General features: G+C 39.4%; 2 protein-coding genes and 2 long non-coding RNA genes across 5 annotated transcripts; 1 reads left to right on the top strand and 3 right to left on the bottom strand.

The window, feature by feature from the left end:
- Window positions 1-31,356: 31,356 nt before the first annotated feature.
- Window positions 31,357-36,358, bottom strand: LOC143852008 (uncharacterized). Its single transcript, XR_013236595.1, has 2 exons — window positions 36,231-36,358; window positions 31,357-31,631 (listed from the first exon to the last, which is right to left on the bottom strand). It is a non-coding gene; the product is annotated as an uncharacterized LOC143852008 (long non-coding RNA).
- Window positions 36,359-44,640: 8,282 nt separating this feature from the next.
- Window positions 44,641-45,669, bottom strand: LOC143850439 (uncharacterized). The gene is made up of 3 exons (XM_077359691.1): window positions 45,436-45,669; window positions 44,951-45,253; window positions 44,641-44,850 (listed from the first exon to the last, which is right to left on the bottom strand). The coding sequence occupies exons 1-3, from the start codon at window positions 45,667-45,669 to the stop codon at window positions 44,641-44,643; spliced, it is 747 nt and encodes a 248-aa protein (XP_077215806.1).
- Window positions 45,670-66,089: 20,420 nt separating this feature from the next.
- LOC143851676 (uncharacterized) lies at window positions 66,090-112,768 on the bottom strand. Of its 2 annotated transcripts, XR_013236450.1 has the most exons (4): window positions 112,556-112,768; window positions 111,186-111,238; window positions 91,840-91,886; window positions 66,090-66,267 (listed from the first exon to the last, which is right to left on the bottom strand). It is a non-coding gene; the product is annotated as an uncharacterized LOC143851676 (long non-coding RNA). The 2 variants fall into 2 exon arrangements; XR_013236449.1 differs by lacking the exons at window positions 66,090-66,267; window positions 91,840-91,886 and adding an exon at window positions 94,044-94,081.
- A 5,706-nt stretch (window positions 112,769-118,474) lies between these two features.
- On the top strand, window positions 118,475-119,520 carry LOC143850438 (uncharacterized). The gene is made up of 2 exons (XM_077359690.1): window positions 118,475-118,529; window positions 119,027-119,520. The coding sequence occupies exons 1-2, from the start codon at window positions 118,475-118,477 to the stop codon at window positions 119,518-119,520; spliced, it is 549 nt and encodes a 182-aa protein (XP_077215805.1).
- The last annotated feature ends 24,659 nt before the right edge of the window (window positions 119,521-144,179 follow it).

Genomic DNA, 144,179 nt, shown 5'->3' with positions numbered 1-144,179 from the left:
ACACCTACTTGGGACCCTAACCTACTCTAGGGTAAAACTCGGGACACTAAATCACTTATTTAATAGGGAAATTATTCAAACTCAAGGGTTTAAGGTTCAGTCAAAATTGGGTGTCTACACATGGCCTATGGCCCGTGACTTGTATTGTGTGCACATAAGCATGTAAGGCCAAGGGCCCCAAAAGTGTCTCGTTGCATCTTAAAGAGTATGTAATTCCAAAACTTTTGAAAACCAGTCTTAGCCAAAGGCGTAGGTTGCTCCACCCCTTTACCCTGGAAGCTTGCTTGGCCATCGAATGGTGCTTGCTAGTGCATATCCTAGCATGGATTTAATTCTAGTCAACGAGTGCCTGCGCCCCTTAGGATTTGTAGACTGTTACAACATTCTATTGTACTTCACTCGTGTTTCATCAATAAAGATTAATGTTTGCCTGTTTGTGCCCCAATGCTTCCTGCGTGCTAGTGAACTTAGCTCCCTTCTGTACTCTGCTTCGTCAGTTTAAGCCTTCCAACCTTGACAGGCTTACTTGCTTTGTAACAAGACAAAGCAAGTGTCACATGCATGACACTTCAAGCAATGGGATGCGAGAGAACAGATCAAGCACGGAGAGTCGTTGGTGGATTCTTACATTCAACAGGACAGAAAGATAGGATGAAAGACATGAAGAAAATACTATAACTCTAATTTTCAATATCCAAAAACTCAAGGGAAAACATGGAGAATAAATGAGAAGAGCCAAGCTCTCTCTCAAATCTCACACAAAAGAAGAATCTCTACAAATCCCGAATCAACAAAAACATATGAAAATGAGGTAAGTATTGGCTTTATAATGGGCAGCCGAACTAACAACCACAAAACCAACATAATTAATCTATGTAAAATGACAAAAAAGACATCACTTACAAGGAAAATTACAACTAATGACTATTACTAAAGACAAAACACTAACACTAACCCTAGGCTAGTGCAATCCACATGTCAAGCTGCATCAACCACCATCATGAATGAGGAGTAGGGATACTAGTAGCATAAGAGGAGAAAGCATAAGAGGAGAAAGCATAATCTAGGTGAGGTGGGTTGGGAAAAAAATCCTCTCTACTATTAAGCCTATTCAGGACAAGGAACATTGGCCACTGGTTAATATCTGGGTGAGGGAACCAATGTTGTTGATGGTTCTAGACGATGACCATGACAGTTACCACATCAATGCCCTTGATTAGAGGACCAAAAGCATAAAGAATATCACCAGGATTTCCCTAAGGACAGTTGTGTAGTGGTAGGCTTGGACTTAGTTCGAGAGGTCACAACCCCATTATATTGGATTTAGAGACCTCGATGTTTAGAGAATATAGGAGGTGAAGCTTAGGTGAGGGCAGAAGAACTAAAGATCATGAAGTCGTTGCCAACACTGTTGAGAGAAAATGAACTTATCCTTCAAAGAGGGTATTTGATGGAAGCAAATTGATTATAGAAATACTTACACTTGTTCAAGTATTGATGTGGACATCAACCCATCTAATGTTGTAGACCCCATCTTGGAAAAGGAAGAAAAGAAACAAGAAAATTATTAGTTTTAATTTCCAAATCATCTCACTTCCTTTTCATTAAAGCAATTGCCTTAACCATAGCTTGGGCAAAATCCCTTCCTTTATTCCTCTTTACACCAGCTTTTTCCTTATGGGAGATTTGTTCCAGTGTAGAGAATAGGTTTGCTATAGTACAACAATGGAAAGCTCCTTATGGGATGATGAAACTCAATTTTGATGGCTCTAGTATGAGTAACATGGGTCAGGCAGGCATTGGAGGAACTCTAAGAGATTCCAGGGGTAAAATTATTTGGGCTTTTTCTGGGCATGTTGGGGTAACATATGCGACTGAAGCGGAGGTTCGAGCTGCTCATCAGGGGATTATTCATCTCCAAAGGGAGATTATGGATCATGTGATTGTCAAAGGTGATTCCCTTAATGTAATTAGAGGGCTTAGAGGTTCATATGTTCCCCATGGAGGTTTGCTTAATTCTTTGATGAGATCTGTGATAGATCAAATGACACCTCTTTATCTTTTATGCATGTAAGAAGATCGTCCAATGGGATTGTGGATAAATTAGCTAGGGAGGGAGTAGAGAAACAAAGTTTAGAGCTTTTTGATTTCCTTCCTCCATAAGTGCTGTATCTTTGTTGCTTTGTTTTTCCTGTATTATGTCTTCTGTTCTTGTTTGTTCCTTTGGGTCGTACTTTCTCAGTTGCCCTTTTTATTGAATGAAATCTGCTACTGTTAAAAAAAAATTAGTTTTCAGCATCCCATGACACTGCAAAGGTCGGAAAAGCTTAAGGAACAATCCATGAAGGCCACTAGTCGCCCTTTTTATTGAATGAAATCTGCTACTGTTAAAAAAAAAAATAGTTTTCAGCATCCCATGACACTGCAATGGTCGGAAAAGCTTAAGGAACAATGCATGAAGGCCACTAGGGATTAAAGAGTAAATTATGTGTATTGTCATGGTTGTAAATTGAGTGTGTAAAAAGGGTATGCAGTGCAGGCTTATTTGTAAATAATGGGATGAAAGAGGTCATTGTAATTATACAGGTGGGGATCAAGAACAGATGGCAATCCACCATGCGGAAGCTAGTAGGGACGATTTCTGATTCTCTCTCATGTTTCACTGTCACCAGAATCAGAACAATTTTGAACTGTAACAATTCAGTTATGTTCATGGTGTGTTGGAATCGAAAATTACTTCTTGAAAGCAGTTTAGTTAGTCCTATTATGCTAGCTTAACTTCTATAGTTCCTATCCTAGCTGAATCAGAAAACATGATTTGCGTCAGCAGTTGTGTTTAAATAGTACAGCTCTATAGATGACTGTACATTTAAGTATCAGTTCCAAATCTGTAACTGCAATGTTCAGTTGCAAGTCAAAGACATTTGACTGCAGATTTTATTGTTTGTTAGCTTGTTGAATTGAAATCCAAATGCTGATCTGAAATTTCTGCCAGAAGACAGTCCATTTCGTAAATAGCTGCAGACCTTTAGCTCCTTTTAAAATAACTGCAAATTTCTGAAACATTTTCCCCTAACCACAAGTTTATAACATTTTCCCCTAACCACAAGTTTATAACATTGTCTCCTGAATCACAAATCAGATCTGAAACATGATCACTGGCTCTTGATTTTTCTGTTTCTGAAACTCCAGCATTGTTCAACATTGTTCTGAACTGGGTCTGTTCATGTACTGAACAGAATAATGCTGATTAGTTGTGTTTCAGTTCAGTACAACTATACAGATACTGTTCATTGTAGTTCTAAACTAAACAGAGCAGCAGCATTGTGCTCCGTTCAAGTGATCCTGAACTAGTTCAACGTTTATAGACCAGATCTGGCTATAACTATTCTGAGTATTTGCTGCCGATCAGGTCCATAAAGAGGCAGAACTTTAAGACTTTTAATCTGTTTCGTTGCCAGTCCAAGCGTCTGTTAATTCAGAGTCTTGAATTCCTAAACAAGTTGGTAGTGAACTAATCTGAGGAGGCGAACGGAACGGCTGACGCCTTGGACAATGAGGGGTGTTTTACTCAAAGATAGCAGGCAAGTATTGCAAATGGGGGGATCTTCCCAGAGTAGCGAGAGGAGCATGAATATGTGATAGATTGGCCTTACCTAATCTGAGGACGATGGTTTCTCCTTGCATTTTCTTAGGAAAATAGAGGGGAAGTCGTCGTGAGAAGAAGGGAGAGCTCTTGAAAAGTGTAAGGGATCTACTCTCCTACGTGTTCTTCTACATTGAGTTCAATGGTAGAAACTATTTCCTTCCCTCTCTAGTTATTTCAGTTTTCCATTTGAATTTCTTTCAATTTTACATTTGAATTTCTTTCAGTTTAAGCGCTCTACTCTCCTACTTGTTCTTCTGCATTTTCTTTTTGTTAAATTCTCATAAAATACTAGCAAAATTCCATCCATGTCCTCGCAAACTTCTCCCGAACTGCTAATACTTTGGAAATCAACCTCCTATAGATCTTGTTCTTCCTACGCTCCTGAGATTTCTATACAACATGATTGAGGATGTGATTCGTTCTCCGTGATCCTATAATGTTTCTTTGCGTAATTGTAGTTGGAAATTCTTGGTTCGTGCTTGTTGTGCTTTAAAAAGATCAGAGTTTCATGCATCTTAATCAACCCCTGAGCAACACCTAAAAAAATCAAGAAGTTATAAGATCTCAGTTTTATTGCAGAGATTGCTTCTGCAACGAAGTCAATTTCCAATATTCATCTATATCTGAGAAATCAGATTCAGTTTGGGAGATGTACCAACCGATTCACTTGCTACTCAAGAAGCTATGATTTGTGGAGACGGGCACGAGTGTCGTGTGTCGACATGGACACGTAGTGTCGGACACGGCAAACCCCCAAACTTTAGAAATGGGGACACCGCTAAAATAGAAAGTATATGTACTCATGATTTGTCGATATGGATTTGTGTGTCCAATTTCGACATGGATACGAGTTGTCTAGATGAGGTAAACACAATATTCAATCAAAAAATTGAATGTCACACTTGACACGGTACAAAAACATGTCCACACACCCACATTAAGACTAACACTTCCAGCAATACAAGTAAAAGTGTACAAAGGAGTGTCGACACGTGCGGAAACGCGTGTCGTATCGGACACGGCAGGAAACGTGAGTCGGCAATAAATTCGAAGTGTCGGCCAAATCATAGTCAAGAAGTGATACGGATGCAGATGATTGCCGAAACAAAGAATTACAGCAACACTAGTTCGTTGATAAAGTCCATCAGTCCAGTTTTATGTTTTCTCTGACTTGGATCTGTCCGGAGCCAAGGGTTAAATCCATATGAATTACATTTAGAGTAAATTCAGGTTCTTCCTTCGTGTGTATGATATCTCAGAACCGAATATCACTATATTAGGTACCTTACCAATATGCCAAAGCTCCAGAGCTAATGGAACATGTTAGGTAAGGCCCATTAAACCTATCCCATACCAGGCTGGGTCCCACCCAGTCCCATGCCTAGGCGAGACCGCACTCCAGACCTTAACACACCACCACGCTTCTGTATCCGCCGTCCTCGGCGGCCCACTTTGTGACAGCTTTCACTCTGGCTTTTTTTCTAGGCCTTTCCACATGTCGACCCTTCCGTAACTCAAACGTAGGACGTGATGGTTGGTCTGATACCAAATGTTAGGTACCTTAACAATACGCCAAAAACTCTAGAGCTGATGGAACGCATTTGGCAAGGCCCTTTAAGCCTGTCCCATAACAGGCTGTGTCCCACCCAGTCCCATACCTAGGAGGGCCCCCACTGAAGACCATAACACACAATCATAAAGTTTTTTGGTTCCAGTTTGTTTCAGTGAATCATTTGATCTCTTGTGAAGAACACGACATTAGCCAGATCCAGCAGCTATTCAAGTGGTTGTGGGCATCTGCTGTGCAGCAGAACTAATTTTCTTTTTGTTCTAATTCTAAATTCAATAGGAGAAGCTCCATTGCAGATTTTGAGCTTGGCAGAACAGATCTGATGGTTCTTGAATCTAATTCTGCCTTGATCTTCCTGTGTTAACAAGCTACATGAAATTTTCCAGCAAATCGAGCAAGAACACAAATGGAGCTTTGACCGTGTTTAAGTACTGTCTGCTTGGTCTCTGCACTGTTCATCTTGGACGTTCTGGTTACATGGCTGAAAGAAGTTTTGAAAGCAAAGTTCCTGCTTGTGCCATCAGATAAGGTTGTTGTTAACAAAGCAAAGCCTGTGACTAAAAGCATCAATTCAAATCCTCTGCCACTGCCACTGTTGTTTTCTTTAGACAAAAGGTTTTGCTTTAGTAATGGCCAATTCATCTACCAGTTCTCAACTTTTCCATAGAACATGGAACATTTGTAGAATTCTGTCATTGAATCGAGTTGAAGAGCCCATCCCAATGTTGAAATCATGAGATCCAACGTGCAAGACAGTATCATAACTCACAACACATCATCACACTTTAGTAAGGTTTCCCAATGTTTAAAGTAATTGTGCTCCAACAGATCAGAAATAGCACTGTCTTGGGTTCGATTTTGAGATCCCCACAAGGCTATGTGTACTTGTAATTGATATCTTCAGAGGAGAGGATTTGAGGTTGAAATGAAGCTGTTTATTTTGGGTGTTGCATACATGGGTATCATGTTGTGGGTGGTCTATAGGTATATGATAAAGACATTACTACCCTGGACAATTTGTCATCAATTGCTTATGATGAGAGAATGCTGCTTCACTTAGAGGCTGAAATGAAGTCATGTCTGTATCCAAAAGGTTCGGATCAGCTTCGAGCAATTACTTACAGCCTTGCTACTGTTGGTATATTTCCGAGAAAATGCCTCCCTAATCCCTATACCTGTCTGCTAGAGAAAATACGCATTATGAGCTCCGGATGGTTCATTCTCAGTAGCATATTAAGTCCGTTGAACCTACAGCATCCACGTTGTCCAGTTATTTCATTGGAGCAGAAGTTCAATTGTGGGGTTCAAGAAAACCTTTGCTTAAGCAAGTAGCATGCAGGTGCGTTGCAAGGGCCAAGTACAAGGATACATGGCAATCAATCATGTGGAAGCTAAGTAGAGAGCATGACCCCTTGTCACTAGCACAAGAGTCAAGCTCATGCTAAGCGACAGGTGGTAATTGGGGACCAGACACTTGTCATGGGCTAAGGCTTTATTCTCTAATCATTCGACAAGTGTCTCGTGGGGACTAGACCAAGAGGACACTTGTAGCCACGTCATGACTCCATGCTTCATCGAATGACAAGTGTCAGTGGACCACTTGCAAGAAGCTTCTAGGCCCCTTCCTCTTCCTATATATAGGGGAGGGGGGAGGTAACATGCAAGGCACTTTTAGTGATGGATTTTTTAGAGAGTGGCCGGGAATTCTAGGTTTCTCATTGCATTTTTCTAGGAAAATAGAGGGGAAATAATCCTGAGAAGAAGGGAGGGCTCCCGGAAAGTGTAAGGGCCCTACTCTCCTACTTGTCCACCCAAGGCTCTGATACCAAGTGAAAATCCAAGGGTGGTCCCGAGTACGGCAACTTAAGAGGAGGGAAAATTAGGTTCCTAACAAGTTTTAACCTTTTGAAAACTTCTAACCTAATTTTGAAGATTAAGAGATCAAGAATGAAAAATAAGCACACAAGTTAAATCCTAAGTGCAATGCAAATAAAGAGCAAGAGTTTAAGAGAGAGTGCACCTGAGATTTAAAGTGGTTCGGTCCTCAAAACGCGAGGCCTACTCCACTCCACCAACCAAACCCGTTGATGGCTTCACTATTTGATCTTCTTAACTCCGGCGAAGATCGGTGCCGATTACAATTCCAATTGCTTTAGCTTGGTGGCAATCCTCACCACAGAGAGTGGGCTCTGCTTCTCCGAACACTCGCCCTAATACAATGTTCTTGAATAAGAAAGAAGAAAACAAAAAATCCCTCACAAGGGTTTACAATTTGTAGAAGATGTACAAATTTGAGCCTAATGATCCAAATCCTAATCTTAGAGGATGAGAGGCATAAACAAGCTTTAATCACTCTTTGGATGTTCAAATGAAGTTTTAGAGTGTTAGGATTAATAATTGGGAAGTTTGGAATGCCCATATATATAGAAAAACCAAATATGACCGTTTGAGGGGAATAGTGGTAAATCTGGCAAAATTACCAACGGCTATTTTTCTTCCCGTTATAGTGGTCTCGGAGTTCCGAGAGAAATTTTCAGAGTTCCGAGAAATTCCTCGGAGTTCCGAGAATGCAAACAGAAGTTGGAAAATTTCTACAGGACCAATTCTCAGAGCTCCGAGGAATCTCTCGGAGTTCCGAGCTCGGAGCTCCGAGAATTCTCTCGGAGTTCCGGGAAGCCTATCAGCAGCAGATTTTCAATTCTGTTTCTTGGGCTTCCAACTTTACACCAAGTTGGGATGTTTATGAGGGTTCCAAAGTGTTGGAACTCCACAAAGACAATCACTTAAACATTTAAGGTGTGTGTTTACTTAATTTTTGCCTCTTAAAATCTAATATTAGGATTGGATCTTATACATTCTAATATGACTTCGATCTTCAATTGGATTCTTCAAGTCTTCATTTGTCTTGGATCTCCGATGTCTTTGGCCTTCCGAATGTGGTCAAATGAGTGCTTCTTGGCCTCAATCTAAGCAATCTTGTCTTAGCGTAATTATGATCTACAACTTAGACAATCAAACACATTAGTGATATTAAATCACTTGTGTATTGGAATCATCAAAATAAGATGGGAATGCCAAGGTGGGAACCATTGGGCTTACAATCTCCCCCTTTTTTATGATGACAAGCACAAGAGATTTTTCAATAAAAGCACACATTAATTTCCTTACACTAGATTTCTCTCCCCCTTTGGCATCTATAAAAAAGATGGGGTAAAAGAAAATCAAAGGGATAAAATTTTCAATTTTTAAGCTCTCCCTTTTTCAAGAAAAAAGACAAACATAGAACTCCCCCTATTGGAAAAACAAATTCAATATAAGAGGGGATAATTAAATAACCATAAAAAGATATTCAATTTTAAGCACAAGCCCCTAATCTAAGCACATATGAAGAGAATCATATGGGGGCTTTGGGAACCCAAGATTTCTTGGTTCCACCACAATCCCTAATCTTAGATGCACATTGGAATTGGTAATGACCATTAATTCCACAATAATGGCATCTAACATGAGGGTTAGATAGACTAGTCCTATCATAGATTGCATGATTAGGTCTATGACTAGTCTTTTTCAAGATTATGTCAATAATTTTGTTACCATTTAAGAATCCATGGAGACATAATCTTAACCTTTCATTTTCATTATGAAGATGGGTTATTTGATTTAAAAAATCATTAGTGTCATCTTCATAAGATTTGGAAGAGCTTGCCACATCTTGAAGTTTAACAATTTGGCAAGTTTTCTCATCCAAACAACCCTTAAGTGTTTCAATCTCAAGTTTAAAATTTTCAATTTGTGCTTGAGATTTAGATATGGAAGATGACTCATTTTTCAAAACATCAAGTTCTAATTTTGAAATAGATTTTTTAAGAACTTTATTTTTTAAAATTTGAGAATGCAAGGTTAAGCACAATTCATCATAAGATATGTTTCCACTATCACTACTTGATGAATTACAAGAGGAGTTAGACTTTACCTCAACTTCATGGGAGAGTGCCATGAGGCAAAGGTCATCTTTATTTGCTTCCCCTTCACTTGAACTTTTGCCCGATGTGCTAGAGGCATCCCAAGCGGCTACAAGAACCTTGTTCTTCTTCCAATCCTTCTTTCCCATGTACTTTGAGGAAGATGACTTGAGAAGTGGACACTCCAGTCTCTTATGTCCCGTCTTCTTGCAATTATAACACCTTAATCCTCCTTCTACTACATTTTCTTCTTTCTTCTTCTTTTTATCCTTTTTATGCTTCTTTCTCCATAAGCTTTTAAATTTTCTTAACGCTTCTTCCTCATCACTATCAGCATCACTTGAGGATGATGAGTCCGTCTTGGAGGCCTTTAGAGCTAGAGATCGACTTTCTTTTTCTTTCTCTTTCGGCTTCTTCTCTTCTTGACGGCTAGTGAGGAGCATCTCATGAGTGATTAGAGATCCTACAAGCTCCTCCATAGTTAGCGTCTTGAGATCTTTTGATTCTTGGATGGCTGTGACTTTTGGATCCCAATAAGGAGGAAGTGACCTAAGTAACTTACTCACAAGCTCATCAGTAGGATAAGATTTACCAAGATTTGCTAATTCATTAGATATTTTAGAAAATCGGGTATACATTTCGGAAATACTTTCATTTTGACTCATTCTAAACATTTCATATTTGCTCTTTAACAAGTTTATTTTGGAATCCTTGACTTGTGATGTTCCCTCATGGGTAACGGCAAGTGTATCCCAAATATCTTGGCGGAATAAAAAAGAGCTACTCTATTAAACTCCTCCGTAGATAAGGCGCAAAACAAAGAGTTTAAAGCTTTGTAATTTAAATTTGCATGCCTTTTCTCTACAGCATTCCATTCTTCAAATGGCTTGGAAGGCAAAATGTATCCATTTTCAACAATATGCCAAAGCTCCACAACTATCGAAAGAAGATAGATGCGCATCCTTGTCTTCCAATGTCCATAGTTGGACCCATCAAAGAAAGGAGGTCTAGTTGTGGAATGGCCTTCCGGAAGTCCGGTTCCATTTTTGTCTGCCATTTCACAATTAGAAAGTTGCCAAAGATCTTATGATCTTTCCCTTGTTGAAATTTTTTTTTATAAAAATTTTCCAAAGATTTTTAGATGAGAAAATCTTTTCAGAGCCAAGGCTCTGATACCAAGTGAAAATCCAAGGGTGGTCCCGAGTACGGCAACTTAAGAGGAGGGAAAATTAGGTTCCTAACAAGTTTTAACCTTTTGAAAACTTCTAACCTAATTTTGAAGATTAAGAGATCAAGAATGAAAAATAAGCACACAAGTTAAATCCTAAGTGCAATGCAAATAAAGAGCAAGAGTTTAAGAGAGAGTGCACCCGAGATTTAAAGTGGTTCGGTCCTCAAAACGCGAGGCCTACTCCACTCCACCAACCAAACTCGTTGATGGCTTCACTATTTGATCTTCTTAACTCCAGCGAAGATCGGTGCCGATTACAATTCCAATTGCTTTAGCTTGGTGGCAATCCTCACCACGGAGAGTGGGCTCCGCTTCTCCGAACACTCGCCCTAATACAATGTTCTTGAATAAGAAAGAAGGAAACAAAAAATCCCAAATATGACCGTTTGAGGGGCATAGTGGTAAATCTAGCAAAATTACCAACGACTATTTTTCTTCCCGTTATAGTGGTCTCGGAGTTCCGAGAAATTCCTCGGAGTTCCGAGAATTTATCTCGGAGTTCCAGAAATGCAAACAGAAGTTGGAAAACTTCTACTGGACCAATTCTCGGAGCTCTGAGGAATCTCTCGGAGTTCCGAGAAGCCTATCAGCAGCAGATTTTCAATTCTGTTTCTTGGGCTTCCAACTTTACACCAAGTTGGGATTGTTATGAGGGTTCCAAAGTGTTGGAACTCCACAAAGACAATCACTTAAACATTTAGGGTGTGTGTTTACTTAATTTTTGCCTCTTAAAATCTAATACTAGGATTGGATCTTATACATTCTAATATGACTTCGATCTTCAATTGGATTCTTCAAGTCTTCATTTGTCTTGGATCTCCGATGTCTTTGGCCTTCCGAATGTGGTCAAATGAGTGCTTCTTGGCCTCAATCCAAGCAATCTTGTCTTAGCGCAATTATGATCTACAACTTAGACAATCAAACACATTAGTGATCTTAAATCACTTGTGTATTAGAATCATCAAAATAAGATGGGAATGCCAAGGTGGGAACCATTGGGCTTACAAAACTATTTCCCTTCCTATCTCATTATTTCTGTTTTCCATTTGAATTTCTTTCATATATCTAGTATTAGTACGTAGATTTCTTTTTGTTAAAGTCTCAGAAAATACTAGCAAAATTTCTCAAGAATATGAATTATGAAGCAAATTCAAGAGATCCCTAGAATTATAAAATGTATAATACTTGATCCAGGAAATAAGCTGTGAGTTTGGAATTAATCCACACAATAATGAGTAGATCATTGGCATGTCAAGAATCAAAATTTGTGATTTTTTCCCAAACAGGGAGCTTTTTCTTCAATATTATCTCCATCCTCCACTATGTTCTTGATCCTTTTACTATATTTGGCAGTAGGTAAAGCAAGATCAACAAGATGGCCAGGGATGCCATGAGCTCACCATGAGCTCTGAGTCTTGGGAGGATGTATCTCTCCAAAGCTAGGAAATTATTATGAGAATTTGATACTGACTAGGCGAGGGATCTCTTTTGAGAATTTGATAATCACTAGGCGAGGAATCAAAGAAAAGGAAGACAGCGAGGGAATAAGGGAACAAAGAGGAGGATGTTTCCATGATAAAGAAGAGAGAAGATGAATATTGAAAAGATAGGAGAACCCTCAACTCTAATAGTTAAGGATTTCAGATTTTCTTTTCTTTTTATATTAGAGGAAATACTAACAAAGAAGATTAAAAATAAAGGAAGGGAATAATTTCTTTCAGAGACATTTTTTGGAGAAAGAGGAGAGAAATGGGCAAGAGAGACCCAACCATATGAATAGGCTTGGTTAAAGATTTTCAAACTTTCAAAATTTTGAGAAGAATGAAAACATGTGCCTATTATTGCTAAATGAGAATAAATATAGTTAGAGAAATGTAAAAATGCCCCTAACTATAAGGAAGCCCTATCTTATTTTAAGACTTCATTAAGTTGGATTCTAAAATGAGCCTAACTTAAGTTGTGTTGACTGATGCCAAGAAAGGAAGTTAACTCAACCAGAAGAATGGAAATGGGGTGGGTTTCATGCAAATTTAGAAAATCCAAGAGCATAATTATGAGGAAAAGAAAGAACGGAGAGAGAGAGAGGAGCTAGATTTGAGTATTTGAAAAACTTGAATGAGAAGGAAGGGACACTGGGAATAGGAAAATAAAAGACGAGGGTTTGAGAAAAACAAGATAATTGAAATAAAAAGAGATAAGTCAAAGAAATATAGTAGCAAGAAAAATAGATAAGTTAAAGAAATATAGTAGAAACAAATGGGGAACCTCTTTCCATGATCATATATCCTACATTCCTACCATGGTGCACGTAATGCCTCTGCTCTGATACCATGTAAAAAATCCTTAACCCATGAATACATAAAGAGAAATAAAGACTTTTTTATGATGTGAATGGAGAAATTGTTTATTTATTCTAGCATATAATGAGTACAACTGACATATATCAATCAATATACAGAACACTACATTACCCTTAATGAAACACAACCCAGGAGTGGACGACCATTTCTAACAGACATAAATCACGTGGATCCCATATTTTCACAGGCAGGTCCTAGGCTTTCACAAAGGCAGGGGTTAACAAAAAAGGAAGCACACACACTGCCAAATTTCTCCCAAAATGATAAAGCAATAATGATAAAAAGAGGAAATAGGAACATTTATTCGAATATCGTAGAAAAACTATCACTAACAAGACTGGTTTCAATTCACAAACACTTTTTCTTTTCAGAAAGTGGATAAAGTGCTATGATTTGTGGACAAGACACGAATGTCGCATGTCAGCACTGACACGGAGTGTCGGACACGGCAAACCCCCAAAATTTAGAAACGGGGACACGGCTAAAATAGAAAGTATATATAATCATAATTTGTCGATAAGGATTCGTGTGTCGAGTTTCGACATGGATATGAGTTGTCTGACATGGCAACATCTAAAATCTAGAAATGGTGATACATACATATACAAAAAATTATTGATTATTACACAAATACGTGCCTAACACTCCTAACAATACTTAAAAGTGTCCAAAGGAGTGTTGACATGGGTGGACACACGTGTCGTGTCGGACTCGACAGGACACGTGTGTCGACAATAAATTCCAAGTGTCAGCTAAATCATAGATAAAGTGGCATTTCTTTGCATAGAATGCGCATGTCAAAATCATGTCAAATGTGGAGTCGATTCATGCTGCTACAGGATTCAGGAAATTGGATGGGTTATTTTTTGCATTAAACTGGCATATCACAAACCCAAAAAATCAAATTTAATTGTATGAAAACATATTCATCAATAACGTAAAGAGGAAACAGTTGAGAAGATGGCCAAATGACAAAAAAGGTGACCATACAATAATACTGTCTGAAAGTCAGATTGAGACGTCCAGGAAGCAGATTTGTTTCTTCAAGTAAGCACCTTGGTTCGGTATTCGGGAGAATGCGTGAAACGCCATGAAATATAAGCCTTGACTCACCACCAAATATTATGACATCACCTGACTCTAACAATACCTTCTTTGCCTCATTCACATGTCTATCAAATCCATACAAGAACACAGCTGAATCACCAATAGAGAAGGAAACAACAGGCAACCCTTTACAAATGCTCTCTTGGCTTTCATCACTATCCTACATTGCAATAGATACATTAGAAACCATTAAATAGTTCATGTAAACAACTCACTTATTAGGTAAACTATAAAAAAAAAAAGTTCCCAAAGCCTGTGTAATGGCGAATGAAAACAATGAAATAATTTTGGGATCACTAGAGATTAGCTTTGGAGATAGTCTTGGTTAGTCAAAAATCAAACGTCATGAGATAATAACAACTAATTATTGCTTAATGATATTTTTTGAAATTGGTAGCCAATAAATTATTGCTTGATAACTTCTATCAGGTAAATGTACATTTACTAATATAGATGCACAACAACAAATTTCTATCAAAACAAGATCCATATATTGAGATATTGAAAGAACAGAAAAACAACTCCTAAATTGAAGATTACAAAGACCTGAGTCACCGGACGTCTAGACTTTCTGGTGGTTTTTTCAGTCATCATAAAATTATTTTAGTAGACACATTTATTTATGTAGAAGCATGCATTCCTCTTTTTAACATTGTGATGCCTTTCCTTAATATATATATATATATATATATATATATATATATATATATATATATATATATATATATATATAACAACTGTTAGTGTAACAATAATAATAGTGATGGTATTGCCTACTTCAACTTAGGTGTGCAACAATGTCAGTTTGTTATCTGTAAAACAGTAAAAGCAAATAAAATAAGATAAATGACATGATTTGAAAAAAATGCCCAATTTTAAGACAAGCACATGCATATCCCTAATAATAACAGCAATAAGGGAGATGATATCCCCCCTCTCTTTTTAGTATTAACTTCAAGTTTCAATTCCAAAAAAGGACAAAATACACAGAGTGACTAATACAATTAACAAAGAAAGAGAAAGAAACAGAAAGAGAATTCATCCCATCCTCATCCATTGGAAAATGGTAACTCGTAATCAAAACCTACCTATCGACCCCGGCTTTTGCTAATGAATCAGATTCCAAGTTTGCATCTAACTCTCTATAAAGCAAAAAGATAATTGTTCATTAGAAATTTGATCAAGACTCTTAAATTTAGTCTGAAAGTATCCATGGAAACTATCACCGAGATGTATCCACTTTACTACATTTGATGAAAAAAAATAAGGGCCCTGGGAGGAGCAGACTATAAAAATTCTCGGACCGTGTCACTCATATTCGGAATATGGTGATTCTCATCTTCATGATTATGAAGGAGTGCGTCGATGAAATCGACAACTTCCTTCGACATGGGAGGGTTCGGATTATGAAATGGCGGGATTGGCTCATTCAAAGCCATTAAAACCCCTAATGCATGCTGTATAAAAGCATTCTATATGACAACTGGAGCTACCCCACCAAGTCCAATCAGATTTGGATTGAAAATGTTAAAAAAGTGTTGGCGGGTGAAATTTACTCGCGCCGTGAGCCGATCGACTTGTCTAACCATACCGTGTGTATTGTCATTCACCCGGGCGATGGCTTCTTCACGCGGAGAAGCGACGACATAACCCTTGCGAGCTCGGTTATGCACATGTGTGAGATGACTGTCGATCGCAAATCTTCTAAATACTCCATGAGCGATTTGGAAGATATGATGAGTCTGAAGTGGAATGAAACGTCGGTATTTGCAAGTGGCGTTGGGACAGACCTCTCACAATGCAGGGCAAGCCCGCAATTTGCATCGAGTAGGAAGGTCTAGTGAATGGAGGTAGCTAGAATCGAGTAGGAGCTGGAACTCACTAGACCTCCCTACTCGATTCAAAAGAAGAAGATCAGCGGATCACTAGAATTCTGTTCTTCTTCTCTATGTATCTCTACGGACGCGGGCGAATGAACAAGGGGAAGACCAGGTACCTCTCTCTCTGCATCTAAACCCTAAACCCTAATCCGCAAATCTCAAGCTGATTCTCACATGTGTTGTGGGTGTTGGATTATAGTCTGTTAGTGATTCTCTCTTCCACACACACCAGAAACCCTAAACCCTTGTTATTCAAACACTTTTTTCAACTATGCACTTCGTTTTTTGATTTCTCCTTCACTTTTACACTTCCTTCAAATTAAAACCTATTTATTTTTCTATCTCAAAATGCCAAGACAAGCGGAGATAGTTGATGCAGCAGTAGTTGCAAACTGAGGGGCTTGCCCTGCATTGTGAGAGGTCTGTCCCAACGCCACTTGCAAATACCGACATTCCGTTTCACTTCAGAATCAACATATCTTCCAAATTGCTCATGGAGTATTTGAAAGATTTGCGATTGACAGTCATCCAACATATGTGCATAACCGAGCTCGCAAGGGTTATGTCGTTGCTTCTCTACACGATGAAGCCACTGCCCGGGTGAATGACAGTACACACGGGATGGCTAGACAAGTCGATCAACTCATGGCACGAGTAAATTTTGCCCGACAACACTTGGTTAAATGTAGCATCTAATATCACGGAAATGTTTTTTCTCTTGCCCGTGAAAATTCTATTATCACCCACTTTCCAAATGGTCCAAAGTTTTTTGGTATCTTTCCCTACTTTAATCTCGAAGGTGGCGATCACCAACAGCATATCAATAAGAAAATGTTGCTGTATCAAGAAGCATCTAAATTTTCCTTCAATCAAGCATGTTCAATTGCAAAGCTCGAGGCAAAAGAGAGGCTAACATCTACTTACATTATTAAGTGTTCTTTTAAGGTGCCGCCACACAAATCCAAACATAATGATCAATGGTAGTTCTTTTTCCCGAGCCTCTCCAAAGGATCAAGGCCCATGTTGCAACAGTACGGGAATGAGTGTCGGATTCAACAAACTCAAAAAGAAAGATTCATGGATTCACCAATACTTCAATCAATTCTCAAATTTACATTTTGTTTACATAATATTATGGTTAGAATAAGCAATATATTGAAATTTTAAAAATGTTAAGTGAATGTTAGATTTTATTACCATATAAAAAATTACTATTAGGATGGATAAAACTGAATAACACAAGGTAAATGTAAAATTCTAGTAGTAACATCTAGAAAAAAGACAGATAATAGAAAATCTAGAAGTGTCAGAAAGAATTGGAATCCGACATGTGTCACACAAGTTCTTTGACCCATTCAGAAGATTTCGTGTAACATGGACCAACCCCATGACGTATGAAGCACATAACATGGACCAAGCCCACGACATGTGTCACACAAGTTCTTCACTTCTAAACATTATTTTTCTGAATTCCTTCTCATCTCTACTCTCATTATAGTTGATATATTAGCCATTTTTGTATTTGTTTTACGTCCGAAAGGTGATTTCAACATGCAAAGGCTTCTAATTCTAATTCTACACAACTTTACAAGCATGGGGCCATGGAAGTGGAGGGTTTGCTTCTTCAAAACAGTAGACAACAAAAGAGGTACCCATAATTGCATTGTAGTCAAAGTGTAAAGTGGACTTAATTTCTAAACTCCAAATGTGGATTTCTCGGTCGAGCAGCAACTTCTAAAAGGATAATGTCAATCTGAACAACTGAGTCATGGTTATTTGAGATCTTTTTTATTTTATTTTATTTTTTCAAATGGTTGGTTATTTTAGATCTTTATTTCATTGAGACAGGTTAAAAATTCACTATCCAACTAACCCTTGCAATGTACAGATAAATTGAAGCTGTTTTTATCACTGGATATAAGTAACTTGTCATTATTTGTGGTCTGGATTGAATCTTTTACACCCTAGTTATCTTTTTATTTGATTAGTTCCCTATATCATTGTTTCGTCAAAAATATTATACTGTGCCAGTCAATAGTCAAATTATCTGTGTTGATATGTACTATTGGTAAAGGAGCGCTCCTACTTGGGTTTATTCAACTAGTATCATAAGCCTGCACTTATGGTCCATCTATCTATAATATATACTAAGTATGTTTCTTTCAGTTTGTCATTCATCTTTACCAAGAAAATGTTTTTTGGAAGTTTTTCGCCCACCGCCTACACAAAATTGAATTTGCCGCTATTAATTTCATTGCCATTTTTAAGATCTTCCACAAAATCCAATTTCACGATATCAATACGGTTTTTCCGTTAAAAAAGAAAATGCCCCAATATTTTGGGATTTATCTAAAGAGATACCCTAATAATTCATTTAAATTGAGGTTTTAAGTTTGGCGCAACTAATTTGGTTGCCACTATTAATAGGAAACATTAATAATTGGAAATGTTTGGCGTTAATCTCTCTAAACATCCTACAAGATTAGGAAATGTTACCAATTGGAGAATAGGAAACATTCCCCGTAAATCTCTAAATGTGCACAGTTGGATTAATAATTGATTTTAGCCAAATAAATCGCAGATTTGTTTCCATTTCCAAAGGTTTTCTCTCTCTTTCAATTCTTCCTTCTAGCCTTCTCCTTCTTTTCCCACTTTTCATGAAATGGTTTTTGTTTTTTATTATTCTATGTGCTCTCCACTAGGAGACGGCCCGGTATCATATTTCCATACAAAAATTGCTGAGGTGAAACTCCATCAATTTATAAACCTACATAATATTTCTCTATATCTCAATTTATCAATGTACACTCCCCTTCAAAGGAACATGCCAGATTATAATCGACGGAGGATAAACAAAGCCAAGGACATCTGTGATCTGAGCCCGGGCTTTTTTCAGTTATTACAAGAAATGAAAATTCATGCATTTTCTTGGCATCTTTTTCTTTTCTTCATTCAGAAAGAGGAGGCTGTACAAAAGTACTCACCATGAAAGCTATCCAGATGACAGTCCCCGAAAGGTAAGGTTTTTTTTTTTTTTAAATTTCTATTTTTTTGGATTCAAGTTTTCATTGTCTGCTCGGAGAGGGTGGGCCCACCATCTCTATCCAAACCTATGCATTAGGATGGGACGCACTATTTTCTTCAATGGGTTGGTCCCACCATTTTACACCCATACATAGCATGGGTCCGAAATACTAGTGTATGGATGTATGTAAATGCATTCACAGAACATTACAAACTTTCACAAATTTAAACAAATGATACTTATATTATTTTTCTCATCTTTTTCCTTCTTGGATCTATGACTACGCAGTCCTTTCGACATAGACAATACTAATATTTCTAGTGTACTAACAACTCTTTTTCACATAATCTGTGTACCAACAACACCTTTGCAAATATTTTTCCCACCAATTGATTCAGCAGACATAATTGAATAGGGAAACAGTCTGCCCTAGACATTGCTTCCTCCCTCTCTCCTGCTCTCTCTTGGAGTGAATTATAGGATAAGTTGTTCAACATGTCATGCACATTTTTTTGTTGTTCAACTTCTCTATGGCAAGACCCAATAAAGAAGGAGAGAGAGAGAGAGAGAGAGAGAGAGAGAGAGAGAGAGAGATGGCTTTCCTACTCATATGTGTTCATTGGATGCCACTTAATGTCGTTATTGTTTTATCACAAGAAGTGGGGGCTCATCCTTACGAGTTTGAATAAACTTTAAAATTTGTAATTGATATATTTGGTGTACCATAATTGGCAGAGGCAATATCGATTTGTGAAACTATTAATGCCCTAACAAAATAGGCAGAGTTGTCAACAAGAAAAATAGATCGGGTTATAAATGAGAATCACCTTTTGTATCAAAGATTGAAAAAGGCCAAAATATGAAAGCCGACAATCCTTTAGAGAATTCCATCAATTAATGAGAGGTGTCCAAGTTGGAGTTCAAGCCCCAACAAAAGGAGAGGTAGAAAAAGGTTGGTGAAAATCAGCATGGAGCAATTTTGGAAACCAAACTCATCATACCAAAGTATAGGATGACACCTTTGATATGAAAGAACCCAAATTCAACCAACATGCTACTGGAGTTGAATTTTTGGGATGCAAGAGTTGCTTTGAATATTGATTCTTTTGAGATGAAGAGATGAGTCATGCTTCATGTGGCTGATTTCCATGGAAAGCTTCACTCAGAAAGTTTCTGAGCAGAAACTTTCGCTTCACTCAGAAACTTTCCAAGATAGGCTCATGAGAGGAGAATTTCATTGATTGGTGTGATATGAATGAAGATCAGAAGGTCAAGTTTGTTGAGGCCAAACGTAAGGGAGCTTTATCAATTAGGTGTCAACAACAGTCAAGGGGTTGACATGCACCACCCAGAATTCAACAATATTAAAGAAATTAATGACTAGGTAAATGTTTCTATCGGGTGATTATGCAAAAGCTTTGTTGAACCGGTACCATAATTCACGACAACAGGTGACGAGTGGAAGAATACAGATGAATTTTTCAAGCTAACAAGAGTTGGCCTAGTTTAGCCCATTGCTTCTGCTTAGAGGTCCTCTGGTGGGTCTAAGGTGGAAGTTGAGATTCTTTTTCGAGAGGGATATCATCCTCGATATTGAAGCACTGGCATCATAGCAAGCCTCGTCGAGTAATGGCTCTTAAGGATTCATGGGCCGCTCTTGATCCATATGGGTGCTCATCAGATCTTCTCACTGCCTGCCCTTGGACAAGGTTTTAGCCATACAAATAAGAGTACGTGAGGTGTCAAGAAGTAGCTTATTCTTTGTTTTGATTCCGTAGGAGCAGCAAATCCGTAGCATCCCTTCGTGTTCGAGCCTAGAATCGTCATACTCCCTTTTCGGACACGAACATAAACTCTATTACTTTTTTTGGTATATTCTCGTGAGGACTCAATCACATATTCTCGAATCGAATGCTGGTGCTTACGAGCACCAAAGGTTCTGGAGGCAGTGCCCACAACTAGAGGTACGCCAAGGGTACAGCATATCCTACACTACCTATTAGGAGTGTTTGTCGGCTAATTGTAGTTCGCAGTTCCCCAAGCCGGGTCTAGTATTACGACCACTACTCGTGAATAATAATCAGAAGAGTCAGTGAATGACATTGGATCCGTTGAACATGATCCACATCAAAGAGTTTTATCCATAGGCTCTAATGAGCATTAAGGATTATCTGCGACTCTTGCCTGGGGCTCGTCTCATTTAGCCCTCGAAATGGCATTAGCCGAGACGGCCTGCGAATATGGAGAGGCAAAGGTTTTCTTTACTTAGGAGGTTATAAAGGTTCCACAATCCTTGCGCAGTGCTCCTTGAAAAATGTGCTCGTTACAATTACCCTAATGACAAACAGGGTTTTGGCTATGACTCGCCTAACTGAACAACAACTTGTTGCTTGCACTGTTGGAAGAATTCGAATTCAAACTCGTAATGAGCTTGTCTCCAAACAAATTTGGACTGTTAATGACTCTTTTGAGTCTTTTCCATTAGCCAATAAAGTTGAAGTAAAACTTGGGCAATCGGCACATCAGAAAGGCCATCACAAACAAGGAAAGACTTCTAGTGCCTCTCAAAGCACTAAGCAAATGGTCGACCAGGACTTCAGCCCATACCGAAGCTGAAGTATATAAAAGGATTTTTAGCCTTTTATTTGTTGTTTGTCTTGGAAACAGCACCATACCCTAGTCCATATATTGGGTTTTATTTGGGTATGTGCTTGGTTTTGTTTTGGGTTTTAATTTGAGTTTAAAACTTTTAATTTTCATTTCTGCTGCACCAAGTGGCAATTTCAAATGAAAGAATTGGACCCTACTTGGTAAATGCTGTGGAGAAATGGGGAAGAAAAGGAGGCTCTTTCGGGTGGCGTGGTTTTAGCAAAATATGGCTTCGAAGCTATGGACGTGAAAACAACTCATCATGGAAAAAGTCCTGCTTGGAGATCCATATGCAAGGAGATCAATATGCAAGGCTTTTAATAAACCCAATGAGGGAATTAAATTCAGCTTAGATATGGGCAATGAAATCAGATTTTGGGAGGATATTAACAGTCGAGATTCTATTAAAGGATCATTTCTCAGGTTTACACATGCTTGTGATAAACAAACAAGTGATGATGGTTCGGTTGTATTACTCAGAGGGCAACAAGGTGTGCTGGAATCGGTCCTTTAGAAGATTTTTATGATGAATAAAACACTTTCAATGATCCGGCAAAAAGGATGCAGGAAAGATATATTTCAGCAAGGCAACCACACATATGTTGGGTTTGGGGATCGAGTGGATTCTTTTTTTATCCTTCCTTCATATCCTGTCTAGGGTTTGTGTTTCAACTTTCAATAAACACCCATGTGTGCTTGAAGAGCTCCAACAACCCCTAAAGTGGAGGCTTTTTGTCGAAGAGCCATTGCAGAAAGCACTGATACATTTTGACACTCAAAGTTAGTTGATAGGAGATTAGGTTGGGCTTGAGGACCGGGTCCCGACCAAGGTGTTGAAGGGCCTACTCTATTAGTAGTGTAGGGACAGAAATGTAATACGCCTTAAGTAGCATTACTTGTAATTTCTCTTTTAGTAGCGTGTATTTGTATCTAGTGTGCACTTGGAATATTTGAGAGTTTGAGGGGCCTTGTAAAGGATTTAAATGTAAAGAGAGGGAAACCTTTATAAATAGGAGGGAGTTTTGATGAGTCTGTGATTGTGCGAAATCTTCATATTTGATTTCTTGAGTGCATTGGATCATTTATGTCATTTTTCAATTGAAATTGCTAAAAAATTCTCAAATTCCCAAGCAATTTTGAATTCCCCAATTTTTTGCCAATTTTCTCATCAATTTCTCTCCATTTTTAAAATTTTCCAAATTTTCTCCAATTGTTGGAAAATTCAAGTTTCAATTTGTTGTTTGCACTTGATTCATCAATTTCTTCAAGTTTTTTCACAAATTGCACGTGAAATTGTGTTTTTTGAAACAATAAAGTAAAAAAATACCGCCATTTAGGTTTTCTTCCCTTCATGTCTTCATTTTTCTCCTTGTCAATGATAAGCATGTTGTTCTGTTCAGTTAATTCACGAAATTTTACTATCCAATAGATCTACAATGAAATCTATTTGTTTTTCCCCATCTTAAAAGCCTTCTTCACTAATTTCAGCCCTTTTTCACCAATTTCCACTGAGTTTTCTCGCCTCGCTGAATCATGGAATATAAGGAATGCCAGCTTCTGATTCGATTTGAAAGAAATCATGAAAAGATCTGTTGTAAGAGCACAAAGCTGATGGAATTTTCCTTCCAACGTGAAAAGATTGCCCTATTTCTGTTCCTATGCTTGAAGGTTTCGACAGAGAAGCTGAAATTCGAAGAATTACTGTGCATGCCTTCCTTTTCTTCCACTAGTGAATGATTCTTCTTTATTCTTTTTTTCCTTTTTTGAATTATCACTAGTGAATGATTCTGAATGTCACCGAAATGGATTCAGCAAAGGATTAGAGCGGCTTTTCCTCCCTGTGCATGAGTATTGTTCGAAGGACTTAAATTTGGAAAGAGGAAGCAGGAGCTGCCTTCATTGTTCGTCCATGTCATTCCAGATTTTTCTCCATTCAAGGAAAGACAGATTTGTCTACTTGCAGATCCCAAGACACATCTCTCACGCTGCTGTAATTTTAACCACTACTTGCCATCTTCCCCAAGCAATGTACAAAGCTTGGGATTAGCCTTCAAAATTGACCTGCCAGCAGCACTGATTCTTATCCACCTTCATCAATTTACTGAAGGAACATCGTTAACAGGGCCGCTCTTCTCTTCCTTGATGGGAAGAGGTTCGAGACCATTTCTTGAGACTTTATGCACCCTCCATCTATTGGCAATGGCACAAGGCAGAAGTTCAACGTAGGGAGCAAGAGGCTAAGTGGAGACAAGAAGAAAAAGCCGAACAAAGAGAATTTGAGTTGTGGTTGAAGTGGAAACGAGAAGCTAAGGCCAGGCAAGAGCAATGGGCCCCGAGTGAGGCAAAGTGGACCAAGAACTTGTCTTAATTAGAACTTGTCTTAATTACATAGGCAATTGAGTCTCGCACAGACATCTCCTTTTCCGGCATATGAGGCTAATGATACATATGTTGAGACTAATGGTGAGGAGGAGTTGCATCAGGAGGTGTTGAGAGAGCAGATAGAGGATCTGATTACTATTGAGGACTCTGGAGAGATTGAGGCGTCTACTTCAGCGATGGATTCATTTGAGGCACCATTAGAGGAGCACATTGATACAGAGGGACATATGGATCTTTTTTCTTATTCTTTTTTTGAAAATTGACTTTTGTTAACCCAGAAAGAACCAAAGAGGGAACAAGATGTCCCTGCACGGGCTACAATAATTCGAGCCCAAAGAATTTACAATAAAGTGAGTTTCAATAACAGTAATAGCCTTCCCGTCCCCATTCCCCATTACATTATCCGGAATACTAATCTGCATCGAATCCAGCAATAAACCCTGTTTGGCCAACTCATCCGCCATTTCATTCGCAGAATGCCTTCTGTGTTTGATTGTTGGACGAATCTGTCGTACTAGATCCTTAACCTCCGCGTTTGCAGCCATCAGGGCCCTTTTGAATTATCTGATGCCCACACGATCACATTAGATGAATCCCGTTCAACAATAAGGGGGTTAGAGGAATGTGTTGAATACCATTTGATTCCAAACAATAGATCTCCCTATCGGGCCGAGTAGGGCATCACTATATTCCCCCTTGACTAATAACATAACTAGATGCAAGGACTAGCACTTCTATCACAAGACGCTTGTATTTGTAAATATTTCTTAGAGAGAACAACCTCAATGGTGAAGCTCTAGATTTAGCATAAAATTCTCCTTGATATGACTGAACCATTAACTCTTTACGGAAGCTATATATTCATGATAATGAGATGAGTGATAATCAAAAGAAACTTTGTTTATGTTTAAGTTCTCCAAACACACACACAAGAAGGCTAGATTTTTGTCCCAAGATGGGACCCAAAAGACCCATCATTTTACAACATAGTGCACTCCGTTTTGGGGTTTCCAAAAACAAGTATAACTAGTTCCCCAACTGCCCTATTTTTGGGCACACAAAAGTCCACACACATGCACTACCTGTTTTGGGCATCAACACACACAGACAAATGCTAGGAGCTGCCCTGTTTTTGGGCGTAAAGCACGCAGACAGACAGAGATCACTGCTGTCCCATTTTTGGGACGCAATCACACACACAAACATACTAAACAGCTGTCCCCTTTTTGGGACACAATCACCGATCTAAACATATTACATTGTTGTCCTGTTTTTGGAACGCAAAACACGCACATTTATGGCTTGCAAAACGGGTCTGTTTTGGGATCCAAACTACATACATATGTAAACTGGTGAAGACATACAAGTATGGGTGGAAATCAAAGGATTCATATACACTAGTATGAGTATACATTACTAATGGAATCAAATGCTCTATAAATATTTTTGTACGAGTATACAAGTACTTGCAAAATAGATGTGTTCATATGGATGTCCAAGCGCTGATGAAATTAAGTGGATTTATACACATCACAAGAGGCATACTATTACTGACGAAAATTAAAAGATTCATCTACACTATTATAACCATACAAGTACTGGCAGAATTTATGAATTTATGTACAGTAGTATTTGTATATGTATACGAAAATCACCGATTTAATGAGTATGCTTTAACTGACAAATCTTGGATTGATACGAATATGCGCGCGCACACACACACACACGCACACACACACACCCCGAAAACCAACAGTAGACATACACAAAAATCATCGATTTTATTAATATATTTTAACTGTCCAAATCTTGGATTAATACTAATACATATATACACATCGAAATTAAACGTAACACATGCATAAAAATCATTGATTTTCTAAATATACTTTAACTGCAAAATTTTTGGATTAGTACTAATACAGATATACACATTGAAATCATCCGTACACATACATAGAAATCATTATTTTTTATGGGTACACACTACTGTCAAAATCATTTGATTGATATGAATATGTATAGGTACACCAAAATCAATAGTACATCTATATGAAAATCATCGGTTTTATGAAAATACCCTAATTGTCGAAATCTTAAATCAATATATATATATATATATATATGCTGAAAACCAAGAGTGCACATGTATGAACGCGAAGGTGCTAATACACCCTGGAACTAATGAAAACCATGGTTTAAATCATATGGACATGAACAAAAAAGGGGAGAAAGGTACTTACTTGTGGATGAAGAAATCCGTTGGGCCTTCCCTCTACAAATCCAAGCAAGACCGCCACGCGTATGAACTCCTCTCTCTCTCTCTCTCTCTCTCTCTCTCTCTCTCTCTCTCTCTCTCTCTCTCCTTGGACGATTTTTTCCAACCTAAGGGGAGAGCTTAAGTTAAGTTATTTATAATGTCTTTCTATTTTTCTTTTCCCTCCCTTTTTCTCTTTCAAATCCAAGATTTCTTTCTTTCTTTCATTTTGATTCCTAATTCCTATACATGATCTAAGTGATTTCTCATTTATTGTGCAGGCTTTCCCTTTTGGTTTTCCCCCCAAGGATTTTAAGTTTTAAGTTTTAATTAAAAGTGCCTAAAATATGATGTGCTAACATGGCTTACTAAAATGAGAAAAGCAAAGTCAACTCTTTAATATTTGGAAGATATACACAATCCTACTAATTTATTTTCTAATTTAAATAACATAAAACATCTTTAAACTTGCTTAAAAAGAGTCGTAAAACACAAATCCCGTATTTGACCCATACCATAATGGTAAATGGGTCATAACTTCGTCAAATCATGTCCAAATTTCTTGATCTTGGGCCCGTTGGATATGGAATCGAAAAACCTATCTAATGAGACCAAAATCAAGTCAAACAGACAAGATTTGATGTCTCGAATTTAAGCTACAATAAAAATGACGAAAATAAATAAATAAAAAAAAGAATATCTCCCTCCTTTAATATAGATTTTGAAAGTTGAATATCTTTCCAAATGTTTCATGTGCCATCTATGATTACCAAAAAGAGGGAAAGAAAGTCAATCATGGGAGATTTGCCATTTAGGCAAATCCCATGATTGGGCACACTTTCTCATTATGGCAAATTTGTCCAATCTATATGGATTTGGGAAGAAATTTTCCATGGAAAAACTCAAGATTAAATTGAGTGATTGTTATTAAGATAATTGAATATGGTTAATAGATTTACTAACTCTTCTGATCTTTTAAATCAAGCGAGATTGATGCTCGAGTGACATGATCTGATGTCTACTCGAGTTCGATTGATGATCCTAGGGGTCCAATTATTTATCCAACGGATCGAAAGGCTCAAATCGAAGATCTAAATCATTGATCTTCGATCGAGGAATCTACGGCCAAGATTAAGTTATATTTTTACCAATTTCACCGACCTTTGGTGGGGTCGGGCATTACATAATAAAACTGTTTTCTTATTGCTAAAAAAGCAGTTCATGACTTTAGAATTTTCTATTTTCAATTCTTGCATCTATTACTAATATTTTGAAATCCTTTCAAGCAGTTGAATTTTCCTCTAGTTCGATCATGCAGTTTGTGTTGTGCTTGCTTTTGGTTTGCATTAATTATAGATAAATCTTGACAACTAGATAGGTGGGTTCTTAATTCTGTAAATTGACTGTGTGAAAAGGGTATGTAGTGCGGGCTTATTTGTAAACAAGGGGATGAAAGAGCTCATTGTAATTATACATGTGTGGACCAAGAACATATGGCAATCAACAATGCGGAAGCTAGTAGTGACAATGACACTTGTCACTGGTACAAGAGTCAAGCTCTTGCTAAGTGACAAGTGGTAAGTGGGGAGCGGCCTGCTTCTAAGTTTCTAGTTCTCAATCTGAGTTTCACCGTCACCAAAATCAAAACGATTTTGAACTGAAACAATTCAGTTCTATTCATGGTGTGTTGGAATCGAAAATTACTTCTTGAAAGCAGTTTAGTTAGTCCTATTATGCTAGCTTAACTTCTATAGTTCCGATTCTAGCTGAACCAGAAAATATGATTTGCGTCAGCAGTTGCGTCTAAAAAGTCCAGCTCTATAGATGACTGTACATTTAAGTGTCAGTTCCAAATCTGTAATTTCAATGTTCAGTTGCAAGCCAAAGACATTTGAGTTCAGATTCTATTGTTTGTTAGGTTGTTGAATTGGAATCCAAATGCTGATATGAAATTTCTGCCAGAAGACAGTCCATTTCTTAAATAGCTACAGACCTTTAGCTCCTATTACAATAACTGCAAATTTCTGTAGTTTATAACATTGTCTCCTGAATCACAATTTTATAACATTGTCTCCTGAATCACAAATCAGATCTGAAACATGAACACTGGTTCTTGAATTTACTGGTTCTGAAACTCCAGCATTGTTCAACATTGATTTGAATTAGATCTTTTCATGTATTGGACAGAATAATGCTGATTAGTTGTGTTTCAGTTCAGCACAACTAAATTTCAATCAGAGATACCGTTCATTGTAGTTCTAAACTAATCTGAGGAGGCGAACGGTACGGGTGACTCCTTGGACAATGAGCGGTGTTTTACTCAAAGATAACAGGCAGTACTACGGATGGAGGGACCTTCCCAGAGTAGCGAGAGGAGCATGCAGATGTGACAGATTGACCATACCTAATCTGAAGACAATTGTTTTTCCTTAATCATATTTCATATTACGTCTTGTACAGATCTGTTTTAGATTAGTTTTGGGTCCCATCTTGATGGGTTCCTCAAAACAAGTGTATCGATATTTTGAGTATTAATAAAATTTTCTGCTCTGCCCCAGGGCCTTAGTGCACAATTCTAGGGTAAAAAAAGTGGTTGTGAACTACAACTGAGTTGCAGAACCACCAGAAGTTTCGTCTGTTTCTTGTTGTGAACACCTGTGGCTGGTCTGTTGGGAACCGGACCAAGAGGACACTTGTCACCACATCATGACTCCATGCATCATGGAGTGACAAGTGTCCATCGAGTGGACCACTTGCAGAAAGCTTCTCGGCCCCTTCCTATTCATATAAATATGGGTGAGGGGCCAACATGCAAGGCACTTTTAGTGATGGATTTTTTAGAGTGGCAGGGAATTCTAGGTTTCTCCTTGCATTTGCTTAGGAAAATAGAGGGGAAATAGTCGTGAGAAGATGGGAGAGCTCTCGAAAAGTGCAAGGGCTTTACTCTCCTACTTGTTCTTCTACATTGAATTCAATAGTAGAAACTCTTTCCCTTCCCTATCTTGTTATTTCAATTTTCCATTTGAATTTCTTTTGTATATGTAAGATTAGTATGTAGATTTTTTTTAATTCTTAGAAAATACTAGCAAAATTCCATCCATGTCCTCGCAAACTTCTACCGAATTGCTAATACTTTGGAAATCAACCTCCCATAGCTCTCATTCCTATCCACATCAAATTTAGTTCCAGAGCCAAACTCGCAAGTGATTCTACTCTACTTGCAGGTCCTGAGATTTCTATACAACATGATTGAGGATGTCATTTGTTCTTCGTGATCCTGTAATGTTTCTTTGGGTAATTGTAGTTGGAAATTTCTTGGTTCGTGCTAGTTTTGCTTTATAAAGATCAGAAATTGCTGCATCTTAATCGACCTCTGAGCAGCACCTAAAAAAATAAAGAAGTTATCAGATCTCAGTTTTGCTGCAGAGATTGGTGCTGCAACGAAGTCGTTTTCCAATATTCATCTAAATCTGAGAAATTGGATTCAGTTTGGGAGAAGTACCAGCCTATTCACTTGCTACTAAACATATCTAGATGAACAAGAAATGATACGGTTGCAGGCGATTGCTGAAACAAAGAATTACAGCAACACTAGTTCGTCGCTAATGTCCATCAGTCTGGCTTTATGTTTTCTCTGACTTGGATCTGTCCTGAGCCAAGGCTTAAATCCATATGAATTACATCTAGAGTAAATTCGGGTTCTTTGTTCGTGTGTATGCTATCTCATAACCGAATAGCACTATGTTAGGTACCTTACCAATACTCCAAAAGCTCGAGAGCAGATGGAACACATTAGGTAAGGCCCTTTAAACCTGTCTCATACCAGCCTGGGTCCCATCCAGTCCCATGGCTAGGCGGGCCCCCCCACTCAGGACCGTAACATACCACCACACTTCAGCATCCACCGTCCTCGGTGGCCCACTATGTGACAGCTTTCACTCTGGCCTTTTTTCTAGGTAGTCCTTTCCACATGTCAACCCTTTTGTGCCTCGAAGACGAGATGTGGTGGCTGCTCTAATACCATTTGTTAGGTACCTTACCAATACGCCGAAAGCTCTAGAGCTGATGGAACGCGTTAGGCAAGGCCCTTTAAGCCTGTCCCATAACAGGCTGGGTCCCACCCAGTCCCATACCTAGGCAGGCACCCACTCAGGACCATAACACACTGAAACCCCAGTAGGCAACTGATGTAGACCAAACCATGCAGGGAAACTCTAACATCAAATCGACGCCGTGCAAGTCGGTGGAAACATGAAGGTCGGAGATGATGTTCGGTTCCAATAGATAAGACAAGAGATAGTGAGCTTTCAAATAGCCAATAAATGATGCTTTGATACCATATGAAGTAGGGAGGTCGCAGAAGCTTGGCTTTAGTTGTTGTAGAGTGGTGGTCTAATTCCAAATCGAACTCAACAACATTTCAAAAATATCCAGTTTATGAAGTACACAACTTGAGCTTCCACAAATCAATTCAAGAGGCAAAGGATGAAATAGAAATAATAACAGATGTCACTTGGGCTTCAACACATCAATGCAAGTGGCAAACTAGGGAAGCACAAATTCAGGCTGCCTTCTTTAAAAACTAAGCTAATGAAATTCAAAGGAGCATTTGTAACTTTGCAAACATAACTAGAACTACCAATTATTAGATTCTAATCAATAAACCACAAACAATTCTGTGATGCTCCAAAGATCAAATTGATTCATGTGAGTAACGTAAATGTAGGGATTCTAGTGATGGGCTGAACCGACCATATCAGCCTACCTATAAAGGCATACTTCTCAAGAGACAAAAACCCTATAAGGAACCCTGTTCACAGGCCTTCTATCAAACATTAAGTATTTCATCTTTGGCAAAGCTAAAAGCCAATGAAATCAGTTCCATCTAGCTTATAACACAATGGAGTGATGATAACCGAACACGATCCCAGCACAAGCATTTTGTCAAGCACTAAACATGTGTTTCTAAAAGATAGGAAATTTCTGCTTCTTTATGGACTTGAAGTAAACACCACCTGTCCTCTATGTGTTTAACTCATTCTTAGACTCCGAGAGTCCTAAAATTCAATTCCAAACATTCCTTAAAAAGCAAACACCAAAAATGGTATAAGCTTTCAATATTTAACACTTTCATTAACAGAGTGTGCCATGGTCAAGATAGCAACATGATTAAATGTTGGGATCAGGGCTCCCAAAATAAATGGAACTTCCTACCACACTCATGACACAACGTCCCCAATACTCATAGAAATGGAAACTAGCATTGATCCAAATGCACAACCGAGACACAATAAAGAGTTTTTTTCTACTCCAAAATCAATAGAGAAAGCTTAGGGTTACTTACTGATTCTGAATTTTGGATGAAAATTAAAAGCAAAAACTCACAAAATCTTCATATTTCCAGCCACTCCTTCACACAAACAAGAAATAAGAGAATTTCTTCCTTGGCACTTAAAATATCTAACAAAACTCCATGTCCGACACAGGGAGGGTCACAGTCGAGACAATAAAGCCCATCAATCTCACGGCCCGAGCCAATCTCCTCCCAGTCAAGAGATCCTGAAACAAACAATAAGATGGATAAAATGAGATAAAACAATTGAGAGTTTTAGTAAGCTGACTGACTAAAAGTAAACTAAAAGGTGACTTGGGCACACATAAGACATAGGACAAAGTTAGACCTGCACGAGGGAAAATGTTTCCAACACCAGAGATAGGAGTGGAACTCCCATCAGCAAGTGTGATGGACTGAGAATAAAGGGGGTGAAAGGAACTAAGTGAGGAAGAAGTACCTGTCATATGATTGAAGGCTCCAGAATCAATGATCTAGGAGCTGGAGCTAGTAAGAAGAGATACAGGGGAGCTACTTGGCTGAGTGAAACTGGCAGTCGGGAGGTGGCTGGTAGACTAGAGATGCTGTAACTCATCATAGTTGGCACGAGACATACAGACCCCATCAACATGAGGGGCAAGGCTGGGCTGAGGTGAAGGAGTGAAGGGCTCTGAAGAATCCAGTGCTGAAAGATGTGCTGAACGGCCAAAACGTGGCTCAGAGGAGGGACAAAGCTGAAGGTGCAGAACATAACAAGTCTCCAAATAATGTCCCTCGTGGCGATAGTGGGAGCAGTACGGACGTGGTCGTCCACCACACCCGCAGGATGATCATGTCCACCGCCATGGCCATGACCAAAGGTGCCCCCACGACGAGTAGCACGATCACCTACGTCATAGGCGGCAATTACAGTACTATCAACAGAAGGAGTCGGTGCAAAGTCACCAAGAAGACACTGCTGGGCACGCAAGTACACCTCATGAAAAGAGGGCATAGTGTGAACCCAAAAATTTGCTGACGAAGGTTCATGAACTCAGGGCCCAAAGTCTCGAGAAAGTGAACAACACATAGCTGATCACGCATTTGAGCTGTCGTAGTCAAATCAGTGGTGAGGTGCATAAGAGCATCTAACTGCTGGAAGTGGAAAACAAACTGGCTATAATAGGTGGAGAGAGGGATGTCACCACGTCGAAGGTGCATCCACTTAGAGTAGGTGGCACAGATGTGTGCGAGGTTGCCCACCACAGAGTAGGTAATAGCAGTTTGATCCCAGACTTGGCGAGAAGTCGGAAGATGTATCATGGTCCGGCAGTCTTTTTTTTTTTTAAAGATGATTGTTTATTCCCAATAACAAAAGCAGGGGCGGGGACAAGATGTGCCCAAGCCTTGGGTTTACATCACATTGTTATTTCAGTTCAAAGTTTACAACAGTAATTAAAAAAAACCCAAGAGAAGCAGCCTAATCTGCTGTAATGTAGATCACAGTGGTTTCCAACGTGATGCCTTCTTTTGCCAATTGATCAGCCATCTCATTGGCCGACCTTCGTCTATGCTCAATTTTCGGCTTGATTACTCCAATAAGGTCCCTGATCTCCGAAATGAGATTTTGGATATGCCACGGTCGTTTAATAACATTGTTTTTCCATGCAATTGTGTTTGCTGAATCACCCTCAACAATTAGTGACCCCAAATTGTGATCTGAATACCACCTGAGTCTGGAAAGTAATGCTCTTAGCCTCTTACTTCAGCCTCGTTTGCATCACATACCCCCACCGGTTCAGAGTAGGAAATCTGTATCCTCTCGTTTGAGTCCCGAATCACACCACCAATTCTAGCCATACCAGGATTACCAATTGAACTCCCGTCAAAAATCAGTGTATGCCATCCTTCCGGTGGCGGATTCCATTTTGGTGTAATTTTCATCTTCATCTACGTTTCCCATATGATTGCATCCCAATTCTTGAGGATCTCCCTCGTGTTGTATTGAGTGTTTAACCTGCCTTTGACCAATGAGATTAACTTCACCTTAATTTGAAGCAAAACCCAACTTCGCTTTCTTTCCTTATCTTCAAAAATCTGCATATTTTGTTCCTTCCAGACATTCCATATTATTACGTATGGTAATAACTTCCATAACGCCTGCCCCGTATCACCAAACGGACCCCCACTCCATCCAAGCAGCACCCTTCTCATGCACTTCTGAAAGATCCACGCAACCTCAAAGGTTCTGATTAAATTCGTCCAACGGTAATAGGAAAAAGGGCAATGTGGTAACAAATGAACCATGTTTTCCTATGTTTTCTTGCATAATACACAATAACTTGTTAAATGAACCTTCCTTCTTTTAAGTCACTCACAAGTATTAACGCTTCTGTGTACTACTGGCCATGCAAAGGCCTTAACACACAGTGGAGGAGAGTACGAATAAGGGCATCATCTTGCTCCTACTTCTCATAAGTGGGATCAGTGGAAGGAGGGGTATCACGACGAATAATAAATACCTTCCCCCTAGCAATCAGATAGGTCTCCACAACCACTTTCCAATTCAGGTAATTGCAACCATCAAGCTTGATTGTGGTCATGGGAGGGAAGGAACCATCCACCGAATAAGACGAGGGAGTGTATGAGGAAAAGGATGGGTGAGTCGTAGGGACAGGAGCCACAGAAGGCTGGCCGAGAGAGGGATCCTCAATAATGGGAGAATCCATAAATAGAGATTCGAAAAAAGAGATAGCCCACTAGCGAGAAGAAACGACTCCGAGACTGGAGATCGGAGAGATCAATAATGGAGATAGCGGCTCCGAAAAGAGACAAATGAGGAAGAGGGCATGAGATAGAGCCTCGAGGACATGGATTAGACAAAAAAAGGTAGATATAGAAGAGAGAAGGAGGTAGAAGAGACTTAAGTCATGAGAAAAGGTAAGAAGAGGGAAATTAGGGTTTTGGATTTTTTGTAGGGTTTTAAATGGTTCAGGATGAGGGGAGAAGGGGCAAGGGGTGGGGAAAAATGAGGTGTGGAGGGGGGCTTGCTTCAGGGAGAGAGAAAGGGGAGGGGGGTTGCGCGTGGGGAGGGAGGAGCAGGAGGGGTCCCGGGTGAGGAGGGATGGTCAGGGGTGGTCGCGGGTAGGAGGGGTACGAGCAGGGGGGTCATGGGTGGTGAGGGAGAAGCAGAGGGTCGTGGGTGGGGAGAGAAGGGGGGGGGGGGTCGCGGGTAGGAGAAGGGGGGTCGCTGGTGGAGAGGGAGAAGGAGGCGGGGTCACGGGTGGGGAGGGGATAAGGGGGAGGAGATGGGTGTAATGGCCCTTTTCACAGTTGGAATGGAGAGGGGTGTGTTGGCCACCTTAGGCTGGTTTCTCTCTTCTTCACATGGGCATGATTGCATAAATTCAAAGACCCAACGCATAGACAAGAAAACCACTGTTAACTTTGATTCCCATATCCATTAAACTCAATGTTGCTTGGAAAATTACAAAATAAAAGGACAATGTCACGTTGATTTAATGCTCACATAATATCAGCACATTCCATGATTGATATTTACACAGTTTCACATCAAAATACATGAAATAACATACATTGGGAATGCATTGATCATCTGTCATTCTTAGTAGCAATTGGACTGATACAAACAAATAAGGTGGATGGGGATGTGAAGGGAATGGTGGAGATGATGGGGAGAATGATTAGGTAATGTTTGGAGATGAGGATGCTCACCGCACTTTGATCACATGGGAAGTAGATGATGCTCAATGCACCGGTTGCAAGAGGAGAAAGAACACACTGTTCTATTCACTCCCCTCACCAACATGCACAACTTCACTAGCTGTGTGATGTTCTTGGTTATCAACGAAACATAGTAGAAAATTTGCATAATACTCTCATCCTTCACCATTTGTTACTTATAGCCTAATTGCACCTACCCCAAGACATATGGGTGTCTTTATCAATTCGACCCCCTTCTTTAGAGAATAACCAAGAGAGTGCTGCCCATGGATGGACACACCGGGTGCCACTATCATTTCAGGTCCATGATGAAATTGGCCAAAGAAGCCCTTGCATGATCATGTACTTCTTGACCCAATGCAACAAAAACGTTCAACTCACCCATACATGGGTGCCAATGTCATTTCTTCCCCAATGAAGAAATATTACAAAATATGTCCATCTCTTGGCCCCTTTGGACACTAGATGGCCTGTGGGCCCACATCCTAGAAAGAGATTCCCATTCCAATGTCCCCACAAGTGGGCCACTTCAATATGATCCAACCACACGAAAGATGCTCAAATACACAAAAAGGGCCCAACACAGCCCGATCCTTACACATCCACCCGGTCCACAACACTTGATCAATGTTCCTAAAAAGGAACATTACAATGGGACAGAGGGAGAGGGAGAGAGGTAGAGGCGGGTGATGGTGTGTGTGTGTGTGAGAGAGAGAGAGAGAGAGAGAGAGAGAGAGAGAGAGAGAGGTGGGTGGGGTTAGAGTTAGGGTTAGGAGAGGGAGGAGAAGGGGAAAAGGAGGGGGGTTGCTATGGGGGTCCCTAGGGGATCAAAACCCTAGGGCTTTGATACCATGTTGAGGAAAGAATGAGAAGAAGAGTCTGTGACTTAAGGAAAACTCCCCCTCACTTATATATATATATATATATGACCAATATGCCCTTAGGCATATACATACACTAACAGTTCAAAAACACTTTGAAATCGTAAAACCATTTGAATTGATCTTCCATACAATCTAGTAAATGTAAAAAACTATTGATCTTTGGATTGCATTGGCTTCAAGGTTTTCTTAGCCTGGTTTGTCTTCAATGAACACTTAAACTTTGAATGGGTCATGTGATTTCCTCCACTTGATGAATTCTTTCACTTTGGGTTGCATGAGGAGGCACCTTCTTTGGTTCATCTCCAAGCTTTTGACTTTGCCTCTTGTGCAAGTTGTGGTTTCCAAATGTACCTGTCCAATACACAATATCATGCAAAGCCATTAGTCCCTAATTAATCGATTTTGGTTTACTGATCATCAAAACATACATAAGGTTGAACCCTTGAGCTAACAATCTCCCCCTTTTTTATGATGACAAACCTAAATTGATTATGAGGTAGGACCTCCCCCTTAAGGGTTGATAAAAACAATTAATGCTCCCCCTTAATCAATATAATTAATGCTTATTGAAAAGATATAAAAAAGATATAGCATGGTAAGCATGTAATCATGAATATGAGAAATATAAACAATGTAAGCAAAAGTATATGAGATAAGAGAAATATAAACATTCAAATTCAAGTTCTCTTTTCCTTTTTGCAAATTTTCTCCCCCTTAGTAATATGATTACTACTCCCCCTTAGTAAATGAATAGAAGCTATAAGTGTGCATAAGTGTGCACGGATTCATAATCAATTTACCAAAACTTCTCCCCCTTTTGTCATATCAAAAAGGTGGGGTGAATTAGTTTGGTAATGTATCTCCCCCTTTTGTCAATAGAGAGTAAGGTAGGAAGGAATTAATTTTCAAATGAGATAAACATTTTAAGCATAGCAAGCTCCCCCTAAATAATTGAATAAATGTATAAGGATACAAAAATTAAGCAAAGTAAAAGGTACGATTATATGATTAAATGAATTTATAATGATATAAGCAATTTATACTCCCCCTAAGTATGCGTTTTAAAGAGTTAAAGATATTAAAAAGCCATTAAAGACATAACTCTTAAACTTTTTCTCCCCCTTTGCTATTGAATGAATATATCAGACCTATCAATGCACTAGGAGAGATTTTCAAAATGGAATAGTCAATGGTTCATTAGATTGTTGAACCTTGGACTACAATTTTAAAGGATTTTCAAGTTAAAACAAGTTCGATTCCTATTTAAGATTTAATCATTTTAACACTATATGGATAGGGATTATATGATAAATACATTATACTTCCCCTATGGTTCTTTCTTAATGAACATACATAGCCAACTGAAGCATATAAGTACAATAGTTGCATGTAGGTTATGAACATGGATTTTGATTAAGTTTTTAACTCTTTCACATGTTCACACATATGATGTTATCATGAGACAAATGCATATTACATTTCTAAGCAAATCATAATAAGAGTGTGATAAGAGAGATCAGCAGGTAAGCTTTCCCTAAATCCTGATCGTGGATGAATATAACCATGGCAAACAACCATAGCATGAGAATCACATCATGAGTAAGGGTTTTTCATAATTTTATCATGAGATATACAAATATTTCAATTCGAAGCATATCATGATCAGTCTTATAAAAATTTAGCTCCCCCTGACTAGATCAGAGTGCATATATGTATATGTAACAAGCGAAGGCGCATATACATGAATATGGTTTAGATGTTGGCTTGTGGCCAAATGAATTAGGTATCTTAATTAAGGTGATGGTACCGTTCCTTTAAAAGAAGGCATGAGCACCAATTGAGTAGCTTTTAACACAAATTTAACATCCCGAGATTAGAAAAGTTACAGAAAAAAGAAAACATTTGTATGCCTGGATGTAAAATTAGTGATGCAAATCATAAACCCAAAAGTCCTAAAGAATTGTTTAAACATGCATACAAAGGATGAAGAAAGGTGCGGTAGGAAATGTGGGTCCAAAGGGTCTCTTGTTGATGTCAACAATGACTGTCAACTACATCAAACAACTAAAACTTCCATTCCAGACCATTCCTATCTACTTTGATATATGCTGAATTTTTAAGACAGTTTACCACTAATTTTTATTATACTTTTTAAAGCTCAAATCAGTAAGTTTATAAACTGACAATCATGAGCTTTTCCACTTTAAAAGGTTTCAAAAAGGGAAATGGGAGAACATTTGAGTAGGGTGTCATGTTAGGTCTCCTTCTGAATTAAAGAGAGTACTAACAGTTTCTAAACCAATTCTGTAAAGCCCTCAAGTTGTCGATAGTTTTTTTTTTTTTAAGTTGACATATTTCATTCATTCTCAGAGAAGCATTCGGGGCCAGGGGTCCCAGCCTGCATTACAAGAGAATAACATGAATATTGGCACAGGTATACCTGTAGCCAATGAAGTATACACATCGAATAAAAAGTTAAGATTATCCCTTTCCTCCCTTCTCTATCCTATCATTATGATATTATCCATTACACATTTAAAGGTATTCATCCTACAATCTTTTTCCAAACCTCATTTCCTTGATTGGGTAATGATGAAGATTTCCATATCAGAATGCCTCCATTTAGCGAAAGACCATAATCTCTCGAGCTAGCATGAGACTACAACTTTCTTTTAGCGCAACTAGGATCGTGAATTACCGTCACAGAGAATGACCTTTTCAAGAATTCTTCCTAACAATTGTCATAACCTCGACCTATGGGACTGAAACCATCATCACAATTTCCACATTCTTCGTATCGACTTCCTAGTTTCCTACAATCATTTTCTTCCCAACCTGTCTCTGTACAATTAAATAACTCTAAAGCATTATGTCTAAATAGACTAAAATCAGAAGACATATGTACTACCCCACAACTTGCAATGTCTCCTTAACTGAAATCATTGGAAGACAACCCAAACTCCCGAAAACCTACATCTCTTAACCTCTCAAAGTGTGTCCTTTAATCCTGTAATCCAACTTTTGGTTCAGCCTCTTTAACTCTCTTTATTGTATCATCTCCAGCCCTTGCTTGCATTGCCCGAAACATTTCTGTTGTCCTTCCTAGATTCTCCTGATAGGAGATCCCAAATACATCACTCATTGCTAGAAAATCATTAAAGCCTTCTAATTCTTGGAGCCCAGATTCTTCCTCAGCATTCAATAACAAGACTCCCTTTTCTTTATCTCGCCTATCTAATTCACTAGGCTACCCTAACTGACCCTGTTCCACCTCAGGGCTGCCTGGCCCCAAACCTTGCACATCTTCATCCAGTGTTGCATGCTTAGATTCCAAATTTGCAATCACCAGGTATTTTTCCTCTTCCCAAAGACGCATTCACATTCGCTTTTCCTTTTCTAGGATCTTGTTAAAGAAGGGCAAGTTACGGAGAGGCATATGAAGCTCCTCCTCACTATTCAGGGTGACCTAGGAAGGGGACACACCCACGCTTTGATGAACAGCTGCCTGCTCTTTAAGACATTGCTTCTTTAGAGGAGAAATTAACACCTCACTAGGAGTAGAAGATTCTATTCCTCGCCAGTTTGTCATTATATTTAAGAGTTTTTAGGAGATTGTAGACACCCCATTTTGACCGAACCCCAAATAACCTCGTTTGATTAAAACCCTATCAAATTAGTGAACTAAAGTCCCAAGATTTGCCTTAGGGTAGGTTAGGATCTCAATTAGATCCCTTTAAAATTTTGTCAAAATCCGTTAAAGTTTGCCTAATAAGACGAGTGTAATTCATAGTGTAGTGTAGAAAGAAGGGAGTGGTTTATCCGTTTAGATGTGTTCTAGTTAAATTAATTTCAGCAAAGGGGTTGTCTTGGGCAACTAAAGGGCCCGAATTTTAATCTTTTAATTTTCATTAATCAGTTTTCCAGGGACCACCTATTCTCCACACAAACAAGTTAAAACCTACATAAAAAGGGGTGTCTTGATATAACGAATGGGCCTAAAAAATTAAGCCAAATCTCTATAAATAGAGAGCTTGGACTTTCATTTGGGAGAGTTTTTTTTAGGTTTTGAGAAAAGTGAGTAGATCCGATCCTTTTCCTTTGCAAATTTCAGTGAGATTCAGACCTTGATGAATCATATCTTGTGTTTTGTTGCTTGAGCGCTTACAAAGCAAGCTTAGAAACCATAGTATTGCTAGAAACCTTAAGTTTGTCTTCTCAAACCTTGTTTTCTCACAAGAAATCCTAAATCCACACTATGAAACCTTAAATCAGCAACTTTTTTAGCTTTTAAACCTCAGATCTTTAAAATCTAGGATTTTTTTAATTTTGGATAGATCGAATCTTTAAATCTTAGATTCGAGTCTTTAGACAGCAATTTCGATTGTCAAGTGAAGATTTTAGAAGAAGAAAAGAAAGGAGCTTCATTTGAGTCTGCAAAGAGGAACAAGAAAGAGGAGGAAAAGAGAAGAAGTTTCGAGTTCTATAATCTCAGGTTAGTTTATTTGTGCTTTGGAATTCTGAATATTTCTTGCTGGAATTGAGTCTTTATCAAAAATTTTGGTAGGCAACTCTGTCAGGTAAGTTATACTCATGGATCATATTGTCATTTTTGTTTAGATTATAAAGTTTGAACAAATTTTACAAACATTGCTTCATAAACTGCTGTTAGACTTCATAAATTTCGTATTATTTCAGTTATTTTCAAAAGGAAATGATGATTAGCAACATAAGTTTATCTTCTTGTTAATCTCTATTGGTGTATGATGATAATTAGTGTTGACTCCATGATATTGTTTGTGTATATATAATTATTGGATAAAGAGCTATAAATTTGTGGCTTGTGAATTGAACTAACTTTCTAATTTGCTGTGATTTACGAAATAATATGATCTCTTAATTTGTTGTGTAGTTTGTAACTGAACAAATTTCCTAATTTGTTCCTAAAAGAGGAAGAAGAAGAAAGAACTTTTGGAAAGAGAATTGATGATCATCAGTAAAATAACTCTATATTTTATAGGAGTAATTAATTTATTTAATTTAGAAAAATAATATCATTGCCGTACAATATAATGGAATCTTGTCTGGAGCATAATTAAATGAGTACTTTTTGATCCTGCAATGTACTCGAAAGTTGGACAAAATGTAGCTAGGAAAATATTCTTTGTTCTCATTTTTTATGAATTGTTCATATTTGAACCCTGACAGGTTAGCATGCTTTGTTTAAACTGAAAGCTATTGAAGTTTACTTTCGTAGAGCTGAATTGGAAACTATTGTAGTTCATTTGCGTGGTGTTAAATTGGAAGATTTTGTAGTTTGTTTTCATTTTGGCGCATCTGCTTATAGCAGCACATATTTTTTTATGAAATGTTCATATTTGAACCCTGACAGATTAGCATGCTTTGTTTAAAGGTTGTATTTTCCTTTTGATGTGTATTCAAGAGTAGATGATAGAGATGAGATAGTAGTGCAAATATTTTGTTCTCTTGAGTTAAAAATTATGATTACGTCTTTATTGACTGTGTTCATATGCCTCTATTAATTGGCTGAGGTTTTTTTTTTTTTTCCATTTATGGTTATCAGTTTATATAGTTCGGGTTGATGTATATAAGTTTTGAGCCTTGTATGCATCTCTTGTAAGAGCTGCATATGTATATGTAATATATAGTTGATTCTTTAAGCTTCTGTATCATATGTTAAACCATATATGGTGAAGTGAGTAGCTTATTAGGTAAGAAGACTTTATAATAGTAAGTGGATAACATGCTTTAAACTATCGAGGAATTTCCTTTTTTTTGTTCAAGAATTGATAATAGTATTATCCGAATATGTACAGAGTAGATAACTCCATTTCTATTTGTCTTAGTTACATGATTAACCTGTTCATGAATAGAGGCATTGAGCCTAGTCGGCTTTAGTTATTTGTTTCTCCATAACATTGTTATATATCAAAACCCATTTTACTTTGGTCCTTGAGTAATATTTGATGCATGATTTGGAGCTTTTACTTAAGAAAATCTGCTGGTTTGATTTTGCTTTAGTCATTTCAATACAATTTTTTTTCCCATTCTGCTGAAATAATCTGAAAATTAGTGTAGAAAATGTCATTGTGCCGAAATAGAAAGCAGTGTAGTCTATTCCCATTATGCTGAAATAATCTGAAAATTAGTGTAGAAAATGTCATTGCGCCGAAATAGAAAGTAGTGTAGTCTATTCCCATTGTGTTGAAATAATCTGAAAATTAGTGTGGAAAATGTCATTGTGCTGAACTATAAAAGGCAGTGTAGTCTATTCCCATTGTGTTAAGCTGAACTGAAAACCAGTGTAGTTCATTGTTATTGTGTTGAATTAAGAGTTCATGTAGTTCATGTTCATTGTGTTAAAGTGTGATGCGTTAAGTTAAGAGCTTTTGTGGCTCATTTATGAGTGATGAATGGTTAGTTGAAGGTGATTGTGTTATCCTGTGAAATCTGTATGCTTTTATACATATCTGAATTTAATAGTAGGGCAAAACAGTAGTAGCATGCACTAATCGATGAAGTTCTTTTCTCAGACAATTTTTAGCATTTGCTGAGCCCTAATATATGCATTTCAGTTATCATCTTGAGCAGTTTTATGTAATCAAATAAGTCATTGGTGCAATACTTTCGACTGAATTATTCTCTCGTGGCTCCTACTCTTATTCATATTTGATCCTTTTGAATTAGTTTTAAAAACCCCATGTCTTATGATTTACACAGTTAAACATAATGTCATATTGTTTATTTAAATATCAACTTATGCACATCATAATCTTAAAAATAAACCTGAAATGTTTTGGTATCTTGTTTATCTGATAAGTTTTCACTTCAGGACATACATTACTCACTTATATTACTTTAGTAATAGTTTCGACATAGTTTGGCTTTGAGTTCTGTTCTCCATTATTGTGTAATGGAATGCTTTAATTGAGATTACTCATTTTTTTATATTTTGAATACCTTATTTTCATATGGCTCAGATTTGAAATTTGAGTTACCCATCTTTTAGGGGACTAGCATAGTCCTTATAGCATTTTTCCCTTATTATCCTTTTCTTTAGAAGACTTTTTCAAGTCTATTAGATATGTAACCTTAAACCGTAGATCCTTTCATTGCCAGGGCAATGAAAGAGTCATCTAGAGCCGCCCCCCCCCCCCCCCCCCCCTCTTAGGAGACATGCTTTGTCTCAATAGCAAGTTCCATCTTTAGGAGATAAGCCCTGTCTCATTAGAAAAGTGCCCTTCTTAACCGCCACATTTTTTTATCATTTTATACCCTGAAAACTGTTTTGTAGAAACCCTACATTTCAAGAGGTTAGGATAATCCCTGATAAAGGTGGGGCCAACGGAAATGACTGGATCGACTGCCCCGATCATGTTCACATGACATGCATAGGGCCCACAGTACGAAAGTGGGCCTTACTGTAGTGGACCACGGCCTTAAGTCTCCCTAACAAATGATGCTAACGGTTATATTGATAGCTTGCAAACTAATAAATGCAAAAGGGTCCACATTAGATACGAAACATTCCTGCAAAGGGATGTCTAATTGCTCTGTTGCATCCGAAGTTCTGAGGCTTTCAATGATTAAAAGCCTACCACTGTAATTTCAGAACAAAGTTATCACCAAGGAGATCTAAAGTATATATTTTAAGTCTTTCAGGATAAATCTACAAAATGAAAAAAAAAGTACTTAAAATAGAATAATGAAGAGTTTTTTTTGTTCTAAAACAAGAATCAACCAGTCTTTCATTTCCTACACTCAAAGAAAGGCCAATCCATGATGGCTTTTAAGAAGACCCAAAGTTTGAAGCCATTGCAATGTAATAGCAGAATGGGGTAGTGGCATTTTTAACCCAGAGCTTCAATCGGGCAATCCAATCCATGCTAAGCCCTAGGATTTTTTTGAGGTAGATGAGAATAGATTGGTACACTTTTCTTGAGATTTTGCCCATCAATGACTATCTACTCTAGTCCCATTCCTGAACCTTGCTCGTTAACTTATGAGAGAGAGAATGAATAGGGGTGCTACTCGGGTCGGTTCGGGTTGATATTTGCTAAAACTGATTGGAATCAACTTGAACCCGACCCGATTGTATACTAAAAGCTCAAGCCGAATTCCCAAAAATCAACCCGAGTTGCACCCCTAAGAATAAGAGACAATAGAGATACATCTGAACAAAAGAGGAGTTCCTATGCCTAAAGCTGGTCGCCTTTGTATTCTTGTTTTCATTTTCTAATTTCAACCCAGTGTCATAGTGTTAGGAGCTTAGATGTAGTTGCAGAAATTAAAGTTAGAACTGAAGACGAAGAATCTTGAATTGCTGAAAGAGAAGTTGAAATTTAGCTGGTTCTAGGCTTTATAATGAAAAAGGAAATTTCTACACAAAAAACATGCCCTTTATTTCCCCCTCGTCTATTTTATTTAGCTGTTGAGATGCTAACTGTCATTAACTGCTTTTCCAGTCTGTCCGACAGAATCGGTAGTTGCAACTAATCTTTAAGCCTTGCTGGCACTTCCCTCTTTCTAGTACTGACCCTCCTTACAACTGGTGAGTCTTCCTGGTTCGTTACAGTTGCCTCCCCATGAAAATAAACCTTGTCCTCAAGGTTCAAATAAGGATAATCATGTTTGAGGACAGATAGATCTTCCCAAGATGAAGCTTCGAGTGGTAACCCATCCCATTGGATAAGGAGTTGGTGAATGCCCTCCTCTCCTTTTCACTGAATGACTCTCCGATCAAGTGCAACCAAAGGTCGGCAAAGTGGTTGTGTTCCTGTGGATAGTTGGGGTAAGGCAACCTGTGTGACAGACGGGTTCCCTGTAAATTGTTTAAGTAGTGAGACATGGAAAACTAGATGGATTTTAGCTTCTTCAGGGAGCTGTAATTTGTAAGCTACTGATCCAATCTGTTCAATTACCAAGTAAGGACCACAGTATCTACGACCAAACTTGTGTGAGCATCGTTGTGCTACTGAAGCTTGTTTGTAAGGTTGTAGCCTTACAAGTACATAATCACCCACATCAAAATGTTTTTCTCGTTGATTCTTATTAGCCTGATTTTGCATCCTCAATTGAGCCTGGTGTAAGTTGGTTTTGAACTGTTGGAGAATGTTATCCCGTTGCAATAACTCTTGGTCCAGAGCCTCCAAATGTGAAGTCCCTTGTTCATACCGTAGAATTGTAGGTGGCTTCTTAGTAAAACCTGCTTCAAACGGTGTCATCTGAGCAGCGGAATGAAAAGCTGTATTGTACCAGAATTCAGCCCAAGGCAGAAATTTTGACCAGTGAGAAGGACAATCACACACATAACTTCTGAGAGGTACATTTCTAAACAACGATTCAAGGCTTCAGATTGCCCATCAGATTGGGGAATGTTAAGCACTACTCATGGCAAGAGTAGTACCCTGCAAACGAAGCAATTCTTGCCAGAAACAACTAAGGAAAACTGTATCTCTATTACAATTGATTTGGTAATGCCATGGTGTTTACAGACATCATTCACAAAGGTTTGAGCTACTGATATAGCTGTAATAGGGCTTCGTAGGGGACTAAAATGGGCGTATATGCTCAATCTGTCTATGACTACCATAATGACAGTTTTTCCAGCTGAATTTGGAAGGGCTGTAATGAAATCCATGGCCAATTCTTCTAATATTTGGTCAGGTATTGGTAGGGGTTGTAAAAACCCTAACGCCCGGTTTGTTTGAGATTGTGACAACCGATTGTGGGCTCCAAATCGATTATTGGTTCAAAATTAAGTCCAATAATCTGTTTGACTCACACAATCGGTTTTCAGAATCTAAAACGAACAGGGCCTAAGGTAGAAACCCGTTTTATTCTAATAATTGTTTCCAATGCAAAAGAAATTTGAGAGAAAAATTGAGAAGTGATATATTCGCCCCTTTTTTATTTCCCTAGTAAAAAACAGGGTGAATATATCATTTCTCCGGTATTGGGTCTGAGGGTGGGAGACAGAAGTGTTTTCAAGCTTTATGTTGAAAGGAACGGGGCCTTAGGGCTATTAGACTCAACACGGTAAAGTTAGCATTATGTTGTTTTGATAACACCCACTTTTTATTTATAAACTCATAAATTGTCACATGTTGTTTTGATAACTACAATTGTAATTATTCCCTAAATATTTGAATTGATATTGGCACCTATTTTCTATTTTCTTAAGGGAAATGTTATCAGCACTACTATATATTAATGAGGGCACTCCACACTTTATTAAAAGTACGTTATGGTCTGCACCATAGGATGATCCAACTGTCCATTAGATGGGCCACAGCCTAAACAGTGTGTGCCCAAAAATTATTTCCATAGGTTGATCCCAACCCTCCGATTATTATAGTAGTGCTGATAACATTTCCCTTTCATAATTATAAAGTTCATGTTTTCATTCTATAAAATTAGGTTTGTCACAAATTATACTCTAGAATAAAAAATTTTCATTACCAGAGAAGATGATTTTTTTCTAACAAATAAAAATAATAATTCTCATAAATGAGGTAAGAAGCATGATTCTGACAAAATGTGAAGGCAAGGGGGACCACAAGATTGGGCCAAGCCAAGAGTGACACTTGGCTATTGGGACCATCAGGGTAGCTAACCACCCGCTTGAGAGGGTGACAAGCGAACTTGGGACCACCTCAAGTGGACAAGTGGCAACTCTTTATTCACCCATCCTCCACATAAATACGGGTGCATGGCCCTTTCATTTGACTGTGTACTGTCAACTGTGGTAGCAGTCAATAGGTTGGCCCGTTGGAAGATGGTTTCTAAAAGTTGTATGGGAGAATTTAAAAGGAGTTTCTTCTTCTGTCATCTTTCTTGTTCTTGTACTTTTTTAATTTTTTTTATTTTGCCAAAATCAAAGTATTTTCTTTCCTAGTTCTTCTCTCAAATCTAAGCGAGATTGAGACTCCATGAGTCTCCATGGAATTCCAATTTGTCTGCTAATTTTGTTGTTTCGTTCTCTCAAGATTTACTTCAGTTTCTTCATTTGTATCTTAATAAGAAGCAAAGATCTAATGAGGCCTTATGAATCTTTTGGTATTACAGTACACTAGAAAAATACTCCTCATTTTTTTTTTTGAATGGTAAGATATATTGAAATAAAAAAGCACATCAAAAGAAAAAGCTGACTGAGAGGGTTGACAAAACCTCCTCTGGCGAGACCGTCCGCATCATAATTCGCCAACCTTTTGACATGCTGGAATACAACTTTCACTCCACCAATTCGATCTCTAATCTCGTTGATCCAATTGGCAAATCTCCAAGGGAAAGATTTTCTATCCTTCGTCCACGCTATGACATTTTGTGAATCCCCATCCACTATCACCTTAGCCATGCCAAGAGACTCAGTTAATCTGATTCCCCACAAAGCCGCTCTGATATCTGCTTCATTAGAATCTGCCATGCCCATCGGACCATAGAAAGCCCAAATCACGGCTCCCATCTCATCTCGAAGAAGACCACCAATTCCGAGGCTAGATCCATCAAAGTTGATTTTTAGGAAGCCTGGTGGTGGGGGACACCATTGAGGGCAACCCTTCTTAACACTCTCAACGCTGGAGTAGACCTCCCTCCATCCATTCCAAAGGTCATAAGCGGGTACAAATCTAAACTTGAGAAGGGATCGAGCCCAGGAAGTAGATAGTGTTTTACATTCTCGAATACATTGTCCTCCCGTGCATTGATCACTCCCTCTCAAATCCCTCCATCTCCTGGTCTTTCTATTCATATTTCACGACAATATTCAGCAAGGTGTTTTTTTTTTTTTTTTGAAAAATCATGTTTTATGTTTTCCGTTTAGTACCCTGTTTAAAACTTTTACAGCAAAAAAAAAAAAAAAGAAAGAAAAGAAAAACTCAGGAAAGCATTTTAAACGTGTTTAAAATGCATTTTAGACGTATTAAGCCGCTTGTTTAACCATACCCAAAAAAGTCTACAACTGAACGTCTGGAACCATTTTATCGGCCTTATATCTATGCTATGGCCCACCGATCGAATGCCACCTACGCATAGGCATTGCCAGCAGCTGCGGAGCAAGATTTTTCTCCGGGTTGTTATAAAATAAAATAAAAATTATTTTAAATTAAAAAAAAATCAAATTCACACAAATTTCAATTCAAATTACTTCCAGTTTGAAAAACATTTATATTTTTTTGCCTACAGAAAATTTGCTCAATTTTATTCGGCGATTTTTCATATTTTAATGTATTATAGTTATGAAGATTGGATTTGCGAATTATTAGGTGAGACGAATGCTTCTAGGACATATTTATGAATTTGTTTGAAGAGTTAAGAAAATTGCGCGTATTTCTCCATTTAACATGTATATATTGTTAGTACAATGTACTTATTTTCCTTAATAAATTGTAACTAAATAGTGGGCCCACTACATACATGGGTTTGAGTGGAGATGGTGGGCCACATGCCATGAAAACTTGGTACAAAAAAGTTAACCATAAAAGCAGTAAGATAGAATGGCAAATGCAACACTAATCTTCTATTTTTGAAGACTAATTTTAGATGGTAAATGTTGAACATGGGCCCCATCCATGATGCTTAATACTCTTTTAGGGGCATATGGAAAAACCTCACATTTGAGAAAGAGAAAAAAAAACCCTAGTAAAAATACAGGCTCAAATAAGTATGGGGGTCACTATTCTAAAGCAAGTTTCCTGTAACGATTAAGATCACTGAGATACCTAGAACAAGTGTAGTCTTCCAAGTCAAAAGCATCTAAAAGAAGTGCCTTAACAGCAACAGGCTTATGTTCTCTTCCCATCACCTCCACTGTTCCATCCTCACCCTTGAGAAGTTGCACAACCTGCATCCATGAACTAGGTCAGAGAGAGAGAGAGAGAGAGAGAGAGAGAGGTCTCTTTCCCAATTGGTAAAGAGTCGAGGACATAAGGGTTGCAACCTTAAGGTCAAGGGTTCAACTTAAGCTTATTGCCAATCATAAAAGGGTTCTTATAAGGAAGTCGTATAAAAAGGGATTTGCTAGCATCCATCACAGAAGGCGTATCGCTGATGGCCTGTTGCATGGGAGACCAGCCACACCGGCTCACTTTTCAGAAGATTTTGTCTTCACTCATGATGTGGCTGGTCTCACATGCAACAGGCCATCTGCGAAATGCCTTTTGCTATGGAAGCTAGCAAATCCCATGTAAAAATTATAATTGAGCTCTTTATTTTTACAAAATTCTGTAAATGCCCTTATCTTTAGTAATCACCATAATTTTTGCCCTTATCTTTAGTAATCACCCTCATTATCACACTTGGTAATTGAGCGTGTCACAGTTTTTTTAGAAGGCAACTTTGTGTCAATGTTTGTACAAAGTGACCACAAGAACCTTCACAATGCCTCTTTTTGTAGATTATAATTTCTTAGGAGAGGGCATTTTCAAAATTATGTAAAAGGTAGTGTAGACACCCCATTTTGACCTGACCCCCAATTCCCCCCAATTTTCCTCAATTTCCAAAAAATTGAATAAATTCCTGAAACCGATTCCCGAAGTGTTTAAAACCGATTCTCGAAGTGCCCTGAAAACCAAGTTTGAAATTCCTGAAAAATCGAGGTCCAATTGTAAGAAGAACCTGAAAATTCCGGAAATTATCCATTCGCAGAACATTTTGAAGTCTCCGCAGAACCCAAGTGATCCCCAGAATCAAATAAATGTCTCGAGACCGGATTCAATCCCGAAACCCGAATCTTAAGAAATTTAACCCGAGTTGCACCTCAACCCTTTATTATCTCAAAACCAATCAAAAAGGATGTGAAATATCAGGACAAGGTGTACCCATATCAATCTAAAAAGGAAGAGGGGGTGAGCATATATACACTCAGTTTTAGGAGTCTTTTGCTAAGCAGGATCATCTCTTTGGCGATGGAAAAAGAGAGAAAAAATCTTAGTACGAGTTTCATCCCTGGTCACAAGAAATAACTGGGCAAAACTTGGATCAACACTGGAATCAAATGGATAAGCTCCAAAAACAAGATTAGAACTCTAAGATAATAGCTACTCTATAACCTGATAATGTTTACACTCTTTTTTTTTTAAATCAATCATGTTTAGGGCTTTCCAAGAAAAGCTAAGTCGTTGATTTTTAGGCATTAATCTTAATGTTTGGCATGGGCATAGTTTTAACCAAAATTTCGCAATTTCCCAAAATTTTGGAAATTTCAGAAATTTCAGCCGAAATCTCGAGAAATTTAATATTTTAAAAAGAAATTTAATATTTTTTCAAAATTTTGGTTGAAATTATAGAAATTGCCTAAATGATTAATTAAGTTTTTTAACAAAATTTCGGCCGAAATGGACTGAAACCGGAATTTAAATCCATAAGCATGACACCATAACCATTGGCCTAGCCTCGTGGCCCTTCAAATCGACGGTCTAGATAATAGAAGCAAGTCCCCATATGTGACCTGATTTTGATGAGAAGATTGATCTTGATAGTTTATGTATCCAAAGTCTGCAAGGGCAGTTGGGACATACGGAAAAGCTCATAAGTATCATAAAAGAAAAACAATAAACCAATCCAAGGAACAATTTTCCATGCTTACCAAACAAGTTCTAAAATTTCCTCAAAAAAAAAGAAATATTAAATTTGCAAAAGAAAGTCATGGAAAAAGAGTCAGCCAGTCGTTAGAGAACTTATTTTTGAGGGTACACTCGAGAGAGGTGTAGTCAAGTCTGTGGATGTATGGGATCATCTTTGTTTATCGATTATGGCACGACATGAAGGGAAGCGGGCCCCATTGTGACTAGTCGATCACTCCCAATTAACTTAGCTTAGTTTTCCAGGCTATGATGATCACATGGGAATTATATTTTTCCTCTCTTTCTCTCTTTTACTTTCTTCTCTATCTATATATTGGTACTGACACCTCCTACCAGTACTCTACTTGGTTGACAAGCAAAAACTACTACCAATATTCTACGAGGTAAGTTCCAGGTAAATCCTAGGCTCTTCTCCTCCTTATTGACTACTTACACCACTGATCTACTAGGTAAGCCTGCAACCAAATAGAGCCCTTCTTGTGTAGACTTGAAAAGTGTTGTGTACTTACGGTCATGGCCGACAAGGAGCATCACACTAAAGTAGCAGACTTAATGAAAAGCACGCTTGATTGTGCCCACACTACATAAAAGACAAAGAAGCGATAATTATTCTTCCTGATTAACGTGTTCTAGCCACTGAGGCACCACACATTGGAAAAAAGTACAGATCGATCGAGAAGCTCCAAAACAAGATTAGAACTCTGAGGCTCAATTTTGTATTTTGAGAACCGATTGTGAGTCCAAAACTGATTATTGGACTCAAATTTATGTTTAATTTTTAGTCCATTAATCAGTTTTGGACCCACAATCAGTACTCAAAATCCAACACAAACAGGGCATAAGATAACCACAAAGTTGACATTAGAAATGTATTGAGAGATGCAAAATCTGCAACAACTAATTAATTCAACTAGAGTATAAGATTCAAAGTAGGGAGATGATAAATTCGTACCCCCTCTAGGATAATTCGCACCCCTCTACTATGAATTGACATCAAAAAGCGTAAAAAAGAAGGTTATGTGCAAGACTTTAATGGCTTTTGACGTTGATTCCCGTTAAAGGGGTGTGAATTATCCAAGAGTGGTGCAAAATTATCATCGCCCTTCGAAGTATTTAGAAATATTGATGAGGATGAAGATATATTCATCAATGGAGGTTCCAAGTGAGCACCACATGTGTTCATGTGATAGGATCCGTCAATCCGACCCCACCTTGATCAAATGACTTTAGCCTCTTCGTTTTATTGGGCCGCATTTAGACTGTTTGTTTCGGATTTTGAGAATTGGTTGAGTCCGAAAACAGATTATTGGACTCAGAATGGAGTTAAAATTTTAGTTCGATAATTAATTTTGGACTCAGTCAATTCTCAAAATCCAAAACAAAAGATGCCTAAACTATTGATTTCATAGGCTTTAATCTTATGGACAAGATGTGTAGTTTGCAAACCTAGAGTTAAGAGAAAGAAATTGCTAGACGGTGTCTCTTAGGCTCTTTTTTAATGTGCAATGTTCATATGATAGAATCCATTGATCCGACCTACTAAAAAATTGTTGATTGGGATGTTTGTTCAGCATGAGGCTAGGACCGCGTATGCGGTCAACTAGACATATCGTTCAGGTTCACATAGTGGCAACCGAGGGCACAAGAGTCATTTCGCACCTCTTCCAGAAAAAAATCATAGAACCCGTGCCCTAATAGGAAACCTAGCTCGCGGCGAGGATATGTATGGAAACCGACTTCTTAGACAAGTCGGTCAATCACAAGGACTCCATTAAAGCTAATTTTTCAACTACCAGGGACTAGTCTCTCAAAGGGGGACCAAACTCCAAAGTATGCATCACACAACCACACCATTTGTTTCTCTTCAAGCTCTCCCTGCCTTTAGCATTTAATTTAAACTGTTTGGTATTCCATTCTAACTTGAGCATCAGAGCGTGCTCCTGTGTCCAAACACCGGGCCCTTTAATGAATTCTCAGTGATCGCAAGTCATCCTAAACAGCGAAGCTCATCTACAACGCTCAACCTAGGCTCAAGTCCAGATTTCAGCATCAACCGACACCAATAGATAGATTGTTTTGATCACCGAATGGTTGGACCACCCACTTTTAATATACCTTTGTTGCCGGTGTTTTTCCTTGAAAAAAATCTACACGTAAAATATCACATTTTAAGGTTTCTTTGCATTTTTTTTCCCTGAGACAACTTGCAAACCGTACATTGGAGAGTTTCTATATGATGCACAGACAAACCATTTAAAGAAAAATTATGAGTAGGTGAAGTGGAACCCGTTCAATGATCCAAATAATTTATTTGTTAGGCCTAGTTACGATGGAGCATGTATCAAAATCTACTCACGCCAAAAAATTCTCATACTCCAATGGGGTTGTTAGTGGGCAGTGAAAAAACAAAGAAGCAACGAATTAGGTTCTCACATGGGAACGTTAGAATCGTGATGAGAGTTGATTTTGTTGCATGGCGTAGCCATAACAAGGGCCAGATCCCATCCAGAGTAGGCCCCTCACAGTTTATAAATCGGGGTGTGTCAATTGATGCATTGACATATATATGCAACGAGGTACCTTTGATATGGATATATTGATGAAGGTGTTAAAAAATATGTCGTTACACATATCATTGTCAATCTAATATATTGCATTTATATCAGACCCTTCAACTTATGTATTTGAGATTTACAAAACGATAAAAAAGTGTATTATATATTTGAGATGCACTTCTACTTACAATAGGTTTCACATATTGACCCTAGTTTACTTTCATGTAGCCTTTACAAGTAAGCCTAATTCACCATCTCATTTGACCGTTCACAAGTAGGCTCCACTAATACAATCATATAGACTCACAAGTAAAGCCTTATTATACTATCATGTGAGCTCGCAAGTAAAACTATATACATTTTAAGTTTCATACACTAATTTGTTTATCTAGACAAATTTGACATCAGGTTTCTTCATTTTCAGTTTTAGTTCATGGACTACCAGACTCATCATCCCGCCTATTCGACGAGCAGCTACAAGAGATGATATATTCTCTCAGGTTATGGGAGAGGAGAGACATGGCCGAGTATGGAGCCCTATAGAGTGATAGAGAAAGGCCGCAGAAGCTCAAAAGACAAATGAGATAGAATAGCAGCGCACATTGATGCAAGAACAATGGGCAAACATTCTGTTGAATTTTAGGGGTAACAATCAGTTAATATTTTAATTATGTTTAGTATGATTAAGTTTAAAATTTGTTATTTTACAGATTGATTAATGCATCTATCTTATTAGGAATTTGCTAGGGGCCATCACAAAAGGCATTTCGAGGACTGGCGGTTGCATGAGAGAGCAACCACATAGGCTCTGTTTTCTTCTTATTCATTTAATTCATCCTAAGTGGCCGCTCTGTCATGCAACACCCGGTCCATGAAATGCCATATGCGATTGTCCTTAGGAAATCCCATCTTATTATATGGTAAGTTCCGAACGCTGCTACTCGATGGTTAGATAAACCACTCTCTTCTGCAAGTCACGCAGTTCCCTCCCCTATCGAGATATATATGTTGATATTTTTACCTAGAATAATGTCAATACTTGACAAGTATGATTAATTATCTTCAATAACTATCATCATATACCCTCAATTGCTCAGGTTGTTGTGATGGGCCTCAGACGACATGATGTGGAAGTGGCACACAATATTTTCTTTAGACAGAAGATCCAATGGCAGAAGTTGGGGGCACACCATTCGGACATAGATTCTGTGTAGTCACTATTAAAGTACCCTTGGTTCATGATGAAGTAAGACCGTTTGGAAGGTTCAAAACCATAAGAGATGTCGTTGGAGCAAATGTCGCTTGGGTTTTTGCATTTTTAAGTAATGTTCATTTACTTATTGATGCATGATGAGCCTTTATTGACATGAATAATTATTTATCGATATATATATTTTTTGGTTTATTTTGTTCGCAGGTTCAATGTAATCCAAGTAGTTGAGTCGTACTTTTTTATTTTTTGAGTTTTGATTTTGGTTTTGAGTGTGGTGTTTGATTGGCTTTGACTATCAATTGTTTTGGTGTTTGTGTTTAGCTTTTTTTTGTTAAAATATGTATAAGATGATTGTTTGGTGGTTTAATATATTTGAATTGTGAATTCTTCATGTGTTTTAAGGAATATTGGCTCTATATTAGTGTGGATTTTAGTTTTTCAGTTTTGGTTTACATTCATATACCTATTTTGGAAGTACTTATGCTTGAGGAATTTGGGCCAACAAGTGCAATGAAGAAAGACTTGGTGCCAACAAGAGAAATGAACCAAGAGGTGAAATTTTGTATTTGTAAAAGCCCTCCTCAAAACCAGTAAGATGTAGCTAGCTTCCTTTTTAGAGAAACTTGGTGCCAACAAGAGAAATGAACCTAGACGTGAAATTTTGCATTTGTAAAAGCCCTCCTCAAAGACAGTAAGATGCAACTGACCTTCCTTTTTTACTTTTATTTCTTCTCTTCTCTTCTCTATATCTATCTTATTGTTTGATATACTTCTTTGCAATCATCTTTCCTCGAATGCATTGATAGGAGAGTTGCCATTAAAACTTTCAAAGCTATCTATGCTAAGAAATCTATCAGTACAACAATTCTCATTGAACTTCATTTATCATTTGGAATTGTATTACTTTCTGATAATAAATTGTCTGATTTCTCTTCACTACAATGCAGAGGGTGGAAGGTGGCATGGGAAGAATTATGCGCGGCAGAATCTTTCGATCACATAAAACAAATTTTTTTCTTCCAGACAAATTGAAATTCAGAAGTTTAAGAGAACTTTACCCCAAGATTATCGAAAAGATAAGCACTACTTGATCCACTCACCGCTTGGTGTTTGGTGTTTCTGAAACACAAACTCTTTAGAAGTTGTAGTAGTGGCTCCTTGAGTTGCACGGATTGAAGGATGAAGATATTGAGAGCCGATCTTGAGATCCAATCCCAAGTGTATGTTGAAATCCTTTCGCCCTTTTTGTTTTTCTCAAAACTAGAAGTGAGAGAGAGAGAGGGGAAATGGGAATTGTGTATGTAGTAGAGGAGGATGGACGTCTAAGAGCAATACAATTGCATATCCAACCCACTCCTTCCATTTTATAGGATTTCATGGTGAGAAATCGTTTCCCACTTGAATTCCTATTCTTTTAGAATAGGGAAAATGAACAATGGGGGACAAACTTTCACTAGAATTTTGAACGGTGGGGATCCCAGGTTTTCAAAACCTATCCGATGGGTGACAAAGTATAGATTCTGACATGGACCATGACCAAAATGCCTTTTCACTTATGCTACACGGCTCTTCTTCTACTTTTTACTTTTCTACTTTTTTTCCAACTATTTTCACGGTCTTCCTCCCGCCACTCCTCTTGCCAGCGTGTTGGAGCTCCGAGGAAAGTGAAAAGTAGGGTATTGCTGTATTTAGATTAGGTTTTTCAAGCCGTTCCACTGTTATTTGAGATTTGTTTTAGGGTTTTGCACTTTTTAGATTAGGTTTTTTACCTTTCTTTCAACTGTTAATGGAAGTCTGTTTTTTCATATTATTTAGGGTTTCTTTGTTGTATGTGGGAGAAAGAAGACGAAGAAAAAAAATTGATAGATTGTTAGGTTGTTTTTTCCGGTTTACTTCTCTTTCATATGATAACGGAAATATATTTTTGCATATTATTTAGGGTTTATTTGTTGTATGTGGGAGGAAGAAGAAGAAGGGAAAAAATGAACAATTACAGCAAATCATTTGGTTGTGTGACCAATAATAACAACAATTACTAGCTGGGTCAAGCGATGAAGTATTCCTTACAGAAAAGAGTGGAGTTATCCACAAACAGCAAATCCATTGGTTGTGGACCATTAAGTATATTTTACTGAAATGATGGTGCATTCACTATCAATAACATAAAATCTTGTGATTCTCACACTCGAAGAAATGAGAAGCAGAACAGGCAACAGCATGGACTATGTTAGCTTCAACAAATGAACCACCGTATCATCTCACTTAATTTGTGATATATAACTGAAATAGCACATAAAGAAAGCACTCAAAATTGGAGATGAAAAATCATGATGCTATATATAGGTAAATGAAAAAGCATAGGACAGAGAGCATGCAAAATTGAGATTGTAAAACGATGATGCTACACAGGCATAGTGCAAAAAACTTATGTGGCGAAATAGCAAGAAGATGAGGTAGAGATTCTAGCCCAACCATAGATACTCGCCTACTCCCCAAATTAATTTCAGTATAATGGTCTCCAGAATTGAGACTTGACCTTCCTATTTTGTGGCCTTTAGGAAACATTGTTCCCAAAACAGATATTCACTAATGACATCCAGTCATTTGTTCACATGGTTATCTGAAGTCCTAGAAATGAAGTGGCATAAGTCCTACAAAACTTGCAACTCATTCGGCAAATGGAGAAATTTTTTCCTTTTTTGACCTCAAAGGAGAGGTATTCACCTCCATCCAATTGAGCTATAAGTTGATGCGAGAATTAACCTGCTCCGATCGTGAGGTTGGTGTAGCACGTATATGAAATTCAATAGAACATACAAAAATCATTAGAACATGAACACAATCGCTACTATTAAGCATAACTCAATGGCATGTTAAAGGTAAGATTTGACCTTATAATTGAAGCATCTATTTGCATACCCTGAGAGAATAGTTTAGTGTATTGGTGATAAAGTGTGTAGTTTACCAGAATCACATGTCTTGAGGCATCAGCATACAAGAACAAATAAGCATTCAAACACTCGGCATGGCAAATAAGATGAGCAAAACATGAAATTTGAGCTACCCAGATGCAGCTACTCGAGAAATTATAATTGAAGAAAGATGAGATCTTTCTCATTTACTGAGTATTCTCACAAAAGAAATCCAACAATGTTAGGGGAGATTGAGGAGGTTTTTTGTTTTAGGAGGGCTCCATAGATCTAATCCAGTAAGAAGATTTCAATGTTTTAGGACAGTGAAGAGGGTTTTTGTTATTTCTACACAATGATGAAACACTCATCCATGATTCTGAGGCTTTAGAAGCATTTTGTTCCTGTTTTAGGCCATCTGGGAGGTACTTTGTATGCCTTGTAATGTCTTACCTAACCAGCAAATATAACAATTGAAGGTACTATTGTGACTTGGGATCTGTCCAAGAAGGCATGCTTCTCATTTTCTGCTAAAATGCAACAGAAAGTTGCAAGAAACCTGAGAAACACGGCAACCACATGTGAAAAGTTTAAACAAATAAATTCTTGTAATCTTTATAGCCAACAAATATTTGGGGCAGTGAAATCTAAGTGTTAGTTGGTTGATTGACTCGGAACCCAAGATTGTTCATAATTCCAACACAAAACTAGCCACACTTCAACAAATGGAATGGAAAATCTGGTAAATTAGATTCAATGATTAAAGAAGACAAGCCATCTTGCACACAAAAAAAGCTAATGTACAACACTTACATGCAAGATAATCTTCATACTTTTGGCTTCTGCATAGTCTCATTCCATCAACATAGAAAGAAACTTCACGGCAAAGTGTTGCACCAGTCCCACAAAAGAAACCTCTGAAGCCATCTTGGGGAACAGTACCTCTAAATTGAATGGATAATTCATGTAAGTGTTTATGATGGCACAGTTCTTCTAGGGAGGAAACATAGCCGGCATATATGGATGGGTAACCTAAAACAAAGTTCAACCCATCGATTTCACATAGAATAAAAAGCAAACTATGCATCTATGAGCTCTTGGGTCTATTTATGCTCATATAGTCATATGTATCAGAATTAAGGTTATTTTGGTCACTTTCCAATCAGGGTATACTTTCCCTTCAATACAATATAAACTCGATGTATCATCTTTCTCAGATATGAGAAGATGTGTTTGCGCTTATTAAATCAAATCTTTCAATATCATTGAAAAAAATATGTTCCTACAAAATGATCTTACTCTGTCTTAAGATTCCCATTGCTATACTATATTGAAATCTTAGCTATCATCTCAGAGCCAAGTAAGTACAAATTACCAAGCTAAAATCCCAATTGAATAAAAGAGGACATCAATACCATTCACAATGAAAGTCATTTATAACACAATTAAAGCCAAAAGTTTTTCATCTCTAAAAGAGGCCACTCTGGCTAGCTTAGGTCGGCTGGCTACAGCTGAAGGCCGGATTTTACACTGAACACTCACCATTATAATCCTTTGAAGCACAGGTAGAGGGATGGGAAAGGAATCTTACAAGCCGAGAGGACTCCTTGCAAATTCAAAAGTAAGTCCATAGGAAAACAAACAAACTACAAGAAAAGGGGGGCTGGAATTTGTCCAAGCCTTCCTCCAAATTTCCAAAACCATTTCAAATTTTCATCTTCAAAACTACTGAAATGAGAGCACTTATTTTTTGGATGGCAAGGACTTCACCCCAAATTATAGTAGAGGGTTGAGGTCCTTGATGGGCTGATAACTTGTCAAGTGTCTTGTTTCCTCATAGACACTTGTCAAGCAGGGAAAAAAGATGAATATAGATGTTGCATGTGTCCCATGTTCCACTGGTCCTGAGGACAATTGGCAATCGTAGAGGCCACTTGTCGCATTCGCTGCCATGTGTCTTCAAATGACTTGTTTGTTGCAGCGCCGCCCCCCCCCCCCCCCCCCTAATTTTGTGGATCAGCTGACAAGTGGCGGCCCATGAAATTTCCTTGAGTGGTCTTTGTCTTGTGCAAGCATGGGAGCTCTCCGAGTGACAAAGGTGTGGTCCCATCCCTTAGAAGCAAGAACCTTTCTCATGGGTGCCGCTCCCATGACACTCCCGAAGCGACGGGAACCACTCCCATGGTGCTCCCAAGCTACTCCTATTAACCATCAGTCCACTATCACCAACTTCCGTGTATCAAACTCCTCTAACTCTTGAAAGTACTTCATTGGAGCAAGCCCAAAGGCATCTTCAGAAGGCACGAGGAAAGATGGTACAAAATGAAGATCGTTAGAAATTATTAATTTTAGACATACTTAAAATTTGAAAGATATATGTGAAGACAGTTAGAAATTACTATTTTTTTATGTACTTGAATTTTGAAAATCATATAAAGAAAATATTACATAAATGCTCCCACGGTACTCCCAACCCTAAACTCTTCTTGGCCCCTACGCTTCCTCACCCCAGTTCTCGCACCCGCTTCGTGCTTCTAATACAGACCTCATCGCCCACATCCTTTACCTCTTCTATTCTTCTAATTTACAAACATTCCCTCACTACCGAATCTCCCACACTTCTCTCTCTAATTACAATCTTGTCCTCACTACACATATTCCCCTTATCTCACAATTATTATAAAATACCCCTAATCAATACAAGCAAACTGCAAACTAATTACCCCTACTCTATCAAAGAGGCCCCGCCCCATAAGCTCTAACTAGGGACTTGGTCTATATCAAACTTCCCCTCGCCCCCTTTTAAAAAGAGCTTGTCCTGAAGCTTAACTCCTCTATTGGAGGTGTAGGCTCAAGTCATGGGCAGGCAAGGATACTGTCTCTCACTAACAAGCCAAAGGCAACATAACTACGATGCCGGGGTCAAAGATGTAAGTAGCCAAGGCAAGGCCCTTCACCAACGGCCCATTTGTCTTTGCGAGGAGACATCTCTGTGTAAGGATCCACCACCATCTCAATCTAAATGGCAATGGTTCCTATCTGTCTCTGCAGATGTGTATTTTGCCTATCTTGGCGATAGTTCCTATCTGTCTCCATCGATATGTATTTTGCCCATCTACCATAAGCTCAGCTCAATAAACTAGTCCAACTCTACCAAGGCGAAGTCCAAGGTACCTCTTGTTGGTGAAAATCTGTCCACTGCCTCGCCATAATCATCCACTGCGATCTTTGTCTCACGTTCGTCCGGATTAACGGACTCTTCCTGCTCATCATGAATATCCAAAGAATCATTATATCAATAGGCTCCTCTATTGGTGCCTCAAATGAATCCCCGTTTGTAGTAGACGCCACAACCTCTCTTCGGCCCTTAACATAAATAGGATCCTCTATATGCTCTGTCAACGCATCCTTAAGTGGGCCCTCACCATCAGTCTCTACATATGTGATATCAACTTCAGATGTAGGAATAGAAGATGCTTGAGCCAGACTTGTTGCTTCTGTAACTGACACAAGGTCTTGGCTGATGTGGTTCAGGTAGGAAAGGAACAAGCAAGCAACTCAGGGAAGGATAGTTGAGAAGTTATCGGTGAAAACTCAAGATCAACCGATGACGCCTGGATCAACACAAGTTTCCAACAGATCTCAACCAGATCAGATTAAGGATTCACAAACTATTTGAAGTTCAAATAGTAAGGTTGTTGCAGGTTTCAAAAGATTCAATTCTTCTTGACACTGATCCTGGTAGGCTAATAATTGAGAGGCACACGAAAATCAAACTAACAGAAAGGAGAAAAGTTGTAGACGAGTTTCGTCAGATTTTGAACAACGCTCAATGATGAAGCTGATGGAAGTTACAATAACTTGTTAAAGAAAACAGATCATCTATCTTCAGTCTCTGGATCAGTGAATTAAGGTACTTCGGTGGCTGAGATCTTTGGTTTTAACCAGTTTACAGAGAGGAACTGTTGAAGCGAAATGATCAATAGGTTTTGCTGTAATTCTAGAAGCTAACCAGTTTCCCAGTGGGGAACTTATTGAGTGGAGTCACTCTTGAATGCAACAGTGGCAAAAAACTTATATTGACTGCAGATCTAGCTAGATCTAAGATCTAGTTGGATCTATAATCTACGAGGTATCCACACGGGAATTTCCAGCTTAGCATTTCTGAGAATAACCTATTCGATATTTGTTAGTTGATTTCCTAAGCTTTACTAGGAGAATTCAAAGAAAGATCAACTAACTACTTCGATCTCCGAGTAAAATAGAGTGGGAAAGTAGACCCTTATGGGGAGAGGGTTGGACTAGTAGCCAAATAAGTGTTGAAACTTGTCCTCTTCTTTCTTGTGGTCTCTAGGACACTTGGCATAATGAGAGAGATTATATCCTCCTTGGTTGCCACTTGTAAGTGGTCCCAAGGACACTTATCACCCAATCACATGGGTGGTTAGTTACACAAGTGGGCATGTGTCATGCTTGAAGAGTATGGGCCTTTCCTTTGTGGTCCTCTTCTTTGTACAATTCACTTCTTTCCTATTCCATATTACAATAAAATGTCACTACAATTTCCCCTCCATTATTCTCTCTAATTACCATAGTAGCCTCTAATTGCTACACTATTATTAACAAATTACAAGAATGCCCCCGCTATAACAAAAAGTACTATCACTACCTATGCTAACAATACCCAATCACTTTGATCGGGGGCATAGTCCACATCAGTTATACAAGGAAATCGATAAAGGGAAACTATATCTTTGCTAAGAACAATTAAAGCAGTGTTTTCAAATGCACAAGAGGGTCAAAACATTGTCAAAGTACCCGGTTGATGCACCGATTGACCTGGTCATAACTCGAGAGAGTGAACGAAGTTTTAATTGAATTTGTAAGGCAAAAGATCGACTCGAACAAGAACACGGCTATAGAAAAAGAGAGTCGACTGGGCAGTTGAAGATGACCGTGGAGATTTAAAACTATGATCCAAGTGGAACACACTTTCACCCTCTTTAAGGAGAGTTTTGGTATTTGAATTTTGTGGATTGTCTCTTCCAGCAGTGGGAGAACAGCTTTTATATTTTACATCCATGATAGAACATCTCTGTCTATCAGCCTAAAGCTGTTTCTATCAGATGCACATGTCGTAATGTAGTAGCTGTGTTCTTCAATGTGAGCAAAGTGTGTTGGCTAAATCCTGGTAGGAGTATAAGTATATGAGTATATGACTATGGAAGGGTGGCCTATTCAGAAGGCTCAGATTTGGAATTCTCTGATGGATAAAACAGTACAAGACTCGCATAAATTCATCCATTTCTTACCAAGATATTTAGATTTCAAAATCAGAATCACAGTTTAAGATACAGCATATTTGTGTATTATCATTTTTTTTCAATTCAAGTAGCATATGAAACCTTCAAACACTGCTTGCATTTTCAAGAAAAATATTTTCTTCAATTAATTGAACTAAAACGAAAATTAATTTTATGAATTCCTTTGTTTCTCAAAAAACTTCTGAAATGGATGCTGATGAAATTTGCTACAGAGTATAGGCTATATCCAGCAAAAGTGTAAAACTAGATCAGAAATGGGTATAATCTTTATAAGTTTCTTTGTTCTTCCTTAGCAAGATATCAAGCTTCTCAAAATAGCTCTTGCTGGAAATTTTGAAAGTAAACAATGCTAGAAGTGTCCTTTAACATCCATCAACTTTGCACATCAAAATTAGATAAAAATAGACCATAAATTCCATGTCACTTGATTTTTTCATTTAAAAACATGTTTTTCATAACTGTTTTAGTCTCAGAAATGCCCTCTTCAGTGCAATAATCATGTCTTTATTTTCCCCTGATTATTTAGCAGAAAACCTCCAAGGATGTGCCACACACTAAACTCACCTCCTCATCGGAACTGCCAATGAGTGAACAGTGATTGATCTCTCAACTATACACCATATTTTGAAAAAGAGAGTACAATGAAATCACAAAAAAATGGCTGACAATATCTAGTACAAACAGCTCCAGTTCCGAAAGTAGTAGACCCAGTGAGTCAGTCAGGTTCAATTGATTATATTGACATCTCGAAGTAACAGGAGCAACCCAAACAAGAGGGGCTTATCAACTAGTGGAATTGCCCAGAAGAACCACCTGCAACAATCTAAAAAGGTATTTCAGATACTAAGAAAATTAATGGAATATCTTGGCAATGAAAGATTTTCAAACAAATTATAATGCTATTTCAAATTAAGAAATCGTCATTGAATCCTTTATTCTAATATATCAAAAGAAGTTCATACAAGTGCCATTTAAAGGTGACTAGAAAGTGCCTTACGTATGGTGCTTTGTCTCGCCTTGAGTTCGAACAATCCCTGAAAGGCAATGATGTTGTATTCGCTCTAGTGTCTAAACGCACTCAAAAAGTGGTGATGGCGTTTCTAGTGTTTTGGAGTATGCTAAACCTATCGTGGAAGAGTTTTCAGGTGTACTTCCAAATGGTTTGCAATTGGATTTACCTACGATGAGATATATAGCATAAAATGGATCTCATTCTTGGTGTCTTGTTTCCAGACAAGCAATAATACCGGATGTCGCCTAAAGAAGATGAAGAATGGTGGAGGCAAGTAGAAGATTTGATTGACAAGGAGTATATTGGTGAAAGCATCAATTTGTGTGTGTGTGTGTGTGTGTGTGTCGTGCCTGCTTTGTTGGTAGGCAAGAAGGGCGGTAGTCACAGTACATGAAGGGTGTGCTTTGAAAGCCGAGTCATCAACAAGATCACCATAAAGTACCATTTTCCTTGCGAAGTGCTAGAAAAGTTGATTGATGATGCTTACAATATATGTTGCATGGATTCGGATTTGCATGTTGGGATCCGACACGGATTCGAGGTGTCAGATTCGGCAAACCCCAAAAAGTAAGATCCGTGGATTAATTTTTATTAAATAAAATAAATAATTTAAATGTAGATATATATTAGATATAATTATCTGATGTATCCCTCAGATAGCATATTTGAGCTACGCTCGAAAATAGGGTAGGTGCCTATGTCGTTTGGGTGATGCTAGGTATTGATTCCATAGGACCTAACATAGATAGAGTGTTCCTAAAAAATCATGTCCATAGGATGACGCTAACCCTTGATTTGTGGAGGTTTAAACGGGACGGATATAAAATAGGTCCATTTTGTGGCTCTACAAAGCGAATGGTTAGGATGATCCTATCTATTTTTTAGGAACACCCTATCCATGTTAGGTCCTATGGAATGAATGGGTTGCATGACTCAAACAAGATGGGTTGATGTCCTATTTCTAGTCGCTAGCTCAAATACGCTATCTGAGGGATACCTAAGATACATCGCTCCCATATATATTACTCACACACACATACATATTCATGAAAAATTTGAGGAGGGTTTTATTAAGAGAGTCGAGGAAGGAAGGGGAACGGGGTCGATGTTCGAGGGTGGATGGTCGAGGCGCTAGGGTTTTTATTAAGAGATGATGGGTTGTCCATTTATAAAAGACAATTGAGAAGAACAAACATTTAAAATGAAAATATATAGGATTCACATTTTAAAAGGGAGAACGATGTGTCAGATTCTCCTGAAAAAAATAGGATTCGGAGAGGACACAACTACAAGAAGAATCCAGATGTATCCCACGCGAATCCATGTCCGATTCAAGTGTCAAAACGTGTCAACATGGATTCGAAATAGGGGACAAAGAATCCATGCCCCACAGCTTACAATGTATGTGTAAAGCCTAGGATGAACATTAGTGACACTCATGTTATGCATTCATCTCCTTACTATGGAGAGAATCTACTTTGAACTCCAGGTCGGGTTCTTTCGAAGGAGGGTTGACTAAAATAGAACAAATTGAAGAGGACTTTCTAAACCATATTGGAAATGCAAAAGCACCAAAGATCAAAGGAATTGAATCATAATATGACATTGTTTATGTGATATTGACAATAGCTCGATCGACTGGACAAAACATCGATCAAATGGCCAAATCATCAATCGAAAGAATTGGTCCTTGATCGAAAAATCCAGCTATCGATCGATGGACAACGATGGACAATGGGGAATAGTAGCAACAACACAATATTTAGCAAATTTTATTTTTATTTTTATTATTTCCCTTAAATGCTTCTTTATTGATTCGGGGGTACATTGTCGTGCAATTACCTTTGCGTAGAAGTAGTTGGGGACTCCTTTTCTTTTTGGATGATTTGGGGACTTTTTTATCAGTTTTTGCATATCAATGTTATCTTTTAAGAGTTGAAGTAAACAAAACTAATTTATTTCTAGGGCTTCACAGTTACCCTCTTACCTCTCTCTCTCTCTCTCTCTCTCTCTCTCTCTCTCTCTCTCTCTCTCTCTCTCTCTCGTCAAGTGCACAAAAGGATTGTTCTTCGGGTGACCGTTTTCTTCCACTAGGAATTGAAAGCTAGCTTATGTAGGCACTACTTTGACAGTAAGCTTCCAAATACACAAATACAACACAAGAACTCAAGGAGAAAAGTCAAATTAATAGAAAATTTGTGAGTTAAACTAAGGTACAAACAGTAACTTTTTGGACACTATGAACAACATAAAATAAGAAATATGAAGAGATCTAATGGAAGAACAAATAAGGGCAAGACTAAAATGAGTATGGGATGAGAATACCCATCACCCATGAATCTTTTGCAGAAACCAAAATAAGGAACAATTGAAGAGAAAATACGTAAGTCATCAAGAAGATGTGTGACAGCGATATTAATAAGTGAAGAAGCTTCAGATACTATGAAAAGCTAAAGATTACCTAATTGTTTGACTGAGATCTGCTAGATGTTTTTGTTGCTTGTAGGCATAGAAGCGATGATGCAACTGCAGCATAATGATTGCACTTCTAACAATCTAACAAGTAATAGTGCCCCGAGGAAGGCCACTGATGCAGGTGGCTGGTGCAAGTGTGTTTGATCTTCGAAGCTCGTTTTTAGATGCCTAGGAAATCAAACCAGATTGGACTGGTTTTCTTAGATTCAGATTAGATATGTAACAGATCTGATTTTTTCTTGCTTTTCCATTCTTAAAATTTGAAATTCTAGTAGATTTTGACATGAAACATGAAAAGAAATATATGTACAAAGAAAACTTACCGATCTCTTTTTTTTTCTTCTTTTTCGATCTTTTTGCAGAAAATTCGAATCTTGATCGTGCCTTCTGTCACCGGGCCATTTCGTCCAACGTTGTTCGCATGGCCTACGGCCCATGACTTGTATTGTGTGCACATATGCATGTAAGGCCAAGGGCCCCAAAAGTGTCTCATTGCATCTTAAAGAGTATGTAATTCCAAGACTTTTGAAAATCAGTCTTAGCCAAAGGGGTAGGTTGCTCCACCCCTTTACCCTGGAAGCTTGCTTGCCATCGAGTGGTGCTTCCTAGTGCATATCCTAGCAGGGATTTAATTCTAGTCAACGGGTGCCTGAGCCCCTTAGGATTTGTAGACTATTACAACATTCTATTGTACTTCACTTGTGATTCATCAATAAAGATTAATGTTTGCCTGTTTGTACCCCAATGCTTCTTGCGTGCTAGTGAACTTAGCTCCCTTCTGTACTCTGCTTCGTCGGTTTAAGCCTTCCAACCATGACAGGCTTACTTGCTTTGTAACAAGACAAAGCAAGTGTCACATGGACCTCGTCCTCAGACTGATGGCTTGTGACACATCAAGCAATGGGACGCGAGAGAACAGATCAAGCACGGAGAGTCGTTGGTGGATTCTTGCATTCAACATGATAGAAAGATAGGAAGAAAGACATGAAGAAAATATTATAACTCTAATTTTCAATATCCAAAAACTCAAGGGAAAAACATGGAGAATAAATGAGAAGAGCCAAGCTCTCTCTCAAATCTCACACAAAAGAAGAATCTCTACAAATCCCGAATCAAGAAAAACATATGAAAATGAGGTAAGTATTGGCCTTACAATGGGCAGCCGAACTAACAACCACAAAACCAACATTATTAATCTATGTAAAATGACAAAAAAGATATCACTTACAAGGAAAATTACAACTAATGACTATTACTAAAGACAAAACACTAACACTAACCCTAGGCTAGTGCAATCCACATGTCAAGATGCATCAGCCACCATCATGAATGAGGATTAGGGATCCTAGTAGCACAATGATAAGAGGAGAAAGCATAATCTATGTGAGATGGGTTGGTAAAAAAATCCTCTCTACTATTAAGCCTATTCAGGACAAGGGACATTGGCCACTGGTCAATGTCTGGGTGAGGGAACCAATGTTGTTGATGGTTCTAGGCGATGACCATGACAGCTACCACATCAATGCCCTTGAGTAGAGGACCAAAAGCATAAAGAATATCACAGGATTACCCTAAGGACAGTTGTGTAGTGATAGGCTTGGACTTAGCTCGAGAGGTCACAACCCCATTATATTGGATTAAGAGACCTCGATGTTTAGAGAATGTAGGAGGTGAAGCTTAGGTGAGGACAGAAGTGCTAAAGATCATGAAGTCGTTGCCAAGACTGTTGAGAGAAAAATGCACTTATCCTTCAAAGAGGGTATTGGATGGAAGCAAATTGATTATAGAAATACTTACACTTGTTCAAGTATTGATGTGGACATCAACCCATCTAATGTTGTAGACCCCATCTTGGAAAAGGCAAAAAAGAGAGAAGAAAATTATTAGTTTTAATTTCCAAATCATCTCACTTCCTTTTCATTAAAGTAATTGCCTTAACCACAGCTTGGGCAAAATCCCTTCCTTTATTCCTTTTTACACCGGCTTTTTCCTTATGGGAGATTTGTTCCAGTGTAGAGAATAGGTCTGCTGTAGTACAACAATGGCAAGCTCCTCATGGGATGATGAAACTCAATTTTGATGGCTCTAGTATGGGTAACCAGGGGCAGGTAGGCATAGGAGGAACTCTAAGAGATTCCAGGGGTGAAGTTATGTGGGCTTTTTCTGGGCATGTTGGGGTAACATATGCAACTGAAGCGGAGGTTCGAGCTGGTCATCAGGGGATTATTCATCTCCAAAGGGAGATTATGGATCATGTGATTGTCAAAGGTGATTCCCTTAATGTAATTAGAGGGCTTAGAGGTTCATATGTTCCCCATGGAGGTTTGCTTAATTCTTTGATGAGATCTGTGATAGATCAAATGACGCCTCTTTATCTTTTATGCATGTAAGAAGATCGACCAAAGGGATTGCGGATAAATTAGCTAGGGAGATAGTAGAGAAACAAAGTTTAGAGCTTTTTGATTTCCTTCCTCCATAAGTGAGCTGTATCTTCATTGCTTTGTTTTTCCTATATTCTATCTTTTGTTCTTGTTTGTTCCTTTGGGTCGTACTTTTTTCAGTCGCCCTTTTTATTGAATGAAATCGGCTACTGTTAAAAAACAAATATTAGTTGTTAGCATCCCATGACCTGCAAAGGTCGGAAAAGCTTAAGGAACAATGCATGAAGGCCACTAGGGATTAAAGAGTAAATTATGTGTATTGTCATGGTTGTAAATTGAGTGTGTAAAAAGGGTATGCAGTGCAGGCTTATTTGTAAATAAGGGGATGAAAGAGGTAATTGTAATTATACAGGTGGGGACCAAGAACAGATGGCAATCAACCATGCGGAAGCTAGTAGGGACGATTTCTGATTCTCTCTCAATCTGAGTTTCACTGTCACCAGAATCAGAACAATTTTGAACTGTAACAATTCAGTTCTGTTCATGGTGTGTTGGAACCAAAATTACTTCTTGAAAGCAGTTTAGTTAGTCCTATTATGCTAGCTTAACTTCTATAGTTCCGATCCTAGCTGAATCAGAAAATATGATTTGCGTCAGCAGTTGTGTTTAAAAAGTATAGCTCTATAGATGACTGTACATTTAAGTGTCAGTTCCAAATCTGTAACTGCAATGTTCAGTTGCAAGTCAAAGACATTTGATTGCAGATTTTATTGTATGTTAGCTTGTTGAATCGGAATCCAAATGCTGATCTGAAATTTCTGCCAGAAGACAGTCCATTTCTTAAATAGCTGCGGACCTTTAGCTCCTATTAAAATAACTGCAAATTTCTGCAGTTTATAACATTGTCCCCCGAACCACAAGTTTATAACATTGTCTCCTGAATCACAAATCAGATCTGAAACATGATCACTGGCTCTTGATTTTACCGTTTCTAAAACTCCAACATTGTTCAACATTGTTCTATACTAGGTCTGTTCATGTACTGAACAGAATAATGCTGATTAGTTGTGTTTCAGTTCAGCACAACTATAGAGATACTATTCATTGTAGTTCTAAACTGAACAGAGCAGCAACATTGTGCTCCGTTTAAGTGATCCTGAACTAGTTCAACGTTTATAGACCAGATCTGGCTATAACTGTTCTGAGTAATTGCTGCCGATCGGGTCCATAAAGAAGCAGAACTTTAAGACTTTTAATATGTTTCGTTGCCAGTCCAAGCGTCTGTTAATTCAGAGTCTTGAATTCCTAAACAAGTTGGTAGTGAACTAATCTGAGGAGGCAAACGGAACAGCTGATGCCTTGGACATTGAGGGGTGTTTTACTCAAAGATAACAGGCAAGTACTGCAAATGGGGGGGATCTTCCCAGAGTAGCGAGAGGAGCATGAATATGAGATAGATTGGCCTTACCTAATCTGAGGACGAGGGTTTCTCCTTGCATTTTCTTAGGAAAATAGAGGGGAAGTAGTAGTGAGAAGATGGGAGAGCTCTTGAAAAGTTTAAGGGCTCTACTCTCCTACATGTTCTTCTACATTGAGTTCAATGGTAGAAACTATTTCTCTTCCCTCTCTAGTTATTTCAGTTTTCCATTTGAATTTCTTTCAGTTCTTCATTTGAATTTCTTTCAGTTTAAGGGCTCTACTCTCCTACTTGTTCTTCTGCATTTCTTTTGTTAAATTCTCATAAAATACTAGCAAAATTCCATCCATGTCCTCGCAAACTTCTCCCGAACTGCTAATACTTTGGAAATCAACCTCCCATAGATCTTGTTCTTCCTACACTCCTGAGATTTCTATACAGCATGATTGAGGATGTGATTTGTTCTCCGTGATCCTATAATGTTTCTTTGCGTAATTGTAGTTGGAAATTCTAGGTTTGTGCTTGTTGTGCTTTATAAAGATTAGAGTTTTTTGCATCTTAATCGACCCCTGAGCAGCACCTAAAAAAATCAAGAAGTTATCAGATCTCAGTTTTATTGCAGAGATTGCTTCTGCAATAAAGTAAATTTCCAACATTCATCTATATCTGAAAAATCGGATTCAGTTTGTGAGAAGTACCAGCCGATTCACTTGCTACTCAAGAACAAGAAGTGATACGGTTGCAGATGATTGCCGAAACAAAGAATTACAGCAACACTAGTTCGTTGATAAAATCCATCAGTCCGGTTTTATGTTTTCTCTGACTTGGATCTGTCCTGAGCCAAGGCTTAAATCCATATGAATTACATTTAGAGTAAATTCAGGTTCTTCCTTCGTTTGTATGCTGTCTCAGAACCGAATAACACCATGTTGGGTACCTTACCAATATGCCAAAAGCTCCAGAGCTAATGGAACATGTTAGGTAAGGCCCTTTAAACCTATCCCATACCAGGCTGGATCCAACCCAGTCCCATGCCTAGGTGAGCCTCCACTCCGGACCATAACATACCACCACGCTTCTTTATCTGCCGTCCTCCGCGGCCCACTCTGCGACAGCTTTCACTCTGGCTTTTTTTCTAGGTAGCTCTTTCCACATGTCGACCCTTCCGTGACTCGAACACGGGATGTGATGGTTGTTTTGATACCAAATGTTAGGTACCTTAACAATACGCCAAAAACTCTAGAGCTGATGGAACGCGTTGGGCAAGGCCCTTTAAGCCTGCCCATAACAGGCTGCGTCCCACCCAGTCCCATACCTAGGAGGGCCCCCACTAAAGACCATAACACACAATCATAAATTTTTTTTTGTTCCAGTTTGTTTCAGTGAATCATTTGATCTCTTGTGAAGAACACGACATTAGCCAGATCCAATAGCTATTCAAGTGGCTGTGGGCATCTGCTGTGCAGCAGAACTAATTTTCTTTTTGTTCTAATTCTGAATTCAAGAGGAGAAGCTCCATTGCAGATTTTGAGCTTGGCAGAACAGATCTGATGGTTCTTGAATCTAATCCTGCCATGATCTTCCTGTGTTAACAAGCAACATGAAATTTTCCGGCAAATCGAGCAAGAACACAAATGGAGCTTTGACCGTGTTTAAGTACTGTCTGCTTGGTCTCTGCACTGTTCATCTTGGACGTTCTGGTTACATGGCTTGAAAGAAGTTTTGAAAGCAAAGTTCCTGCTTGTGCCATCAGATAAGGTTGTTGTTAACAAAGCAAAGCCTCTGACTAAAAGCATCAATTCACATCATCTGCCACTGCCAATGTTGTTTTCTTTAGACAAAAGATTGTGCTTTAGTAATGGCCAATTCATCTACCAGTTCTCAACTTTTCCATAGAACATGGAACATTTGTAGAATTCTGTCATTGAATCGAGTTGAAGAGCCATCCCGATGTTGAAATCCTGGGATCCAACGTGCAAGCCAGTATCTCAAACTCACAACACATCATCACACTTTAGTAAGGCTTCCCAATGTTTAAAGTAACTGTGCTCCAACAGATCAGAAACAGCACTGTCTTGGGTTCGATTTTGAGATCCCCAGAAGGCTGAGTACTTGTAATTGATATCTTCAGAGGAGAGGATTTGAGTTTGAAATGAAACTGTTTTATTTTGGGTGTTGCATACAAGGGTATCATGTTGTGAGTCTATAGGTATATGATAAAGACATTACTACCCAGGACAATTTGTCATCAACTGCTTTTGATGAGAGAATGCTGCTTCACTCAGAGGTTGAAATGAAGTCATGTCTATATCCAAAAGGTTCAGATCAGCTTTGAGCACTTACAGCCTTGCTACTGTTGGTACATTTCCTGTAAAATGCCTCCCTAATCCCTATACCTGTCTGCTAGAGAAAATACGCATAATGAGCTCCGGATGGTTCATTCTCAGTAGCATATTAAATCTGTTGAACCTACGGGGTCCACATTGTCCAGTTATTTCATTGGAGCAGAAGTTCAATTGTGGGGTTCAAGAAAACCTTTGCTTAAGCTAGTAGCATGCAGGCGTGTTGCAAGGGCCCAGTACAAGCGAGGGCATAAGTATTTGGCATATAAGCGGATGTGCAGCCTGATCTCTAATTATAGACCAGTTGGTTGGATGTACCAAGAATGCTCCCTGCACTGGATTGGAAAAGAAAAGAAGATGGATTTGAATACTGTTTGTGGCTTCTTTGCCTCCTCCAAGAAGATATACACGCCAAGATCAGATCAGAATTCTTGAAGGTTCTACTATTCAAATTAGAGTGCTATTATTCCATTGGGTTCGACAAAGAAAAGAGTTTCAACACAGGGCAGAAGAATTTCAATATGTGAAGGAATGAAATAAGGAATCAAACTAAAGTAGAATGTATCACTAGCCAACCAAAATTCCGATTTCACTGCAATCGTTCTAGCAACAACAAGGTGTTTGCATTTTTGCTTCCTTCTATAGTAGAAGGATCGAGCTTGAGGACAAGCTCTTTTCTAAGGGGGGAGTTTGATGTGGACTTCAACCCCATCTAAAGATGTAGACCCCATCTTGGATGAGGCATAAAAGACAGAATAAAATTATTAGTTTCAGCATCCCACGACACTGCGAAGGTCGGAAAGCTTAAGTAACAATGCATGAAGGCTGCTAGAGGTAAAAATGTAAATAATGTGTATTGGTATGGTTGTAAATTGAGGGTGCAGAAAGGGTATGCAGTGAAGGCTTATTTGTAACTAAGGGGATGGAAGAGGTCATTGTAATTGAAAAGGTGAGGACCAAGGATACATGGCAATCAATCATGTGGAAGCTAAGTAGGGAGCATGACCATTGTCACTAGCACAAGAGTCAAGCACATGCTAAGCGAGAGGTGGTAATTGGGGACCGGACACTTGTCATGGACTAAGGCTTTATTCTCTAATCATTCGACAAGTGTCTCGTGGGGACCAGGCCAAGAGGACACTTGTAGCCACGTCATGACTCCAAGGTTCATCGAATGACAAGTGTCAGTGGACCAATTGCAAGAAGCTTCTAGGCCCCTTCCTCTTCCTATATATAGGGGAGGGGGAGACAACATGCAAGGCACTTATAGTGATGGATTTTTGAGAGAGTGGCCGGGAATTCTAGGTTTATCATTGCATTTTTCTAGGAAAATAGAGGGCAAATAGTCATGAGAAGAAGGGAGGGCTCCCGGAAAGTGTAAGGGCTCTACTCTCCTACTTGTCCTTCTACATTGAGTTCAATGGTAGAAACTATTTCCCTTCCCTATCTTGTTATTTCTGTTTTCCATTTGAATTTCTTTCGTATATCTAGTATGAGTGCGTAGATTTCTTTTTGTTAAAGTCTCGGAAAATACTAGCAAAATTTCATCCAAGTCCTAGCAAGCTTCTACCAAATTACTAATACTTTGGAAATCAACCTCCCCTGATTTGGTCATTTCTATGCTCTTATCTCTGATCTACATCAAGTACTCTCGAATCAATGAAGTCTGTTTTGTTGAAATCATCTAATTCTACTTTCAGCTGCATAATGCAAGATTCAAATTCTCAAGAATATGAATTATGAAGCAAATTCAAGAGATCCTTAGAATTATAAAATGTATAATACTTGATCCATGACATAAGCTGTGAGTTTGGAATTAATCCACGCAATACTGAGTAAATCATTGGCATGTCAAGAATCAAAATTTGTGATTTTTTCCCAAATAGGGAGCTTTTTTTCAAAACTATCTCCATCCTCCACTATCTTTTCAATCCTTTTACTATATTCGGCAGTAGCTAAAGCAAGATCAACAAGATGGCCAGGGATGCCACGAGCTCGCCATGAGCTCTGAGTCTTGGGAGGATGTATCTCTCCAAAGCTAGGAAGTTATTATGAGAATTTGATACTGACTAGGCGAGGGATCTCTTTTGAGAATTTGTAATGACTAGGCGAGGGATAAAAGAAAAGGAAGACAAGGAGGGAAGAAGGGAACAAAGAGGAGGATGTTTCCATGATAAAGAAGAGAGAAGATGAATATTGAAAAGATAGGAGAACCCTCAATTCTAATAGTTAAGGATTGCATATTTTCTTTTCTTTTTATATTTGAGGAAATACTAACAAAGGAGATTAAAAATAAAGGAGGGGAATAATTTCTTTCAGAGACATTTTTGGAGAGAGGAGAGAAATGGGCAAGAGAGACCAAACCATATGAATATGCTTGGTTAAAGGTTTTCCAACTTTCAGAATTTTGAGAAGGAATGAAAACATGTGCCTATTATTGCTAAATGAGAATAAATATAGCTAAATGAGAATAAATATAGTTAGAGAAATGTAAAAAATGCACCTAACTATAAGCAGACCCTATCTTATATTAAGACCTCATTAAGTCGGATTCTAAAATGAGCCTAACTTAAGTTGTATTGACTAATGCCAAGAAAGGAAGTGAACTCAACCAGAAGAATGGAAATGGGGTGGGTTTCATGCAAATTTAGAAAATCCTAGAGAATAATAATGAGGAAAACAAAGAACGGAGAGAGAGAAGAGCTAGATTTGAGTATTTGAAAAACTTGAATGAGAAGGGACACCAGGAATAGGAAAATAAAAGACTAGTGTTTGATAAAAACAAGATAAGTGAAAGAAAAAGAGATAAGTTAAAAAAATATAGTAGAAAGAAAAAGAGATTAGTTAAAGAAATATAGTAGAAACAAATGGGGAACCTCTTTCCATGATCATATATCCTATATTCCTACCATGGTGCACATAATGCCTCTGCTCTGATACCATGTAAAAAATCCTTAACCCATGAATAGATAAAGAGAAATGAAGACTTTTTTATGATGTGAATGGAGAAATTGTTTATTTATTCTAGCATATAATGAGTACAACTGACATATATCAATCAGTATACAGAACACTACATTACCCTTAATGAAAGGCAACCTAAGAGTCGACGATCATTTCTAACAGACATAAATCACGTGGATCCCATATTTTCATAGGCAGGTCCTCGGCTTTCACAAAGGGAGGTAGGGGTCAACAAAAAGGGTAGGACACACACTGCCAATTTTCTCCCAAAATGATAAAGCAATAATGATAAAAAGAGGAAACAAGAACATTTATTCGAATACCGTAGAAAAACTATCACTTACAAGACTGATTTCAATTCACAAACACTTTTTCTTTTCACAAAGTGGATAAAGTGATATGATTTGTGGACACGGACACGAGTGTCGCGTGTCAGCACTGACACGGAGTGTCAGACACGGCAAACCCCCAAAATTTAGAAACAAGGACACGGCTAAAACAGAAAGTATATATAATCATAATTTGTCAATAAGGATTCGTGTGTCGAGTTTCGACATGGATATGAGTTGTCTGACATGGCAACATCTAAAATCTAGAAATGGTGATACATACAAATACATAAAATTATTGATTATTACACAAATACGTGTAACACTCCTAGCAATACTTAAAAGTGTCCAAAGGAGTGTCGACATGGGTGGACACGCGTGTCGTGTCGGACACGGCAGGACATGTGTGTCGAAAATAAATTCGAAGTGTCGGCTAAATCATAGATCTAAATCATAGATAAAGTGACATTTCTTTGCATAGAATGTGCATGTCAAAATCATGTCAAATGTGGAGTCGATTCATGCCTCTACAGGATTCAGGAAATTGGATGGGTTATTTTTTGCATTAAACTGGCATATCACAAACCCAAAAAACATCAAATTTAATTATATGGAAACATATTCATCAATAACGCAAAGAGGAAACAGTTGAGAAGACGGCCAAATGACAAAAAAAAGGTGACCATACATTAATACCTTGAAAGTCAGATTGAGACGTCCAGGAAGCAGATTTTTTTCTTCAAGTAAGCGCCTTGGCGGTATTTGGGAGAATGCGTGAAACACCGTGAAATATAAGCCTTGACTCACCACCAAATATTATAACATCATCTGACTCTAATAGTACCTGCTTTGCCTTATTCACATGTCTATCAAATCCATATAAGAACTCAGCTGAATCACCAATAGAGAAGGAAACAACAGGCAACCCTTTACAAATGCTCTCTTGGCTTTCATCACTATCCTACATTGCAATAGATACATGAAAAACAATTACATAGTTCATGCAAACAACTCACTTATTAGGTAAACTATAAAAGAAAATAGTTCCCAAAGCCTGTGCAATGGCGAATGAAAACAATGAAATAATTTTGGGATCACTAGAGATTAGCTTTGGAGATAGTCTTGCTTAGTCAAAAATCAAACGTCATGAGAAAATAACAACTAATTATTGCTTAATGATATTTTTTTGAAATTGGTAGCCAACAAATTATTGCTTGATAACTTCTGTCAAGTAAATGTACATTTACTAATATAGATACACAGCAGCAAATTTCTATCAAAACAAGATCCAGATATTGAGATATTGAAAGAACTGACAAAACAACTCCTAAATTGAAGATTACAAAGACTAAAGTCACCAGACGTATAGACTTTCTGGTGGTTTTTTCAGTCATCATAAAATTATTTTAGTAGACACATTTATTTATGCAGATGCATGCATTCCTTTTTTCACCATTGTGATGCCTTTCCTTAATATATATATATATATATATATACTAAGCACGTTTCTTTCCTGTGTCATTCGTCTTTTTTCCAAGAAAAGTTTTTTTGGAAAAGCTTTTTCTCCGGTTGAATTTGTTTCCCGCCCTCTACAAATTTAACTTGCCGTAATTAATTTGGTCGCCTGCTATTAATTTGAAATCTTTCCATTCCAAACTTTTGTAAAAAAATCTTCCAATCCAAACACAGCCTTAGTCATCACCTCCATCTATATCAAATTCAATTTATTTCTCTAATACCTGCAATTTAATTGTTTTCATGTTTCGTTTGAAAGTAGTTAAGCAGTTTTTGTTCGTTTTCTTTGAATGGTTCAGGTACTGTTTTACATCCAAATCCAACACAGTAGGTCTAAAATCCTAATCTACTAGCAACATAGTTCACATCCGGACTAAGCTTTTGAATTCTTACCATGTTCCTCATAGAAGCAGTAGAGATCCGAAAAGTTTCATCTGCACATGTATATATGGCTGAAACAGGGAACTGGAGAAAACAGGATAGGGTAAAGAATTCTACATGCAATAACACCAAAATATTTCGTAAGGGGTAGGTTGTATAAAGATTTGATACCCTTGGATATTGCATAGTGCTGGGTTATTGGGTATTATTAGGGTCATTCCCATGTCCAAAATATATACCATTACAAAGATTGGCACATAAATGTCATTGCAAGATTGGAGCCCACCTCATGTTTTGATGGCGTGGGACCCACCATTTTACACCCATTCATAACAATGGCCCAGACTAGGTGGGACCCACAATTTTACACCCATGCATAGCATGAGCCAGGAATACTAGTATTATATATATATAACAACTGGTAGCGTAACTGTAATAATAGTGACGGTATTGCCCACTTCAACTTTAGGTGTGCAACAGTGTCAGTTTGCCCTCTGTAAAATAGTAAAAGCAAATAAAATAAGATAAATGACATGATTTGAAAAAAATGCCCAATTTTAAGACAAGCACATGCATATCCTTAATAATAACAGCAATAAGGGAGATGATATCCCCCCTTCTCTCTCCTTTTTATCTTTAACATCAAGGTTCAATTCCAAAAAAAGGACAAAGTACACAGAGTGACTAAGACAATTAACAAAGAAAGAGAAAGAAACAGAAAGAGAATTCATCCCATCCTCATCCATTGGAAAATGGTAACTCGCAATCAAAACCTACCTATCGACCCCAGTTTTTGCTAATGAATCAGATTCCAAGTTTACATCTATCTCTCTATAAAGCAAAAAGATAATTGTTCATTAGAAATTTGATCAAGACTCTTAAATTTAGTCTGAAAGTATCCATGGAAACTATCACAAAGATGTATCCACTTTATTACATTTGATGAAAATCAAATAAGGGCCCTGGGAGCAGCAGACTATAAAAATTCTCGGACCGTGTCACTCATATTCGGAATATGTTGATTCTCATTTTCATGATTATGAAGGAGTGCTTTGATAGAATCGACGACTTCCTCCGACTTGGGAGGGTTCAGATTATGAAATTGTGGGTTTGGCTCATTCAAAGGTAGATCTAAAACCCCTAATGCATGTTGTATAAAAGCATACTGGATGACAACTGGAGTGGCCCCACCAAGTCTAAATGGATTTGGATTGAAAATGTTAAAAAAGTGTTGGCGGGCAAAATTTACTCGCGCTGTGAGTCGATCGACTTGTCTAGCCATACCGTGTGTACGGTTATTCACCCTGGTAGTGGCTTTTTCGCGCAGAGAAGCGACGACATAACCCTTGCGAGCTCGGTTATGTACATGTGTGAGATGACTGTCGATCGCAAATCTTCCGAATAAGCAATTTGGAAGATATGATGATTTTGAAGTGGAACGAAACGTAGGTAGTTGCAGGTGGCGTTAGGACAGACTTCTCGCAATGCAGGGCAAGCCCCGCAGTTTGCATCGAGTAGGAAGGTCTAGTGAATGGAGGTAGCTAGAATCGAGTAGGAGCTGGAACTCACTAGACCTCCCTACTCGATTCAAAAGAAGATCAGCGGATCACTAGAATTCTATTCTTCTTCTCTATCTCTCTCTACGGATGCGGGCGAACGAACAAGGGGAAGACCAAGTACCTCTCTCTCTGCATCTAAACCCTAAACCCTAATCCGCAAATCTCAAGCTGATTCTCTAATGTGTTGTGCGAGGTAGCTAGAATTGAGTAGGAGTTGGAACTCACTAGACCTCCCTACTCGATTCAAAAGAAGAAGATCAGCGGATCACTAGAATTCTGTTCATCTTCTCTGTCTCTCTCTACGGACGCGGGCGAATGAATAAGGGAAAGACCAGGTACCTCTCTCTCTCTCTCTCTCTCTCTGCATCTAAACCCTAAACCCTAATCCGCAAATCTCAAGCTGATTCTCACCTGTGTTGTGGGTGTTGGATTATAGTCTGTTAGTGACTCTCTCTGATTCTCTCTTCCACACACACCAGAAACCCCATAGCCTTGTTATTTGAACACTTTTTTCAACTATGAATTCGTTTTCTGATTTCTCCTTCACTTTTACACTTCTTTCAAATTAAAACCTATTTGTTTTTCTATCTCAGAATGCCGAGACAAGCAGAGATAGTTGATGCAACAATAGTTGCAAACTGAAGGGCTTGCCCTGCATTGTGAGATGTCTGTTCCAACGCCACCTGTAAATACCGACGTTTTGTTCCCCTTCAGAATCAACATATCTTCCAAATCGGTCATGGAGTATTCGGAAGATTTACGATCGGCAGTCATCTCACATATATGCATAACCGAGCTCGCAAGGGTTATGTCGTCGCTTCTCTGCACGAAGAAGCCACTGCCCGGGTGAATGACCGTATACACGGTATGGCTAGACAAGTCGATCGACTCATGGCACGAATAAATTTTGTCCGACAACACTTTTTAGCATTTTCAATCCAAATCCAATTGGACTTGGCGAGGCCGCTCCATTTGTCATCTAGAATGCTTTTATACAGCATGCATTAAGGGTTTTAAATCTGCCTTCGAATGAGCCAATCCTGCCATTTCATAATTCGAACCCTCACTCCTTCAGAATCATAAAGATGAAAATCACCATATTCCGAATATGAGCGACACGGTCCCGAGCAGCCAATCTAAATAGCCCCTCACAATATCATGTAATGCCTATAATCCCTAGTGAACCTGGCACCCCCAAACTTGATCAATCAAAATTCAACTTTAGGACATCAAGAGCAGGTGGGTTCCATCAGACTGTGCCTTTAAGAATGAATGTGTGGCTAGTCATGTAAAACTCCCACAATTTACATCGCTCCAAACTCCTAACCCCTAACCCTGGAAAGTGATATCAATACTAAGACAAAATATTTTTGTTAAATGTAGCATCTAATATCACGGAAATTATTTTTCTCTTGCCCATGAAAATTCTATTATCGCCCACTTTCCAAATGTTTTTTGGTATCTTTCCCTACTTTAATCACGAAGGTGGCAATCACCGACAGCATATCAATAAGGGAATGTTGTTGTATCAAGAAGCATCTAAATTTTCCTTTAATCAAGGCATGTTCAATTGCAAAGCTCGAGGCAAAAGAGAGGCTGACATCTACTTAAATTATTAAGTGTTCTTTTAAGGTGCCGCCACACAATCCAAACATAATGATCAATGGAAGTTCTTTTTCCCGAGCCTCTCCAAAGGATCAAGGCCCATGTTGCAACAGTACGGGAATGAGTGTCGGATTCAACAAACTCAAAAAGAAAGATTCATGGATTTACCAATACTACAATCAATTCTAAAATTTACATTTTGTTTACATAATATTATGGTTAGAACAAGCAATATATTGAAAATTTAAAAATGTTCAAGTGAATGTTAGATTTTATTACCATATAAAAAATTACTATTAGGATGGATAAAACTGAATAACACACGGTAATTGTAAAATTCTGGTAGTAACATCTGGAAAAAAACATATAAAAGAAAATCTAGAAGTGTCGGAAAGAATTGGAATCCGACATGTGTTGCACAGGTACTTTGACCCATTCAGAAGATTTCGTGTAACATGGACCAAGCCCATGACGTAAGTCTCTTGCCATGGGACACAGCCAGATACAGAGTTCCTTCCCTTATGCCTCTTCTTGTAATTAATCAAAAAACTTCATAATCTTGCTCCAAGATTATGAAATCCATTTAAGTACCTATTTTAGTACCTAAATAAACTCATTTAAGTACCTATTTTCTTCACTTCTAAACATTATTTTTCTGAATTCCTTCTCATCTCTATTCTCATTATAGTTGGTATATTAGCCATTTTTGTGTTTGTTTCACATCCGAAAGGTGATTTCAACATGCAAGGGCTTTTAATTCTAATTCTACACAACTTTACAAACATAGGGTCATGGAAGTGGAGGGTCTGCTTCTTCAAACCAGTAGACAATACATACATGTTCAAAAGAGGTACCCATAATTGCATTGTATTCAAAGTGTGAAGTGGACTTAATTTCTAAACTCCAAATGTGGATTTCTCAGTGGAGTAGCAACTTCTAAAAGGATAATGTCAATCTGAACAATTGATTCATGGTTATTTGAGATCTTTTTTTTTATTTTATTTTTTTGAATGGTTGGTTATTTTAGATCTTTATTTCATTGAGATAGGTTAAAAATTCACTATCCAACTAACCCTTGCAATGTACAGATAAATTGAAGCTATTTTTATCACTGGATATAAGTAACTTGTCATTATTTGTGGTTTGGATTGAATCTTTTACACCCCAGTTATCTTTTTATTTGATTAGTTCCCTATATCATTGTTTCGTCAAAAATATTATACTGAGCCAGTCAATAGTCAAATTATCTATGTTGATATGTTCTATTGGTAAAGGAGCGTTCCTACTTGGGTTTACTCAACTAGTATCATAAGTCTGCACTTATGGTCCATGTCTCTATAATATATACTAAGTATGTTTCTTTCAGTTTGTCATTCGTCTTTACTAAGAAAATGTTTTCTGGAAAAGTTTTTCTCCCACCGCCTCCACAAATTTGAATTTGCTGCAATTAATTTCGTTGCCACTTTTAAGATCTTCCACAAAATCCAATTTCACGATATCAATACGGTTTTTCCGTTAAAAAAGAAAATGCCCCAATATTTTGGCATTTATCTAAATGAGATACCCTAATAATTCATTTAAATTGAGGTTTTAAGTTTGGCGCAACTAATTTGGTTGCCACTATTAATAGGAAACATTAATAATTGGAAATGTTTGGCGTTAATCTCTAAACATCCTACAAGATTAGGAAATGTTACCAATTGGAGAATAGGAAACATTCCCCGTAAATCTCTAAATGTGCACAGTTGGATTAATAATTGATTTTAGACAGATAAATTGCAGATTTGTTTCCATTTCCAAAGGTTTTCTCTCTCTTTCAATTCTTCCTTCTAGCCTCTTCCTCTTATTCTCCTTCTTTTCCCTCTTCCTATTCACGAAATGGTTTTTGTTTTTTTATTATTATATGTTCTATCCACTAGGAGACGGCCCGATATCATATGTCCCCTCCGCCCAGCCATAATCCAACATGCTACAACCCTATGCCTGCGGCTGGGCCATTACGGGCAGGAATTCTGATCAGTTACAGCCTCCCTAAAACCAGGTTTGCATATGAATCAGTAGAGTTGAGTCTACGCAACCGAGTCCCTCTGCTAATGTTTGCTTTTATCTCTCCTTATAACACAATATTTATTTGTTATGCTCATATTTTGTGGATTCATAAAAAAAAAATCGGCAGATAAATATCGGTTGTCATCTGTCACTTAGGCCCTTGTAAAAAGAATCAATTGTTGAGATGAAATCCGATGAACCTACATTTTCCTCTAAATTCATTGTAATCTAGCACATAGGCCCTCATAAAAAAATTGTTGAGGTGAAACCCCATCAATTTAAAAACCTACATCATTTTTCTCTATATCTAATTTTATCAATGTACACTCCCCTTCAAAGGAACATGCCAGATTATAATCGACGGAGGATAAACAGAGCCAAGGTCATCTGTGATCTGAGCCTGGGCTTTTTTCAGTTCCTACAAGAAATGAAAATTCATGCATTTTCTTGGTATCTTTTTCTGTTCTTCGTTCAGAAACAGCGGGCTGTACAAAAGTTCTCACCATGAAAGCCATCCAGATGACAGTCCCTCAAAGGTAAGGTTTTTTTTAATTTTTTTCTATCTTTTTGGATTCAAGTTTTCACTGTGTGCTTGGAGAGGATGGGCCCACCATCTCTACCTAAACCTATGCATTAGGATGGGACGCACTATTTTCTTCATTGGGGTGGTCCCACCATTTTACACCCATACATAGCATGGGTCCGAAATATTAGTGTATGGATGTATGTAAATGCATTCACAGAACAATGCAAATTTTCACTAATTTAAACAAATGATACTTATATTAGTTGTCCCATCTTTTTCCTTCTTGGATCTATGACTACGCAGTCCTTTCCACATAGGCAATACTAATATTTCTAGTGTACTAACTCTTTTTCACATAATCTGTGTATGTATGTAGAAAGTTTCTATATTCATTTTTTTCTGTTTTACATCAAAGAAATTGCCCAAATTTCTTTTTTAAACATTTAGTTCTTTTTTTTGCTCTCCCCGTGCATCGCACGGGGTGTCTTACTAGTCTCCCTATAAATAGCACCCAACGACACCTATGCAAATATTTTTCCCACCAATTGAGTCAACAGACATAATTGAATAGGGAAACAGTCTGCCCTATACATTGCTTCCTCTCTCTCTCCTACTCTCTCTTTGAGTGAATTATACGATGGTTGTTCAACATGTCATGCACATTTTTTTGTTGTTCAACTTCTCTATTGCAAGACCCAATAAAGAAGAAGAGAGAGTGATGGAGGAGGAGGAGGAGGAGGAGGAGGAGGAGAGAGAGAGAGAGAGAGAGAGAGAGAGAGAGAGAGAGAGAGAGAGAGAGAGAGAGAGATGAGTTTCCTACTCATATGTGTTCATTGGGTGCCACTTAATGTCCTTATTGTTTTCATCCTTATGAGTTTGAATCAACTTTAAAATTTGTAATTGATATATTTGGTGTACCATAATTGGTAACAGAACAATTTTGATCACAGAACTTTATTTGGTAACATGCCTAAGAAAAATAATAGTCGTAGAAGTTTTAGTGGTGGCAGAGGCAATATCGATTAGTGAAACTATTAATGCCCTAACAAAATAGGCAGAGTTGTCAACAAGAAAACTAGATCGGGTTATAAATGAGAATCATCTTTTGTATCGAAGATTGAACAAGGCCAAAATATGAAAGCCGACAATCCTTTAGAGAATTCCATCAATCAATGAGAGGTGTCCAAGGTGGAGTTCAAGCCCCAACGAAAGGAGAGGTAGAAAGAGGTTGGTGAAAATCAGTACGGAGCAATTTTGGAAACCAAACTCATCATACCAAAGTATAGGATGACACCTTTGATGTGAAAGAACTCAAATTCAACCAACATGCTACTGGAGTTGAATTTTTGGGATACAATAGTTGCTTTGAATATTAATTCTTTCGAGATGAAGAGATGAGTCATGCTTGATGTGGCTGATTTCCATGGAAAGCTTCACTCGGAAAATTTCTCTTCACTCGGAAACTTTCCAAGATAGGCTCATGAGAGGAGAATTTCATTGATTGGTGTGATATGAATGAAGATCAGAAGGTCAAGTTTGTTAGGTGTCAGCAACAGTCAAGGGGTTGACAAGGACTACCCTGAATTCAACAATATTAAAGAGATGATTAGGTAAAGGTTTCTATGGGGTGATTATGCACAAGCTTTGCTGATCCGGTACCATAATTCACGACAACAGGTGAAGAGTGGAAGAATACAGATGAATTTTTCAAGCTAACAAGAGTTGGCCTAGTTTAGCCCACTGCTTCTGCTTAGAGGCCCTCTGGTGGGTCTAAGGTGGAAGTTTATATTCTTTTTTGAGAGGGATACCATCCCCGATATTGAAGCACTGGCATCATAGCAAGCCTCATCGAGTAATGGCTCTTAAGTATTCATGGGCCGATCTTGATCCATATGGGTGCTCATCAGATCTTCTCACTGCCTGCCCTTTGACAAGGTTTTAGCCAAACAAATAAGAGTACGTGAGGTGTCAAGAAGTGGCTTATTCTTTGTTTTGATTCCGTAGGAGCAGCAAATCCGTAGCATCCCTTTGTGTTCGAGCCTGGAATCGTCATCCTCCCTTTTCGGACACGAACATAAACTCTAGCACCCTTTTTGGTATATTCTCGTGAGGACTCATCACATATTCCCGAATTGAATGCTGGCGCTTACGAGCACCAAAGGTTCGGGAGGCAGCGCCTACCACTAGAGGTATGCCAGAGGGGTACAACATATCCTACACTACCTATTAGGAGTGTTTGTCGGCTAACTGTAGTTCGTAGTTCCCCAAGCAGGGTCTAGTATGCCCATACGACCACTACTCGTGAATAATAATCAGAAGAGTCAGTGAACGACATTGGATCTGTTGAACCGGATCCACATCAAAGAGTTTTATCCTCAGGCTCTGATGAGCATTAAGGATTATCTGCGATTCTCGCCTAGGGCTCGTCTCGTTTAGCCCTCGAAATGGCATTAGCCGAGACGGCCTACAAATGTGGAGAGGCAAAGGTTTTCGTTACTTAGGAGGTTATAAAGGTTCCACAATCCTTGCACAGTGCTCCTTGAAAAATGTGCTCCTTACAATTACCCTAATGACAAACAGGGTTTTGGCTATGACTCGCCTAACTGAACAACAACTTGTTGCTTGCAATGTTGGAAGCCTTCGAATTCAAACTCGTAATGAGCTTGTCACCAAACAGATTTGGATTGTTAATGACTCTTTTCCATTAGCCAATAAAGTTGAAGTAAAACTTGGGCAATCGGCACATCAGAAAGGCCATCACAAACAAGGAAAAACTTCTAGTGCCTCTCGAAGCACTAAGTGAATGGTCGACCAGGACTTCAGCCCGTACCGAAGCTGAAGTAAATAAAAGGATTTTTAGCGTTTTATTTGTTGTTTGTCTTGGAAACAGCACCATACCCTAGTCCATATATTGGCTTTTATTTGGGTACGTGCTTGGTTTTATTTTGGGTTTTAATTTGAGTTTAAAACTTGTAATTTTCATTTCTGCTGCACCAAGTGGCAATTTCAAATGAAAGAATTGGGCCCTACTTGGTAAATGCTGTGGAGAAAAGGGGAAGAAAAGGAGGCTCTTTCGCGTGGCGTGATTTTAGCAAAATATGGCTTCGAAGCTATGGAAGTGAAAACAACTCATCATGGAAAAAGTCCTGCTTGGAGATCCATATGCAAGGTTTTTAATATACCCAATGAGGGAATTAAATTCAGCATAGATATGGGAAATAAAATCAGATTTTGGGAGGATATTAAACATCGAGATTCTATTGAAGGATCATTTCTCAGGCTTACACGTGCTTGTGATAAACAAACATGTGATGATGGCTCGGTTGTATTACTCAGAGGGCAACAAGGTGTGCTGGAATTGGTCCTTTAGAATGGAGGAAAGATACATTTCAGCAAGGCAACCAGACATATGTTGGGTTTGGGGATCGAGTGGATTCTTTGTTTGATCCTTCCTTCATATCCTATCTAGGGTTTGCATTTCAACTTTCAATAAACATCCATGTGTGCTTAAAGAGCTCCAATAACCCCTAAGGTGGAGGCTTTTTGTCGAAGAGCCATTGCAGAAAGCACTAATACATCCGATGCTCAAAGTTAGTTGATAGGAGATTAGGTTTGAGTATGAGGACCGGGTCCCGACCAAGGCGTTGAAGGGCCTACTCTAGTAGTAGTGTAAGGACACAAATGTAATACGCCTTGAGTAGCATGACTTGTAATTTCTCTTTTAGTAGGTTGTAATTGTATGTAAGGTACACTTGGAATATTTTAGAGTTTGAGGGGCCTTGTAGTAAGGATTTAAATGTAAAGAGAGAGAAACCTTTATAAATAGTAGGGAGCTACTCATTTAGTCATTTAGGGAGTTTTGATGAGTTTTGGCTAATTTTGGGAGAAGGATTTGTAACCCTAGCATGAGGAAGGAGAAGATGAAGCTTGTAAGAAGATCAAAGTGTGATGTGAGAAATTCTTACTCATTGAAGGCGTTCCGTCTCTTCTTCCTCTTAGCATGAGTTCATTGACAAGCTAAGTATTCTTTTCTTTTTTTTGAAATGGCAAATAGATATTATTAATGAGAAAGAGAAACAGGGGGCCCAAGATGGACCACACCCAAGGATACAAAGAACGTGCAATGAAGCACGGATATAGGTACGGGGTGCGGGGACACGATACGGGTATGTGGACACGTGATTTAAAAAAAAAAAAGGATACGGGTACGTTGGCGGTACGCTGAATATAATATATTTTTATATATTTATAAAAATAAAAAATTAAATATTTTGTTAAAGAATTCAAAAAATTTAATTGGAGAACAATCAAATAACAATAACATCACCAAAATCTACTATTATTTCACCAAAATCTAATATTACTTCTCAGTTGTTAGGTTTTTAATTATGGGATATAGATATATTATAGATATTTTGATATATTCAACCCCCCTTTTGTTAATTGGGATAGCCCCTCTATTGTAAATCTGTAATTTTCAATTTAATTTGAACTGGGTGCGCACACGATACGTACACAAACCCGGGTGCGTACCCGGTACGCACCCAAAGAGTACCCAAGAGCACCCGCACCCGATACGCACCCCACACGGGTACGTGGGCCTCCGGAGAGTACCCGTGCTTCTTAGAGAATGGGAAAGAAAAGGAAAAGAAAATAGAATTACATATTACAACTCACGGCGGAAGATAATCAAACCATTCAAGATCCAAACACCTAACCCCACGCCTAGCCAACGAATCTGCCTCCCCATTGGCCGATCTCCGCACATGCTTAAAAACAATAGATGAGCCCGAGATAAGATCATCAATTTCGTCAAATATAGAGGAAAATCTCCAAGGCGGAGGCACCCCTCCCTTGAGCCACCGAATCACATTTAGAGAATCGCCCTCCACAATTGTTTTATCCAACATCTCACCCTTTAATCCTTTAATACCATAAAAAACAGCCAACCCTAACTTCAGCCTCCGAAGCATCAAATGACCCAATCGGGCCAGAGTAAGCCCACTTAACTTCCTCATGGTCATTACGACATAAACCACCAACCCCGGCCGGGCCTGAATTACCAAAAAAAGCCCCATCAAAGTTCAATTTAACCATACCAGGGGGAGGAGGCTCCCACCTCTGCACGATTTTATGCCTCCTCTCTCTACTAAAGCAAACTCCCCTCCAACCCTCCCATAAGGAAAATGCCGATACAAAACGGAACGATGGAAGACATCTCGCCCAAGATATAGCAAGGGCAATAACTTTCATATAAAGCCAATGCGGAGATTTAGCAATCCCCTCAAAATTTCTGGAATTCCTCTCTTTCCAGAGACCCACCATGTAGCACCAGCTAAGTATTTCTTGTTCTTTTTCAATCAAAAATCTAATAAAATTTGAGTTTCTATTATTGTGTTCCTGTTTTGATCATTATCTTGTTGTTCTTCATCTATTTTCAGTCAATTTTCTGCATCCCCTGCTCATTTCCTGCAATTTCCAGCAACATACTTGTTTTAAGACTGTTTTGAGCAGAATTTTCATTTCAATCATTTGTTCGTGCTTGTCCTTGCTCAATTCTTGCTACAATTTTCAATTTCAAAAGTAGACCTTCAAAAAATCTACAAAAAATTTAGTATCAAACTTATCTTTCTTGAATTCCATCACATTTTCCTAAATTTCTACACATTTTCTGCACATTTTCAAGAAATTCAAGGCATGACCATAAAATTTCATATATGAGAAGGAATTCCCATTCTCTCTAATCTTGAATTGTTTTCCTGCAGAAGTCTACATCAAATTTAGCATCAAAGCCAGATCCAGAAGAAATTCAAATTTCTCCGCGATCTGAAACTCAAATTTCCATTCGATTTGCTTGAAGGTCGAAGAAAACAACAAAGAAGCTGAAATTCGAAGTATTATTGTCCGTGCCTTCCTTTTCTTCCACTAGTGAATGATTCTTCTTTATTATTTTTTCTTTTTTTGAATTAACACTAGTGAATGATTCTGAATGTCACTGAAATGGATTCAGCAAAGGATTAGAGAGGCTTTTCCTCCCTGTTCGTGTGTATTGTTCAAAGGACTTCAATTTGGAAAGAGGAAGCAGAAGCTGCCTTCATTATTCGTCCATGTTATTCCAGATTTTTCTCCAATCAATGAAAGACAGTTTTGTCTACTTGCAGATCCCAAGAACGCACAGAATAGTCGGGTCTGGAATTTTAGACTTTTTCCTTGTCTGGAATTAGAGTTCATTCGAAATTGATACAATTTTGGGCAAATTAAGGACTCTGGTGAATGTATCAAAATTAGCAATCATTGGTAATGGAATTTCTGCTACAGAATCGTGTATTCAATCTCTGTTGCACTTAGCCGGCTCCATTCCACTTCTTATAGCATTAAAATCATAAAGATTGGGTGTGTATACACCTCCAGCAGTATTCCAGATTTATATTCTTTGCCAAGTAGTGGAATTGCATGCAAGAACTAAGATCTAGTTGATAAAATCTAGATACACGGGGTTAGTGCAAAACTACAATAGAACAGGAAGCCACAGTGCCTATCTCCATTGAAAGAGCAGCAGATTTTTTTCATTAGTTCATTCATGTGGGAATTTGGAAGTGTTGCTAGGAGAAGGTCAGCCCTGGACTGCATTTCTTTATTCTAGAATTGCATTATAATTTCCTAGTCTACATTGGCAGTTGTGATTCCATGTGATTGGCGGGTTTTGTTCATTTGTTCATTTCCTAGTCCCTATGGATTCACGCAATCACCTGCAAACCACGTGCAGCAGGTGAAGGGTTTTGTGCATTTTGTGTCAGCTTTACGAAAATTTTAGATTTGAAGCTTTGTTGTCTTTTCCGTTGATTTGGGCCAGGCATAGGGCAGAATCCGGCAGATTTTCAGCCATAAGATATCTCTCACACTGCTGTAATTTTGACCACTACTTGCCATCTTCCCCAAGCAATGGACAAAGCTTGGGATTAGCCTTCAAATTTGACCTGCCAGCAGCACTGATTCTTATCCGCCTTCATCATTTTCTGAAATTTTGCAAGGTTGACAGCAAAAAAGATTGGAGAATGACAATAAGTCCTATGGTGCAAACATCATAGCTTCTAGAGAGAAGGACAATTCAATCTTGAAAGTGCAATCTTGACGAAGTCTTTAACTAGAGTGGTTTGGGCAGTCCTACCTGGTTCATTAAGACCTAGCAGCTGTGTGGCTAGGGTTTGAGGTGGTTCGTGACCCCATTGATTCCGGCATTGAGAGTTGGTATATTAATTTGATACCCACAGGAATGGCTCCACCTTATGCGCCATATTACGATGCCAGTTACACTTATGGTGATTGCCAGGCCACTTGTGTACGATGGATAGATGCTCTTGAAGATTATCATTAATACTATAGTCGAAACCATCATTAGAGAATATGGCGTGTCCGAGAAACCGTGAAGCATGATACTATGCTTTCATGGGTCGATTTACTGAAGGAACACCGTGAACAGGGCCTCTCTTCTCTTCCTTGATGGGAAGAGGTTCAAGACCATTTCTTGAGACTTTATGCACCCTCCATCTATTGGCAATGGCACAAGGCAGAAGTTCGACGTAGGGAGCAAGAGGCTAAGTGAAGACAAGAAGAAAAATCCAAACAAAGAGAATTTGAGGAGTTGTAGTTGAAGTGGAAACGAGAAGCTAAGGCCAGGCAAAAGCAATGGGCCCAAAGTGAGGCAAAGTGGACCAAGAACTTGTCTTAATTAGGCAACTGAGTCTCGCACAGACATCTCCTATTCCTACATATGAGGCTAATGATACATATGTTGAGACTAATGGTGAGGACTAATGGTGAGGAGGAGTTGCATCAGGAGGTGTTAGGAGAGCAGATAGAGGATCTGATTTCTATTGAGGACTCTGGAGAGATTGAGGGGTCTACTTCAGCAATGGATTCATTTGAGGCACCATTAGAGGAGCACATTGATGCAGAGGGACATATGGATCTTTTTTCTTTTTTTCTTTTTGAAAATTGACTTTTATTAACCCAGAAAGAACCAAAGAGGGGACAAGATGTCCCTGCACGGACTACAATAATTCCAGCCCAAAGAAATTACAATAAAGTGAGTTTCAATAACAGTAATAGCCTTCCCGTCCCCATTCCCCATTACATCACCCGGAATACTAATCTGCATCGAATCCAGCAATACACCCTGTTTGGCCAACTCATCCGCCATTTCATTCGCAAAACGCCTTCTGTGTTTGATTGTTGGACGAATCCGTCGTACTAGATCCTTAACCTCCGCGATGTAATTTTGCAACCGTCAGGGCCCTTTTGAATTATCTGATGCCCACGCGACCACATTAGATGAATCCCCTTCAACAATAAGGGGGTTAGAGGAATGTGTTGAATACCATTTGATTCCAAACAATAGAGCTCTTCCTTCTGCCTGTTTGCATCACAAATCCCTATCGCGCCCGAGTAGGACATCAGTATATTCCCCCTTGACTAATAACATAACTAGATGCAAGGACTAGCACTTCTATCACAAGACGCTTGTATTTGTAAAGATTTCTTAGAGAGATCAACCTCAATGGTGAAGCTCTAGATTTAGCATAAAAATTCTCCTTGATATGACAGAACCATTAACTCTATACGGAAGCTATATATTCAAGATAATGACGTGAGGAGTGATAATCAAAAGAAACCTGTCGTTCCTTTCCTGACTCTAACTTCTGCTTCTTATCTCTGTCACCTATAAATGGGAAAATGTCATAAACAAATCCATGGATTTTCAAGAAATTTTAGTAAACGATGTAGGAGAAACAAAGGCATTGTTAAGTATCGCAATGTATTCAACTTAAAGTCCAATGTCCATCTCAAGAGCACTAATATGAGATTTTATAGATATGATGCATTGTAAAACATGTCTTCACCAACTGCAGGTAATTACCAACGGTCATACACTCATGTCTACAGGAAGAATCAAAACAAACATTCAGTCTTATTATCAAGGAAAAATCAATATTCCATGCATTTCACTCATACAGGCTTATAGAGAAATTAAAAAAAGGTGGGGGTAGCTACATTTGCCATTAAAATTTCAAATTTAATTTAAACTCTATTTGAATGCTTTGATTACAACAAAGATCTTCACTAGGAAAAGAAAATAAATGTAATATCCATATGAAAGTCGTAGAGGAATATAATATCCATATGCCACAAGGATGTCGGAATAGATATTTCTATGGATGCATAATAAAAGAACCGCTCCTTCCCCTTCTTCAGCATACAACATTAGCAAAAGATTGTAAATATTGACACTGATATATGCTTCTCCTTATAGAGTTAATGTTTCTGTTATCAAAGGAGAATTTTTATGAACCTTATAGAGTAAATGTTTCTGTTATCAAAGGAGAATTTTTATCATAAATATATAGCTTTCGTAAAGAGTTCATGTTTATGTTATATCAAAGGAGAATTTTTATGCTAAATTTAGAGTTTCTCCATTGAGGTTGTTCTCTCTAAGAAATCTTTACAAATACAAGGTTCTTGTGACAGAAGTGCTAGTCCTTCCATCCAGTTGTGCTAATAGAGGATATGATAGTAAACTTTTCGATAACATCCTGCAAGAATTATCTATGAACATATTCAAGCAAGTAGTTAATTAACACGAGTTTCATAGTTTAAAAATTGAAAGACTAGGTCAAGAGAGTCACCTAGTCACAATAAAAGAAATTTAGTGAGGTATATTAATCTATGAAAAAGGTTTGCAGAAACTTAGCACATTGCACAAATATTTAATCAAATATACTCAAATGCAAATTTAACATCCCCAGATTAGAAAAGTTGCAGAAAAAAGAATACATGTGTATGCCTGGATGTAAAATTAGTGATGCAAATCATTAAACCCAAAAGTCCCAAAGAATTATTTAAATATGCATACAAAGGATGAAGAAAGGTGCGGCAGGAAATGTGGGTCCAAAGAGTCTCTTGTTGATGTCGGCAATGACTCCCGACTACAAAAAAGAACCAAAACTTCCATTTCAGACCATTCCTATCTACTTCGATGTATGCTGAATTTTTAAGACATTTTACAACTAATTTTGATAATACTTTTTAAAGCTAAAATCAGCAGGTTTATAGACTGACAATTTTGAGCTTTTCCACTTTAAAAGGTTCCAAAAAGGGGAATGGGAGTTCATTTGAGTAGGGCTTCATGTTAGAAGGTCTCCTTTTGAGTTAAAGAGACTACTAATAGTTTATAAACCAATTCCGTAAATCCCTCAAGTTGTCAATAGTGTATGAACCAGAACTACAATGTACACAATCTGTATACTTTCTAAACTGGAACATTTACTTAATTGGAAAGTATTGTACTTAGGATGAGATTAGTAACTTGTATTAGGAGAAATAGTCTCCATTAATTTTTTGGAGGTAGGAAGTCTAAATTTAGTTGTTTCATGATAGCTTTTTTTTATCTTCTGAGTTTATGCAAAAACTAGTTTTAGTTACTTAAGTTTTAACAATTTAGAGCACAAAGGAGTTGCTTTTGGGTTGATTTAGAAAGTACTATTAGTCTAGAATTAGAAAGATATGGTTTACACCCTAGAAGAAGCTTCATGTGCTTGGGTTGGAAGCCATCTTTGGACGGCAATTTTTCTACTCAAAGTGCTTGGGATACCATCCTCCATCACATTCCTTCATTCATATCATTCAGCTATTATATGCAAGTAGTTGAAGACCCGTGCGTTGCACGGGGACGGAAAACAAAGAATCAAATGAAAAAAAAGAGTCAAATGAAGCGAACGAAAAATATATATGTAGACCAAAAGCATTATAAATTTCCAACAAATAAAACCTGCATAGATATGTATCCCTCATGCAAGAAGTGATTAATGTTGGGATAAATACCGGGAATATTAGCAGATCCTCTCCTTTTTCAAATAGCTTCGCAGGAAACGGTATATGTGTATTTGTAATAAAGGAAGGAGAAAACAAAAACGTCGATAAAACGGAAACAAAAAACAAAGAAAAACAAAGAATCAAATGATAGAGAGACTACAATATCTATTTATCAAAAACAAAACATGCATATATATATGTATCCCTTATGCAAGAAGTGATATTGTTTTATGGTTGTAGCATGTTTTTGAATGATAAAAAGTACAGTTATTATCCACAATGAAGAATTTCATATCTAATCAAGTTTCACATCAATAAATTAACTTAAAGTCATGTTCAAGCAAATCCTCTTCCAAAATGAAATAGTATTGCATAAAAATCCCGTCACAAACTACAAAAAAAAGAAGGAATTTGACCATAATTGGCCACTCAGTCACAAACTGAGAAAAAAAATATGAAAAATAGAATTAACTATCTTTCATCCTTTTCTTCACAAATCCCTCTCTTCAAAAAATAAGAAAAAGGCGTAAGAATAATACAAAACAAATAGCACCCTCAAGCATCCCAAATGAAAACTCAAACCCATCATAAGTAGGGTTGCAAGTTGGGTCGCATCAACCCAGCCCGCATCAACCCGGCCCGAAAAAAGCATGGGTCGGGTTCGGTAAGGAGTTGGGTCGGGTTTAATTTTCCAAAGCCCGAGTGATTCTCAGGTCGGGCCGGTTTTAAAGGTGGAAAACCTGGCCGACCCGAGAACCCACTTTTTTCCCTTTTTTAATATTATAAAATTATACTTAACAGTTATAACTTCCGCCTCTCTCTAAGTTCGTGACCCTGCTCCTCTCGCTCTAACTTCCACCTCCGGCCTTCATCTCCCCTCTTCACTACCTCAGCTGGACGGGAACTGAATCGCCTCCGGCCTCAACTTAAACCAAGGTCTCTCTCTCTCTCTCTCTCTCTCTCTGAGCAGAAGCAAGAAGGGGGTTTTCTGGTTTTTTTTTCAGCCAAAGTTTTTGCCAAGAACCTGAACCTAATCAGGTTCAGGTTACACCAATACCACCACCACAAACCCCCTCTCTATCTCACTATATTTTTTTTGGACAATTTCAGATTTGATGTTTTAGGCTTTTCTAACATGTGGGTTCTGATTTGGGTTTGGGAATAGGGTTCATATTCTTCCAGATTTGGGTTTGAGATTAGGGTTCCTTCGAAATTAGCCCACGAATAAAAAAGAACCCTTTGAGATAAACGACCTCCTCTCTCAACTCATTTTAGTTGTTCAAGTGTTCGAATCTAATAGTATAAGGTACACATCTTTAAATTCCTTTTTTGCAGGGTTCTCAGTCCTGACTCTTTTTCTTTATCTCATCGCTATTAATTTCTTTATATCTCATCTTTGATACTAGGTGGAGTATCCTTTAGATTGGGCAAAAGATTATGATACTTTTTTTACGAATTTTATATCTATTGCAAGTTGAAGGTATATTTGCTGACCATTTTCCGTTGAAACCCGACCCGGCCCGATCCGACCCGAAAAACTACCTCGGGCAGGGCCGGGTTTAAGAATCCCGTGTTTTCCAAAAAAAAAACCCGACCCGACCCGAGATACTTTCTCGGGTAGGGTAGGGTTTTAGAAAACCCGACCCGCCCGACCCGAGTTGCAACCCTAATCATAAGTAACCCACTTAGTAGCAAAATAACACAATTTCCTTCTCAGTGAACACACCATGTCATGGGCATCCTCTTGGATGAGAGAGAGGGGCTAAACCTCCATGCTTTTCTAGAAATGAGAACAACAGTGTGTTGCAATGAGTAATAACATCATCTAAAGCCTAATTCCCAATTTCAACGAACCACTGATCATGTTTTCTCCTATTTAAACTTTATTTGATTTTTCCAAGTAATATATGTTTTATATAGATGGCCTTCTCAGTTGACTTCCAAAGATACTTAGTTCACTATCCTCAAATATTGGGCTACCTCTCGTCACATTTCAGTGGGGTTCATCATTAAGGCAATGCTTGCATTATATTGAACACATCATGATAGTATCCTTTACATTTTTATGATGTTTTGACGCTTTTTTCCTGATTTAGTTCTCTTTTTTGTGATTTTTGCATGGAAATAGAATAACTTGCATGTTCTGCATCCTATATATATATATATATATATATATATATATATATATAAAGCGGAATCCTATAAGCTATGGGTGGCAGCCCCTCCTCTATCCCGCAATTTTAAAAAAAATTGTGACTCTTTAATATCCCACGTAACTCTTTAATATCCTTGAAACCACGATACTCTTTAATATTTCCAAAAAAAGATAGATATGCAATTTTTAAAAAAATGGTAACTCTTTAATATTCCACGTAACTCTTTAATATCCTTCAAACCACTTTACTCTTTAATATTTCCAAAAAAAAGATAGATATTTCAAAACGCATACGGTGAAATAAAATCGTGCCTGATATCCCGCCCTACAATACAGCCTACTGTTATTTCTTTCGTTTCCCGATTTTTCTCTATAAATTAAGTAATAAAATCTCCCCCTTGTAAATGCATCCTCGTTTGGATTTTACACGCAACGTTGTGGCCACGTGGCACCCATCTGTATGCCGAATTTCAAAAGTCAGAATTCCAAAAGTCGTTCGTATCTACGTAGAGTAGGATTATTTTTATTTTTTTGAAATGGTAATATATTGGAAGAATGGAACCGAGATGGTCCAAAAAAATACAAAGAAAAGAAAAATTAAATAAAAAAAGACTAAAAATACATTTCACGGAGGGAGATGATCAAACCATTCCAAACCCTCTTTAAAAAAATTAACACATACGGAGAAGGGGCGTATGGAAAAAAATACAGAGAAGACGTGATTGGAATGGTGTCCAGTTAAGGAGAGCTTTCAAAGATCAAGTGAAACGTAGAACCTAATTTTTAGGGGTGTATTTTTAGCGTTAAAAAAGGGCTGATTTGGCATCTCTTCGGGAGGATGGGTGCTTTTGGAAAACAAACCGTGAAACGGTACATTGTGACATCCATTATTATCCGTTGTTAAGGAGAATTTTCAAATTTAAGTGTCACGTGAGATTGGAGGCTGAGTTGGCAAAAGTGGGGACGTCCACATCAGCAAAAATGGTTGAAAGTCAATCATCTTTAATATAATAGATATATAACGTTTTCTGCGCGATACCTCAGATAAGTTATCTAAGCAAGAGCTCAAAAAAACATATGGGCCCACATTGTTTGGATGATCCAAAGCATTCATTTGGATAGTCCAAAGATAGATAGAGTGTGCACAAAAAATCTGCTCCACAGGATTATCCTAACCCTTCGATTTGTGGAGGTTAAAGTGGATGGGTATAAACCTCCACAAATCTGTCCATTTTTAACCTCCAAAAATCGAAGGGTTAGGATGATCCTCTGGAGCTGATTTTTTGGGCACACCCTATCTATGTAAGGGCTTATCAAATTAATGCTTTGGATCATCCAAACAATGTGGGCCCACATGATTTTTTGAGCTCTTGCTCAGATAACTTATCTGAGGTATCACGCAGAAAACGTTTACTAGTAGGACAACCCGTGCGATTCACGGAGGGAAAAGTTATTTTAGATCGAAAATAATGAAAGTTGAATGAATGAAGAACAAAATATATGAGTTATGTATTATGAGGTTTATAAGCAGGACATTTGGGAAAAGTCTTTCTTTTCATAACTTTCAAATAAATTCTTGCAATATAAACAGGGAATTAAGGATGCCTAAAATCTGATCAAGATCAAATGTGTCGGCGATGACGTGGAATACTTCTGAAACTTGGGTTGCACCTTAAACGCAAAATGCATCGGTAAGTTGGTTCCAATGATGTGGTTCTTAAGACCCGGACATCAATTCTTGCCAGAGAAGTTGGTTAGCCCCATTGTATTAAGTCTTAACACCGCCGCCCCAGAGGTTTCTTATTAAGTTCAACCGCTGCCAGAAACTCAGCTTCACTCTCCTCGTCTATCACTTTCCCCCGCAAGTGTTAAAAAAAAGAACCAAAGGACCAAATGATTTCTGGTCTAAAAGATCACCAAAATTCATGAAACATCATCTAACTTCAACAAAAACTGTGGTTGATGCCCCTAATCCCATTCCATCCCATCAGATGATTCCAGGTCCCCTATTAAACAACCAAAGCTATCTTACATAAGCTTAAAACATCAAACATAATGGTTGCATCCTTTTTTTTCTACGATAGTTTGAAGTTTACTTTTACTAAAATGCATGCTCAGCATGAATCACAGGAGAGAGAGAGAGAGAGAGAGAGAGAGAGAGAGAGAGAGAGAGAGATTTACTTCACCTTGAATACCATAGCCACAAATAGAATTTTCAGGCTACTGATAGCTTAAAAAAAGTGAAAACAAAACTCATGACCAAAACAAAACAAAAAATGGCATTGAAATCCACCTAATCTATGACTTACCCAAATTCAATTGTCTCCTCGTTTTCAATCAATGTTCAGCAAGCACTTTGGCCACATCTTTCATACTGCACCCCCAAGATCTCATCCCTGTACATTTCATATGTGCATAAATCTAGTGAATAGGCACTGTATGGTGTGGAACATTGAAACCATATTTACAATGGAATGAAAAGTAAACCCAAAAATATAAACAGAGCAAACATAAAATGCTATTTACCACTCAAAACTAAAAAGAACAAAACAATCCAAGTCTCTCAATCCTTACCCACATTAATCCCACAAGTAAGAAGAACAAAAAATAGGCAACTGAGAATTGTATTAAAAATAGCCATAGCCTAGCAATACAATGTTTTATCGTAAAAACAGCCATCCGTCCACACACGGTCCACGTATTAGAGGAGGGACAGAAACGAATCTTCAAGACTAAAGGCCTTTCTATCAAGATCTCAATGGTTTACGAATGGAAATAGGCAGAGAGAGAGAGAGATAATAATTGACTTTGTGCTGAGTCAACGATGGGAGTGGCTAAGTCAACTTACTGGTTATTTATGAAAATTATTGCTTTGGTGATTTTTTGGGCAAAGAGTCTTCCTCAGTTTCAATTTGTTTCAGCTTTTGATCTATGGGAAGGTTGGAGAATTGTGTGTTGGGAAGGGGTGAGGAGAGAGAAGATAGTTCAAAGATGGGAGGCTTCTCCTGAAGGGTATTTGAAAATAAACTTTGACGGGTCTAGTTTGGGTAATCCGGGTCCGACAGGTATTGGTGGACTTGCTAGGAATTCTGCAGGGGTGGTGTCTTGGGCTTTTGCGGGCTCAAATGGTAGAAGCGACTCATCTAAAGCGGAAGTTAAAGCGGCTTTCCAAGGTATACATCGTCTGAGTAGGGATATGTTCGATAAGGTGCTTGTGGAAGGTGATTCTTCTAACGTAATCAGTTGGCTATCTGGGAAGATTACACCTCCGTGGCGCTTTCTTAGCTTCTTTGAGGAAATCGCCGACCTTGTTTCAGGTTCATCCATAGTGTTTAAATTTGTTAGAAGATCAGCCAATGGTGAAGTTGATTCCCTTGCGAGATCGGGGGTCCATAAAGAGGGTTTGGAATGGTTTGATCATCTCCCTCCGTGAAATGTATTTCTAGTCTTTTTTTATGTAATTTTTCTTTTCTTTGTATTTTTTGGACCATCTCGGTTCCATTCTTCCAATATATTGCCATTTCAAAAAAAAGAAAAAAGAGAGAGCTAATGATACCAAAAATATAAAGATATAAAGAAGTCCAGAGATTAAAAGGACTATCTTTTTTTCTTCTTTTTTTTTTGCAATCTAATCAGATGAAGAAATGCTACAATAATCAAATACCAATTGAAAATTAAAAGATCCATCTATAGCATACAGAAAGTTCAACAGCTGGCTAAATCTAAATAATATGGTTTTTCGGTAAATTAGATGTAACTAAATCCTAAAGGAAAATGATATTCCACCCCCCTCTTAAACGGATAAAATCCCCCCCCCCCATTGTTTATGTGAGAACAGTTCACTAGATGAGGATAAATTCACCCCCTTTAACGTTTTTGTTTGCCTTGAAAACTTAATGAAAAACATTAAAAGGGGGATTATGATTAATATAGAGGGATATCAACCTAAATTGAAAGTGCCTCTTGATAAAAATTGAACAAGGTTGGTCCTTTTTTCTTCTTTTTTTTTATGGGTAAGATGGGTTAGGAATACCCCTATTAGTGCGTTAATTACATCCGAATGTACAGAACTCTAGAGGAGTCATCAACAATGATTTCAAAAAAAGGTTAGGGAAAGGGATGAACAGGTAGAGTGTCTCCTTTGCAAGGTCAATCTTGTTTGCATAGGTAAAAAATCAAATATAATCTATATCAAATATTAAGAAAGGTGCTTACCTCTTGGAAAAGGAGAAGAAGAACTCTGGCTTCTATTACTAATGCCGGTACTTCTGAGAAATGAAGAGAAAGTGAAAGGCTATTAGTAGTGGCCTAGAAATTGGATGATTTCAAAATCAAGTGAATAGGCATAATGGAAAGTTGAAGTATCGACGATCTCGGTCCCCTTTTAACTACAATAAAATTGGCTACCATTGAAAAAAAAAATCAATCATGTCTACAATCAACTTCTAGAACACTTTTTTTTTTCTCAGTCCCCTGTTTTTCTTCTTGTCACCAACTCTGAAGGTTATCTAATAAGAGTGCAGGAGTTAGCAAATAAAGTCAAGCTACAATGCAGATAAGTAGTAGCATGCAGAAACTGACAACCAAAATATAAAGGATGCCAAAATAGATCCATAGGTTCGCAAATGATGTAGTCTCTAATTATTATACTAATGCATGCGATGAAAATTATCTTCTGGCACTGATGATGAGACAGTGGTTGTAGAGGGTATCTCAGGCCTAACAAAACACAAACTGCATGAAGGGCTTACATCATGGAGAAAATTTGTAGTCAAACATGAACACCTTTTCAAAAGTATCATAAGCAAAGAAGCAACAAATAATGATCATGGTGTATAGACCCATGTTTTATTCCAGTTATTTTACTTCACTTTTTTTTTCCAAAACCACAAAATTCGATTTACAATTCCTCTCACAAATTTCTTTTGAAATCCACAAAAACCTTTGATCTTGGCATGCATATCAACAATAAATTAGAAATAACGAACAAAACATTCTTCTCCAAATTAAGAGGGAAATAATATGATTATGATTAGTATAGAGGGATATCCACATAAATTGAAGGTGCCTCTTGATAAAAATTGATCAAGGTTGGTTCTTCTTCTTTTTTCTGTGGTGTAAGCCATACTGTAGTTTTTGAAAAGTACTGGAGACCAATTAAAAACCAACTAAATTGACTACTATAAAAACTGAAGTCACATTTACAGTTCCTTGCCAATGAAGTTATTTATAATTCAAACACATATTCTGTATCACAAAGCTTATTTGCTGTTCAAGTCCTTGTGTATCCTAATTACTAACCACATATTTTGGTGAGAAGGTTTCTCTCCATGCCACAATTTTGTATGATTATAAATAATTACAAATTCTCTGCTGTTCATATGGTGGACCATGCCACAGATTGGATGACCTCACTGGTTCAACCAATTGCCTTCAAAAGAGTGGTTGATGACAAATCACAAACAATCTACCGTTATGGGTCACAATGAAGTTTTTTATAAATCTCACTTTCGCACAAATAAAAAAGGAAAGGAACACTTTATATCTTTCTATATTATGTAAGATGAAACGGGGGAGAAGGATTTAGGGGTGAAAGTAAGACTATACATAAAATAAATTGAGGAAGATAAATTACCGTCACTTCCTTACGTCTGCAAGTGCCAAAACCTTGAATAGAAGATGCAGTTTCTCTCTTCGAGCAATCAATGGGATAATAGGAATGATGGAATGGTGGAGAAGTCAAAGAGATTGGAGAGAATTAGAAAGGAATTGGAACGAAGAAGGGAAGAGAAAACGTTTGGGCTGACCTATTATTTTGGAAATAAATCAGGGATGAAATGGAAGGGAAGACAAAACGTTTGGGCTGCCCTATTACTTAGGAAATAATCTGTTTGGTTGCTTGTTTCGGGGGGAGGGGGGGATTGTAGGAGTTTCAAATGCATGAGATCTCCCAGAGATCTCCCTAGAGCATGTTTGGTTGTCATTTACACCTTTGACTACTAGACAACTTCTGGACATCATTATTGGTTTTTATCCTAGTGTCGCCTACGTGGCGGAGATGTTCCCTCCATAATCTTATCCCCTTTTTTCACCAAAATGGAGAAATTTGTTGGGAGAATTAAGAGAAATTCTTGTCAAATTCTCTCTCTCTCTCTTACTTTTCTCTCTCTTCCACCTATATTTTGATAATAACGCCCTACATCTTCCGCTAATTTCCTCGCGCAACCAAACACTACTCGCAAATCTCCCTCCTAATATTCTCCCCATCTTCCATTCTTATCTAATTCTCTTTTGACTTATTTTTCTCCTATTCTCCCAGCCATCTACAAGCAACCAAATTTTGGTGCTGCGTACACATCCCGTCATATATGGTAACGTTTAATTATAAAGGCCATATTTTTAAAGGATACTAAAAACATTTGGTAACGTTTTGGAAGGAGATTTAATGGGACATTTGGGAACATTTTGGAAGGAGATTTAATGGGATTTTCGGAATAAGAAAGGGCTCGAATCGTTTTGGAAACTAATCGGCATCATTGCTATCGAATCGGTTTGTATAGGGATTTTGGACGGAAGTTTTTGCAAAGCAAAATTCCACGTTAGAAATTAAATGCCAAGTAGATTCGATGGGGAAGGGGAGGGCCGCTACATCAGCGGTGAATAGTAAACCAACCAAGAGTAAAATGACTTCACAGAGAAGAAGGCGGATGGATTCCAGATCCAAATTCTTTTATCCACCCCACTTCTTTTTATATAGCAATTCTCAATAAAAAAAAGTAACCGAGAAATGGAGTTTAACTCCCTGTCAAAAAAATTCCTTCTGAAGCTAGGCTTCCAAACCACCTTGGTGTCCACCCTCTCAAAACAATCACACACCAACACATCTTTCTTCAAAGCCGCCGAGAACAAATCAGAAAAAAGAGTCTTCAAGGGTTCCTCAGAGCACCAAGCATCCACCCAAAATTTTATACGATCCCCTTTGTAAACTTTAAACTGAATACCCTCCTCAAATCTTTGCTTGAACCTCAAAATGTTTCGCCAAACAGTCCCACCTTTTTTACTATATGAATCGTCCGAGCACCAATTCCTATTTAAAAAGCCATATTTGCTACCAATCACCTTTACCCACAAAGAAGATTGTTCCATACCAAAACGCCAAAGCCACTTTCCCAACAATGCACGGTTGAACTCTCTCAACTTTCTTATCCCCAGACCACCATTCTTTATCGGCATACAAATGTTTTCCCACTTCACTAAGGGTATACCACCCTTAGTATCGGCACCTCCCCAAAGAAATCTTCTTTGAATCTGTTCTATTCTCAACACTACACTAACCGGGCAATTGAACAAAGATAAGTAATACACTGGTATATTAGCTAACACTGCTTTGACCAAGATGAGTCTCCCCCCCTTAGAAACAAGATTTCTCTTCCAAGTTTCCAACCGACTTTCTATCCTTTCCACTATAGGAGTCCAGAGCGCTTTTCCAGGTTTTCCCACCCCCAATGGAAGCCCTAAATACAAGGAAGGCAGGGAATCCAGCCTACACCCCATCACCTTAGCAAACTCCTCAGCTTCGGAAGGGGGAAGATTAATAGCAAACAAGCTAGATTTCCTAAAATTTGATCTTTGACCACTAACCAATTCATAGCATCTTAGAGTAGCCTTCAAATTTAATATCATCTTCCTATCAGGGGCACAGAAAAGAATGGTATCATCAGCAAATTGCAGAAGAGAAACTTCCACTCTATCACATCCAATAACAAAACCTTCCAGCAGACCCAAGCAACAACCTTTACTCATCAACCTACTAAGAGTTTCCGAAATGATAACAAAAAGAAAAGGAGAAAGGGGATCCCCTTGCCTTAAACCCCGGGAAGACTTGAAAAAACCTTTTGGAGAACCACTTACCAAGATGGAAAACCACGCAGAGGAAACACACTTTCTCATCCAACCTCTCCACCGATTTCCAAAACCCATTCTTCCAAGCAGAAAATCTAAGCAATCCCAATCCACTCTATCATAAGCTTTCTCCATGTCTAACATACATAGCACACCTCCAGCTTCACTTTTCGAGTAAGATTCGATAACTTCATTTGCGATTAAAGAACAATCCAAAATTTGCCTCTTACTGACAAACGCACTTTGACTATCCGAGATAATATGGGGTAAGACCACTTTAATTCTATCAACTAACACCTTAGCCAATAGCTTGTACAAGCACCCCACCAAGCTTATTGGCCGAAAATCAGTCACCTTAGTAGCACCTTTGATCTTGGGTATTAAAGTTATAAAAGTAGCCCCTGTGCCTCGGTCAAGAGTCAACCCCTCATAGAAGTCTCTAAAGAATCTTAGAATATCACATTTCACAACCGGCCAGCAAACTTGGAAGAAAGCTAGGCAAAAACCATCGGGTCCAGGAGCTTTATCTTTAGGCATCGAAAAAAGACCTCTTTCAACTTCCTCTTCTTCAAACGGTTGTTCCAGATTTGAGCTAACCTCCAGATTCAAACTCTTAAACTCCACTTCTTCAGGAATAGGGCGAAGAACTCCTTCTGAAGCATACAGAGTAGAATAAAAGTCTATTATGGCTGAAGATACCTCTTCCTTAGAGCTAATTAAAGCACCATTTACTAAAATAGACTCAATTCTGTTCGACCTCCTTCGAGCACTAGCCATCGCATGAAAATAAGCAGTATTCTTATCACCCTCCACCAGCCATTTTACCCTTGATTTTTGCCTCCAAGATATTTCCTCCTACAGCAATAGCCCTTTGTGTTCCTGTTTAACATTCCCTAACTCCTGCCAATCTTCCTCAGAGCTTAAACCACACTCCTCCAAAGCGATTAATTTTGTTATTCTATTTGCCAACCAAAACTTTCTACTATTTACCTGCTGATTTTGCTCCTTAGACCATTCTTTTAACTTGATTTTAACAAACCTAAGCTTTTTCCCAATCACCACATCTGCCGGGCCCTCAAAACTGCATGAAGACCACCAACTCCCCAATCTATCCTCCATCTGGGGGAAACTAAGCCAAGCCAACTCAAATCGAAAAGGGGGAGGACCCCACGACTCAAGATGAGGGTCAAGAAGAAGGGGACAGTGATCCGAAACCGAATGCACCAATGCTTTCTGAGAGCTGTCAGAAACTAAATTCAGCCACCCTGAGCACATAAGAAATCTATCCAGACGACTCCGACTAGGACCTCTGGACCACGTGAAGGAAGCACCCGCTAAAGGAAGATCGATTAGCTCAAACTTTGCCACAAAATCAGCAAAAGGCTTTGATCTGAGAATTGGTTCTTACACAACCTAATCTTTCCCCTACTTTCATAATCTCATTGAAATCACCCCCAATGCACCACGGCAGAGAACAAGCATCTCTGACCTTCTCCAGTTCCTCCCAAAACAGAGTCTTTTCCACTCGAAGAACCGGACCATAAACTCCGGAGAACAACAACATCGAATTATCTGCCTCCTTTTTCAAAGCAATCAACAGAGAATACCTTCCTATCCATTCCTCCTGCTTTTTCCAAACGTTCTCATTCCAAGCTACAAGAAAACCACGTGAGGCACCATTAGATCCTACAAAGGAAAACTCCCACTCAGTCCGAATCCCCAACCCTCTAAGATCTCCCCTATTAACTAACTCCATTTTGTTTCTTGCAAGCAGATGAGATCTGGCTTAATCTTCTTAACCAGCTCCTTAACTTGAATTCTTTTGTCCTGATGGTTCAGGCCATTGACATTCCAAGATACAATATTCATTATAAATCTAACTTGGCAGACGGCTTCCCCTTCCTCCCGCTAGGTTTTCTTTTTTTGCATATCACTAGAAACCCCGTCCCCTACCAATAGGGGTGGTTATTCGGTTATAACCGAACCGAAATAATTTCGGTTATCAAATTTCAGTAACCGAAACCGAACCGAAATTTTTAAAAACCGAACCGATTAAAAATTCGGTTATTCGGTTATAACCGAATAACCAAATAGTGGGAGAAAAAGAGGGAAAAAAGCTAAATCTTTGTTTCGATCGGAGGCTAGGATCATCCAATTGAAATGATTTTTTGAGCACAACCTAATTAAGTTGTGATCAATCAAATGGACGGTTTTGATCATCCTTTGGAGTGCCCATATCACACTTTTTTTTGAAAAAATAATGGTTTTTTAGCATTATTTCGGTTATTTCGGTTAACCGAATTTTTTTTGGAGATAACCGAAACCGAATAACCGAATTGCCAAAAAAAAAAACCGAAACCGAACCGAAACAGAAAAAAACGGAACCGAACCGACTGAACCAATTCGGTTCGGTTCGGTTATTCGGTTTTAACCGAATAATGAACACCCCTACCTACCAAATCATTACCAAAGTTAATGTCCATCCTCAGCTTCTGAAGTTCCCTGATCTTCCTCCTTGAAGACTCGATAGGACCCTTACGCAAAAACTCTTATTCCTTTGAATCCCTTAACTCAACGCTTTTAATGTCAGATATGAAATCCTCCTCCGACCCAGCATAAACCAATCCCAGATTCTTGCTAACTCCCAGAATATGAGACACCAAACCAACAATGTCCTCCATATTAACGACCTCCCCGACTTCATCCCCAGATAACCCTTCCACCGTCTCCGAACGAGCCTTCAAAGGCTTTATTTGAATATCTTATGAAACACTATCTGATTCCGCATCCAGTTTTTCTGGGCTACTTGCTACTTTACCCCCAAAAACCACCACAAGTGAAGAATCGCCAATAGTATCCCCAATTGGAACTTCGACTTTCTCCAGAAAGGGCTTCAGAGGCTGCTTTGGAGAAACAGGCATGACACCATCTATATTCTTTTCCATATTTGCAGATAAAATTATTCCTTTGTCGCACAAGATCTCTTCTTTCTACAGTAACTTAACCCCGACTTTGGCTTAGGACAGCCCTCGATCCTTCTTAGCTCCCTAGCCTCAGATGGTTAACTATACCGAACCATAATTCCTTTAAAATTATTTACCATTTCCGAAAGACAAACCTGCTCCACTGATTTGTCTAAAAAAATACTTCCGAGATTCAAAGAGACCACCCCTACTTGCTTAAAAACCCAAGGATCGATACATTCTCTTATCACCATAGCCCTGGACGCCGAGCACACACTAAAACGGACAAATTCCAGGGACTCCGAGGCACCCTCAATGAGCAGAACATCATCCCTCTGTAGTCTATCCACCTCCACAGAGATATCCTCCTCTGAAACTGATTCAAAATCTAGATGCCGAACCACATCCGCCAGTTCTTCAGAAAGATCTTCAAGCTCCGTGCTACAACCGTGGGATAATGTCTTTGATCTTAAAAACTTTACCTCAGGTGAGAACGAAAGACAAGCAACAGGAAAAAGGGCATTCCATTCCACTCGTAAAGAGTAATTGATTAGACAGGAATGGAATTGAGATCCCAATACTCGAGTAACCCTCAGGGGATTCCAAAGCACCCCATACGCCACACCGACCCACAGGCCCAAAAATAGATGGAGAGGGTCCACCCCTAACCCTCTCCGGAAGATGGGCCACCTCCCTTCGTCCGGAAACCACTGAGGGCGATTGGGAGCCCACCATCCCAGACCCACCACCACCAAGCTCCTGATCCACTTCCCGAAAAGGATTAAGGATTTCTTCAATAGAGCCCACCTCCCGCAGCCCATTCGGACTTATACTTAGATCCATCTCCCGATGAAATTTAAAAAAGTCCTCTGAAGAAGATCTTGGAGAAAGCGCCTCATAAATATCCATATAGCTGTTAATACGGCAAGTGGGGTCCACTAGATCTGATGAGACAGGCCTAAAGTCACACACACTCCGCCATCTGTACTCTATGGGAGACAGGCTATTTTGAAATTCAAAATTTCCGCCAGATGTTAGAGGGCTATCCTGCGCCCCATGCAGCGCAGGATAGCATTCAATGCTAATGTAAACTCCTTCTTCCACTCTGGGCACCTCTGCAACCTGAGAATCATCATCATTCAAAAACCCCTCCTCCGACCCACCACCAAGACCCTCGCTACTATGACCTCCTTCCGAAGCTCCCACCTCAAAAAAAACATCATCGTCCAAACCCTTGCCCGACAAACTGTCCTCATCTACAACCACATTCCCCACCTCCTCCACCATCCTTACGCTCACCCACCTAACTGCACCATCCAGAGAGACTTGGATAGGTACTTCCTTATTTATCACCCCAACTGTAGAAATAAGCACTTTTGCAAGAGAGTACCCCTCCCCAGCCTGGCACGACTGGTCCAACTCCACCACTCTTCCAACTTTCTCCCCAATTCTACTAAAATTTTCCTCACACCAAGCCTGAGGTGGCACAGCTTCAACACTCCACCAGTGTGCACTCCCTTCCGGACTAAATTTTTCTCCCCAAAGTAAAAGTTCAAGAAAAGGGGAATTAATTGCCTCTGTCCAGACATTAATTAGATTTTGTCTGTCAGCTCCTATCTGGGCAGAGATCAGAACCTCCATTGCTGATATTTTGTGAACAATAACTTCACAATTAATATCCTTCCTGCTACTCAACCAATTTTCCAACGCTTTTAAATCACCTGACCACCCTTGTTTGATCCTTCCCCAGAAACCTAAATCAACATTACTTATAGACTTCAGAGGAACAGCTTCCAGGTTATAAGATAGCCCCTCCGATGAGAGAGGATCCACACAATCAACACCTAGATTTTGAGAAGGCTCTTCCCGATCTACTTCCATCCCAACGAAGTTTTCTGCCACCGGAGTTACCCTTCCTTGGTGAGGGGGAAAATTAAAATAAAAACCTAACCATATTTTCTTACACTCCCAGCAAACCTTTCTTCTCTGAAAATTCCTAAAACCACATCTACAACATCTCCAGTCCCCAAAGGCTTCTTGCATTCTTCGCCTCGCTACCCTTTCAATTCTTTTAGTTCTCTTGTCCTTCACCAAAGACCAGTGGTTCTCAGTGGGGGTTCTGTAGACAAGATTACCTCCTAAAGGGACCGCATTTGCTCCAGTGGCTCTTTGGATAGGATTTCCTCCTAAAGGGATCAAGTTTGCACCAGTGGCCACCCCTACGGGAAACCAACCTTCTACTCGAAACCCTACACGACCAGCAAAAGATCTAAGTCCACCTCTCCTCATAAAGAAAAATCCACACAACCACTCCTCGAATCAGAAAAAATGTGCAGGTCACTAGACAGGAGAAATCCACCAGACTCCGGCTCCGATATCCACGATGACACCGAGACAAAAAATGAAACAGAAGAGGAGTACGATGAGCCCTACGTGTACGACGTAGAAACCTCTACATCAGAAACTTCAGCAACCGGGTCGGAGATGGAAGAAATCGAGGCTGTAATGGAGAGAATTAGGGAAGGTGACCAAGCCACACCGAGTAGAACTCGCCTAAGAAGAACCCCCTCTCCACTTCCACCCAACTCCGAATCTCTCCGAGTCGCTTACCAGGCACCCATCAATCGCCGAAGAAGAAGATCACCACGCCCTCTAAGTCCCATGGCATTCATAGATCTTTCTACAGATTCTTCCTCAGATTAAGCTCTCTTTTTTTTAGGTTCAGATAATCATTGACTTTGTGCTGAGTCAACGATGGGAGTGGCTAAGTCAACTTACTGGTTATTTATGAAAATTATTGCTTTGGTGATTTTTTGGGCGAAGAGTCTTCCTCAGTTTCAATTTGTTTCAGCTTTTGATCTATGGGAAGGTTGGAGAATTGTGTGTTGGGAAGGGGTGAGGAGAGAGAAGATAGTTCAAAGATGGGAGGCTTCTCCTGAAGGGTATTTGAAAATAAACTTTGACGGGTCTAGTTTGGGTAATCCGGGTCCGGCAGGTATTGGTGGACTTGCTAGGAAATCTGCAGGGGTGGTGTCTTGGGCTTTTGCTGGCCCAATTGGTAGAAGCGACTCATTTAAAGCGGAAGTTAAAGCGGCTTTCCAAGGTATACATCGTCTGAGTAGGGATATGTTCGATAAGGTGCTTGTGGAAGGTAATTCTTCTAACGTAATCAGTTGGCTATCTGGGAAGATTGCACCTCCGTGGTGCTTTCTTAGCTTCTTTGAGGAAATCACCGACCTTGTTTCAGGTTCATCCATAGTGTTTAAACTTGTTAGAAGATCACCCAATGGTGAAGCTGATTCCCTTGCGAGATCGGGGGTCCATAAAGAGGGTTTGGAATGGTTTGATCATCTCCCTCCGTGAAATGTATTTCTAGTTTTTTTTTATGTAATTTTTCTTTTCTTCGTATTTTTTGGACCATCTCGGTTCCATTCTTCCAATATATTGCCATTTCAAAAAAAAAAAAAGAAGAGAGCTAATGATACCAAAAATATAAAGATATAAAGAAGTCCAGAGATTAAAAGGACTTTTTTTTTTTTTGCAATCTAATCAGATGAAGAAATGCTACAATAATCAAATACCAATTGAAAATTAAAAGATCCATCTATACCATACAGAAAGTTCAACAGCAGGCTAAATCTAAATAATATGGTTTTTCGGTAAATTAGATGTAACTAAATCCTAAAGGGAAATGATATTCCACCCCCCTCTTAAATGGATAAAATCCCCCCCCAATTGTTTATGTGAGAACAGTTCACTGGATGAGGATAAATTCACCCCCTTTAACGTTTTTGTTTGCCTTGAAAACTTAATGAAAAACGTTAAAAGGGGGATTATGATTAATATGGAGGGATATCAACCTAAATTGAAAGTGCCTCTTGATAAAAATTGAACAGGGTTGGTCCTTTTTTCTTCTTTTTTTTATGGGTAAGATGGGTTAGGAATACCCTTATTAGTGCGTTAATTACATCCGAATGTACAGAACTCTAGAGGAGTCATCAACAATGATTTCAAAAAAAGGTTAAGGAAAGAGATGAACAGGTAGAGTGTCTCCTTTGCAAGGTCAATCTTGTTGGCATAGGTAAAAAATCAAATATAATCTATATCAAATATTAAGAAAGGTGCTTACCTCTTGGAAAAGGAGAAGAAGAACTCTGGCTTCTATTACTAATGCCGGTACTTCTGAGAAATGAAGAGAAAGTGAAAGGCTATTAGTAGTGGCCTAGAAATTGGATGATTTCAAAATCAAGTGAATAGGCATAATGGAAAGTTGAAGTATCAACCATCTCGGTCCCCTTTTAACTACAATAAAATTGGCTACCATTGAAAAAAAAAATCAATCATGTCTACAATCAACTTCTAGAACACTTTTTTTTTTCTCAGTCCCCTGTTTTTCTTCTTGTCACCAACTCTGAAGGTTATCTAATAGAGTGCAGGAGTTAGCAAATAAAGTCAAGCTACAATGCAGATAAGTAGTAGCATGCAGAAACTGACAACCAAAATATAAAGGATGCCAAGATAGATCCATAGGTTCGCAAACTGACAGTGGTTGTAGAGGGTATCTCAGGCCTAACAAAACACAAACTGCATGAAGGGCTTACATCATGGAGAAAATTTGTAGTCAAACATGAACACATTTTCAAAAGTATCATAAGCAAAGAAGCAACAAATAATGATCATGGTGTATAGACCCATGTTTTATTCCAATTATTTTACTTCACTTTTATTTTCCAAAACCACAAAATTCGATTTACAATTCCTCTCACAAATTTCTTTTGAAATCCACAAAAACCTTTGATCTTGGCATGCATATCAACAATAAATTAGAAATAACGTACAAAACATTCTTCTCCAAATTAAGAGGGAAATAATATGATTATGATTAGTATAGAGGGATATCCACATAAATTGAAGGTGCCTCTTGATAAAAATTGATCAAGGTTGGTTCTTCTTCTTCTTTCTGTGGTGTAAGCCATACTGTAGTTTTTGAAAAGTACTGGAGACCAATTAAAAACCAACTAAATTGACTACTATAAAAACTGAAGTCACATTTACAGTTCCTTGCCAGTGAAGTTATTTATAATTCAAACACATATTCTGTATCACAAAGCTTATCTGCTGTTCAAGTCCTTGTGTATCCTAATTACTAACCACATATTTTGGTGAGAAGGTTTCTCTCCATGCCACAATTTTGTATGATTATAAATGATTACAAATTCTCTGCTGTTCATATGGTGGACCATGCCACAGATTGGATGACCTCACTGGTTCAACCAATTGCCTTCAAAAGAGTGGTTGATGACAAATCACAAACAATCTACCGTTATGGGCCACAATGAAGTTTTTTATAAATCTCACTTTCGCACAAATAAAAAAGGAAAGAAACACTTTATATCTTTCTATATTATGTAAGATGAAACGGGGGAGAAGGATTTAGGGGTGAAAGTAAGACTATACATAAAATAAATTGAGAAAGATAAATTACCGTCACTTCCTTACCTCTGCAAGTGCCAAAACCTTGAATAGAAGATGCAGTTTCTCTCTTCGAGCAATCAATGGGATAGTAGGAATGATGGAATGGTGGAGAAGTCAAAGAGATTGGAGAGAATTAGAAAGGAATTGGAACGAAGAAGGGAAGAGAAAACGTTTGGGCTGCCCTATTATTTTGGAAATAAATCAGGGATGAAATGGAAGGGAAGAGAAAACGTTTGGGCTGCCTGTTGCTTGTTTCGGGGGGGGGGGGGGGGGGGATTGTAGGAGTTTCAAATGCATGAGATCTCCAGATATCTCCCCAAAGCATGTTTGGTTGTCATTTACACCTTTGACTACTAGACAACTTCTAGACATCATTATTGGTTTTTATCCTAGGTGTCGCCTACGTGGCGGAGATGTTCCCTCCATAATCTTCTCCGCTTTTTTCACCAAAATGGAGAAATTTGTTGGGGGGAATTAAGAGAAATTCTTGTCAAATTCTCTCTCTCTCTCCTACTTTTCTCTCTCTTTCACCTATATTTTGATAATGATGCCCTACATCTTCCGCTAATTTCCTCGCGCAACCAAACACTACTCGCAAATCTTCCTTCTAATATTCTCCCATCTTCCATTCTTGTCTAATTCTCTTTTGACTTATTTTTCTCCTATTCTCCCAGCCATCTACAAGCAACCAAATTTTGGTGCTGCGTACACATATCCCGTCATATATGGTAACGTTTAATTATAAAGGCCATATTTTTAAAGGATACTAAAAACATTTGGTAACGTTTTGGAAGGAGATTTAATGGGATTTTCGGAATAAGAAAGGGCTCGAATCATTTTGGAAACTAATCGGCATCATTGCTATCGAATCGGTTTGTATAGGGCTTTTGGACGGAAGTTTTTGCAAAGCAAAATTCCACATTAGAAATTAAATGCCAAGTAGATTCGATGGGGAAGGGGAGGGCCGCTACATCAGCGGTGAATAGTAAACCCCCCATCCTCTTTATATAGATATAGATACTAGTTGCAGACCCGTGCGATGCATGGGGCGGACCCAAAAAGAAAGATTTGTAATTTTTTGTTCAAAGAAAAAAAAAACATTCATAAAATAGAAAATTTCAACAGAAGATGCCATAAGAAATCCATCCAAAGAAGCAAGGACACATATCTTGAACAAAAAATAATGAATAATTAAAATATATAACAAATTTACGCCCAAAAACAAAGGAATTCATGATATTTCTCCAAACAAATCATGAATCTGAAACAAAATTAAAAATTAATTAGCTGAAATGGGGAAAATAAAAATGCTACTAAGGCATTAAAAAAACCTGAACGCTTGAAAGAAACAGGTTGCAATATTTTGCTACTATAGAGGCAAAGATTCATTGATATAACAGAAAAAGTTGACGTATAATTTCTAATCAACCATTCGGTGTTAAAAAACAAAGTCATACAGTAGCTGATCAACTTTTCAATCACTTTATTTTCAATCAAATGGCGGGATCCACTATATTATTGAGTGTTATACACACGCTGTTTGTATTATGAGTTTTTGTATGGTGTGACCATAGTATGATCAAAACAGTCCATTTTATGTGCCACCATGTAAATATGTTTTGCCTGGAAAATCATTTCCATATAATCAATTTCCGTACAGATTAGAAGGGAGGCTATGGTGTAACCATAGGATGATCCAAACAGTCCATTTGACTGGCTACCATGTAAATATGTTTTGCCTGAAAATCATTTCCATAATAATCAATTTCAATTTCTATACAGATTAGATTGGAGGGCTAATAAGGAAAAAAACTAAAGAAGCGGAAAAACTTTTAGAAAGTAGAAAAGCAGAGAAGTCTAATTCTCAATGGAAATTCTCAATTTGGAAATGCAGGTTGTGATGAAAAAAGATGAACAAAACTTAAAATGTGAAATTAAGTGGGGATCCAATCATTTTAAGAAAATATGATTAGAATATTGAAATGTTGCAGCGAATCTTTATTTTACCTTTGATGTTGGATCCAACGGATACATCCGATGAAGGTTGTCCTTTGGCATGTATCTTTTAGTTTTTTTTTTTCTTAATTGAATCTTGCACAATGTTTTTCCATACCGTTCTCTTCGAAACAAACAAAATGACTATGGTTCAAGGTATTAAATTTCGGTTTTGGGGTTAATTTCGGACCCCACCGAAACCGAAATTTCAGCCGAAATCCTTAAATTTCGTAAAATGGCTTGAAATTTCTTTTATTTTAGGTAAAAAATTTCGGCCGAAATTACCAAAATTTTGGTAATTTCAGTTGAAATTTGGTAAAGGATTAAAAAATTAGGAGAAACTACCGAGGCCGAAATTTCCGAAATTAGTTACATTTTGCCAATTTCGGATTTCGCCCATTTCGATTTCGGTTCTGGGCGAAATCCAAAATTTCGGATTTCAGCCGAAATTTAAAACCTTGCTATGGTTACAGTGCCATGTGCCAAAAATTTCGGATTTCGGCCGAAATTTAAAACCTTGCTATGGTTACAGTGGCCTCTGATCTAGTGGTGCAACCTGTACAATGTCGTTTATTCAATAATGAGAAATGCAAATAAAATGGCCATATAGTAAATAGAATTTCTAAATGAAAATTAAAAGGACAGAAGTAGGGGTGCAAGTTTGGCCCTGTCAGCCCTGACCCGCCCTGAGCCCGAATAGGGTCAGGGCTGGATTTTCCAACCCTGAGAGTGGGTCAGGGTTCATTTTTTTAGACCCTGACTTAGGTCGGGTCGGATTCTGGGTTAATGCCTTGGGTACCCTGACCCGACCCGACCCTAAGTTTTCTATTATAGAATTGAACCATCTATGCATGTTTCTTTTGCTAATGTTTTCTATTATCTTGGATTGATGTTGCTTTAGATTATTATTATTAATTGTCTCTGGTTGCTTTATTTTTGGCACACTTAACAAGTTAACAGGTATTTGCACTACTGTCAATTAGGGCTGGCCCGGCCCAATTAGGGCCAGCCCTGTAGAGCGGGCCATGGGTTGAGGTTCTTCGGCCCTGACTCAGGGTCAGGGCGGGTCAGGGCCGAGATAATGGGATCCAGGGTTTGGCTAGGGTTTTGAAAACCCCGACCCTGTTGCAGCCCTAGAAAGAAGCATCGAGCTGTTTTTTCACAAAATAGCAAACGATATATGCCTAGTCAGCCGTGAATGAGAACTGAAAATGGGGCATCTTCACCTTCAAGAACTGGAGATAGGAGATTGAAGACGTCGGAAATGTTGCAGCGACTCTTTCTACCTAATTTTGATGTCAGATCCAGAGGCCATGAGACACCAACTTAAACACACCCAATCATGTAATAGAAACAAGAAAGAACATCGGTTGCTCTTAGATGAAATGCCTAAAACTGAGAAATAAATCCAGGATTAAAAAACGAAAATGAATAAAAGATGGAAGAAAAAAATCTGCTGCAATTTTATTCTTTGTCAATAACACAAAATCACAACTAATAACCACCCCCAAACTACATTTTTCAATCTACGGTGGAGCAGCTTGAATATTTGAACCGAAATAGTGTTGGAGATGTTTTTTTTATTATTAAATATGAGATATGGTTATATTTTCCAATTGGATGTATGATTCCCATTAGCACCCTAATTCAATGTACCTGGCAAAAGTCCCTGCCTCTTCACATCCATTTCTCTGGAGATATTTTCTCTGGCAATCCAAACAGGGCCTTTTAAAAAATCAACAAAGATACAACATGAAAGCAGGAGAGCAAGCCCCCTCACATCTGTAGAGGAGGCAAACAAAAGACCAAACAAGGTGGCCAAGGGACAAACAAAAAAGCAGATGCAACACAACAAAATAGAAAAAACAGAACAACAACGATATAAGGAGACCAAAAGAACACAACACAGCCTAGACCAGGCAGCCAAATACAAGCAGCACCAGAAACAACTCAGCAGGCCAAATCTCAAGATTTCAAACCTCATTCCAGATTTCAAACCTCCCGGAATGAGCCCACGAAATGGGACCCGGATTCCAGGGGAAGAGATCGAAATCCAAACAGGGCCTTGTGTGTGAAAATAAATAATAAATAAATAAAAAAGATTGCAACTTGATGCTACTAAATACCCTCTTCAAGACTTATATGCATGAAGTGAAAGTAAACGACCCTTGCAGCACACTTTTCCAACAATGAACAATCATCTCTAACCCAAAATCAAAAGTTGTCGAATTCATATAAGTCCCTTCCAAATTTGTTTGGCATAGGACACTTGTTTGTCAATGAAGCGGAATGAATTAGCCACATATATTGAAGAATTGAAGAAAATGTTAAGAGCACTGTATATTTCTTTACATAAAACCAAAGGCGGCCCCCAATGAATTTATAAAATAGAAAATTTCTAAATCGATGAGAGAGAGAGAGAGAGAGAGAGCGTTTAGAAAAGATCTCCTGTGTAGCAAATACCACGGCATATGGGGGAAGCGAATTTGCCAGTTTTGCCAGACCGTAGAACAATACCGAAACAAATTAGCAAAACTTAATGCGATAGGAAACAAATGGGTGAAAAGGGTAATAAATAACGAAAAACTCCTAGAATAGGAAGGGGGTTTGGGGCAATTTAATTGGGCTGTTACACTGTCGTATGGGAAATTAAAAGAGTAATTAAAATATTTGTTTTTAAAGGCGTAAAAGAAGGGGTAAATCCCGTAATTATAGCAGTATTAGAATCCGCCGGATGTGGAAATGTTATCGTCAAGGAAACCCAAACGTTTACTCCTTCTAATGTGAGTTGGAGGGCGCTTGGGGAATGCAGCCACCTAAGAAATTTACTGATGGGCTACAAAAATTCAGCTTTTGCACAGCACAACCCTAGAGTCCCACAGTAATCTAATATAATCTCATCTAATAATGCTAATGTTGGTTTGGAATACGAAGAGGAGTTGTAAGTGGGTCGTTTCGTTTTTTAGATAATATTACCTACTGGTTTTAAGTCTTTTTTAAAAACGGTTATGTATAGATTTTATGAAACTTGTGGGACCAACTGTGTGATGCACAGTTAGCATGGTTTAAAATTTCGACCGAAATCCGAAATTTGGGACCGAAATTTCAGATTTCGGTGGAGACCGACACCGAAATGGGTAAAAACCAAAATGATTTCAAAAAAAGGTTAGGGAAAGAGATGAACAGGTAGAGTGTCTCCTTTGCAAGGTCAATCTTGTTTGCATAGGTAAAAAATCAAATATAATCTATATCAAATATTAAGAAAGGTGCTTACCTCTTGGAAAAGGAGAAGAAGAACTCTGGCTTCTATTACTAATGCTGGTACTTCTGAGAAATGAAGAGAAAGTGAAAGGCTATTAGTAGTGGCCTAGAAATTGGATGATTTCAAAATCAAGTGAATAGGCATAATGGAAAGTTGAAGTATCGACCATCTCGGTCCCCTTTTAACTACAATAAAATTGGCTACCATTGAAAAAAAAAAATCAATCATGTCTACAATCAACTTCTAGAACACTTTTTTTTTTCTCAGTCCCCTGTTTTTCTTCTTGTCACCAACTCTGAAGGTTATCTAATAGAGTGCAGGAGTTAGCAAATAAAGTCAAGCTACAATGCAGATAAGTAGTAGCATGCAGAAAGTGACAACCAAAATATAAAGGATGCCAAGATAGATCCGTAGGTTCGCAAATGATGTAGTCTCTAATTATTATACTAATGCATGCGATGAAAATTATCTTCTGGCACTGATGATGAGACAGTGGTTGTAGAGGGTATCTCAGGCCTAACAAAACACAAACTGTATGAAGGGCTTACATCAAGGATAAACTCAGTTGTGGTATGGAAGCCGCAGTTCCGTCGTCACTTTTTTGATAGAGAGTTGAACTCTGTTCTTCAATTAATGGCCTTGCTCGAAGGATGTTATATTAAGAAGAGTGGGATTGACTTCCGAATATGGCATGGGTGCTCATCCGGAATTTTCTCTGTTCAATCGTTTTATCGTCAGCTGGTGAGTAGTGAAGTAGAGGTTCCTTTTGCATCGATATGGAGGTTTTCATGCCCCCCAAGGATATCCTTCTTTGCGTGGTCAGTTTGTCGTGGTCGTATCCAAACAATAGATTTCCTGAGGCAAAGAGGGATGATTTTGGTCAACCATTGCCCTTTATGCTATTCGGCGGGTGAATCCGTGAATCCATAAACCATCTATTCATTCACTGTAAGTTTGCTCGAGATATCTGGGGTTCTGTTCTCTCTCGCTTTGGGGTATCTTGGGCTCTTCCTTACTCCATCTCTGATTTCATTAAAAGTTGGGAATGGTGCCCCTGGCAAAGGAAGGGTAAGCTGCTCTGGAAGATGTGTTTGGTGGCTTCATAGTGGTTCATTTGGAAGGAACGCAACTCCCGAGTGTTTGAGGGCGTAGCGAAATCGTCTTCTTCATAGTGGTTATCTCTTGGGCTAGATGCCTTCCTTTGTTTCATTTCGTCTCTCCTTATGCTCTTTGGGAAGGATGGCTGACTATTTGCAATAAGGGGTCTTCCAAACTTAAAATTTCTCAACGCTGGCTCCCTCCTCCTGATGGAATGATAAAGCTGAATTTTGATGGATCCTCTATTGGCAATCCTGGGGACGCAGGCATTGGGGGATTATGCCGTAATTCCAAGGGGGATGTTCTCTGGGCGTTCTCGGGCCCCATTGGAGTGGCGGATTCGTCTGAAGCGGAAGTAAGAGCTGCTCATTGTGGGCTCAAACTGTTGGATCCGTCTGTCTTTGATAAGGTGATAGTGGAAGGGGACTCCTCTAATGTCATTCTCTGGCTTCGGGGGGAGGCCTCTCCTCCGTGGCGGTTTTTATCTCTTTTTGATGAACTAAATGATTTAGCTCTTCTCTCGGCTATATCCTTTAGGCACGTGAGGAGAGCAGCTAATTCAGAGGCTGACTCTCTCGCTCGGAGTGGTGTATTTCGCTCTAGCCTGGAGCAGTTTGATTATTTACCTCCTTGATATTGTATTTTGTTTTTTTCTTTATGTATCCTGATCGAACCAGCTCGGTTCTTAATATATTCTTTTACCGTCTCAAAAAAAAAAAATCATGGAGAAAATTTGTAGTCAAACATGAACACATTTTCAAAAGTATCATAAGCAAAGAAGCAACAAATAATGATCATGGTATACAGACCCATGTTTTATTCCAGTTATTTTACTTCACTTTTTTTTTCCAAAACCACAAAATTCGATTTACAATTCCTCTCACAAATTTCTTTTGAAATCCACAAAAACCTTTGATCTTGGCATGCATATCAACAATAAATTAGAAATAACAAACAAAAAAAATCCACCGGATTTTCTTTCTTCTCCAAATTAAGAGGGAAATAATATGGTTATGATTAGTATAGAGGGATATCCACATAAATTGAAGGTGCCTCTTGATAAAAATTGATCAAGGTTGGTTCTTCTTCTTTTTTCTGTGGTGTAAGCCATACTGTAGTTTTTGAAAAGTACTGGAGACCAATTAAAAACCAACTAAATTGACTACTATAAAAACTGAAGTCACATTTACAGTTCCTTGCCAATGAAGTTATTTATAATTCAAACACATATTCTGTATCACAAAGCTTATTTGCTGTTCAAGTCCTTGTGTATCCTAATTACTAACCACATATTTTGGTGAGAAGGTTTCTCTCCATGCCACAATTTTGTATGATTATAAATAATTACAAATTCTCTGCTGTTCATATGGTGGACCATGCCACAGATTGGATGACCTCACTGGTTCAACCAATTGCCTTCAAAAGAGTGGTTGATGACAAATCACAAACAATCTACCGTTATGGGTCACAATGAAGTTTTTTATAAATCTCACTTTCGCACAAATAAAAAAGGAAAGGAACACTTTATTTCTTTTTATATTATGTAAGATGAAACGGGGGAGAAGGATTTAGGGGTGAAAGTAAGACTATACATAAAACAAATTGAGGAAGATAAATTACCGTCACTTCCTTACCTCTGCAAGTGCCAAAACCTTGAATAGAAGATGCAGTTTCTCTCTTCGAGCAATCAATGGGATAGTAGGAATGATGGAATGGTGGAGAAGTCAAAGAGATTGGAGAGAATTAGAAAGGAATTGGAACGAAGAAGGGAAGAGAAAACGTTTGGGCTGCCCTATTATTTTGGAAATAAATCGGGGATGAAATGGAAGGGAAGAGAAAACGTTTGGGCTGCCCTATTACTTTGGAAATAATCTGTTTGGTTGCTTGTTTTGGGGGGGATTGTCGGAGTTTCAAATGCATGAGATCTCCCCAAAGCATGTTTGGTTGTCATTTACACATTTGACTGCTAGACAACTTCTAGACATCATTATTGGTTTATATCCTAGGTGTCGCCTACGTGGAGGAGATGTTCCCTCCATAATCTTCTCCCCTTTTTTCACCAAAATGGAGAAATTTGTTAGGGGAATTAAGAGAAATTCTTGTCAAAATCTCTCTCTCTCTCTCTTACTTTTCTCTCTCTTCCACTTATATTTTGATAATGACGCCCTACATCTTCCGCTAATTTCCTCGCGCAACCAAACACTACTCGCAAATCTCCCTCCTAATATTCTCCCCATCTTCCATTCTTGTCTAATTCTCTTTTGACTTATTTTTCTCCTATTCTCCCAGCCATCTACGAGCAACCAAATTTTGGTGCTACGTACACATATGACATATCCCGTCATATATGGTAACATTTAATTATAAAGGCCATATTTTTAAAGGATACTAAAAACATTTGGTAACGTTTTGGAAGGAGATTTAATGGGACATTTGGGAACATTTTGGAATGAGATTTAATGGGATTTTCGGAATAAGAAAGGGCGAGAATCGTTAACTAATCGGCATCAGTGCTATCGAATCGGTTTGTATAGGGCTTTTGGACGGAAGTTTTAGCAAAGCAAAATTCCACGTTAGAAATTAAATGCCAAGTAGATTCGATGGGGAAGGGGAGGGCCGCTACATCAGCGGTGAATAGTAAACCCCCCTTCCTCTTTATATAGATATAGATACTAGTTGCAGACCCGTGCGATGCACGGGGCGGACCCAAAAAGAAAGATTTGTAATTTTTTGTTCAAAAAAAAAAAAAACATTCATAAAATAGAAAATTTCAACGGAAGATACCATAAGAAATCCATCCAAAGAAGCAAGGACATATATCTTGAACAAAAAATAATGAATAATTGGAATATATAACAAATTTAAGCCCAAAAACAAAGGAATTCATGATATTTCTCCAAACAAATCATGAATCTGAAACAAAATTAGAAATTAATTAGCTGAAAGGGGAAAATAAAAATGCTACTAAGGCATTAAAAAAACCTGAACGCTTGAAAGAAACAGGTTGCAATATTTTGCTATTATAGAGGCTAAGATTCATTGATATAACAGAAAAAGTTGACGTATAATTTCTAATCAACCATTCGGTGTTAAAAAACAAAGTCATACAGTAGCTGATCAACTTTTCAATCACTTTATTTTCAATCAAATAGCGGGATCCACTATTTTATGGGCCACCATGTAAATATGTTTTGCCTGGAAAATCATTTCCATATAATCAATTTCCGTACAGATTAGAACGGAGGCTATGGTGTAACCATAGGATGATCCAAACAGTCCATTTGACTGGCTACCATGTAAATATGTTTTGCCTGAAAATCATTTCCATAATAATCAATTTCAATTTCTATACAGATTAGATTGGAGGGCTAATAAGGAAAAAAATTAAAGAAGCGGAAAAACTTTTAGAAAGTAGAAAAGCAGAGAAGTGTAATTCTCAATGGAAATTCTCAATTTGGAAATGCAGGTTGTGATGAAAAAAGATGAACAAAACTTAAAATGTGAAATTAAGTGCGGATCCAATCATTTTAAGAAAATATGATTAGAATATTGAAATGTTGCAGCGAATCTTTATTTTAAACTTTGATGTTGGATCCAACGGATACATCCGATGAAGGTTGTCCTTTGGCATGTATCTTTTAGTTTTTTTTTTTTTTTCTTAATTGAATCTTGCACAATGTTTTTCCATACCGTTCTCTTCGAACCAAACAAAATGACTATGGTTCAAGGTATTAAATTTCGGTTTTGGGGTTAATTTCGGACCCCACCGAAACCGAAATTTCAGCCGAAATCCTTAAATTTCGTAAAGTGGCTTGAAATTTCATTTTTTTTAGGCAAAAAATTTCGGCCGAAATTACCAAAATTTCAGTTGAAATTTGGTAAAGGATTAAAAACTTAATTTTTTCTAAAAATTAGGAGAAACTATCGGGGCCGAAATTTCCGAAATTAGTTACATTTTTCCAATTTTGGATTTCGCCCATTTCGATTTCGGTCTTGGGCGAAATCCAAAATTTCGGATTTCGGCCGAAATTTAAAACCTTGCTATGGTTACAGTGCCCTGTGCCCGAAATTTCGGATTTCGGCTGAAATTTAAAACCTTGCTATGGTTACAGTGGCCTATGATCTAGTGGTGCAACCTGTACAACGTCGTTTATTCAATAATGAGAAATGCAAATAAAATGGCCATATAGTAAATAGAATTTCTAAATGAAAATTAAAAGGACAGAAGTAGGGGTGCAAGTTTGGCCCTGTCAGCCCTGACCCGCCCTGAGCCCGAACAGGATCAGGGCTAGATTTCCAACCCTGAGGGTGGGTCAGGGTTCATTTTTTTAGACCCTGACTCAGGTCGGGTCGGATTCTGGGTTAATGCCTTGGGTACCCTGACCCGACCCAACCCTAAGTTTTCTATTATAGAATTGAACCATCTATGCATGTTTCTTTTGCTAATGTTTTCTATTATCTTGGATTGATGTTTTTTTAGATTATTATTATTAATTGTCTCTATTGCCCGTCATGTTGTTGAATTCATATTGTCTTATTTTGTTCCCTTTCTCTGTTTATTGATCATTTTGTTCTATATGATAAGTGGTTGCTTTATGTTTGGCACTCTTAACAAGTTAACAGGTATTTGCATTAGGGTCAATTAGGGCTGGCCCGGCTCAATTAGGGCCAGCCCTGTAGGGCGGGCCATGGGTTGAGGTTCTTCGGCCCTGACTCAGGGTCAAGGCGGGTCAGGGCCGAGATAATGGGATCCAGGGTTTGGCTACGGTTTTGAAAAACCCGACCCTGTAGCAGCCCTAAAAAGAAGCATCAAGCTTTTTTTTCACAAAATAGCAAACGATATATGCCTAGTCAACCGTGAATAAGAACTGAAAAAGGGGCATCTTCACCTTCAAGAATTGGAGATAGGAGATTGAAGATGTCGGAAATGTTGCTGCGATTCTTTCTACCTAATTTTGATGTCAGATCCAGAGGCCATGAGACACCAACTTAAACACACCCAATCATGTAATAGAAACAAGAAAGAACATCGGTTGCTCTTAGATGAAATGCCTAAAACTGCAATTTTATTCTTTGTCAATAACACAAAATCACAACTAATAACCACCCCCAAACTACATTTTTCAATCTACGGTGGAGCAGCTTGAATATTTGAACCGAAATAGTGTTGGAGATGTTTTTATTATTATTAAATATGAGATATGGTTATATTTTCCAATTGGATGTATGATTCCCATCAGCACCCCAATTCAATGTACCTGGCAAAAGTCCCTGCCTCATTCACATCCATTTCTCTGGAGATATTTTCTCTGGCAATCCAAACAGGGCCTTTTAAAAAATCAACAAAGATACAACATGAAAGCAAGAGAGCAAGCCCCCTCACATCTGTAGAGGAGGCAAACAAAAGACCAAACAAGGTGGCCAAGGGACAAACAAAAAAGCAGATGCAACACAACAAAATAGAAAAAACCGAACAACAACGATATAAGGAGACCAAAAGAACACAACACAGCCTAGACCAGGCAGCGAAATACAAGCAGCACCAGAAACAACACAGCAGGCCAAATCTCAAGATTTCAAACCTCCCGGAATGAGCCCACGAAATGGGACCTGGATTCCAGGGGAAGAGATCGAAATCCAAACAGGGCCTTGTGTGTGAAAATAAATAATAAATAAATAAAAAAGATTGCAACTTGATGCTACTAAATACCCTCTTCAAGACTTATATGCATGAAGTGAAATTAAACGACCCTTGCAGCACACTTTTCCAACAATGAACAATCATCTCTAACCCAAAATCAAAAGTTGTCGAATTCACATAAGTCCCTTCCAAATTTGTTTGGCATAGGACACTTGTTTGTCAATGAAGCGGAATGAATTAGCCACATATATTGAAGAATTGAAGAAAATGTTAAGAGCACTGTATATTTCTTTACATAAAACCAAAGGCGGCCCCCAATGAATTTATAAAATAGAAAATTTCTAAATCGATATGAGAGAGAGAGAGAGAGAGAGAGAGAGAGAGAGAGAGAGCGTTTAGAAAAGATCTCCTGTGTAGCAAATACCACGGCATATGGGGGAAGCGAATTTGCCAGTTTTGCCAGACCGTAGAACAATACCGAAACAAATTAGCAAAACTTAATGCGATAGGAAACAAATGGGTGAAAAGGGTAATAAATAACGAAAAACTCCTAGAATAGGAAGGGGGTTTGGGGCAATTTAATTGGGCTGTTACACTGTCGTATGGGAAATTAAAAGATTAATTAAAATATTTGTTTTTAAAGGCGTAAAAGAAGGGGAAAATCCCGTAATTATAGCAGTATTAGAATCCGCCGGATGTGGAAATGTTATCGTCAAGGAAACCCAAACGTTTACTCTTCTAATGTGAGTTGGAGGGCGCTTGGGGAATGCAGCCACCTAAGAAATTTACTGATGGGCTACAAAAATTCAGCTTTTGCACAGCACAACCCTAGAGTCCCACAGTAATCTAATATAATCTCATATAATAATGCTAATGGTGGTTTGGAATACGAAGAGGAGTTGTAAGTGGGTCGTTTCGTTTTTTAGATAATATTACATACTGGTTTTAAGTCTTTTTTAAAAACGGTTATGTATAGATTTTATGAAACTTGTGGGACCAACTGTGTGATGCACAGTTAGCATGGTTTAAAATTTCGACCGAATTCCAAAATTTGGGGACCGACATCGAAATGGGTAAAAACCGAAACGGTCATTTATTCCGGTCGAAATTTCGGAATTTCAGTTTTTCTGAAATTTTACCCAAAAAAACTTTTTTTTAATATTAATAATATTTCGCCGAAATTACCGAAATTTAATATTAAATAAAATATTAGTTTCGGGTTTGGTACCAAATTTCGACCGAAATTTCGACCAAATTTCGAAATTTCAAGGTCCGAAACCGGCACCGAAACCGAAATTTTAAACCTTGACAGTTAGAAGAAAAAAATATTAGTAGTAAATAGAAAGGAAACTACCTGATGGAACCAAAGCCTGTTTATTTCAATATAAAATGGGAGTAAAGCAATTTTTTTGCCCATTTGGAAGGGAAAAACATTTCCAACAATCAATTTATGACTCTAACTTATAGAAAAAATTCAAAGTATGAAACAGATGAACATTAGAAGAAAGATATACTCTATCTTATAGACTTCTATTTTCCTCGAGAAAATCTTTATCCTACAAATAACTAATAGGGTTTTTCCTACATTAGCACAGTAGAATGTTGACAAAAAATATTACTCCAGAAAGAAAACAAATATTTAGTTGCAAGCATAGTGAAAATAAAATTGCTAGCCAATAATATAAGCTTATTTTCCCCATCAGAGATGTCAAGCTTATGTATCAAAATCTCAAGTAACAATCGTAAAACTTCGTCTAGCAAATCTTGTGAAAAGCAAAAACAGAAACATTGCAAATGAACATATAATAACAAAGCAACAAAATGTAATTCAACAAATCATGAGCCTATAGCTCAATAGCTGTCATAATCCATGATTTACACCATTACTTAGAAGTCAAACATGTTGATAGGTTGAAAATCTTATAGAAGTAAAAAAAAAAACATGAAAGATGGACTAAAAAACTAAAGCAACCCTGTAAAAAATTGCAAGTATCCTTCCACAGCCTTGCGTGTTTCTGGCCTGTATTTTTAGGTCACGATCTTATTGGATGTGATGATTTCAAGTATTCAGTGAAACATGTCGATAGGTTGAAAATCTTATTGAAGTTAAAAAAAAAAAATGAAAGAAGGACTAAAAAATAAAGTAGCCATGTAAAAAATTGCAAGTATCCTTCCACAGCCTTGCGGCCCTGCAAAAGAAGAAAAATAAATAATGATTAGAATGGTGAAAAAAAACCAGAAGATGGCACGAAGAAGATATCAGATATGGAGTTCGAACAATCGAACACATTGATTGGGTTTCTCCATTTCAGAGAAAAAACTGGAACAAAAAGGAAAACAGCGTCATGTTTCAATCCTTATGACTATTGACCTCTAAGCCTCTAATTTACCTGTCTTTTTATACACATACTCAACCATCTATACCCATTGATGGAGAGAGAGTAAGGTTTTGCTTTTAGATTGAGGAAATGAAGCCTGTGTCCTTTGAAGTCAGCAGTGGCAAATCCGAGGCCAGGGATCCACGACTCGAAAATCTCCGGCGAATCTGTTGAAAGGTGAGTATTTGGAGATGGGGCCGTTGAAAGAGAAGAAGAAAATGTCTAAATATGTAAAGAGACAGACAGCAAGTTTTGTGCAAATGGAAAATGAGAAGGGAAATTGGAATTCAAAAAAGGGGAAATGGAAGGAGTCTATGCAATACTGGCAAATAAGCAAAAAATGGAAGATTTGGAAACGTTATGCGGTTTTTGGAATCACCAAATTCACACCCCATTTACAAAATATTATGCCGTTACGACCGACTTTTATTTACTTCTGATTTGGGAGAAGGAACTTTGATTCTATAGTTGACGTTTGGGGAAGATCATCGTTGCCTAAAATATTGGAAAAACATACTTGCAGTTAATTTTTATAAATAAATGATCTTTACATATATAGATGAAAAGTTAAACGGGATGGAGAGAGGCTGACATGTGGCACCACCACCGCTTAAGGATTCCGCTTTATATATACTAGTAAAAAAACCCGTGCGATGCACGGGCCGAGAAAGAACTGTACGGACCACGTCATAGGTTGATCCAAACCGTCCATGTGATGGAACACAACATAAATAGGTTGTGCCCCAAAAATCATTTCCATAGGCCGATCCTAGCCCTCCAATCTATAGATGTTTCCATAATTCCTCTTATCTTAAATCCGATGGTCAAGATCACCCTATAGTTTGTTAATTAAAAAACCATAAAGGAGGGGGTAAGATCGAAATTATACGGCTTTAATGGGTGCCGTTGTTAAAGCATAAAGGAGGGGTAGGATTGAAATTATTTGATATAATGGGTGCCTTTGTTAAAAGCATCAAGGGGTAGGATTGAAATTTTCTCGGTGAAAAGATGCGAATGGCAACTGTTGCTAGCAAACACAAAAAAAAAGTAATAATTACAAATAAAAGATCCTCGGGCAAAGATGCGCATGTCAAATGATGGCAAATGTTGGTAGCAAAAAACAGAGTAATCATGACAAAAAAAAGTAAATAAGCTAAAGTTATAAAGTTTCCAATGACAAATTACCAATAAATGGTTACAAAGTTTTTAAATTACCAAAAAAATACGAACAACATGTAGTAATTTATGACAATTACTGGAAAAAAGTCAAACATCTCTGACATAACTATACACCGAAATATCTCTTTAAAATGGGGTATCCACAGAAGCTGCATGTATATGGGGTAAATTGAGGGGACGTATGCCTTTCTATACACAGAAATACAGTGTATATCTTTCTCTTTAAGAGGAGGTATACACAGAAGCTGCATGTATATGGGGTAAGATTGAAATTAAAGAGGGAAATCAAAATTTGTTGGAGGGCTGAACCGTAAAGAAGCAGACAAAAAGCAGCTGGGGGAGGAGGGGACGATGACACGCGGCAGGGGTGAACAGTAAAAAATGCTTCCGGCTTATTATAGTAGATACTAGTAAAAAAACCCCGTGTCATGCACGGGTCGACAAAGAACTTTACGGATCACATAATCGGTTGATCCAAACCGTCCATGTGATGGAACATAGCATAAATAGGTTGTGCCCCAAAAATCATTTCCATAGGCTGATCCTAGCCCTTCAATCTATAGAGGTTTCCATAGGCTGATCCTCTTAAATCGGATGGTTAAGATCACCCTATAGATTTTTTATTACAAATCATAAAGGAGGGGGTTAAGATTGAAATTATATGGCTTTAATGGGTGCCTTTGTTAAAAAGCATAAAGGAGGGCGTAGGATTGAAAATATGTGGGTTGAATGGGTGCTTTTGTTAAAAAGCATAAAATCGAAAAAAAAAGTCATCATTATTTGGGATTTGCTAGCCACTTTCTCCGAGGCTACTTCTCGGCCTGTGGCCATCCATTATTGCAAAGATTGGCAGAAGTGCAAAGGTGGCTAGCAAAAGCATGAAATCGAAAAAAAAAGTCATCATTACGATTTTTTGTGATTGACAGATGTGGTAAGTTTTAAATGAAAAATTACCTACAAATGGAGCTAAAGTTGGAAAATTACCCCAAAAGTACCAACAGGGTGTGTTAAGATATGACAATTACCTAAAAAAATACGATGAAAAGGGTATGTCTTCTGCTTTTTGGGGCAAAACCTATGTCCCATGCCAAAAAACAACTCCTGTTACAGAAGGAAATCAGAATTTGTTGGAGGGCTGAACCGTAAAGAAGCAGAAAAAAAGCAGCTGGGGAGGAAGGGATGATGACACGTGGCAGGGGTGAACAGTAAAAAATCCATTTGGCTTATTATAGCCCCGTGCGATGCACTGGCCGACAAAGAACTGTACGGATCACATAATCGGTTGATCCAAACCGTTCATGTGATGGAACATAGCATAAATAGGTTGTGCCCCAAAAATCATTTCAATCTATAGAGGTTTCCATAATATGTTGTTCCTCTTAAATTGGATGGTTAAGATCATCCTATAGATTTTTTATTACAAATCATAAAGGAGGGGGTAAGATTGAAAATATATGGCTTTAATGGGTGCCTTTGTTAAAAAGCATAAAGGAGGGGGTAGGATTGAAAATATGTGGGTTGAATGGTGCTTTTGTTAAAAAGCATAAAATCGAAAAAAGAAGTCATCATTACGATTTTTTGTGATTTGCTAGCCACTTTCTCCAAGGCCACTTCTCGGCCTGTGGCCATCCATTATTGGAAAGATTGGAGAAGTGCAAAGGTGGCCAGCAAAAGCATGAAATCGAAAAAAAAAGTCATCATTACGATTTTTACGATTTTTTGTGATTGACAGATGTGGTAAGTTTTAAATGAAAAGTTACCTACAAATGGAGCTAAAGTTGGAAAATTACCCCAAAAGTACGAATAGGGTGTATTAAGATATGACAATTACCTAAAAAAGTACGATGAAATGGGTATGTCTTCTGCTTTTCGGGGCAAAACCTATCTCCCAAGCCAAAGGGTAAATTGAGGGGACGTATGCCTTTCTATACACAGAAATACAGTGTATATCTTTCTCTTTAAGAGGAGGTATACACAGAAGCTGCATGTATATGGGGTAAGATTGAAATTAAAGAGGGAAATCAAAATTTGTTGGAGGGCTGAACCGTAAAGAAGCAGACAAAAAGCAGCTGGGGGAGGAGGGGACGATGACACGCGGCAGGGGTGAACAGTAAAAAATGCTTCCGGCTTATTATAGTAGATACTAGTAAAAAAACCCCGTGTCATGCACGGGTCGACAAAGAACTTTACGGATCACATAATCGGTTGATCCAAACCGTCCATGTGATGGAACATAGCATAAATAGGTTGTGCCCCAAAAATCATTTCCATAGGCTGATCCTAGCCCTTCAATCTATAGAGGTTTCCATAGGCTGATCCTCTTAAATCGGATGGTTAAGATCACCCTATAGATTTTTTATTACAAATCATAAAGGAGGGGGTTAAGATTGAAATTATATGGCTTTAATGGGTGCCTTTGTTAAAAAGCATAAAGGAGGGCGTAGGATTGAAAATATGTGGGTTGAATGGGTGCTTTTGTTAAAAAGCATAAAATCGAAAAAAAAAGTCATCATTATTTGGGATTTGCTAGCCACTTTCTCCGAGGCTACTTCTCGGCCTGTGGCCATCCATTATTGCAAAGATTGGCAGAAGTGCAAAGGTGGCTAGCAAAAGCATGAAATCGAAAAAAAAAGTCATCATTACGATTTTTTGTGATTGACAGATGTGGTAAGTTTTAAATGAAAAATTACCTACAAATGGAGCTAAAGTTGGAAAATTACCCCAAAAGTACCAACAGGGTGTGTTAAGATATGACAATTACCTAAAAAAATACGATGAAAAGGGTATGTCTTCTGCTTTTTGGGGCAAAACCTATGTCCCATGCCAAAAAACAACTCCTGTTACAGAAGGAAATCAGAATTTGTTGGAGGGCTGAACCGTAAAGAAGCAGAAAAAAAGCAGCTGGGGAGGAAGGGATGATGACACGTGGCAGGGGTGAACAGTAAAAAATCCATTTGGCTTATTATAGCCCCGTGCGATGCACTGGCCGACAAAGAACTGTACGGATCACATAATCGGTTGATCCAAACCGTTCATGTGATGGAACATAGCATAAATAGGTTGTGCCCCAAAAATCATTTCAATCTATAGAGGTTTCCATAATATGTTGTTCCTCTTAAATTGGATGGTTAAGATCATCCTATAGATTTTTTATTACAAATCATAAAGGAGGGGGTAAGATTGAAAATATATGGCTTTAATGGGTGCCTTTGTTAAAAAGCATAAAGGAGGGGGTAGGATTGAAAATATGTGGGTTGAATGGTGCTTTTGTTAAAAAGCATAAAATCGAAAAAAGAAGTCATCATTACGATTTTTTGTGATTTGCTAGCCACTTTCTCCAAGGCCACTTCTCGGCCTGTGGCCATCCATTATTGGAAAGATTGGAGAAGTGCAAAGGTGGCCAGCAAAAGCATGAAATCGAAAAAAAAAGTCATCATTACGATTTTTACGATTTTTTGTGATTGACAGATGTGGTAAGTTTTAAATGAAAAGTTACCTACAAATGGAGCTAAAGTTGGAAAATTACCCCAAAAGTACGAATAGGGTGTATTAAGATATGACAATTACCTAAAAAAGTACGATGAAATGGGTATGTCTTCTGCTTTTCGGGGCAAAACCTATCTCCCAAGCCAAAAAACAACTCCTGTTAAAGAGGGAAATCAAAATTTGTTGGAGGGCCGAACCGTAAAGAAGCAGACAAAAAGCAGCTAGGGGAGGAAGGGACGATGACACGCGGCAGGGGTGAACAGTAAAAAAGGCTTCCGGCTTATTATAGTAGATACTAGTAAAAAACCCGTGCGATGCACGGGCCGACAAAGAACGGTACGGACCACGTGATAGGTTGATCCAAACCGTCCATGTGATGGAACACAACATAAATAGGTTGTGCCCCAAAAATCATTTCCATAGGCCGATCCTAGCCTTCTAATCTATAGATGTTTCCATAATTCCTCTTATCTTAAATTGGACGGTCAAGATCACCCTATAGTTTTTTAATTAAAAAACCATAAAGGAGGGGGGTAAGATCGAAATTATACGGCTCTAATGGGTGCCTTTGTTAAAAGCATAAATGAGGGGTAGGATTGAAATTATATGATCTAATGGGTGCCTTTGTTAAAAGCATAAAGGAGGGGGGGTAGGATTGCAATTATATGAGTTGAATGGGGGCATTTGTTAAAAAAAGTCAAGAAATGTGAAGTGTAATTCTCACGGATTTTTCAAAAAAATCGAAAAAACTCTCTCTTTTCATCCCGGCTTATTATAGTAGACTAGTGGGACCAACCGTGCAACGCACGGGATTTATATCCAAAAGAAAATGTGAGAAATTGAAGTTCACAAGTTTTCATTGTGTTAAGTATGTAAGGGTATAATTATAATCATTTTATAAAATATATTTAAAAATTGTATTAAAAAACTGTATGATAATTATAATTTTATTAAAGTTAAATTGACGAAAAATGATTTTTTTTTTTTGTTGAGTAAAATGGATTCTTTACATGGCCATTGATCCACCTAACCCAGCGAAATATAATTTCGAAGCACAAGCTCCTCTTATTCCATAAAGGTAGCCATGATTTCCCACAACCAATGAAGGGCTTACATGAATCAGAGAAGGTAAATGGAAGAGGGAAATATCCCATTCTCGTTCTTTCTCTATTTGAATTGGAAATGTAATTAACATGAAATGGAGATCATAATTCATAGAAGGGAAGACCAAAGGAATGTAGCAGATATCACTTTCTCAAAAAAATGGTGTGGTGGCTGATAGGGTACAAATACGGCGTCGCCCCCAGATGTCGCCACGTGTCGCCCATGCACAGATAAAGCAGATCATCATGAAGGAAGGTGTGGGAAAATGGCAAGACCATACGGTCGCGACACGTGTCGTTTCCCCACCATCCAACCCTCATCATCACAATATGGAAGGAAAGCAACCGGAAAAGCAAGCGCGCCGGCAAAGCACGCGCGCCGGGGAAGCAGGGAAACGGCCCAATCTCACAAAAGATAGTTCTCTTTCCATAATGATGAAAAGGTCCTCCCGCCTCCCTTTAAAAGGGGAGGAAGAAAAGAACAAAGGGATCCGCACATCCTCAAAAATGTTCCCCCCCATCCTCAGCTCCACGAAAGCCACCGGAAACAGAGGCGAGGCAACAACAGAGGAGATTAGGGACTTGATCCCACTCTCCCTGCTAGTCCCCTCCGACCCACTCACCCCCACCCAGAAAAGAACCCGCGTTCTGGTCCTGGTAACCCTGATCAAACCCCTTCCTCTTCTCGCTGTCCTTTATATTGATTGGTCAAAAGATCTGACTTGGGTGTCGAAGTGGTTGTCCGGGACCCACCCCGGACCCCCTTTATTTGTGATTGCAGACCCCGCGGAGGCCCTCTACCGACCGCGCGATCGCAAACCCAGATTCAGACGCCATCATATTGGCGCCATCCGTGGGACCTCGTTGAGTACTGAACGCCTTATGGCGATGAGAAACCACACCCAACAGCAAGAAATAGGGGTAATGACCAGAAGCCAGGTTCAACGCGCACGAACCAGCACCTCAACCTCCCAAGAACCCAACTCACCGCCCTCGGGCCGACCCCAGCCCTCTTCTAGCACGCCGCAGATGGTCCCCACCATGGAGATGTTCAATGAACTTCGCCGAGAACTACTCCAACGGTTGCCTCCTCCAGCCTCGGAGAGGCCCCCAATAACGCAGGACCAGACAGAGGCCTATGACGAAGGCAACGAGGAACAACCAGGGGAATGCCATCCCCGGCGAAAGCGAGCACCGACTCGCCGGACGCCGTCCCCATCAGCAAATAGCCCTCTGCCCCCCGCAACTAGGGGACACCAACGAGACAGCGGGAGGCAGGCTACAAACAGCCGCGCTCCCCCTGTCCAAGCTACCCGCCTCCAAAAACCGCCCCTGGCTCGGGCGGAAGAAGTGGCCACCTCAGCACCACCGCCCGGCGTGGACCCGATAGCTGACCTACAAAGACAGATCCGGGAGGTAAAGCTAGAAATGAAAAAGCCGTACGCCTACGGCATCCTCGATGAATGGGAAAGGGAGACGGCATCCCCATTCACCTCGGAGGTCTTAAAAACCCCAGCAGAAGCAGGGATAGATCTCTCCCGCTTCGGTCTGTACGATGGAAGCACAGACCCCCTCGAGTTCCTCCAAACCTTCAAAAGGGTAATGACGGTCCGAGGCGCGTCGGACGGATTTATGTGCAGAGCCTTCGCGTCCCTACTAAGGAAAACCGCCAACGACTGGTACATGAGATTGGAGCCCGACTCCATCGCATCCTTCCACGAATTTGGGAGGAAGTTCAGCGCAAGATTCGCCAACAACCGCCTCCGCCATGATCCAGCGGATGCCCTCTTAGCCCTCCGGCAAGGAAGAAACGAGACCCTGAGGGACTTCATGTTGAAATTCAACGCCGAATTAGCCCAACTTTCTAACATGGACGTCCAAATCGCGGTCGCCACACTAAAGCATGCCACCACCGATCCGAATCTCAAGCTGCACCTCACCCTCAAGCCACCACGGGACCTACAGGAACTTGAATCCAAGGCTGATAAGTTCGTACGAGCAGAAGAAGCCTGCACTCGAGAGCAGAATCAGCCCGGCCCCGATGAAAGGAAAAACGACGGCCGAAGGCCCATAAGGCCACGTGCCGACGAGAGGCAGGCGGGCAGAAACCCCGTCCCCGTCTTCGAGAGACTGGGAACCGCCCCGCTAAAGTTCCCCCTCTCCCACGTTCTACTGGCCATCAGGGATCAGGGTCTCCTGACCCCCCCCAAGAGAATGGCCACAGACCCAAAGAAGAGGTCCGCCCGGAAATTCTGCGAATTCCACGGGGACCACGGCCACGAAACTGACCATTGTTTCCACCTCCGCCTCCAACTGGAAAAGTTGGCCGAAGAAGGGCACCTAAATCAATATCTCAGGAGCCCTGACGAAAGCTCGCGCGAGGCCCAGCGCCCCTCCAACGAGCCCAGAGGTAGGCATCGGTCACCCAATGGACGCCGGTCCAACAACCGTCGCTGATCCACAAGCCGACATCGATCCCCTAGCAGGCATCGCTCAAGGAGCAGACGACGATCCCGAAGCAGACGCGACGCGCACCGCCACCAGCGCCCTCGGAAAGAGGAGCCCCCCGAGCAACCGCAGGCCCGCGAACAGCCGCCCACCATTATCGGGAAAATAATATCATCACGGGCGGGCCAGCAGCGGGAGGGCCGACAACCGCCGGCCGGCGGGCATACGCGGAACGAATATTCTCCATGGATATGCCTTCCAAAAAGGCCCGAACGGATCCACCCGTCCAAGACCAGATCATCACTTTTTCCAACGAAGACCTCGACGGGCTGCAAGTCCCGCATGACGACGCACTGGTCATCAGACTGGTCATCGCCAACTTCGATATAGGAAAAATCCTGGTAGACACAGGAAGTTCCGTCAACGTGCTACACCTCGAGACTTTTGAAGAAATGAAACTGGGCAGAGAAAGGCTGGGACCCGCGGAATACTCTATCTACGGTTTCTCCGGCGCGTCCGTACGGGTCGACGGCAAGATCGACTTACCCGTAACCTTCGGGACATACCCCCTCCAAAAAACCATCCTGACCACCTTCCTGGTCGTAGATATACCATTCACTTACAGCACCATCATTGGATGCCCTGCTCTAAGAGATTTGGGAGCAGTAGTCTCCACCCCCCACCTCAAGATGAAATTCCCCACTCCGACCGGGGTAGGGGAGGTCCGGGGACAGCAGATGATAGCACGCCAGTGCTACGCCGCAAGCCTGAGAGGAACCAACGTCCCGGCCGAAAATTTCACGATCGATAGCGAAGATCCCCGGCAGCGGGCCGGTACAATCAAAGGAGAGCCCGCCGAGGAGCTAGACTCCATCCCCCTAGCCAAAGATCAGCCGGAGAGACAAGTCCGGATCAGCTCCCTGCTAAAAGGCCCCCTGCGAGACCAAATGATCGACTTCCTCAGAACAAACCAAGACATGTTCGCATGGTCCGCTAAGGACATGCCCGCGATACCCAAGGAACTGGCCGTTCACAAGTTAAATGTGAACCCAGCCCTTAAACCCGTCCGGCAGAGAAAAAGGAACTTTGCGATAGAGCGTCAAACTCACATAAAGGCCGAAGTGGAAAAACTACTACAAGCCGGGTTCATCAAAGAAATCCGGTACCCCGAGTGGCTGTCGAACATCGTCATGGTCAAGAAAGCTAGCGGAGGTTGGCGGGCCTGTATAGACTTCACAGACCTCAACAGGGCCTGCCCAAAGGACCCCTACCCCCTGCCGCGCATAGACCAACTCATCGACGCCACATCCGGACACAAACTTCTCACCTTCTTGGATGCGTTCTCAGGCTACAATCAAGTCAAAATGCACGAGCCAGACATCCCGTAAACGGCGTTCATCACCGACCAAGGCGTCTACTGCTATACTGTTATGCCCTTCGGTTTAAAAAACGCGAGCGCCACCTACCAGCGGCTCGTAAATAAGCTGTTCCAAGCACAAATCGGAAGAAACATAGAGGTGTATGTCGACGATATGCTGGTGAAAAGTCTGGAAGCCTCCAAACACATCTCCGACCTTCAGGAAACTTTCAGCACCCTACGACGAGCCCGAATGAAGCTCAACCCCGCGAAATGCACCTTCGGGGTAACTTCCGGAAAATTCTTGGGTTTCATGGTCAGCCAGAGAGGGATCGAGGCCAACCCTGAAAAGATCCAAGCCATCCTAGATATGGAACCCCCGGCAACAGCGGTAGAAGTACAGAGGCTTGCAGGTCGAATCACGGCCCTCGGCCGATTCATGCCCAAATCGGCAGAAAGATGCCAACCTTTCTTCAAACAATTAAAAAACATACGGGAGTTCAAATGGACCCCGGCCTGCCAAGAGGCCTTCAACTCCTTGAAGCAATACCTTCAGACACCGCCCGTACTCGCCAAGCCCGAGCCGGGGGAAGAGCTATTTTTATACCTGGCCGTCAGCCCCACGGCAGTGAGTGCGGTGTTGGCCAAACAAAGCGACAAAAAGGAACACCGGTGTACTACGTGAGCAAGACTCTCCACGGTGCAGAAATCCGGTACCTGAACATAGAGAAATTTGCCCTCGCAGTCGTCAGCGCCGCTCGAAAGCTCCGCCCCTACTTCCAGGCCCACCCCATTGTGCTTCTCACCGACCAACCCCTGAGGAAAATTCTCCAGAAACCAGAGACCTCGGGTAGGATGGTCAGCTGGGCCGTCGAGTTGGGAGAGTTCGACATACAAGTCCGCCCCAGACCAGCCATCAAATCCCAGGCCCTCGCTGACTTTATAGTAGAATCCACGGCCCTGGCCGAGGAACCAGCAACGACGGAAAATGGCGACGGCCCCCCCAAACAGACGGCTAGCGAAAACGTGGCGGAACAAAGCGACGAGGTTCATTGGACCCTGCACGTTGACGGCTCAGCAGGCCAAAAAGGGCACGAGGCGGGGGTGGTCCTCCATGGCCCAGAAGGATTCACACTGGAATACGCCCTCAGGTTAGATTTGAAAGCTTCCAACAACGAGGCTGAATACGAAGCCTTGCTGGCAGGACTAAGTCTAGCCGCGGAGCTCGGCGCAGGAAAGTTGAAAGTCCATAGCGATTCCCAGCTCGTCGTCAACCAAGTGAACGGCGTATACGAAGCCAAGGGCCCCAGAATGAAGAAATACCTCCAGAAGGTAAAAGAAAAGCTGCAGGGAATGGGAGAGGTAGAGATCCTCCAAGTACCACGGAACATGAACAACCGAGCAGACGCATTATCAAGGATGGCCGCCGAAGAGACCCATGACTTCGGTACCGTGCTCACAGAAACACTGCCCCACCCCAGCATCGACGAGGTGCAAGTCTTGGAAATCCCATCGGGACCAAACTGGATGGACCCCATCATACGATACCTGAAAGACGGTATACTACCCGCAGACAAGCTGGAAGCCCGGCGCCTAACTGCTAGAGCAGCCCACTACGTGGTCCACGGACCCAGGCTCTACAAACGGTCATACACATGGCCGTACCTCCGATGCCTGGTGCCCTTCGAATCAGACTACGCCCTGCGAGAAGTACATGAAGGGATCTGCGGAGACCACGGGGGCGGAAGGACCCTGGCTCAGAAAATCGTAAGGCACGGCTACTTCTGGCCTACGATCCTCAGGGACGCCAAGGAGTTCGTCAAAAAATGCAGCCGCTTTTATTTGAAGATCCGTCGACATATACCTCCCAAACTGGTGCACTGGTCATCGAGTCCTGCTTGGCTGGCGGTTGCATGATTTCCTGGGTTTCTCCTGCTGTACATTCTTCAGGGGCTGCTTTCTCTGCAACTGAGAGCTGCGCTGCTTCAGGGTCGGCGACCTGCTGGGGAATGGTGCACTCGGCTACAAAATCTGCCAGAACTTGGGCCTTGATGGCTGGCCTAGGCGCGTACTGGATATCAAACTCGCTCAGCTCCACGGCCCATTTCACAAGTCGCCCGGAGATATCTGGTCGATGGAGAACTTGTCGAAGTGGCTGATCAGTCAAGACCTTTACAGTGTGAGCTTGGAAGTATGGCCTTAACTTCCTGGCGGCCATTACCAGCGCGTAAGCCAATTTCTCGACCCGCTGGTACCTCGTTTCTGCGTCGTGGAGAACCTTGCTGACATAATAGATAGGTTTTTGCTGGCGGTGTTCTTCGCGGACAAGGACAGCTGCCAGAGCCGTGGAGCTGATGGAGAGATACAGAAATAGCTCCTCGCCCGGCTCCGGCTTTGATAATAGTGGAGGAGAGGACAGATAAGTCTTCAATTCTTCGAAGGCGGTTTGGCATTCCTCCGTCCAGGGTGCAGTCTTGAGCCCTTTGACCGCGCTGAAGAAAGGCAGACACCTCTCTACTGACTTAGAGATAAAGCGCCCTAGCGCCGCTATCATTCCCGTGAGCCGCTGAACTTCTCTGATGGTTTTTGGAGCAGCGAGCTCCATCACAGCTCTGATCTTTTCCGGGTTTGCTTCTATCCCTCGCTGGCTCACCAAGAATCCTAAGAACTTCCCTGAACTGACACCAAAGGTGCACTTGGTGGGATTAAGTTTCATGTTGTGCTTCTTCAGGACCTGGAGTGTTTCTCTGAGATCAGACACATGGTCCTGTGCACTCCGACTTTTGACCAGCATATCGTCTACATAGACTTCCATGTTTCGGCCGATCTGGTTCTGAAAAAGTCTATTCACCAGCCTTTGGTAGGTAGCTCCGGCATTTTTGAGGCCGAAGGGCATAACTCGGTAGCAGTAAGTCCCTTGATCCGTGACGAAGGAGGTCTTTGGTATATCTGACTCGTACATCCTGATTTGGTTGTAGCCGGAGAAAGCGTCCATGAAGCTCAGTAATTCATGACCTGCAGTGGCATCAATGAGCTGGTCGATCTTCGGAAGTGGATAGCTGTCTTTTGGACAAGCCTTATTCAGATCGGTGAAGTCGACGCAGGTCCTCCATTTTCCATTAGTCTTCTTGACTAGGACTACGTTTGCCAACCAGTCCGGATATCGAATCTCGCGAATGAAGTCGGCCTTCAGAAGCCTCTCCACTTCTTCTTTTATTGCTTGTCGCCTTTCAAAAGCGAAATGTCGTCTCTTTTGCTTCACCGGTCTACAAGTTGAATCGACACCAAGCCTGTGAGTGCTGATCTCTGGGTCAATGCCGGGCATATCGGCAGGAACCCATGCAAAGACATCTGCGTTGTCCTGGAGAAATTCGGTGAGCTGGTGCTGAATACTGCTGCTGAGGGAGGTACCGATCAGAGCGACTTTCTCATTGTCCTCCGGACACAGGGGGATGGAGAGGAGGTCTTCAGCAGGTTGAGTCCCTCTGAGTTCGTCCCTGACATCGAGCAGTTCAATTGGCAGTGATTCCACTGCATTTTTGCCTTTGAGTGCCATTGCGTAGCACTCTCTAGATTGAGGCTGATCTCCCCGAACTTCACCCACACCATTGGGGGTTATGAACTTCATTTTTTGGTGGTAGGCTGAGGCGACTGCACGGATCAAGTTCTGGCCAGGCCGTCCTAAGATAGCGTTGTAGACCGAGGTGGCCTTTACTACCAGAAAGTTGACCATGGCGAATGCTTGACATGGTGGATCTCCGACGAGGACAGGGAGCTCAATCTGCCCCACTACTTTCACGACTTCTCCGGAGAAGCCAAATAAATCTGAGTTCGCCGGCTTCAGGCGGTCGTCGCCTATCATCATTTTTTCAAAGGCGTGGTAGTGTAGAATGTCCGCTGAGCTTCTGTTGTCCACGAGGATTTTCTTCACCTCCCAGTTGGCAACGAGCATGGTTAGAACCAGTGCATCGTCGTGGGGGAGGATAAGGTTGTCTAGATCTGCATCCGAGAAGGAGATCTCATTCTCCGTTCTCGACTTTTTGCTGGTAGTGTGCACGGCGTTCACTCGCCGTGCATATGCTTTGCGAGCGGTAGAGGAGGTGCCCCCAGCGGCAGGCCCACCCATAATTGTACCAATGACCCCCCTTGGCTGAGATCGGGGTGCCTCAGGTTGTACATTGGGCAGCTGAGGGGTTTTGTCTCGAGCAGGGGGCTGTTGTGATTTCGGAGGGCTACGGCCCTGGGGGCTCTTTCCTCTACGTTGTTGGTTGCGGTTGTCAGTTCGGATATACTTTTTCAAATAACCCCGGCTGATGAGCTGCTCAATTTCTTCCTTGAGCTGCCAACAATCATCTGTGTCGTGGCCGTGGTCTTTGTGGAACCGACAGTACTTCGAAGGATCTCTCCTGTTTCCTTTGGAGATCATTCTAGGTGGCCACTTCACGAACTCCTCCTCACTGATTGCCGCCAGTATATGCCTTCTGGAGGTATTGAGAGGTGTGAAGTCTTCCTCTCTTCTCTGAGGAGGAGGAGACTTCTCTTTTCTGGGAGGTTTATCCTCCCTACGCTGCTTGGCAGGATTTTTCTCCTCAGAGGTTATCTTCCGATTTGAGTTAAGAGCTGCCAGTGTCTCTTCAACCGCGATGTATTCCTCTGCCCCGGTCATGAGATCCGCCAGTGAGTGCGGATTTTGTCGAGCCACAGCTCGACGGAAATCGTTGGACCGGGCGCCTGTAAGGAGCGCATTCATTGCTGCTGAGGGATCTAGATTTGGCACTTGAAGTGCCTCCCTGTTGAATCGGCGGACGAACGCCTTCAGAGGCTCGTTGTCGTCCTGCCGCAAGGCCATCAGGGAAGCTGTTGTTTTCTTTGGCCTGCGGCTGCTCATAAAGTGGCGGACAAGGTCCTCTTCAAAATCATCAAAATTGCTGATGGAGTTTGGTTTGATCCTGGAGTACCAGTCTCTCGCCGCACCAGTTAGCGTCGTTGGAAACGCTCTGCAAATGAAGCCGTCGGAGGCGCCGTGGAGGAGCATCATTGTTCTGAATGTCTCCAAGTGATCCACGGGGTCTGTAGTGCCGTCGTACTGAGGGACGGTAGGCATTTTAAATCCTCTGGGTGCTGGGGCACCTAGAACATCATCAGTGAACGGCGTTCTACTTGAGAACGCCCTGGAGGCAGGTCGGCTCTGGTCCTTCGCCAGTTCCTCTATTCTATGGTCCATGTCCTCCATTCTCTGTAGTAATGGATCCGTTCTGTGGTCCAAGGACCTGATTCTTCCCACAGATTGGCTTGCCGCGGAGCCGGACTGACTCTCCGGACTCCTACGACGAGTTCGAGGTTTTGCTGGTGGCGCACGATCTTCATGAGCTCGGCGCCTCTGTGCGGAGCGAGACCGTGACCTTTCACGGTGATGAGGTTCTGTTTGGGCATGCCTCGTTGTGGGGTGATGAACTTGTCTGGTGGAGTGGTGAGTTCGGCCCTCCCCATGGCGTGATGACTCTCCCTTGTGGACATCTGGCTTTTCCTGGCCAGATCGTAGAGCTTCTAAAGGAGGTTGGGGAGGCGCCTGCAGTAGCTGCTGGTACTGCCCGACGAGGGCTGTCATCTGCTGAAATAGAGCTTGAACTTGCTCCGGAGTGGGCAGAGGGTTAAGATGTTCTGAGCAAGCAGGGCTCTGTTCGGCTGTAGCGGAAGCTGCTACTACCAGCGAGGCAATTCGCTCACTCCGGGTTCTGCGAGGTAGCACGGCTTGATCAGTCCGTGCAGTAGGGATCCGCGCGCTCTTGCGCCCTGCCATTTTTTGTGAGATGCGTAAGAACAACTTTTAGTTCTGGAGTCCCACGGATGGCGCCAATCTGTTAGACCTAAAATCGGTAACAGGTACAGCAGTGACGTAAGAGCTGAGCTGGATGACCAGAGGAGCTGAGTCCTGAGAGACCGGAGTGAAGTGGAGCGAGGTCGCTGAGTCCTGCACAAGGCAAGCGAGGTCAGAAGACCGGACAGGGTTTTACTCCGGACAGGCCCTTCGACACTCAAGTCAGTATGAGCAGGAGTGAAGGGGAGAGTCTAAGAGTTTTTAGGGAGAAGAGGGTTTTTTGCATTACCCGTTGGTCTGAGCCCTGATTCCCTATTTATAGGGAAAAACGGGTGAGGTGTCCTGGACAGGTGTCCAGGACGGGTGGCGGCCTGTGAGAGGCTGAATCTCACCTACTCTGGGACAGGTGGCAGCCTGTGAGAGGCTGGATCTCACCCACTCTGGGACAGGTGGCAGCCTGTGAGAGGCTGGTGTTTTCACACCCCATCAAATAGTGACCTCCATATGTGAGCCTGTATTTTTACGGGTTTTTTTTCTCATTCTCAAATGCGAGGTTTTTCCATATGCCCCTAAAAGAGTATTAAGCATCATGGATGGGGCCCATGTTCAACATTTACCATCAGAAATTAGTCTTCAAAAATAGAAGACTAGTGTTACATTTGCCATTCTCTATCTTATTGCTTTTATGGTTAAGCATGTTTGATCTGTGTAGACCGCACACTAAAATTCAGTTTATCAACTATATCTTCTGTTCACTTGGCACTTCCCTGGGCGGCGGAGCTACATGTAGCATAAGGGGGGCAGCTGCCCCCCTTTAGTTGGTCTTTTCCAAAAAATCCTTAACGCCTCAGGGTTTTGGATAGGATCCCCCCTTGTTTTTTTACCAAAAATTAGGCGCAATGGAGAAGGGTTTGTGCGGCAAAGTTAGGGTAAAGACAACTTTCCATTAACTTTTTTGTAATTAATAAATTGCCATTATTTTGTAACAGTTACTACAAAATTGCCCTCCAAAGTCAACTTTTTAATTTTTATGATCAACAGTAGAAGAAAAAAAGAATTTTGGGGTTTAACCAGGGAAAACATGTATATGAAATCAAGACCATTGATCTTGTAAAAACATCATCCGGTGGCCCACATGGTCTTGGTTCTATCCTAAATGGATACCCAACAAATTTTGAAATTTGATTTGAATCTTCACGGATTATTGGCCCTTGTTTTTTGAATTTTTCCTATTGTGAAATATTTTTCCACCTTATGCATAGCTTGGATGGGGCCCATCATTTCATACCATGTTTTCATGGCATGTGGCCCACCATCTCCAAGCAAACCCATGTATGTAGTGGGCCCACTATTTAGTTACAATTTATTAAGGAAAATAAGTACATTGTACTAAGAATATATACGTGTTAAATGGAGAAATACGCGCAATTTTCTTAACTCTTCAAACAAATTCATAAATATGTCCTAGAAGCATTCGTCTCGCCTAATAATTCGCAAATCAAATCTTCATAACTCTTCAAACAAATTCATAAATATGTAGTGTACCATCTTTACACAGGGTACTAAACGGAAAACATAAAACACGATTTTTCAAAAAAAAAAAAACAAAAAAAAACGCCTTGCTAAATATTGTCGTGAGATATGAATAGGAAGACTTGGAGATGGAGGGATTTGAGAGGGAGTGATCAATGCACGGGAGGACAATGTAAAACACTATCTACTTCCTGGGCTTGATCCCTTCTCAAGTTTAGATTTGTATCTGCTTATGACCTTTGGAATGGATGGAGGGAGGTCTACTCCAGCGTTGAGAGTGTTAAGAAGGGTTGCCGTCAATGGTGTCCTCCACCACCAGGCTTCCTAAAAATCAACTTTGATGGATCTAG

Source organism: Tasmannia lanceolata, unplaced genomic scaffold, assembly GCF_043159265.1.
Source record: "Tasmannia lanceolata isolate RefF3 unplaced genomic scaffold, GAP_Taslan_0.1 ptg000018l, whole genome shotgun sequence".
In the NCBI taxonomy this organism is placed as follows: domain Eukaryota; kingdom Viridiplantae; phylum Streptophyta; class Magnoliopsida; order Canellales; family Winteraceae; genus Tasmannia; species Tasmannia lanceolata.
Note: the sequence above shows the minus strand (reverse complement) of the source record. Positions and strands in the feature narration are given on the sequence as shown.

What these genes read in the sequence shown, in the direction of transcription:
- LOC143850439 (XM_077359691.1), bottom strand. Translation starts at nt 45,669, where the DNA reads ATGGATTTCATTACAGCCCTTCCAAATTCAGCTGGAAAAACTGTCATT. An exon ending in AGAATTGCTTCGTTTGCAGG is followed by an intron (nt 45,254 to 45,435) that starts GTACTACTCTTG and finishes TCCGCTGCTCAG; the next exon opens with ATGACACCGTTTGAAGCAGG. An exon ending in GATACTGTGGTCCTTACTTG is followed by an intron (nt 44,851 to 44,950) that starts GTAATTGAACAG and finishes AACAATTTACAG; the next exon opens with GGAACCCGTCTGTCACACAG.
- LOC143850438 (XM_077359690.1), top strand. Translation starts at nt 118,475, where the DNA reads ATGGCATGGGTGCTCATCCGGAATTTTCTCTGTTCAATCGTTTTATCG. An exon ending in AATCGTTTTATCGTCAGCTG is followed by an intron (nt 118,530 to 119,026) that starts GTGAGTAGTGAA and finishes CTCTTTGGGAAG; the next exon opens with GATGGCTGACTATTTGCAAT.